This window comes from Rhinoderma darwinii, chromosome 3, assembly GCF_050947455.1.
Source record: "Rhinoderma darwinii isolate aRhiDar2 chromosome 3, aRhiDar2.hap1, whole genome shotgun sequence".
NCBI classification, from domain to species: Eukaryota; Metazoa; Chordata; class Amphibia; order Anura; family Rhinodermatidae; genus Rhinoderma; species Rhinoderma darwinii.
In genome coordinates this window covers 282,932,553-283,054,448 of record NC_134689.1, presented here as the reverse complement: position 1 = coordinate 283,054,448, position 121,896 = coordinate 282,932,553, and the positions used below count along the sequence as shown (strand labels likewise).

At 41.8% G+C, this 121,896-nt stretch overlaps 2 protein-coding genes across 3 annotated transcripts; both read left to right on the top strand.

Annotated features, from left to right (window-relative positions):
* The first annotated feature begins 15,528 nt into the window (after positions 1–15,528).
* Positions 15,529–74,572, top strand: LOC142749669 (tropomodulin-3-like). Of its 2 annotated transcripts, none has more exons than XM_075857998.1 (10): positions 15,529–15,614; positions 35,747–35,946; positions 38,574–38,730; positions 56,354–56,476; positions 59,428–59,496; positions 66,010–66,140; positions 67,832–67,939; positions 68,617–68,760; positions 69,274–69,418; positions 71,908–74,572. In XM_075857998.1, exons 2-10 carry the CDS (start codon positions 35,821–35,823, stop codon positions 71,940–71,942), a joined length of 1,038 nt encoding a protein of 345 aa, XP_075714113.1. In that variant the 5' UTR covers positions 15,529–15,614; positions 35,747–35,820; the 3' UTR covers positions 71,943–74,572. The 2 variants fall into 2 exon arrangements, with proteins under 2 accessions (XP_075714113.1, XP_075714114.1); XM_075857999.1 differs by lacking the exon at positions 15,529–15,614 and adding an exon at positions 15,635–15,703.
* Positions 74,573–76,458: 1,886 nt separating this feature from the next.
* On the top strand, positions 76,459–97,385 carry LEO1 (LEO1 component of Paf1/RNA polymerase II complex). The gene is made up of 12 exons (XM_075857997.1): positions 76,459–76,771; positions 77,900–78,775; positions 79,839–79,949; positions 81,042–81,136; positions 87,142–87,287; positions 90,013–90,097; positions 91,405–91,499; positions 91,577–91,711; positions 92,827–92,962; positions 95,705–95,888; positions 96,758–96,858; positions 97,200–97,385. Exons 1-12 carry the CDS (start codon positions 76,708–76,710, stop codon positions 97,305–97,307), a joined length of 2,136 nt encoding a protein of 711 aa, XP_075714112.1. The 5' UTR covers positions 76,459–76,707; the 3' UTR covers positions 97,308–97,385.
* The last annotated feature ends 24,511 nt before the right edge of the window (positions 97,386–121,896 follow it).

The following is a 121,896-nucleotide window of genomic DNA, read 5'->3' as shown; positions in this document are numbered from 1 at the left end:
TGTAGGATTTACAGAATCCTGGTTTACAGATATTCCGATCTGAAAGGGAATTTGTCAACAGATTTGCTGGGGAAACAAGTCTGAACATTCTCATGTTTGCAATCATAAACCAAGTAGAAAATTATTTTTTATTCACTTGCGCTATATGCTATTGAATCATTAAATTGTTTTTTCCACTAAGAACATTTATCAACTATCCACAGGATAGGTAATAAATGTATGATCGCTGATGTGCCCTGCTACTCCATTCAATGTCTATGGGATGGTTCAGTGAGAAGGATAGGGGGGGCTTGGCATCCCCATTCTAGTGATAGTGGGGGTCCCAGCAGTGGTGCCCCCAGCGATCATACATTTATCACCTATCCTGTGACAGCGCCTATTAGATTAGTTAGGAGATTGGGCATTACTAAACTAGTGACAGATCCTCTTTAAGTGTATGCTGGGAGATCTTTCATCTGTGAAATTCTCCTGACGTATCTGCAGCAACCGCTCCAAAACCCCTCCTCTCTTAATTAACGTCTCCTGGGAAGAACGTCGGATAAGTCAGAAGACATCAATCAAGACGGAAGGGGTTGCTTCCAATATGGCGCGTGACTGAATGAAATATTACTTTCTCTGGTATACTGGATTTATGAAACCAAACATAAGGATGTTTTGAACTTGTTTCCTCAGCACTTATTTAGCGGTATTAAGAGTTTATAGGAGTGAAATCTGCTGACATATTCCCTTTAAGTTTTCTAATTGTTCACGCTACATATTGCAAAGTGCAGGTTGTAAATATTCAATAGTCACAATGAATGGAACTGGATAAGGTATAGAAAAAAGCACTGTCTTCTTACTGGAGCAAGCTCTTGTTTAACTGAGTTCCTCTACTGGAATTGACTTGATTGTATGCCCAAGATGGCAATTCCTGGCATGCAGAGTGGAATTACCAGCTGTATTTTTCCTGTACAATGAAGACCTATTGACATCTAATTTGAGGTCCAAAACAGAAATGGCACACTGTATCCACAGTATGGGTAAAACTGAAATTGCTAAATTCATTATTGCTGTTGATATTGGCAAAAAATGCAACATATATTGTGGGGAAAAGGAGTTAGGTATAATTCTTCCCAGCATGCAATAAACAAGAAAGCTAATGTCAGTGCAGATTTCACACCCATATGAGCTCCTTGGTTTCATATGTAGATTAGAAAAGAGACACGGCGCCGCAAATGAGAATCTGATAATTATCAGAAGAATGGTGAGTGCGGTGATTCCGCTTACCTCGGGTGGTGGACACCTTAAGGTGTCAATAGGGCTTGGAAAGCTGCAGCCAGGTCCACGTCACAGTCAAAGCTTGTTTGCTGTCAATGTTATGGTGCGATTAGGTTGAGAAAAACGGGACCAACGGCGCTGCTTGGTTAAAGATAATCCACAACTATTCCAGTGGGTAAAGTAGTAAAAGGATTTATTGATGACAGGCTACGCGTTTCGACGCCGTACCGGCGTCTTCCTCAGGCCTGAGGAAGACGCCGGTACGGCGTCGAAACGCGTAGCCTGTCATCAATAAATCCTTTTACTACTTTACCCACTGGAATAGTTGTGGATTATCTTTAACCAAGCAGCGCCGTTGGTCCCGTTTTTCTCAACCTAATCGCACCTTGGTTTCATAGGAAGATACACAACCTCTTTTCAGACATAATGGAGGCGTTTTACGCCTCGAATTACGCCTGAAAAGACGGCTCCAATACGTCGGCAAACATCTGCCCATTGCTTTGAATGAGAATTACGATGTTCTGTGCAGACGAGCTCTCATTTTACGCGTTGCTGTCAAAATACGGCGCGTAAAATGACGCCTCGTCAAAAGAAGTGCAGGACACTTCTTGGGACGTTTTTGGAGCCGCTCTCTCATAGACTCGATTGAAAACCGCTCCAAAAACGGCCGTAAAAAACGCTGCGAAAACGCTGTGAAAAACGCCGCGAAAAATGCGAGTTGCTCAAAAAACTTCTGAAAATCAAGGGCTGTATTTTGAGACGTTTTTGACTCTGCGTGTGAACATACCCTTAAAGTAAAATAGGTTTTGGCTAGTAAATACTTAGTGAAATCAAGGATGTAGCCACAAAACATCTCAGTGTATTAACTATATCTATTGTGGACAATCCTGTTGACTGTTTCTAACAGAATTGTGATTGCCGCACTGGTCTATAACACAGGCTATATAACTTAGGATCCATACAATAAAGTACTGTATTTACAAATTTGCTCAACCATTTTGTATAGATCATATCTAAACATAAAGTATAGAACTGCATTCAAGGTAGACATCAATTTTAAGAAAGACCTCCAGCAGAAACATAACATTCCATCATAGCACCCCACTTGATTGTTTAATAAACGTTGGACTTCTTTCATGCATATTGTACTTACTTGCAATCGAGCTTCTGATCAGACGTCATCTCATTCTGTAGAGTTCATCCTGCTTTCTCGTCTTCTGTGCTATACTATCAATCCAATGATGCCTCCACACAGCATTACATAAGCAGGTGTAGGTAGTACCATCTTTGCCTGCTGGCTCTGCCTGAGGAGGACAGTGTAAATATTGTTCACTCACAATTCTCCTAAATAACAAAGAGATTATACGTATTATAACTGTGTGACAGGAGGCTGTCTAATCATCATCAGGAATAGTCTCACTCCTAAGGAGGTATTCAAGGCAAGGAATCTAAAGAGACAAGAATCAAGAGAACCTAGACAATAGATTGAGCATTGGAGATGTCCAGCAACATCGGTATCTCAATGAGAAGAGCTACTGCCTGGTACACAGGAGTTCCGGGTTTTCGAATCCTGACAACCTGTGTGGAACAGTCCTTGTAATTACATCATACAGGAAGTTCTGGTGCCTTTATAAGTGACACTGATTTATCCACATGGACTTGAGTAAGGAAAGGGTGTCACCGAAGCCTGATTCCGACTATTGCGATGCAGTGGCCCCAGTTTTGTGAATTCGATATATGCAGCAAATAAAAGAAGAGCCATGAGACTGACGCATGCAATTTTTTAACAGATCACATGGAAACTTTAGTTTGGGTTGGAGTTTTCCCTTTAAGTAAACATTTCAGATAACCAACATGTACTTGAAAATGGCCACTTTTGTTATTTTGTCTGTTTTGAAATGATGGTCAGGAATGGATGAAATATAATTTGTTCCAAATGTCTGCATTTCCTCTTCAGATTACAAGATTTTTGAACGTTTTGCCTCTAGTAGAAAGGTTTCCAAGCTGCGTCCAATGTACATGTAAAATCTCTTGAAGTCATCATTCACCGCTGCACTGTGGTTACTGTGGCTAAGACATCCCCACAGGAATTCCAGATCTTGTGTAACAATAATTGTGTTTTACTGCCAAGTGGGTATAAATCTTTATCGAGACACATCTAGGGAAAAGTTTCTTAGAATCAACAAATTCTAAACATTCCAAAATATGGGATTGTTTTAATAGTTTTGTTGATCTTATTTAGGATTCAAATAAGAGAACGACTTACACCTACACATGCTGTTACAAATGAGGGTTTCAAACAAGGGAAAAGGGGTTCTACGGGATTAAGGAAGAACTCTGAAAGTGAGACATGAAGTTCACTGCTGACCAAAAAAAGCATTGTAAAAAGCAAGCAAAATGAATGGCAGACATCTGGTTCCCACTCTGGTGCTGCTTCGCTTCCCTTTTTATGATCCTCAGCTTTGTTCCATTGCTCCTTTTCTTTTTATTCTAACTTTTAGATCCTGATGCTATAGTTATTCCTCTTGTAACATTTTTCATGTCTCATGAAACCCCCACCAGGAGTGTAAGCAGAATGTTGTCAAAGGTCGGGGCTTAGATATACAGACATACATACATGAATGCACAGTCAGGTTTCTCATAAATAGAGATGAGCGAACTTATGAAAAGTTCGGTTCGGCTGGTTCGCCGAATTTCATGAAAAAGTTCGATTCGGACCGAACTAGTTCTGACCGAACCTGTAATACAAGAAAGCCCCCTAAAAATCGTGTATAACACTGTTTAAAAGCCCTAGAAGCCCTGTATAACACTCTTAGGTCACCCATGAGTGTATCCAAGTACTTTTGAGCTGTCTTTAAGGCAAAGTTAGTGTCAAAGTTACGCCAACATGCATGGCTATAGGAAAACGGATGGGACACGGTGATAACTAACAGAAACCACTGCACTTGTGCATGTTGTATGTTTAATGCATTGTTAAAAAAGGTACAAAAATTAACCATTTTTGGCGGCAGATGCCTGCCAGGGTTCATGCATATAAGGTGGTAAAAGAAGAAGCAATGGCTTTTGACAAGCCCTCAAAAAATTTACCCTTTATGGTGGCAGATGCCTGCCGGAGTTCATCCATACATGGATGTAAAAGCAACAAGCAATGGCTTTTCACAAGCCCTCCAAAAATGTACCCTTTTTATTGGCAGATGCCTGCCAGGGTGGTAGTAGTAGTAGCAGCACATTAAAAGACACTGGACAGTCACAAATCACAGGACAAAGCCCTGTGGTAGGGCAGGCCTGCTTGTAGCAGACGGCACTGGGGGTGGCTTGGTGGTGGTTGACTGGTAGTAGTGGTGGTGGTGGACTACTGACAGCACGGGTGGTAGTGGTAGTAGTAGCTGCATCAACAGCACAGCAGCACATTAAAAAAGAGTGGACAGGACAAAGCCCTGTGGTTGTTTTTCTGAGACTTGTCAGAGGTACTGCGGATGGTGCTGTCACTGCTGTGTATGAGGACCGGCGTCGGTTACTAGGCAGACACAGACAACATGGAATATCAAGCCAAGGCTTCCTTTGGAACAAAAGATGTGGAAAATAAACTGTGGCAGAATTTTACAATCCCCAAGATAAAAAGAGGACATTAAAAAAAGACTGTGGTGGGGCAGGCCTGCTTGTAGCAGACAGCAGTGGAGGTGTATTGGTGGTAGTAGAGGTAGCCAATGGACAGCAAGGGTGGTGGTAGTAGTAGCAGCAGCACATTAAAAGAGACTGGACAGTCACAGGACAAAGCCCTGTGGTGGGGCAGGCCTCAGGCCTGCTTGTAGCAGACGGCAGTGGAGGTGTATTGGTGGTAGTAGAGGTAGCCAACAGACAGCAAGGGTGGTAGAAGTAGTAGCGGCACATTAAAAGAGACTGGACAGTCACAGGACAAAGCCCTGTGGTGGGGCAGGCCTCAGACCTGCTTGTAGCAGACGGCAGTGGATGTGTATTGGTGGTAGTAGAGGTAGCCAACGGACAGCAAGGGTGGTGGTAGTAGTAGTAGTAGCAGCACGTTAAAAGAGACTGGACAGTCACAGGACAAAGCCCTGTGGTGGGGCAGGCCTGCTTGTAGCAGACGGCACTGGGGGTGGATTGGTGGTAGAAGTAGTAGCAGCACCAACAGCGGCACATTAAAAAAAGAGTGGACAGGACAGAATCCCGTAGTAGCAGGCGACAGTAGCAAGCGGCAGCGGCAGCAGCAGCAATGTCAGATCTAATCAGTGGCATCAGGCACAGGGGTTTTAAAATCCTCACCGATCCACGCTTGATTCATTTTCAGAAACGTGAGATTTTCCAAGCTGTTGGCGGACAATCTTGTTCGCTTAGGGGCGACGAAGCCCCCTGCTGCGCTGAATACCCTCTCTGACGCTACACTGGAGGGTGGACAAGACAGTACACCCATGGCAAACTGGGCCAGTTCTTGTCAATGATCCAATCTGCTGACCCAAAAGTCCATGGGGTCTGGGATCAGGATTTCTGACGAAGAAAGGGCACAGTCCAGGTACGAGTGAACCTGGTTGTTTAGGTGCTGGACCTGGTGATGGTGAACATCCCTTTGGTGACTACGATGTGTGTCAGGTCGGGGTATTGGATGTAAAAATGTTGTCATCATATTTTCCAAACTGAATTAGCTGCTGCTGCCGCCAATTGCAGAGGTAGCTCTGCCAGAGGCGGTGGAACGATGAGACAGTGGGGAGCGGAGAGTGCCCCCCCGGTCAGACATGCTTGCAGCAGGTGTTTGCCGTTTGAAAGCCGCGACAAGCTGGCTGCATAGCTTCTCTCGATAATAAGCCAATTTTGCCTCCCTCTCGGAAGGCGCAAAAAACTACCCCATTCTGGCTTTATACCGAGGGTCTAAAAGTGTGGCTATCCAGTACTCATCTCTTTGCTTCATGCTAACAATACGACAGTCAGCACGCAAGTAACAAAGCATACAGCTCGCCATCCTGGCCAGCGTTTCAGAGGGCCCGGTTGGTTCCATCTCCGCCCCATACTGCCATGGTTGTCCATCTTCAAGGTCGTCGTCAGACTCGTCATCATCACCATCACTGTCATGTTGTGCGGCTGCCTCGTCCCCTATCCCTTCCTGTGATTCCATCTCCAAATCCAGCTCCTCTTCAGGTCCTGTTTCCTCATCCTCCTCCTCCTCCTCAACATCCATAGCCAGATGTGATCCTTCCTCCATCCTTTGCTGAATCATCGCTGTGAGCGTTTGCTCCATAATGAATATCAGCGGCATAACATCGTTCATTCCGCTAGCGTCACGGCTCACAAATAGTGTGGCCTCTTCAAAGGGCTTCAAAACGCGACATGCGTCTCTAACCAGCTGCCAGTGCCTGAGGTCGAAATTACATTTGCTCCAAACGCTGCCCGTCTGCTGCATCAGGAAATCATTCACTGCTTTCCGCTGTTCGTACAGAACGGTCCAACATGTGCAGTGTGGAATTCCAGCGTGTTGGAACGTCGCAAATCAGGCTGTGTTCTGGGAGATTGTTTTGACGCTGCAAGTCCAGGAGGGCGTGCTTAAATGCATACGAACAACTAAAGCGAACGCAAACCCTCCTGGACATGGCCAGCATACCCTTCAAACCAACATATGACTTTAAGAAGCGTGTTATGACCAGATTGATCACATGTGCCATGCAAGGAGCGTGTGTCAGGTGACCTAGACGCAGTGCAGCCACAACGTTCTTCCCGTTATCAGAGACAACATTGCCCAGTGTGAGTTTCAGAGGAGACAGCCAGTGTGCGATTTCCTCCTTGATGCACAGCAGCAGCTCCTGCCCTGTGTGGCTTTTCTCGCCCAGGCTCAGCAGGTGTAAGACAGCGTTGTGGCGCTTCACCTTGCACCTATGAAAAGAGGAGGGAGGAGGAGTGGAAGATACGCTGTGTCCTGTCGGGGATGGGAAGACCTCCATTGAGGAGGGCAAGGAGGAGGAGTAGGAGGAGGAGGATGGTAGGCGCCTGGTGTCCGGAGTTGAACCAGAAAGATACAAGCGTGGAGGTGGTAATGCCTGGCAGTGCTGCGGTGGTGCATCGGACTGCAAAACATTGACCCAGTGGGCCGTGAAAGACATGTACTGTCCCTGCCCATAGCTACTGCTCCACGTGTCGACGCTGGCATGTACCCTGCTGCACACGGATAATTGCAAGGACTGGCCCACCTTTTCCTCCACGTGCTTGTGCAAGGCAGGGACAGCTGTTTTGGAGAAGTAATGGCGGCTAGGTATTCGCCACCTAGGCTGAGCGCACGCCATCAATTGCTTGAAGCCGACGGAGTCGACCAAGTGGTACGGCAGCGACTGCACCACCAACAACTTAGCCAGGTGTGAATTAAGCCACACGACAAGTGGATGACTGGGTATATATTGTTGCTTATTGGACAACGATTCCGTAATGGATAACTGACGGGACGTAGGAGGAGCACTAGATGACAGTGATGATGATGATGACAACGACATGGTGGATAAGGCCTGGCTACTAATTAGATGACAGGGACTCGGAGCAGCAGCAGCAGAGGGGTCTTCATTAGATGTACATGATGGTGGGGCATGTCGATTGTCCCACATGGCCTTGTGATGCCGCTCCATGTGTTTACGTAGAGCGGTAGTTCCTACATTGCTGCCCTGCCCACGCCTTACTTTCTGCTTGCAGATACGGCACTGTGCCATGTTTTCGTCCTGCGGAAAGGTACAGAAAAATTGCCACACGGCAAAGTACCGTAAAGAGGTAGTACCACGTCCACCACCATGTTGTTCAGTATCTTCCTTCGCACCCGAGGAGATGTCTCTTAGGACTTTCAGGAAAGATGGCTTCCCGCTAGGAAGGGGGACATAGATGATGGAATGGAAACGCTAGAAATACCCATATTACTACTGTCACTGTGCCAAGGAACTGTAGAGGATCTGGAATCCAACGAAACCTGGCTTGATCATCAGAGTCTTCCTGCTGAGATGACCGTGAGTCAGCCAACCAGTCCACAATGGCCGTATTGTCTAAAGTAACCCGCCCACCGGAGGAGATGGACAAGTCTGGCTTGCTGATACTGCTACTACTACCAGCAGGCACATGGCTGCTGCCACTAGTGGAACTGGGCACATGTCTTGTGCCACAAATACTGGTACCGGGTCTGGCACCAACAGATCCAACATTTGGACTGGAAGAGGACATGGCATGGGTGTTTTTTCCTCTACCCCGTCCTTTCACAACCTTTTTTTTTACCAGACATTTCACTGCTGTGCTGGAGTGCAGCAAGTTGAATCAGAACCCCTGGGATGAGCCCCTTCTAAAAGCGTATTCACACACTGGCTTGGCAAATGGCAATGAATGAGAATTTCTATCAGCCACTGTGCACTGACTCAGGGAATGCTGGCCCTGGGCGTTGTAGTATTACAAAGGCTGCCTCAGCTGCCTGTATTGCAAGTTGGATGCAACGGGGATGAGCCCCTTCTAAAAGCGTATTCACACACTGGCTTGGCAAATGGCAATGAATGAGAAGTTCTATCAGCCACTGTGCACTGACTCAGGGAATGCTGGCCCTGGGCGTTGTAGTACTACAAAGGCTGCCTCAGCTGCCTGTATTGCAAGTTGTATTGTTATGTTAACGGCCGGGGATGAGCCCCTTCTAAAAGCGTATTCACACACTGGCTTGGCAAATGGCAATGAATGAGAATTTCTATCAGCCACGCCGCGGTGCACTCGGGGAATGCTGGGCGTTGTAGTACTACAAAGGCTGCCTGTATTGCAAGTTGGATTGTTATGTTAACGGGGATGAGCCCCTTCTAAAAGCTTATTCACACACTGGCTTGGCAAATGGCAATGAATGAGAATTTCTATCATCCACGCCGCGGTGCACTCAGGGAATGCTGGGCGTTGTAGTACTACAAAGCCTGCCTGTATTGCAAGTTGGATTGTTATGTTAACGGGGATGAGCCCTTCTAAAAGCGTATTCACACACTGGCTTGGCAAATGGCAGTGAATGAGAATTTCTATCAGCCACGCCGCGGTGCACTCAGGGAATGCTGGGCGTTGTAGTACTACAAAGGCTGCCTGTATTGCAAGTTGGATTGTTATGTTAACGGGGATGAGCCCCTTCTAAAAGCTTATTCACACACTGGCTTGGCAAATGGCAATGAATGAGAATTTCTATCAGCCACGCCGCGGTGCACTCAGGGAATGCTGGGCGTTGTAGTACTACAAAGGCTGCCTGTATTGCAAGTTGGATTGTTAGGTTAACCCATGCAATGGGGATGAGCCCCTTCTAAAAGCTTATTCACACACTGGCTTGGCAAATGGAAAATTTGTATTGCAATTTGGATGTTGAGAGTAGACTCCCGCTGTAGTGGATGAGCCCCTTCGATTGCTGGATTCCTGCCTTTTAGATTCCTAAAGCTTTCCCTTACTGCACAGAGATGCTATCCCTACAGCTCCTGTCTGTAATATGGCCGCTGAGCTCCGTGCATATACTTTTATTGCAGGCTTGAGCCCGCCCCTATGCTGCCTCCCGATTGGCTGGGAGAGCCGTTTGCAAGGCATTATGGGGTAGCCTGATGTCAGGTGATATTGTGAAATCCTCCATTTTACATCTAACATGTGGCAGGCGCCAAAATGTAGCCGGGTTCGGTCAAAACGGGTTCGGCCGAACCCGGTGAAGTTTGGATTCGCTGCGAACCGAACTTTTCCCGATGTTCGGACCGAAACCGGGTTCGGTTGTCCCGGTTCGCTCATCTCTAATTGTGGACTATGAAAAGGATATGGTCTTCACATAATTGCTGCTGTGATCCTTCTGAATTTCATTTGTGTGTATTAAAAAAAAGGATTGTGAATTGTCAAAGCTGTCACTGAAGCTCCAGCCTCTAGACTCATTCAGAGACATAAGTCAAATTCCTGAAAAAGAGCTAAAGGTAATATTAAAAATGTAACTGAATGCACCAATATTGTAGCATAACATGATTATAGCTCAAACAAATAGATAGCTTACTTTCCAACCCTCCAGGATTTCACCAGGAGATCGAACGCCTGCAAAGGCTGCTGACAGTCGCTACTAGGCTACGTTCACACAGGGCAGATACTCTGCTTAAATGTACAAAGCGTAGCTGCCCTGGCGGTGCAAGAAATTCCGGGCAAAAAAACGCACCAAATTGTGGTGCAGTTTTTCGTCTGGAGTGTCGCTGTGGAAAACTGCATGTTTAGAAAAAAGAAAACACATACTTACCGTCTAAAATCCTGCAGACCGGCCCCCCTGGGATGACGTTTTATGCCATGTCACTGCTGCAGCCAATCACATGGGATGAAACGTCATCCCAGGAGGCCGGCAAGGACGAAAAAGCACAGAATTCTGGGTAAGTATAAGATTTGTTTTATGAGTTGCGTTTTTTGCGGCGGAATCACAGCTTTTTCGCCACAAAAAAAATGCACCATCTGCTATTTGTTCCAGGTTTTACCTTCTCATTGAATTCAATGAGGAAAACCTGCAACATGAAAGCAGCGATTACGCAAATACAATTGACATGATGCGGATTAAAAAATCTGCACCACATGTCAATTTCTGAGCGATTTTTCCACTGCGTTTTGTTCAAATCTCATCCACTCTGCTGCAACTCTATTATGCTGCAGATTTTCCACAATGAAATCGGTTGCAGAAAATCCACAATATTTACCCTACGTGTAAACTTACCCCTAGAGGGAGCTAACTGCAAATCTATTTATACTTCTCCCATTGACTTTAACACCTTCCCGACATATGACATACAGTTCCGTCATAGCCGGGAAGGGGAAGTATGGAGCGGGCTCACGCGGGCTCAAACACTTCACAGTAACTAGCGGCATCGCGCTTTAGCGCGATCCCGCTAGTTTAACTAGTTAGATGCCGCGGTCAATACCGACCGCAGCATTTAAATTGTGAGAAAGAGGGGGGCGACCCCCTCTAACAGCTCATCGCGCCCCCCGCAACGCAATCGCGGGGGGGGGGGGGGGCAATGGTTGCTATGGCTGACGATCGTTGATTGAAGTCTAGGGGGACTAATAGAAAAAGTAAAAATGAGTTAAATAAAAAAAATTAAAAATTAAAAGTTCAAAAAACCCCTCTTTTCCCATTTTCACCCTAGAGCATAGTAAAAAAATAAATAAATAAACATAATTGGTATCGCCGCGTCCGTAAAAGTCTGAACTATTACAATATATCATTATTTAACCCGCACAGTGAACGCTGTAAAAAAAAAGTGTAAACGCCAGAATGTCTATTTTTTGGTCACCTAATCTCCCACATAAAATGAAATAAAAAGTGATCAAACCGTCGCATTTACACCAAAATGGTATTATTAAAAACTACAGCTTATCACGCAAAAAATAAGCCCTCATACCACTTAATCGACGGAAAAATAAAAAAGTTATGGCTTTCGGAATTTGGCGATGCAAAATAAATTTTCTTTTTTACACTTAGGTTTTTAATTGTAAAAGTAGTAAAATATAGAAAAAACTACACATATTTGGTATCGCCGTAATCGTAGTATTGACCCAAAGAATAAAGTGAACATGTTGTTTAAATTGCACAGTAAATTCCGTAAAAACAGCGCGCAAAAAACCATGGAGGAATCAATGTTTATTTCATTTTCTACCCCACAAATAATTTTTTTTCCCGCTTCCTAGTACATTATACGGCAAAATAAATGATGCTACAAAAAACTATAACTCGTCCCACCAAAATCAAGCCCTCATAGTACTATATCGACGGAAAAATAAAGACGCTATGGCTTCTGGAATGTGGAGAGGAAAAAACGAAAATGAAAATCTGAAAGTTGTTTTGGTCGGGAAGGGGTTAATGGGAGCGGTGGAAAATTGTATCTAGTGAGCTCCCCCTTGTGGCAGTTGTAGGCAATCAAGATTTCATAAAATACTGTGGTTGTGTAAAGGTAGATTAGGCATATTTTGACGCTTTGTGACGGGTCACACTGCTGACACTTTATTTGGGACACTCTTCAGGTACGTTTTATCTGAGACACTGCTGCCACTGTTTATTGGTAGCACTCTGCTGGCAGCATTGGCAGACACCCTGCTGGCACAGTTTATGAAGAGACACCCACTGTCCTCTGGGGGAAATCCAGCTGGCACTGTTAATGTGGTTACTGTGATGATGCTGTTAATGTAGGCACTGTGACCTGTTTGCTTGCCCTCTGAGAGAGAGACACACAGTCATAGAGTTATATGTTTATTTCTAAGCTCCAAGAATGTTATGTATTAACCCATAATCACCCTAGAGCATAACATATATTACCGTTAATCCTTTCACCACCCTAGACCACTATAGATATTAGGTATTAACCCATAAACCCGTTTAGACTACAAGTGATATTAAAAGGATACTACCCATACACATTTTATGAAAATCGGCTGATCCTGACAATCTAATGTGTATTGGGGTGTCCCAACTCCCCCCTGATGGCAGATGTTATGGGAACGAAGGATCAGGCATGTTGGATTTCAAGTGGCTTATTCCACTCTTCGCTTTGAGTGCACATGCACGGTCAGCAAACTGAGTGTACATGTGTATGATAGGAGGGCCGGGAGAAATAACGGTTGGCCAAACATTATTTAAGGTGTATCTAAGTTTATCTTAACTTCTATACCTCCCTAGGCTAGGCAAGATGCAGTACAAGATGAAAGTTGGCCTAATGAGTATAGTGGTTGGGGGGCAACCATCCGAGTTTTCCGTGGACGTGAACCTTCACATTAATGAACACGTCAGTGTAACTTACTTTCTGAAATGTTAACAAACTTCTCAGCAGTAAGGAAGATTAAAAAATGAAAAAAAATAATTTTCCTTTTTACAGTAAAACCCTACGTAGTAGCGGCAGTGGAGGCTTTATGGAAAAGGGAAATTGAACGATGGACTAATGGGAAGGCGAAGTTCACACTACCGTTGTCTACGTAGTCTGCAGCACTTTTGCTTCTGTGAACAAAAACCAGAAACTTAGCGAACGGAGGCAAACCGAAACAAAAGAACCATGAAATCAATGGTAATTCAAACGGAAGCGATGCTTTCCATTTGGCTTTTTGGTCATCTCTCCCTCTTATGGAAGAGACCTAAACGGGAGACAACGGTAGTGTGAATTTAGCCCAACAGTCCTTCACACTGAGCAGTCCAGAAAGAATTTTGCCTGAATTCCCAACAAAAACACAATGCTCAATAAAGAACAATGCTGGTCATGATGGAAAAAGTGATTCCAGTCAAGTATTAACAGTTTGCACACCTCCCTTCCCCCCCCTTGGAGGTCCAGATTCAGAAAACCAGTGCTGTGGCAGCTTGTATGATGCAGTAATTCATCTCCTGGCAGTCAGGAGAACATTATAATGCACACTACACTTTTCTACACTAAAAGACTTAATTCATAAAAAATATTTGTCTTGTTTCCAACATCTGCAAATGGGAATACTGGGACACCTATGCCACCACAAAGAGCCACCGGCAACATATGTTTTCAACATACATACTATTCTTACTGCTGTTTTGGCTCCTTTTCATGTTGTTCTAATTGTGATAAAACACCCTAATAACTGGAATCACACATGCAGTTCTCGTGCCAGTTTTTGAGGTCGTTTTTTGTGCCAAATCCTGGGGTGGATGCAAAAAGGAGGAAAAGTTGAAATAAAAGATTGATACTTCGTCTCTCATTTTTATCCACTCAGTTTCCTAAGATGGCAGCGTGCTGTAACTAGTAAACTACGCTGCCAGCCTTTGGTCACACTGCAATAGAGTATTTTTTCATGTGTACCCAACACTCACCTGTGCATATAGGATGGCACAATTATGCTATGTTCTTCTGTGCTCTGCAATACAATGAACGGGAGACACGTGTCCTGCCTGAAACTGAACTACAGGAGGACGTCACTAATGCTAACAATGTACAAACACTGGTGGGATGAGCGGCATGTAGGGGGCTTTTACTGATAAACACTACAAATTCGCTAACTACTTTCAATGGCACATCAGATTTTTTTTACAATGTTCTTTAATATATGACCTGATTATAATATTGAAAATACCCCTTTAAACACAGCTTTTTTTAAAAAAAAAAAATGTATTACCTGTGCTGCCCTATCTAGGTTATCTGTACAGGTACGCTATAGAGGGGATCCAGAGCTTTATATAAGTATGAAATAGAAGAGCAATGATTGGGGCTGCAGTGAAGGGTCTCTACTGATACCTTATGAGGTCTGTACAGTCTTCATTATGGATACAGTACATACATAGAGATCTAAGTGTCCATAGAGTAGACTGTGATATGTGTTTTCCATAGTAATCATTCAGGATATTTAGGCCACTGACTAGCTGTTTTGGACCACCTGGCAGGTGACACAAACAGTTGATGACCCGCTGTGGACACCCACATACAGTACTAGGGCTGGTGCTTCTTGATCATTTGTGCCACCAGCATTTTGCCACAGCCCATTTAGCTTTTTTTTCTGAGTTAGGGTATGCTCACACGCTTAATAAAAAACGTCTGAAAATACGGAGCTGTTTTCAAGGGAAAACAGCTCCTGATTTTCAGCCGTTTTTTAAGCAACTCGCGGCCGTTATTTCAGCTGTTTTTCTATAGAGTCAATGAAAAATGGCTCAAGAAGTGACATGCACTTTTTTTTCGCGGGTGTCTTTTTACGTGCCGTTTTTGGAAAACGAGGCGTAAAAAAACGGCCCGTCGGGAAAGAACGCCATTTTTCCCATTGAAATCAATGGGCAGATGTTTGGAGGCGTTCCGCTTCAGATTTTTCGTCCGAACGGCCGAAAATAAGCAGTGTGAACATACCCTCACATTGCTACTTGACAATTGCAACACCGTCCCATTCTAGGCATGAATTGTTCCCCCATAGACACCCATTGATGGCATATGTATTGTTGAAGCCATCAAAGTTGTAAGACAGTGTAAGACAGATTTAGTGCTGTGATAAAGACCTGCCTGTCTGTAAATGATATCTGAAATAATGCTCAGTACCAACAGAATATTTATTTTATAAAAACAACAAATAACATGTGAAAGACACACACCTAGTGTCCAAGCAGCTTGTCAGTCCATAAACACAAGAGGATAACTGGTCAGGTGCGCTGCCTGTACCTTTGTTATGAATACAATACACACCTATCATGTCTACATCTGTACAAACATTCCAAACTGGTGACTCCTTCACACTACAACTCCCAGCGTCCTTTGCGCGCTGGTTTCAGGGAGTGTCTACGCATGCGCTGTGCTGCTGCCGGAGCAGCTTGAGCTTGGCGTGTGTCTGGGTTGTGGGTGCTGGCGGCTTCCTGGCAGTCGTGTTGGGCACTTTACACTGGGGTAAGGCGACGCTTCCGCTGCTGTAAACCCGACGTATGTGATTTACTATTGTTACCGGAGGGGAGAGAGGGTGCGAGCAACAGCCGGAGGTAACTTGTAACCAACCCCTGGAGTTTATCAGGAAGTCTGCGGAGGGGACACAGTCCTGACCTTACCTGCTAGAGAGAGCTAGAAGCAGGGAGAGGCTACCTGTGCTGGCGGCACTACAAGTGTCAGCCTGGCCTCACCAGCTGCTGCTCTCTGGTGTCATCTTGTGGGATCAGGACTAGTACAGCGCTGCTCACTGGGGCGTGTGTGCTCTACATTCTGTGTGATTCATAGTCATTTCTCTAGTGTTTATCCTGTTCCAGGGGGAAGTAAAGTGTGGGTGACAGATGTCACAATGTCATGGTTACATACAATGCTTTCTGCCTTAGATTTTATTGATCAGTATAGAATTGTAGGCGGGCGTATTTTGGATCTGTAACACTAAATAGACATTTCAGGGCCACCGGTGTTGATTTTTGTATTGTACTCCGCTACCACAGCTTGTAGCTTTGTTACATGTTCGCCATCCATCAATCTGTCCAGCTAAAGTGACAGCCGTATTTCCACCTTATCCGTATTATGCACAGATACCCAATGATACTGCCATGTGCATTGGCTTTCTTGCGTACCTATATGTATTCGCTATACTGGGTGCCCCCTGGCATGATGAAGACGTCATGTGTGATCAGTGGTAGCAGAAAAATGCTGCTGTAATTCCTTCCTGAGAACTTCTGTTATCTGTGACATGAGGGGTCCAGGCTGCTGCAAATATTGCATGACTTGCTGACTATGGGAAATGTGTGGGTCCGGTTGACCACAGCGAGGTTTTTGGGACGGTAGTTTCAGCCTTCTGTCAATAAACATTATTTATTATAAAGCGTGGATGTGTTATAGAAATAAAAGTAATCATAGACATACAGTAAATTAAGTGATGTTTATATTAAGGAATAGCTTTATTAGTAATTTTCTAATATACAGGAGGAATATTACTGTAACGTTTTTATCCTCCATCCTTACAAACTTCTAGTTACAGAAACAGCCGAGCAAGCCCAAACCTCTATTAGACGTTGATCGCGTATCCATAAGATAACAATCCAGTATAATTATTGAACTTTAATGGCAACTTTTTTTTTTTTTTTTTTTACCCGTCTGACATTTTTGCAACCACTTTTCCAGGATGACACCAACAGCCGTCCCCTATATATGTCACAATAAAGCGGATATAGGCAGGTATTGATGACTGTGTTGCTTGGCTGATTATTAGAAGGTTTACGGCTGACTTTACAACGGGTGTTGTCTGTAGAAACCTCTCGGGTAATGGCAGATTGGTAATAAAGCATCTTTTATGGCTGTATTCACTTCCATTCTTCTAATGGAAATAACAGGGAAGTATTTCCTAGCTGGAGAAATAAGACGTCTCCTTTGGATCTATTCGTTTTGAGAGATTTAATGAAAAATAAGGAATTGAGACCATTCTCGTAGACGAGCTTGTAGTTTAATAAGAGCCAGATCAGAACATAGAGATCAGTTTTTCTTACAGGTCTTCAAGTGTAACCTCTTTCCTCTATTTCTAGCTCACCATTGGTAGTATTTTGCCTTCTAGGGTTTTTTTTATTTTTTTTTAACGATAAATGTAAATTATAAGCCCCAAATAGAAGTTTAGAGACTTTTAAAGAAATCTATCTTCGTAAAGTAATTTGTTCCTTGATTTTTATAACTTACGACAGAAAACTTGAAAGGATGACTAATCCTCAAAATTCCTTAGACTTGTCTTTTTAAATTGGGCAAGTACAAGATTGCGTAGGAGTGCAGGCAAGTGAAGCAATCCACAGGTAGGGCCAGTCTGGAAGTGCAGTCAATCTACTGGAGCTCTACATTAAAACACCTAAAGTGTCTGCCATGAGACGTAGATACTTTAAAATAGCTTTTATAAAATGACCCTAAAGAATTACCAGTACAGGCCCCTTTAATGGACCCCATTACGGCACACGGACATCATAGAGGCAGACTTGACCCATTAGTATCTACTTTATACTAGTGGGTGCTTTGTTTTCACTATACAGTTTTCAAAACCAGCTGTTGTGGGGCGGGGGGTGTATTTGGGGCTGTATACTGTGTCTAGAATCAAGCTGTCACAAGGACCTATATAATGCGATGTGGCCGTTTCAACTGACCGTGTGAAGGGTCCGTGAGAAAATAGGACGTCCTATTTTTTCACGCTTCACGCGTCCCTCCATAGACTCAACTATGGTGGATGTGTGATGTTGCATCCCGCAGCGCAGAGCACGGATTCACCTCGGATGTGAAAAACTGTAGATTTTCACGTCTGGGATGCGCAACGCCTGTGTAAATCCGGCTTTATAAAGAAAAGCCTTTGTCAGCCGCACATCATTGCTGAGAACTATCCAGTCAATGCAGATTTTTCTCCATGTGTCCCTTTTAGGCTCCCTGCACACCACATTTATGCCCTACATTTCCCATGTACATTGGGAAAGCTCTTGGCGTACATGCTAAATGTGTCCATAGGGCTCCATTAACCTGACGGAGGCCAAAAGAATGTATGTCATGGGCTTTTCATGATGTATACATTAAACAGATACCATTACAGACTAAGTGAGACTATAAGGCTATGTTCACACAGGGCAGATACGCTGCATAAAGGTACACCGCGTATCTGCTTTTTGCGCTGCAGGGAATTCCTGTGATTGGCTGTAGCGGTCACATGGGATGAAACGTCATCCCAGGGGGCTGGCCTGGACGAAGAAACACAGACTTCTGGGTAAGTATAAGATTTTTATTTTTTTTCTGAGTTATGGGTTTTGCGGTCGGAATAGCTGTGATTCCGCTGGAAGAAACCTAACAACTGCTATTTGTTGCGGGTTTTACCTCCCCATTGAATTCAATGGGGAAATCCCGCAACAAATAAGCAGCATTTACACAAATACAATTGACACGCTGCGGATGAAAAAAACCGTTTGCGTTTTTCCGCTCAACATTTACACAGCGTGTGGATGAGATTTGTTTAAATCTCATCCACATTGCTGCTACGTTATTATATTGCGGACATTTTTTAGTATTTATTCTACGTGTGAATTGACCCTAAGGCGTGATTCACACGAGCGCTGTGCATCTCGGACATGAAAAACTGCAGTTTTTCACGTCCGAGGAGCATTCGTGCTCTGTGCTAAGGGACGCAATGTCACGCATCCACCATAGTTGAGAGCCTATGGAGGGATGCGTGAAAAGAACGGACGTGTCCTGTTTTCCCACGGACCCTTCACACGGTCCGTTGAAACAACGGCTGTGTGAATGGCCACATTGAATTACATAGGTCCGTGGGATGGCCGCTGTTTCAACGGCCGTCCCACGGACGTTTAACGCGTTCGTGTAAATAAGGTCTAACGGTGTCTGTTTAACATATGCAACATGAAAAGCGTCATGAGAGTCTGACATATAAATTTAACGCATACTATTATAGTCTATGCAAAACGGGAAAACGGCCTCTGATTTACACGCGGTTTTTTGATGCGTTTCTTTTACGGACGTTTTTGGAGCTGTTTTTCTAATGACACAATGTAAAATGGCTCCAAAAACAGCTCAAGAACTGACATGCACTTCTTTTTTCGGCTTTTTTTTTTTTACAAGCCGTTTTTTCAAACCACTGCATAAAATAATGCCCCTTTGGAACGAAACACCGTTTTTACCATTGAAATCAATGGGCAGATGTTTGGAGGCATTCAGCTTCTGTTTTTTTAGCCATTTTTCGGGGAGTTTACGGCCCGAAAAATGGCTGAAATTAAGCCGTGTGAACATAACCTTAGGGTCAGTTCATGCTGAGTGTTTTGGCGCTGATTATGATGCGAAATCCACGTCTGAATCTGCACCAAAAAACATCTGAAATCGCCCCCATTGATTTCAATAAGTGGCAGAGGCGTGTATAATAAGTGGCATGTTCTTTCTTGCTGCGGTTTCCGCCTCTGACCTCCCATTAAAATCAATGGGAGGCAAGAAAAAACCTGTGGCGCTTGTTACTGAGATTTTTTGCCGGCTGGCAAAAAACGCAGTGAAAAACGCTGAAAATAAAAGCACTGGCAGTTCAAAATCTGAAGGAATTCTGAAGCAGATGTTTTCTGCCTGCAAAAAAACTCATTGTGAACTGGGCCTTAGACACGAGTCACATCCTACGTTTAACGTATATTTCAAATGTCGTGCAATAAACGTGACGTGAAGGCGCTAGATGCCAGGAACAATACAACTACCCGTGAGAGCGTTGAGCACCTTCTAGTTTAAATATACCCCCATCTCTTGGTCCTAATGGATTAAGATGTTCCTATTATTTATATCCTGTTTTTTATATACTTACTGTGGAGTCAAATCTCAAGACGTTTTTATGAATGTGCCCAAATTGTAGCCCTTTGTCCGCAGCCTGTCCTGTTCTGATCAGATATGCGACTCCCTGACAGGAATTTCTCAGCGTTTTTGTCTCAGATCTTAATTAACAAGTGACCTCACCCAAATGTTGTGGAATTTTTCAGCCCCTTTGATGAAAGATTTTCTCGGTGCTGTTTATTGATATTTCTCTGTGCCATGCGGGCATGCAGCTGCGGGCTCAACTATAGAACCATTTTCTGGTATTCCTGTCAGGATATACATTGGGGCTGAATAAATCCTATGATCCAGGTAGGAATGGCCTTGGAATTTGCTATTGACAATGCACTTTTTAGGCCTCATGCATACGACCGTGCTCGTAATTACGGCCACAGGCAGCTGTCCGTTTTTCCGAGCCGTGTTCCCATTATAAAGTATAGTAGCACGGCCCGTAAAATAAAAAAATAGAACATGTTCTATCTTTTTAACGGCACGGGCACCTTCCAGTGAGAGAACTGGAAGGTACCCGTGGCCAACAGAAGTCTATAGGCCCGTTATTTCGGGTCGTAATTACGACCCGTAATAACGGGTGTTTTTACGGTCGTGTGCATGAGGCCTTAAGTCTGTTTTTTATCCTATATAGAATTTACAGACTAGATTTAGAATATTTTATGGAAATTGCAAAGTTTCAGAAAATATGAGATTACTGCATTCACAAAGTCCGTCAGCCTTTATGGAGATACTGGTTTTTCTTGGTGGATTGCTTCATTGTATTCGCGATATGTATGTAATGGAAACTTTTGTATATGTTACAAGTGTCTAGGATGTTGTCGGCTTTCGCCTTTCTGCGATCCTTTTATTTGTAGCACTGTAAAGTTATTGTATGCATATGACATAAGACATTCTGTGCCTTTAGTGTTCTGTTCCGTGACCTAGAAAAATGAAGAACTTGTAAAGATCTTTATTTGAAAAGAACAAGGACGCGAATATTCGGATGTTCCACGCATAGTGACCCCTATTGTAGAGGGACAGATAATCGGCTTTGAAGGAGTATTCCGGTTCCAGTAAAAAAAAGATATATATTTATATTCTGAAAAGTTATACAATTTTTTCTTCTGTATCCGTTTCTCTCAGTTTTCGTGATCCCTGTATTCAATAGAGACTTTCAATGTCTATTACCGCGGATAAAAATAAATCCAGGTGCGCAGCTCATTACAAGACACGAATCTGATACATATACTATATAAGGCCTAGTTCACAAAGAGGTTTTTTTGGTGCTTTTTTTGACGTGGAAACCGCGCCAAGAAAGTCTGAAAATGCCTCCCATTGATATCAATGGGAGGTGGAAGCCTTTTTTTTTTTTCCCGCGTGGGAAATAGAAGCGTCATGCTCTTTCTTCAGACGTTTCCATCTCTGACCTCTCATTGACATCAATGGGAGGCAGAGAAAGCGGTTTTCGCAGCCGTTTTTTGCCCACGTCGCTCAATTGCCGTAGCTGAAAAACACCGCAAAGAGAGTGCAGGCAGGTCAAAATCTGCCTCAACATATTTTTCTGCCTGCAAAAAACTCTGTGCGAACTAGGGCTGAGGGTGCATTCAAATGAGACGGTTTTGGCCATCCGGTAAAAAACGCATCGAAAATCTTTTTTAGTTTTACCGAGGTTTCCAAAGCTATTTTTACCTAGTAAAATATGTTTCACCTGTAAGGGTATGTTCACACGGCGGGGGTCCGTAACGGCTGAAATTACGGGGATGTTTCAGCCTGAAAACATCCCCGTAATTTCAGCCGTACCGGCATGTGCAGGCGCTTGAACGCCGCGTCAATTACGGCCGTAATTAGCGCTGCTATTCATTGGAGTCAATGATTAGCGGCTCCAATTACGGCCAAAGAAGTGACAGGTCACTTCTTTGACGCGGGCGTCTAGTTACGCGCCGTCATTTGACAGCGGCGCGTAAATATACGCCTCGTGTGAACAGACAAACGTCTGCCCATTGCTTTCAATGGGCAGATGTTTGTCAGCGCTATTGAGGCGCTATTTTCAGACGTAATTCGGGGCCAAAACGCCCGAATTACGTCCGTAAATAGGCCGTGTGAACATACCCTAAAAACCACATGGGAAAATCCTATTGCAATTCGAGGTAAAACCGCATGTTTTTTTATGTGGTTTTTGATGTTTTTGTAACGCACGACCAAAAATATCTCATCTGAATGCACCTAACATGCTGTGCACCGGTGTGTCCCAACACATGATCAGGACAGATTTTTATCCACTGGTAGTAAGCAATAAGTTTTCCTATTGAATGACGGCAAAAACGTAAGAAATTAAAGTACACTCCTCAACATTGAAATTGCAACTGCACTGCGTGTGATCCACGCAAAAACAGAATTGGATGCGGGAGAGCAGATAAGGTCTTCCTTTATGTATTTCTTCTATTTAGGTTTCGTTCCTAGTTTTGGCTTCGAAAATACTTACAAAATCTGCACTGTGTAAACAAGGCCTTACTCCATTTAAGCTCCTTACTGAGACTATGCAGTGATAAGAAATCGGGGGCTCAGGACATCCGTTCTAGTCATCAGTGGAGGGGGGGGGGTACCAGCTGTTGGGCCCCCAGCGATCATACATTTATCACCGGTCCTGTGGATGTGGGGAAAATCCCTTTACATTTTAAGACCTTAACCAGAATTTCATTTTGATTTCACCAAAGATTAAATCATGGGGACGTAATTGGCGTGATTGAATGGGGAGACTTTTAAAATGTAACACTACTGTAGGAAGTCCATGTAACCTATATATAAGTGATGTCGAGGTACAAATTGTCAGTCTGAAATGAGGAAATTCAGATCGTCTTCTCGACTATAGATTAAAAAAAAAATCAGTTAAGGGGGGAATTTATTGAGACTAATCTAAAACAAACTGGAGTATGACTCGCCTAATTTATTGAGATGTGCACGTCTCTTAAAAAATTTGGCGCATCTCTGGCTGCCTGTGCACCAGAGAGGGAAATCTATACCAGCTACAAGCTGGGGTAGGTTTCCGCTATAACAGTTTCTGGCTTAAATTAAAGTAAATGTATCGGGCCGTGGATGGCCACGCCCCTTTTTGCTAAGCCACGTTCCCTTCTGTTAAAAGTGCTGGATGCGATGTAAAGATGAAAAAAGCAGTAAATTTTTGCGCAAAACAGCCGTGTGCCTAAATTCGTTTTTTTTCTGCCACTAAAGTGGTGTGAACCGCTGGATAAATATCCCCATAGTATTTTAGGAGGACAAGCTGATTCATTAGAACGTTGTTAAAAATTTACACATTACCCATTGGTTTTGTTTTTCCTAGAGATAAGAAAAATTTACTAGAAAATGTAGAGTTCTAAAACACGAGTGACGAACTCAAAGGTGCAGCGCGGCGTCGAGAGATTCTTCTATTGATTTCCAGGGTATCAGTGGCCACTGTAGGACTCTTTCCTTCGCGTGTCACCGTTCTCCGATGTAAACCTGAACTGTTCACATTTTATAGTAGAGAAGAATATTATGTAACGTCGCTCTTTGTTATTTATGGCCAAGTCTGTAGATGTGTGCTTGCAGGTGTCAAATTAAAACTCTCGCTCCATCTGACAATCTCAGAACAAATGGAGCACAAACATCTTACAAAATATTCCATCACTGATGAGTCTGAACCATCAGAATGTCTAGAGGATGATGGTCGGCAGATGTCAGCCCTATATATTTTCATCCTGAGGTCATTGGGCTCCAATCCTTGGGCCTGGAATAAATTGAGAACACTTTCCATTGAACAGCTGGAAATATTTCTGAACAGACGGAGGGAAGCTGGAATGTGATTGATATCAGTTTGTGGGCTCCCTCCAGTTTCCAACTTCTATCCCACTGGTGATTTACGGGACTGGAAACAGACTGCAAGAAATTACAGATGGTGATTTTCTTAAACGTGAAGTACTAAGGCTCCAAGTCCTGGCATTTATTAAGCCATTTCATATTCTTTCTTTTTTCTATTGCCTATATAGCGCCAACATATTCCTCAGCGCTGTACAGAAGTTGTCATCACTCACTGTCCCAAGTGGATCTCACAATCTAAATTCCCTATCTCTGTTTTTTTTTTTTTTTCGGAGTATTGGAGGAAACCCACGCAGAATGCCTATTATAAGGAATAAAGTCTGGTTGATGTAAACATCCAATAAAGCGGTTATCCCCCACAAGATAACCCCTGTACGTGTGCCCTATTAGGGTAGAATGATGAGGTAGAGGATTAGGGTTAGCCAAGAGCGACTCCCGCTCTCTTGGATTCTGCCTGGCCATGTAATACTTAATCTCCTATTTATTTGTATAGGGGCCATGTATTACTACATTTCCATGTGGTGACCACTGCAGCGGAAATGTGTGGTCAACTGCAACGCTCCCTGGCGATATTGGCTGAGTACCATTTTTTCAGAAGCCGTATTCATGGAATCGCGGCCCAACTTTTTGTTTTAACTGGTTGCCGACACAGGACGAGTATGCTCGTCCTGAGCGGCGAGCACTTCGCGCATTAGGACGAGCATACTCGTCCTGTGTGACAGCCGTCCCTGCACGCGATCGAGAGCGGGGCAACGGCTGTAATACACAGCCACGGCCCCGCTCTGATAGCGGAGAGAAGAGAAACATCTCTCCGCCGTTAGCCCTTTGAACGTCATGATGACAGCTGATCGCGGTGTTCAAAGAGAGGGGACTGCACATTGATCGCGTCACAGAAAATAACTGTGACGCGATCAAAGCCCAAAACTCGTATGGCCAGACAGCCCAGGGTCCATTGAAGGACCCCAGGGCTGTCTGAACATATTTCCTGTTGTTAGGGCATACTGAGGTATGTCCTAACAACTGCCTGTGTACAATCAGTAACAGGCTAATGTACTAGCATATAGATGTATGCCAGTACATTACAGTTACAAAATCAAAATGATAAATCCCTTTATGGGATTAAAAAAAAAAGTTAAATTAATGATAAATAAATAAAAAGTAAAAAAAATACACAAACACGCATTTTTTTTATAATAAATAAACTATTTAAAATATAAGTCCCAAAACATGAAATAATATAGCCATATTTGGTATCGCCACGACCGTAACAACCTGTACAACAAATGTATAACATTATTTATGATCAGTGTATGGTGTAAAAAAATAAATATTAAAACTGCAGCGAACTCGTTTTTTTTCTGCATTTTCGCCAAAATAAAAATTTATAGAAATTAAACGATAATGTATTTGTACCAAAAAATGGTACCTACATAAAGTACAACTCATCCCGCAAAAAACAGTCTCATACAACTACGTCGTACAAAAAAAAAAAGCGTTATGAGCGTCGGGATGCAAAGAGGGGAAATGTAAAAAAATGGCTCTGTCCTCAAGGCCAAAATTGGCCGTGTCCTTAAGGGGTTAAAGGAGGGGGTTTGTCATGATTAGAGAACTTCTTTAGTTTATACCTTCTGTCACTAGAGAACTTTGTCTTATTACACAGAGGTATTGAATGGCTAAACTATGATTAAAAAAGTGGCAAGCATTACTAAATTCCTAATACGGAGGAGGTTTGGATTTGGAGATCCCGTTACATGTTTGGGTGAAGTGCTATCATATTTATTTTGTCTGCCGGCCACCTGATAAACCTTCGTATTCATGAGATCCAGTAAACAGCTGTCTAGTCACATACAGTAAGCGTCCCATACGGAGATTATTTAGAGGTATCGTTCGCTGTCTGCTTCTACGCTGTAAATCAAGAAGGATCAATTTCCATCCTTGCCCGTTTTCTTGTCCTACCAGGCATCAGAGGTTAAGAAGGCTTCATCTGTGTTGTAAAGACCTGGGATGGACTATAAAGGGGTTTCTGGTGTGGTCAGGAGATAAATGAACACCTTCTGATGCAGCCACTGACTTCTGAAGACGTAACTAGAACATGATTTATTGCATGTGACTTCCATTACTCTTATGGAAATTCTTCTCTTCTGCTCCAAACTGTGGATTGTTTAGTGGATGTGTTAGTCAGGGCGGTGAACCAGATTCTACATTGTCATTGTGACTGCGGTAGTATAGATTAATGCTATAGGGATTTATTCTTTACACTTTATTCTCTAAATCCCAAATTTCACATTTATGCTGTTCCGGGCATGAGTTTTAGGAATATGTCACAATGTGTCGCTTTTCTAAAGACATACGTTTGCCGACAATTTCAGTGCTTTGGGAGGGGGAACCTTGACAGTTTCTGTTGTGGAATACTTTATATAATGTTTGACTAGAAGTGATGTGTGCTGTACGCAGCATTTACCAGGAAGAGTTATCCAAGTTTTACAACATTCAGGCGACTGTAATACAGCTCTGCATGGAGTAGTTTACTAAGTGATAAGAAGAGGATAGGATACAGTCAAGGCAAAGTGGGGGGGAACCTTTCCCATACAAAACCCACGATAAAGGTTTCCCTGCTGTGTCCCTACTGGGTCATATCCTATTCTTGTCATCGAATACGCAGCTCCTGTACAAAGCCATATTACGTCTGTCAGGATTTAGGCCAGTTTTATGACTCTAATATGTGCAGATTTTTTGCAAGGGCAAAAAAAAATCACATTTGAGCTGGGATTTGCATCCGTAATACAGGCGCAGAAATGCTTCCGTATTAGGCTCTATAAAACTAGCTTTAGGCTCTATTCACACAAGGGTATTACAAAACTGTGCCGGTGCTGTATATTTTGTGCCAATGACTGGACTGCATTTTGTCCTGCGAGATCAGAATAACCTTCCCTATAGATTGTGGAATACAATCCAATTCTCGGCAGTAAATATACATCTAATGCAGTGAGCTGTAATATGGCGGTGTGCGTGAGCTCTAAGTGTGAGAATTGAGTCGGAAAAACAGATGCGTCATTTATTTTGTGTGCCCTTCTGTGGGGCGTAACTAGCATTTAACGAAGGCTTGGGTAAATGTGTGGTAACGTGGTGCGGGCTTGTGGAGACCTGTGCCTGCTCGGAGCTATGGTCACAGCGCTCACATTGTACTATGCGGTGGCTGTTCTATCAGCTGTGTAAACTGTGCAGTGCTTTGTTGAACACTAGAAGTGTATACAGGTTTCTCACGTCCGTGCTATATACAGTGTGCTAGAGATGTATGGAAAAAGGAAATATTGTTATAAACGTTCAGAAATACTCTCCGGTATGTTGTTTTGCAGCCCCTGTATCTCCAGAACTGATGGAGACGTAGAACCACCACAACAATAAACCCTGAAATATACATAAACACCTCTACGAGTGCAGACCGGCGATTCCCAGAGAGATGTTTACCGGCTGCCTGCACTAGTTCAATACAGCTATTGTCCATTTCACCAACGCTTTGTGTGATAAAGATGAACTTGGACACAATGCTGTTTAGCAAACAGCCTTTCCCTTTTTATTTCTGAGTAGAGTTTTACATGCCTTCGAAAATAGTTATTGGGATTCTCATACATGGTTTATTATTATTTTCTTCGTACATGGTTTATTATATTCTTCGTACATGGTTTATTATATTTGTTAGAAAGTTTATTATACTTAGTGGAAAATGTTTGGATGACGTGATATAGTATGTTGGATTAGTACAATGTTAAATGCTATGTAAACCTTTGAAATCTTTTGTGTGTGTGTTTGGTGCAACTTTCTAATTAGTTTTTATGAAAAATTATTTTGACTTTTTTTTTTTTTTAGATACAGCTGCTTTGTATCCTGTGTACAGAGCAGCTGTATCTAGCGCTGAACCAGTATCCGTCAGGTCAGCAGGACTGACTGTTTCAGTGTCAGCGGATCCTGCGTCTCTGAGATTCAGGATCCGCCTGTAATTGAGCACATCTAAGTTATGAACTTAGATGTGATCGGTAACCGCTCGATCCTGTATTTCAGACGTGCAGGACCCGCTGACACTGAACCCGTCAGTCCTGCTGACCTGACGGATACTGGTTCAGCGCTAGATACAGCTGCTCTGTACACAGGATACAAAGCAGCTGTATCTAAAAAAGTAAAACATTTTTAATAAAAAGTATTTAGAAAGTTGCACCGAAAACAATGATAGTTTATTATTTTAACCCCTATCCGCACCAGGACGTAACTGTCCGTCGTTGCGGGAAGTTACTTCCCGCACGAGGACGTACAGTTACTGAGTTACTCCCGGTGCACACTGTCGGCGACAGTGTGCACCGGGAACCAGGAGGTCAGCTGTCGCCGACAGCTGACACTCCCCTCTTGCCAGCCAGCGGTCCTTTGCCGCTGATTTCGGCGCATTAACCCCTTAAATTCGGCGATCGGGTGCAATCGCCGAATTTTAGGGGCTTCTAACATATCGGCAGACCCCCGTCCGAAATCGCGGGGTCTGCCGATAGTTAGTATGGCAAACGGAAGCCAAACAATGGCTTCCGGGTCTGCCATGGACAGAAGCCCATCAGGACCAACCTTCGCCTGGTCCTGATAGGCTTCCTGTCCGAGTGACAGAAAGTCACTGTGCCGTTCCCGATGCACACTGTCGGCGACAGTGTGCATCGGGAACTTGGAGATCAGCTGTCCCCGACAGCTGACACTCTCCAGTGTTGCCGATCAGCGGCTCATCGCCGCTGATTTCGCCAATTAACCCGTTACATGCGGGGCTCGATTGCGATCTCCGCATGTAGCGGGTTTGTAGCGCATCAGCAGCCCCCATGCAATCGTGGGGGCTTCTGATGCTTGTGATGGCACCTGGGGGCCAGACAACGGCCCCCAGGTCTGCCATGTATGTCAGCCTATGAGGATCAGCCTCTGCTGATCCTCGTAGACCAACTGTTAGAGTGACTGTGACGTCACACTGACAGTTGGAATACATTACACTACCTAGGTAGTGTAATGTATTCTAGCAGCGATCAGAGCTGCAGGTCAAAAAGATAAAGTGTTAAAAGTAAAAAAAGTTAATAAACAAAAATATAAAGTGTAAAAAGTAAAAAAAAGTTAATAAAAATGTTTTATAAAAGTGTAAAAATAAAAGCTTTTGTTTTCCTATAATAAGTCATTTATTATAGGGAAAAAATGAAAACGTTAAAAAAAAAGTGCACATATTTGGTATCGCCGCGTTCGTAACGACCCAATCTATGAAACTATAATGTTAATTTTTCCGCACGGTGAACGCCGCAAACAAAATAAACTGAAAACTGTCAGCATCGGTATTTTTTGGTCACCACCCCTCCCAAGATATAGAATAAAAAGTGATCAAAAAGTCGCATTTACCCCAAAATGGTACCAATAAAAACTACAACCCGTCCCGCAAAAAAACAAGACCTCCCACAGCTTTTTTGACGAAAAACGAAAAAAGTTACGGCTCAGAATAGCGTGTCCCAGAAAATAAATTATTTTATAGAAACTTCATTTTATTGTGCAAACGCTGCAAAACTTAAAAAAAACTATACACATATGGTATCGGCGTAATCGTACCGACCGGCAGAATAAATTAAAACGTAATTGCACACGGTGAACGCTGTAATAAATAAAGAATTTAAAGCGCCAAAATCGCTGTTTTTTGGTCACCCTAGCTCTAAAAAAGATCCAGAGGGGCCAAAATGCTCACTATACCACTAGAAAAATTCCTTGAGGGGTGTAGATTCCAAAATGGGGTCACTTTTGGGGGGTTTCCACTGTTTTGGTCCCTCCGGGGCGTTGCAAACCCGACATGGCACTGAAAACCAATCCAGCAAAATCTGCGCTCCAAAATCCAAAAGGCGCTCCCTCCCTCCTGAGCCCTGCTGTGGGTCCAAACATCAGTTTACGACCACATATGGGGTATTGCCGTAATCGGGAGAAATTGCTTTACAAATTTTGGGGTGCTTTTTCTCCTTTATTCCTTGTAAAAATAAAAAAATTCTATGTTTCCACAGAAAAATAGGTGATTTTCATCTTCACAGACTAATTCCACTAAATTCTGCAAAAAAACTGTGGGGTCAATATGCTAACTATACCCCTAGAAAAATGCCTTGAGGGGTGTAGTTTCCAAAATGGGGTCACTTTGGGGGGGTTTCGGCTGTTTAGGTACCACAAGACCTCCTCAAACCTGACATGGTGCCTAAAATATATTCCTAAAAAAAGGAGGCCCCGAAATCCACTAGCTGCTCCTTTTGCTTCTGAGGCCTGTGTTTCAGTCCATTAGGACACTAGGGCCACATGTTGGATATTTCTAAAATCTGCAGAATCTGGGCAATAAATATTGAGTTGCGTTTCCCTGGTAAAACCTTCTGTGTTACAGATTTTTTTTTATTACAAATGAATTTCGGCAAAAAAAATGAAATTTGTAAATTTCATCTCTACTTTGCCTTAATTCCTGTGAAACGCCTAAAGGGTTAAAATATTTTCTGAATGTGGTTTTGAATACCTTGAGGGGTACAGTTTTTAAAATGGGGTGATTTATGGGGACTTTCTAATATATAAGGCCCTCAAAGCCACTTCAGAACTGAACTGGTCCCTGAAAAAATAGCCTTTTGAAATTTTATTGAAAATATGAGAAATTGCTGCTAAAGTTCTAAGCCTCGTAACGTCCTAGAAAAATAAAAGTACGTGAAAAAAAATGATGCAAACAAAGTAGACATATAGGGGATGTTAACTAGTAACTATTTTGTGTGGTATTACTATCTGTTTCACAAGCAAATACATTTAAATTTAGAAAAATGCAAATTTTTGCAAATTTTTGCTAAAATTTGAAGTTTTTCACAAATAAATATTGAATTTATCGACCAAATTTTTTCACTAACATAAAGTACAATATGTCACGAGAAAACAATCTCAGAATCGCTTGGATAGGTAAAAGCATTCCGGATTTATTACCACATAAAGTGACACATGTCAGATTTGAAAAAATAGGCTGTGTCCACAAGGCCAAAACAGGCTGTGTCCTAAAGGGGTTAAAAAAAAAAAAAAATTATGATGGTGTGTATCTTTAAAGATCTAATTTATTTGGGAAACCTCTTTGTTTTCTGCTATTGTTATGGCTAGTTGTCAGTTTACTTCATTGTGATGACTGATCAGTAGATACTAAGGGGTTGTCTGCTGTGGACAATCCCTTTCTGTTAAGGTCTGTTTACATGCTCGTTCCTGATCATTTACCAGTTTACAGCGGCCCATGTAAAGGGCCTTTAAACTAGCGCCAATCTAACGGTTATTATCCCCGCTGCTTATGGGCAGAAATCTTCCCATGTTTACCAGCCGTTTGAAGAGTCCTTCGCTGATAAGCTGATCGCAGAGTGTTTTGTTGCTGAAACCCCCAAAGATCAGCTATAATCTGTGGGGAAACCTATCAGCGAGTGTTGAGTTCCCTTGCAGTTCCATCACAGGGAAAATTAAGAATTACATGGGACTGTCCGTGATGGGCTGGATCCCCCAGAGAGAGAGAGAGACAATGTAATGTATGAAACGCATGTAGATTTTGCTGCGGACTTGAGGAAAATCTGATATACACTACCGGTCAAAAGTTTAGGGTCCCTTAGAAATTTCCTTATTTTTGAAAGAAAAGCACAGTTTTTTTCAATGAAGATAACATTAAATTAATCAGAAATATACTCTATACATTGTTAATGTGCTTAATGACTAGTCTAGCTGCAAACGTCTGGTTTTTAATGCAATATCTACATAGGTGTATAGAGGCCCATTTCCAGCAACCATCACTCCAGTGTTCTAATGCTACATTGTGTTTGCTAACTGTGTTAGAAGGCTAATGGATGATTAGAAAACACTTGAAAACCCTTGTGCAATTATGTTAGCACCGCTGTAAACAGTTTTGCTGTTTAGAGGAGCTATAAAACTGACCTTCCTTTGAGCTAGTTGAGAATCTGGAGCATTACATTTGTGGGTTCGATTAAACGCTCAAAATGGCTAGAAAAAGAGAGCTTTCATGTGAAACTCGACAGTCTATTCTTCTTAGAAATGAAGGCTAGAGAAATTGCCAAGAAACTGACGTTTTCCTACAACGGTGTGTACTACTCCCTTCAGAGGACAGCACAAACAGGCTCTAACCAGAGTAGAAAGAGAAGTGGGAGGCCCCGCTGCACAACTGAGCAACAAGACAAGTACATTAGAGTCTCTAGTTTGAGAAATAGACACCTCACAGGTCCTCAACTGGCAGCTTCATTAAATAGTACCCGCAAAACGCCAGTGTCAACGTCTACAGTGAAGAGGCGACTCTGGGCTGCTGGCCTTCAGGGCAGAGTGGCAAAGAAAAAGCCATATCTGAGACTGGCTAATAAAAGGGAAAAGATTAATATGGGCAAAAGCACATAGACATTGGACAGAGGAAGATTGGAAAAAAGTGTTATGGACAGACGAATCGAAGTTTGAGGTGTTTGGATCACACAGAAGAACATTTGTGAGACGCAGAACAACTGAAAAGATGCTGGAAGAGTGCCTGACGCCATCTGTCAAGCATGGTGGAGGTAATGTGATGGTCTGGGGTTGCTTTGCTGCTGGTAAAGTGGGAGATTTGTACAAGGAAAAAGGGATTTTGAATAAGGAAGGCTATCACTCCATTTTGCAACGCCATGCCATACCCTGTGGACAGCGCTTGATTGGAGCCAATTTCATCCTACAACAGGTCAATGACCCAAAGCACACCTCCAAATTATGCAAGAACTATTTAGGGAAGAAGCAGGCAGCTGGTATTCTATCTGTAATGGAGTGGCCAGCGCAGTCACCAGATCTCAACCCCACAGAGCTGTTGTGGGAGCAGCTTGACCGTACGGTACGCAAGAAGTGCCCATCAAGCCAATCCAACTTGTGGGAGGGGCTTCCGGAAACATGGGTTGAAATTTCTCCCGATTACCTCAAGCAAATTAACAGCTAGAATGCCAAAGGTCTGCAATGCTGTAATTGCTGCAAAAGGAGCATTCTTTGACTAAAGCAAAGTTTGAAGGAGAAAATTATTATTTCAAATAAATATCATTATTTCTAACCTTGTCAATGTCTTGACTATATTTTCTAGTCATTTTGCAACTCATATGATAAATATAAGTGTGAGTTTTAATGGAAAACACAAAATTGTCTGGGTGACCCCAAACTTTTGAACGGTAGTGTATCTGGAAGGGGGTTGGTTGACCCCTCCCGGCTTCTCAATATAGATTCTAGGACCCGCATCTTTAGGGGGTTTTTACACTGGGCAAATATCGGGCAAACGATCGTAGAATGCTCGCTGCCGATAATTGCCCTGTGTAAACAGGGCAGCGATCAGCAGGTAAATAAGCAAACGCTCAATCATCTGCTGATCGTATCGTTCTAAAAAACTTAAAGGGAACCTGTCACCAGCATTTCACCTATTGAACTTTACTTATCCCTCACTGGCCGCTGCTATCAAAAGTTCATTGCCGTTATCCCCTCTCCTAAACTCCTCCTCCAACTGTAAATAATGGTCTGCAAACATTTCGCACCTTTTATCGTAATAATCTGGTGTCCCTTTGTGCGCACGGCACACACCAGAAGAGGACATCAATGCACAAGCATGGGATTTTGTGTGTTGGGGGAAGGCGTGGAGCTGTCAATCAAAAGTAAGGAGGCGGGGTAAACTCGGAAAGACTTGAGGAATGAAGATATGACTGTTTCCAAACGAAGATTTGACTCTTTTCAGATGAAGATATGACTCTTTTATGCTCATTAGCATACGGTGTGGGAACACTAAAAAATGGAATACTAAAGCTTCAGAGCCGACTAAGAAGACAATTATAGATTATATAGAAATGATTTTTCACCAACTACCACCAGGTATTGCTGGTATGAATAGGTGAAATGCTGGTGACAGGTTCCCTTTAAATATTATCGTTGTCGGCAGTAAATGTCGCTGCGTAAACAGGGTGACGCGCTGCTGACATGATATATGGGGATGAGCGATCGGAGAAACGACCGCTCGTCCTCATCCAAACGAGCGCCGATCAACCATCTGTCTCGTTGATCGGCGCTTGCTGCACTAGCCAAAATCGGCTGGTGTAATAAGGCCTTTAGAGACATTTATGGCATATCCTGTAGATATGCCATACATTTCTGAGATGACAATAACCCCTTTAAGGTTGAAAGTATTGAGAAAGCAGTACTGCATGAATATCTCTCGAGCTACTAGGTGAGGTGTGGTTGTGTCTTTGATGATACGCAGTAGTTACTTTAATGATATAATAAATGGGATTATGTTCTTTTATAAGTTGTGGTCACTTGGAAGTGAAAAGCCTGAACTTTCTGGAGGCGCTTGGTGTACGTTGACCTGTGCACCACCATGTTTCAATGGCCTCAGATCTCACAGTTTTTACCATTCTAATCTTTGGCTCCAGTACTTGTTGGTAATGTCAGGAAGGACTTTTCTTACTTGATATTGTGCTGATTCTATTTAATGTTCAGTCTTTAAGTGGGCAGGAAACACTCCCTACACCCTCTTGGTTTCAGTTATTTATCCGACCTCTTAACCTTGACTTCTTTTAATACTGAACAGGACCTTGCCATTTTGCAGGTTCCTCCATTGTGAACTCATTTCTTTCATGCCTCTTGCTGAAATTCAGGTAATCTTGTGGTTTTGCCATGCTAAGATTCCATAGAAATGGGACAACCATGGCGCTTCACTTATAGAAGAATGCAAGTTACTGTACATTAATGTAATCTGTCAACCCGAGTTATTAGTCAATCTGTGCCAAACAAACCTGGAGGTTGGTACAGACGTTACCAGCAAACCTCTTTTTTCATCCTTTATGGGTTGTATTTTTTTGTATTTTCATTTTTGTAGTATCTGCATTATAGCTTTGATACTTTTCATATGATGTAGCTTGTAACAATTATAATTAGTCTATTAATATGTCTGTATAAAATTACATCATGTTATATATTTTTTTAAATCAAAAGTAAGGTCCTGTTTACATAACTTTTTTTTTTTTTTTTTTATACAATGGGAGCCTATAGACGTAGTATCTCACTGTATAACTATATACTGGGATACGGCTTAGCCTTCAGTAAGAGGTAGAAGTCTGGAGCCTTCCCCGGCGTATATGTCAAACTCAGAGCATGTGAACTGGGCCTAAATATCCGTTAAAAAATAATCTTTTGTCCTTTTTACCAGTGTCTGGATTGCCTTGAAATTTACTCATTACTGTCTAATAAGCCTTTCATTGGACGTTTGTTCTTCTATCTGCTTCCTACAGATAAACAGTAACAAGTTTCTTGTAAAGATAAACTATTTGTATTGCTTTTATTTTATTTTTTCAAAACTGAGTGTATAAGGCTTTGTTCATTCTAGTGTTACCCGCTTTCATATAGATCCCGTTGTCAACTTTACTTTTTAACACTGTTGAACAATTCTACTATAATTTTATACCAATGTGAAAAGAAATGTGACGTAATTCCATATCTGACATTATTTAGTGTAAAGGTATCAGTGGGATTATAAATATTATAGTGCTATATTATTATTATTACTGCATACCATTTCCTAGAATCAGGTATGGTACCATGGGCCCTCGACTGTATGGAAAGTGTGGGCCCCCACCAGAATTTGAAAACTTGTTGTTGTGTAAGACTCAGAACCATATGGGGGGGGGGGGGGGGTAATAATTATGTACAGTACACTGCTGCACTTTTTCGTAAGATGGTCACATCCCCTGGGCATACTGACCAGACTTGATGCCATCTTATTAATCTTCATGTTAGACAAATTTAATTTTCTCATATTTTTGGGAGTATGTAAACCAATATTTTTTTGCTTGTATTTGTAGAATTACAGTTACAATACTAAGAAGAAATACAGTAGCAGTCGGGTGTTGTGGACACCCAACTAGTAGCTGATAAAATGACTATGGCATACCGGAAAGACTTGGACAAGTACAGGAATATGGATGATGATGAACTCCTTGGAAACCTCTCTGAAGCTGATCTGAAACAACTGGAAAATGTCCTGGAAGAGCTTGATCCAGAGGTGAGACGGATGTGATGATTACTGATTAAATATTTGGGCTTTGTTCGTTCATCCAGAAAAACAATTGTCTGTTTGCAGGAGAGAATGACTGCAGTCACCCTCTGTTATTGTGAACTGGAGAGATCTTCCATAGCCTATGATAAAGAGTGATCATGTATGTGTGGCCATCTTTCTACTGCAAGCTGGGGACAAGAGACATTGCATGTGTGGCCCCTGGATAGACACGAGGGCTGCATATGAGCCCCCAGTGGAGTGATAAGTTGCCCGCCAGTGCAGTAGGCCATGATCTATAGTGTTGCTGCAAGGACTTGCTCCATAGATGGCCTCCCTGGATGTTTTAATTTTCCTTCTCTAGTCCCACAAAGTTCAGGAGCCTAGGGGGATTCAGGATTAAAGTTAATATTGAAACGGTTACTAAACCATTTTGATTTCTAGGCCACCTGGTTCTGAAGTAAATTAGATTTTCAGAATGTACATGGTAGAGAAGCGTCATCGCTCATGTCAAGTAGATGGCAGGGACTTCCATACTCCACGATCTATTTCATTTTGAGTTGACATTGATTTATAATACTGTCTATGTATTCCTAAGGGTATGTGCACACTGTGAGAGGCTTTTACGGCTGAAATGACAGACTGTTTTCATGAGAAAACAGCTGCCTCGTTTCAGCCGTAAATGCTCCTCCTCGTAATATACGAGACGTCTCTGACGCTCGTAAATCTTGAGCTGCTCTTCATTGACTTCAATGAAGAACGGCTCAAATTACGTTGCAAAGAAGTGCCCTGCACTTCTTTGCCGAGGCAGTCAATTTACGCGTCGTCGTTTGACAGCTGTCAAACGACGACGCGTAAATGACAGGTCGTCTGCACAATACGTCGGCAAACCCATTCAAATGAATGGGCAGATGTTTGCCGACGTATTGTAGCCCTATTTTCAGGCGTAAATCGAGGCATAATACGCCTCGTTTACGCCTGAAAATAGGTCGTGTGAACCCAGCCTTATGGCATCAGAAGTGATGGCTTCAGAACTTGAAATTTAGAAAAACTCCTATGGGAATATCGTATTTATAGCTTTTGTTTTTCTTTTTTAGTTTTACTATGGACTTTTTTTTATGGGGTTATCAACTTTATGAAAACTGTATTAGCTGCCACAGTATGTGTTTTTAGAGGATATCAGTAAAGTCTCTTCCGTGTGACTTACTGTTGGCTCCATGTATGTTTTCACGGCACTCTGGCCAATACTAGTATTTTTTCATGCTAGTAATTGTGCCAGGTTTACCAACGTAAGAAAATTGAGTTGTGCCATATTACAAGTGATGATGAGAATCCCTTCTGTTGGATCTCCATTGACACCCTCTACAAACCAACACTGAACAAATAGTAATTTGTTCTCGTCTTATTTTTTTCAGCTCATAATAGGTGAATATATTGTCTAGATTGAGCAAACCCGGTTGTAAAAATATTTTATTTTTCCTACCTCTCTCTATTTTCCATGCTTCCTGCTGTGTGTTTATACAGAGGTTGAGGTTTGTTACATTCACAGGCCGCTCATAAAGTTATACACAACATGTGTTAATATTCCGTTTTGGCTCTTGTAACTTTTCTCACAGAAGTTTGCATTTGTACCACAATTTAGTATCCAGTCTAATTAATCCATAAATCCCCTTTAGCAGGACACATGAGATTAGGTTTGTCTTCCCTATTTCTATAAGATTTTTGGTTATGTCTTGAAAGCTGCTGCACGTGAAACACTGTCTTTTTGGCTTCTGTTCTGCATTTCCGGTAGAACATTGTAATCTTTCCCAAGGGTTTGTACTCGGAGCTTTCCTGCCAGAGTTGCGGCGCTCCGAGCTGGAAAGTCACATGAAGAAAACTTTAACAGTTTAAAGCATATCTCCATTTTTTTATCTCTACTTCACATGTTTAGAACGTATTAGGGCATATATTTTCCCATTGCTTATATAGCCCTAATATATTCCGCAGTGCTGTATAGAGATTCCATCGTTCACATCAGTTCCTCTCCCCAATCTAATTTTCCCTTTATCAGGCACATGTACAAGCAATTTTCAAAAGCCAATTAACCTATTTGTAACTTTTTGGAGCGTGGGAGGAAATCTGAAGACCTGGAGGAAACCTACACGCGCACAGGAAAATATTTAAGCTCTGTGCGGATGTTGCAAGATGTTGTCCTGGTCGGGTTTGAACCCGGTACTGCAATGCTGCCAACAATTCTAGCCTCTGCGCGGCCCCTAATATATTGAAGATCTAGAAATGCATTGTTGGTCTCCTGGGAAGGCACCATTACTCTACACACTTTTGAATATTGTCTGGCTTCATGTACAGACCATTATGTATACATACAACAATCCATTATTGGCGATTGGTACCGTATTTTGGTGATCGTTGATGCCCAGGTTTACATTCGCAAAAGAGGTTTGAAGAACTATAAGATTATGCTTCTGGTGCGGTGGTGAAATACCTTTATCTTTATTATAAGATAGGCTTATGGAAATATTTATAAATTATTACATGATGATAAACACCAACAGTTCATATGTTCAGCTCGGCTTTATTTGCTGTAAATAGAATCTGCAATCGTTCATTCTATTGTTGTATTTCCGATGTCCTAGAATGCACTGCTGCCAGCGGGATTTCGACAGAAGGACCAAACCGTAAAGGAAGACACAGGTGCTTTTGATAGAGAGCATCTGCTAGGATTCTTGGAACAGGACGCTCTTGCACAAAAAGACATTCAAGACTATGTACCATTTACTGGAGAGAAAAAAGGTGCGCCCAGTTTTGTTTATTTAGGAAGGAATGTCCTGATTTTTCCCGCTATAAACATCACATGCTTCCTTACTTAGAAGTATCATTTTTCTCGTTGTTAATCTTCTTAATCTCAAAAAATTGAAAAACAATTCAGACAGTGCACAGCATTTTGTTTCTTGAGTATCAATATATATTTGGTAGTTCTCATTGCTTGGCTACTGAAAAAATAATTAGACATATGCCTTGAGTGGCTTAATTGCCTTCTAAAATCTACAATAATGTATTCAATTGCTTCTGTTCTCCATCTTTTTGCATAATGCTTACCTGCTGTTTATTGTTTTTTTGGATCTAAGTCCGAGCTATGATCAGTTCCTCCAGCATGGCAACAGTGCCTAGTGGAGTCTACTGTCTCATTTCTGATATCATAATCTTGTGTGGGTGCTCTCTTCCCTGCCTCTTTCCCTTACATATTGTACACTGTTTGCATTAGTTGCTGTGTATCAGCTCTCTCGTCCAACACCTCCACATGCCCAGCAAGAAGCGAATGCATTAAAGGGTTAATCGCATCACATACAGTCATGGCATATCACTATCCTAACTGTTGCAGTCCGACCTCTGGGACCCCACTGATCCTAAGAATGAAGGGACTGCAGCGCTAAACTGGTTGTTACCCCGTCACTGTTTTCCTTCTCACTGGCGTTCCCGGTCACCTGCTGTGCAGGTAAGTGCAGCAGAGCTCCATTCTAGTGAATTGGAGCAGTGCTGCAGTCCTATGGCACTGCCAGTGTCTGAGTTAACTGGAAAAACTTTGAGGGGGATGCTATACTAAACCAGCACTGTGGACTCTTCATTCTGAGGATCAGTGGTGGTCCCAGACGTTGGACCCCCACTGATCACTGTGATGGCATATCCTAGTGATATGCTGTTCCTTTCTGAGATGGTAATTAGGGCACGTTCACACGTGGCGGAATTGCTGTGGAATTCCGCTGCAGACAGTCCGCACTGGAAATCCGCAGCAGACAGTCTGTCCATTGGTTTCCACACCTTTTTAGTTATCTTCGTGCAGACGTTGCGGACAACTCCACTGCGGACCATAGGCGGCGGTGCGGAATTTGGTGTCCGCAGAATACACTGGCTGTTGCGGACTTGATGCGTACTTGTGGCGGAATTTCTCTATTGACTTCAATGGAGTTGCAAAATTACACAATGAAATCCGCAGATGTTATGTTTGTTGCGTTGCGGATTGCTTTCGCGAACAGGATATTTCATCATTCTGGCTGGACCTATGTGTTTCGAGGTCTATAGCCAGACTGAGATGGAATGTTTTAAAAGAGAGCAGGATGTACTCTTCACCTGAATCCGCAGCAATTTACTTCACATTTTAGACAAAAGCGCAACGGAATCTGCAACGCAGATTATGTGCGGCATTTATGCGGACAGTGTCTGCAGAAATCCGCCGCGTCTGGACATGCCCTAACTCTTTAGGAACTGGTTTTCATCACAGCAATGGAAAAATAATTCTAACAAGAGATGGGCAACGGGTGAATTACCTTTAAAACATATCGATTTCAATTCCATATGTAGGATATATGGCTCTGTAATTGGATGTTTGCAAAACATTTTCTTCATCTCTAATTATAAACCGCGAGCAGCTTGGAGAAGACAGACTTTTTTTTTGGTGCAATTTCCACGCATGTACTAATAAAGCACTCATGAAACACTTTGAGTTGTAGGGGCTACACAGCTGTCTCGGACTTGTTCTCACATTGACTATTTTTGGGTGTAATTTGGTTGAGAGTTGCATGCAGTTTAGGATTTGGCAAAACAAGAAGTCACCCAAAGAAAACGTTAACTTTGCAAATGAGTTTCACACGTGGCTCCTATTGAACTCCATGCTAGAAAAGTTGTTTGCAATTCTCAATTTCGACACCAAAAATCCAGATTGGCATAAAAAAAAGCAGATTTAAATTTTTCGAGACTGTTGTATCGAGGTTGCAACACATTGCCTGTAGTAACACAACCACATTTACAAGCATTGCAATTCGACCTTGTGTTCTTCGTGTCCCGCTACCAAAGTCACAATGTAGCCCTACCTAGAAGAGATTCTTCGCTCTAATCTCTTTTTGCATTGTTCTGGCGGTCAAGGGAAAGTTCAATTAAAAGTGTCAGCAATTCTCATGTACTTGTCTCCCTTTATCGCCTTCTACCTTTTGAAAACAATAGATGAATAAGAAATGTATACTCTTCTCTTTTACGTGATGTGACATATCGGTTTCCCAGGAAGTGCTATACACACAGTAAATGTTGTGAGCTATAACTAGGCCAATCACATGTGATGGTAACTGATTAACGGAATGAGGCATGAGCGAATTATTGGTACCATAAACTTTTCAGTTACAACTCCTTAAATGGAATCATTTAGAAGGGATTCCCTTACCTGAGGAGATTACCTTTCTAATCCAGAGTACTGCATCTTTGGCAATACTGTCTGAGGGCAGAAAGTGACGTGATATTGAAGATCAGCTTAACAGTTTGGAGATTTTATCCCTCACCCAAGAAAAAGTTGTCTGTTTACGGATAAGATATTTTCATGAATAGTAAAATGGAGCTACAAGTGTCATGTAACATACCAGGGCCATTAATACTTTCACTCTAGTCCCTCCAGTGCAAGTTTCCAAAGTGCCCTTTATACTATAGATCCTTAACACCGCAAATAACAAGATGGCTGCCTGTGTTACTGGGATCCAGAAGAGAAGTAGTTGAAATGACGCCCCCTCCTCAGACATCACTTCCTGCTCTGCAGCTATTGGCTGAATCTGCACCTCGCAGATTTTGGTCCTTGTCCACTTCTCCTGTACAGCCTAGTAACATGTAGCTATTTTGTTATTGCCTGTAGTATTAACCCCTTAGTGAACCACAACTTAACCGTACGTCGTGGTGAGGACTAACTTCTTCCACTTCGATGTACTGTTACGTTGCGATGATGGCACTAGCACAGAAACTGTGCCCGCAATATCAGCATTAGGTACTATACAGCTGATATCATTCTGCGATGGCAGGGATGTGTGATGATGCCGATCCTGGCTGCTTAACCCCTTTAATGGCGCAGTCTGGGCGACCATTATATATAGGGAGTTTTACAGTTAGTGGTTAGCTGATGGTTCTCGTGGCGGCTAGTGGGCATGCCATGTCTATACGCGTATTAGGCCTTGCCAAACCCACGGTAACATGTTATTCTAAATGCAAACAGCGTAAAAAAAATGGAATTTTTTTTTCCTACGCATCTCTCAAAAAGATATATAGTTGAAGGTTTAATAAAAAGATTCCAGTCAAACGATAATCCTACCGTGTTGATCCGGATGAAGGCGAAAAAAAACACGAAGTTGATGCGAATTAACTCATTAGGGAAAAAATTTCATCACTGACGCTAAATATGGAAATCCGAATAATTCCCTGGATGAACATCCCGTCTTCAGAATCTTATACTCCTAACTTGTAATATTATATTTTCAAGAACTTGCCCTATAATTCAACCAACGCAGCATCCTGTGGTGGAGCGTTCCATAGTCTCACCGCGCTCACAGTAAAGAATCCCCATCTGTGATGATGGTAAAACCGTATTTCAATTAGAGGATGCCCCCTTGTCATTGTTACAGGCCTAGGTGTAGAAAGCTGTCTGAACTGTCAGATTTATATATTTGTACATTGTAATTAGATCGCCCCTAAGTTGTCTTTTTTCTAAACTGAATAACCCTAAGGCCTAATTCACACGACAGTGAAAAACGGCCATGTGACGGCCGTTCTTTGAACGTCCGTCACACGGTCGTTTTCAGAACAGTGATGTTCTATGGGTGTCTTCACCCAGCCGCTTTTTTAATGGCCCGTGAATAATGGGCCTCTATAGAAGTCAATGGATCCGTTTTTAACGGCTGTCAATACACGTAACAACTGTTAAAAACTGATCTGTGACATGGGGATTGGCAAGGGTACTAATAGCAGTCTATTATTGTGGATTAAAAAGCCAGTTCTGTTCTCGTTGGTTCTGTAGTGTTAGTGTGTAAGTTTTTGGCTGTGTTCACATCCGCGTTGCTTTTCAGTTCATGTGTTCCGTTGCAGCTTTCCATCGGGGGACCCCATTAACGGAAAGCCAAACGGAAACGAAAGCTTCTGTTTGAAGCATTACCATTGAAATCAATGGTAATGCAGTTTGCCTTGGATTCCGTTGTTTCTGTTGCGTAAAGTTTCTGTTTTTTTCAGTGGAAACAATAGCGCCGTTGACTATGCTATTGTTTCCGCTAAAAACAAAGGAAACTTTACGGAACAGAAACCAAGGCAAACTGAAGCATTACCATTGAAATCAATGGTAATGCAAACGGAAGCTTTAGTTTCCGTTTGGCTTTCTGTTCATGGGTTCCTCCGACGGAAAGCTGCAACGGAAACCATGAACGGAAACGCTGATGTGAACAGGCCCTTTGTCTGTCTGTTTTTCCAGTGTTTTTTTATGCCATGCAAAAGGTTAAGGGTCCATTCACACTGAGTTTTTGGCACTGATTTTGACGTGGAAACCATGTCAGAATCAGAGCAAAAAAAACGCCCCAAATCTGCCTCCAATTGAAATAAATGGTGGAGAGAGGTTTTTACCCCCGGGGAGTTTTATACTGCTCGCAGAAAAAAAAAAAAACAACAAACCGCATGCTCTATCTTGGCATTGGCAGTCCTGAAGGAATTTTTAGGCAGATATTTTCTGCCAGACTAAAAACTGTGTGTGAAAACTGCCTAAGAAGGCAGGGATTTGTGTTTTTTATTACAGTTTTTATTGCATAGATGTAACCTTTGCTCTGCATTCCTCCACATTTCTTTGTGAAAAGCCTTCAACTTTACTTTTTGTTCGTTATCATCAGACACTGGAGGAGATAAAACTTCCAAAGATATCTATACATGTATATATGTGTATGTATGTATGTATGTATAAAAAATATGAAGAAACAGCCCTCCAGGGAAAATGGTGATAAAGGTGACGTGTTTATTCACCCAATGGGCAGGCAACGTTTCAATCCCTCTCAATGGGATCTTTGTCATCTTTTTTTCATTATATATTATAATAAGTGTGTGTATGTATGTATGTATGTATGTGTGTGTGTGTGTGTGTGTGTGTGTGTATATATATATATATATATATATATACACACACACACACATGATTGTGTATTAGGGATGCACGATGCATCGGAAGTTCGATACTGTGCACCCCCAAACGGTTCGATACAAAGCTGTGCGGCCGCATTGTAACACATGAATGTATGAGAGCGGAGCTTCGGCTGTGTAATACAGCCAACACGCCGCTTCTGAGTCCTGACAAGTGCGCACGCCGTCAGGATGATGCGATGCGGCCGGCGCTGCACTAATGAGCGGCAGCACTGAAGACCGAACATGGCGGGCGCACTGCAAAACATCCCCGTGTTCTGTTTTCAGTGCCTGAACTGCCGCTCATTAGTGCAGCACCGGCCTCATCACCTCATGCTGACTGCGTGTGCGCACTTATTGTCAGGAGCGGGGCAATAGCTGTTTTACACAGCCGTAGTCCCTCTCTATAATGCTGGAGATGATAGAAACCTCTCATCTCCGCCGTTATTCCCCTGAATACTGCGATCAAAGCTGGCGGCAGCATTCAATAGGAAAATGAGAAGGGGGGGGGGGGATGCCCCTTGGATTGCGTCACAAGAATCCCTGTGACACGATTGAGGGACATAGCATATATGGGCAGACAGCCCAGGGTCCATTGAAGGACCCCAGGGCTGTCTTACCATATTTCCTGTTAGGGCATTCTTATGTAGGTCCTAACAACTGCCTGTGTACTATCAGTACTCAGACTAATTTATTAGCATATAGATATATGCCAGTACGTTAAAGTTTAAAAATAAAGTAAAAACATAAAGTAATATTAAATAAAAAAAAATACACATACACTTTTTTTTACAATAAACATTAAAATGTCTCAATACATAAAATATAGCCATATTCGGTATTGGCGCGGCCGTAATAACCTGAACAACAATTTTTTTGCGCCATTATGATGTTTACGCTGTAAAAGAATAAAATAAACTGCTTTCTTTCACTTATTGTGATGCAGCAATTAACCCCATCATGCACATTACACATTAACCCATTATGACTGAGAAACATGAAGGGGTTAATCACTGTTAATGTGAGGCACATTCAAAATCTATCACACCTTGCGCCTCACATCAGAAAATGGAAGAACGTTCTTTTTTTATTACTGTATCGTTTTGGTATGGAAATCGCAATACTACACAAAGTATCAGTATCGAAGTCCAAATTCTTGTATCGTGACAACCCTAATGTGTGTGTGCGTGTGTGTATATGTATTGTGGATTTATTGATGACACACTGTAGGCAGACTAACAACCAATCAACTTCTTTATTAAACAGCAGTGTATACGTTTCGGCAAAGCGGTCAATAACCGAGGTCGGGAAACTCTACCTCCGTGGGATTCCCACCGTGCCAGTTTGTGTCGAAGGAATCTGTAGACACACAGGTCCCGCCCTCTATAGTGCCACCACGGGTCACAGAGACGCCACTCTCTACCACACGGCTTATCCCAATGTCTTTATTTACCTAGGTCACCAGGTTGCACCAGATTCCTTTGTGGAAGACGCCCTCCTACCCCTGCTACACTTACGCGGGTCGTTGGAGGTACCGCTACCTTTCACGCACGGACAACCTCGGCGGTACTCTGGCAACAGTCCGAGTACCTTAGGCACAATTATTTAAGGGGGTATTGTAAAGTAAGTAGATAGTCCAAAGTCCATGCAAATCAGCCCATTGAATAAGATGATTACCGCCCCTTTAAGACCGCTTTGCACTGGCTATAACCTAAACATACCTTGCTTGTAACTTGTATATTTATAACCAGGATATATTCCTTCAAAGATGACTGTTCACTCAAATTACCACAAGGAGAGGAGGGACGACCAGACTTCCCTTGATAATTATATTCTGGATATAGTTTATTCAGACCTTATTCTCCGGTCCCTCTGACTTGATGACACTTGGTGTTAGATTCCCAGACACCCGGCCAGACACTTTAATGTTCAGTTTCTACCTATTGTCACTCCCTCCACTGTCATTACCTCACACTTTCCCGCCTTTTTCTAACTCCGCCTCTTCTCTCTCTCTCTCGCCTCGTGCACACTTCCTTCACCGTTTTTTTTTATGGATCCGTGTGCATGTTTTGTTGTCCGTGTGCACTCCGTGTTTCCGAGCGCCGTGCATGGTACTGTCCAGGGTCCTGAAAGTGCATGGTTGTTCAGTGCTAGTCACTGTACAGGGTGCTGAAAGAGTTAATGGGCTGCACTGATCGGCGGTAACTCTTTCAGCACCCTGGACAGTGACTAGCACTGAAGAATGACCATGCTCGGCGCTCGTAAAATAAAATTTTAATGAAATAAAAAAATCAGTTCATACTTACCCAGAGACTCCCTGCATTTTTTGTCCTATCCGGCCTCCTGGTATGACGTTTCATCCCATGTCACCGCTGCAGCCAATCACAGGCTGTAGTGGCGGTCACGCCTGACTGGATGACGTCAGAAGGCCGGCCTCCTGGGATGACGCTTCATCCCACGTGACCGCCTCTGCAGCCAATCACAGGCTGCAGCAGCCACATGGACTGCCGCGTCATACAGGAAGGTCGGACTGGAGGAAGAAGAGGGACTCGTCACCAAGACAACGACTGGGGTACGTATGAACTGCTTTTTATTTTATTTTTATCAGCATCCTCTTCTCTCTATCAGTGATGGATAGAGAGAAGTGGCTGCCGACTAGTGTAATATCTCTAATGTACTTCTGCCCGCCCGTTGCTAGGCAACGGCTGCGTCACACACAGACGGTACACGGATGCCTTCCGTGTGCCTTAAATTTTTTGGACGGCCCCATTGACTTGCATGGGCCTCACGGTCACGGAATCTCGGACCAAAGTAGGACATGCTCTACTTTTGTCGGAATGGAGCAACGGGACCGTCAAAAAAACTGAAGTGTGCATGGCCCCATTGAAATGAATGGGTCAGGGTGCTAGCCGTCTGAAAAACGGCTAGCACCCTGAAGAAAAAGACTCAATGGGGCATGAAGCTTAAGGGCCTGTTCACATCAGCGTTGGATTTCCGTTCCGGGGTTCCGTCAGAGATTTCCATCGGGTGAACCCCGCAACGGAAAGTCAAACTGAAACCACAGCTTCTGTTTCCGTCACCATTGATATCAATGGTGACGGAAACATTGCTAATGGTTTCCGTTCGTCACCATTCCGGCAGGTTTCCATTTTAATGATGGAATCAATAGCGCAGTTGACTGCACTATTGATTCCGTCGGAATGGTGACGGAAACGGAAGCTGTGGTTTCAGTTTGTCTTTCCGTTGCGGGGTTCACCCGACGGAAACCCCCGACGGAACCCCGGAACAGAAAGTCAACGCTGATGTGAACAGGACCTAACCTCTTTCTATCCAGATGCTGCACCAATCACCTTGACCAGTGCGGTCACCTGATCTGTGCGCGAATACAGGGCTCAATCGGAACCCCCCTTAGTGCGGGGCTGCTGTCTACTTGATTGCTAGGGAAACCCAGCCTCACCCCCGCCCACTGGGTAGACCTAGCGAAACAGGAGGATACAAGCAAACAAGACAGACACCGGGACACGCGAGGGTGAGAGAACAAAACATGCAACCATTTGCAATACCTGGTGGGTGACCAGGAAACACCACACACACATAAATATATATATATATATATATATATATATATATATATATATATATATATTTTTTTTTTTTTATTGTGTGTGTGTGTGTCACATAAACAGCACAAAAGTTTGAACAGCACATTCCAACAAAATAATCCAAAATGTGTATGCAGCTGCAAGAACACCTGTGACTGCAAATATATAGCAGACAAAAAAATGGCGACAGCACCCTGCGAACACTAATGCCACCTAAACCGCTAAATATAAATAAATATGCATTACTGCTAAATCTACTTATAATAGGGAGGTTCTTAGTGCACATTTTGATCAAAAAGTGTTTGCCCACCTGCCACGACAAGGCGACCTCTATAGGGTGGGGACCTACTCTGCACATACACCCAGAACTGGGACTAAGCCTACATATATATCTGGGGATGGTAGGAACTGCCTCCATTTTTTGTTCTTGCACTCCTCCCATTCTGCCCTGGGTGATTTTAATTTGTTGAATGCTGGTTCCTACCATTGTATGTATGTAATGTATGCATGTCAGGGTAATGGCTCGGGCACAGGACTCCAGCTGGTATGTCTGGGACCACAGAAACTTCTCATCCTGGCAATTAACACATTAGATGTCACAAACAAAAGTGACTGTGACATGTAAAGCGCTTGACCGAGGGAGAGGTCTCTCTGTCTGCCATTTCGACGTGCCACGACGCATTTGCGGACTGATGGGTTACCGTGGCAATTGGGGCCTAACAAAGGCCTCCAGGTCTGCCATAGCTATGTGCCTATTAGTGGGACACAAAAAGTGAGGTAAAATTTTATATAGCTTAGTAAAAATAAAAAAGAACTAGTCTCACAAAAATCAAGCCCTCACACTGCTACGTTGATGGAAAAATAAGTTATGGCGTTTGTAATGTGGCGACCCAAACATGATATTTTTTCATAAAACTTGCTTTTATTGTGCAGAAGTACTAAAACATAAAAAAAAAGCAATATAAATTCATACTGACCCATAGAATAACCATAACATGTTATTTATATCGCACCGTAAACCGCATTTAAAAAAAGTTAATACCTTTTTATATGTAACCCAAAATGGTTCCAATAAAAACCACAGCTCCTCCTACAATAAATACAAAACATCACATTGCTATGTCAACGGAAAAATATAAAAGTACTGGCTCTTCTCTTAGAATGCAACAATGAAAAATCTAGAAAGTAAAGCCAAAAATAGGCCAGTTCTTAGGGGGTTAAAGGTCCTCTTCGAGCCAGCTTTGAATTAATTCTGCTTGTTTATATCTAAACATGGTGGTTTTCATTTGGTTTTGTGCCATGGTGATTCATTTAATGCTCGTCTGAAATCATGCCCTCTGTCTTGACTCACAGATCTTGTCTTTACCTGCAGAAATGATCGGTATAGACACATAAATAGATCATTCTCATACTTGAAGATCTGATCATTGTTCCCACTTGTTGGATTCCTGCTCTTACATGTGAAGAGACAAAAAGAATCAATGTAATATAACATCACATCTAATCTATGATCACTTTCTCAGAGATGAGTAACTGGACTCGATAGGGGGTTTTACACTGGGCGATTATCGGGGCGGACGATTGTTCACATAATACTCGTTGCCGATAATTGCCCTGTGTAAACTGGGCAGCGATCAGCAGATAAAAGAGCCAACGCTTTATCATCTGCTGGTCGTATTGTTGTAAAAAAATGAAATATTATCTGTCTGACGCAAATCTCCCTGTGTAAACAGGGAGACGTGCCGACAGGACAATAATGTATGGGGACGAGCGATCAGAGTAACAACCTTGTGTCAGGAGCAAAGGAGCGCCGATCATTGATCACTGCAACGGCAGGTGTACAAGGGCCTTATCTGTATTCAAGCATTAAAATCAATCTTTTGGTATTTGTATCTGCTTTGTATTCGTATTATATTACACGCATAGTGCACAATGTAACACCTGCATAGGGCAGCACTGTTTTTGGGGGATACGGCAGGGATGGGTCCTTCGTATTATTTCCCCTTTACCTTTTTGTTTTTTTTGTTTTTAGCCTTCTACCTTACCAATACCCTATTTAAAGCACAGTTTTCACATTCTCCCAGTCACTTTCTGCACCCAAGTCATACTCACAGGGTTCCAGAAAGCTGAAATGGGTTAAATAAATCTTTCCCTGACCCATCGTCTGCTGTTCGTACACATCTTCATTGTTGGCCAAACGCTCATTTGACCAATAGCTACTTCCACTGACTTCCCAATAAACATGCATGCTTGGATTGGACAAATGTACATAACACCACTAGCAGTGCGTATCTACTGGAGGGAACAAAGGATACTTCTTGCAGCAAGAAACATTTAGACTTCCCCTGTACACGGTTCATTGTTGGCCTATCTGGCTGAAATTGCCCGGACCGTACGATGTTTATCTCATCCATAATGCCGACGTTAGACAAGTAAATTTACTTCTAAGCAACCGTTCAGTATAAGGACCCTGTGTACAGCACAATAACAACCCCTGGATCCCAACGAGTATTATGGGTGAGAAGGAAAGTTGGGGTAATTGCAGCTGGACATGAATTTTCAGGTAATGTACGGCGGTGGGCTTATAAATGGGGAGACTACGTTGCATGAATAAGAGCGGCCCCATGTTAGGAGTACTGCATTAAAGGGGCTGTGGTTCTCTCATTTTACTGTACCCCTACTGATCACATAGACAATCCTAATGATAGGACATACGTTTAAAACCTAGAAAACCCATTTAACCATTACAATTAATAGGGCTGAAAGGGCATGTAGATTTCTGGGATTTTGGAAAGAAATGATTGACTTGACTTCCCACTCAATGAATTTATACCATCGTTTATTGTCTTTATTGTGAGTAGTCTTTTAAGAAGATTTAAAGACGGGCAGCTAATGCGCCTAGAAACAAACTATTTTGGCCAGACCACTAAAGAATTTGATTTGGTTCCTAGTCCGGTCTAACTGGTTCGTGCACTCTACAGTTTTTTGTCATTCCAGTTGTGGGATGATTACACTACAGGCCCTATTAGACAGAACGATTATTGTCCAATTTTGGTATCGTTTGAAGTAAGATAATCGCCACATGTAATAGCGTGTAACAGACGAATGAAATAGTTGGGTTTCCGTGGATCGGCCACATCTACCGGAGTAAAAGATTGTTCGTTGCCGCCATCTTCCAGTTGTTAGTGGTTTAGAGATGAGTTGTGGGCAAACGAGCAACGGTCGCAGTAACGACTAAATAGAGATAATCTATAGTGATAATTGTCACGTGTAATAGACCGCCTTCCGAACGCAAAGACTCGCTAAATCATCACTCGTCGCTCGTTCATAAAATAATCTGTCCATCTAATTAGACCCCAATTCATGATGACGCTAGCCTGACTGAATTTGACAGTATATAGGATGTATTGTGAGTCGGTTAACCCGATACCAGCATAGGCCTCTTTCGCTTAGGGCGTAGATGTAGTATTGTTTTATACAGCTGTTCAGTACAGATTTGCTTATTCTAGAAAGACAACACAAGCAGCACGGGAAAACCGCAGAGTCAAGTGTTCCCTGCCAGAAACTCTTACCCCCTTCATGTTTTGAAGCATGGTGCTTTCCTGCACTTTGATGTGGTCATAAATACAATCTTTCCCAACAGGTCTATTCTGCTGTCAGGCCTGCATTTAAACAAGCTATTTTTTCCATTGTTTAAAGGAAAAGTTGATCTATTACATGCCAGATTAGTTTAACAGGGTAAATCTGCAAAAACTGCTAATGAGGGTGGACTGTGATAACAAAGTCTTAAAGAGGTGTTCTGGTTTTTTTAAATGAAAAGTTAGACAACAATGCTGTGTTCACATCGTCCTAGGATCAGAAAAGTGAAAATAACGGCAGTGCCAGATCCATCACATGATGGACACCGACGGATTCCATTGACTTTAATGGGGTCAATTGGGTTTCCATCATGGTGTCCGTGATTTTACCAGAAAAAAACAGCACAGCGATTAGATGAAATGCTAGTTATTTGGTCGATTATTTTATGATGCCCTGAAAATCATTTTTGTCAGCACATATGTTTATTCCTGTTACTTCTATATCACCAACTTATTCCGCAGCGCTGTACAGCAGTTGTCGTCCCTCTTCTGTATGTTTTTAGGAGTGTTAGGGTATGTTCACACTCAGTTTTTTGCAGGCAGAAAATTCTGCCTGGAAAAATCTGCTCCGGTTTCTCTAAGTGGTTTTTGGAAGCTTTTTTTTTTTTTTAGCTATCTCTTCCACAGAAAGATGGAATAACCGTGTTTATTTCCGTCTCCCATTGATTTCAACTACATACATTTCTTTCAACTATATGTATTTTTTATATTAAGTAGATAATGTCGGATAATAATAAACATTGATTTGTTTGATGAGAATGTGGATTTTCTACTTCCATAATTTATTCATTAGTGTTAATTGAAGCAACTTGAATATTGTTCGGCTACGTTCAGACGTAGCGTAATTTTTCTCAGGAAAATCTGCGTGTTTTACTTGAGTATTTTGCTGCAGATTTATCCTAGGCATAGCAAAGGTTGGGACCTGCTGCAAATCCTCAACATATTAGGCATGCTGTGTGCTTGAAAATCTGCAGTTTTTTTTTTTAACCCATGTGAATTGGGTTTTGTAATCACTGTAATTTGTTATTAAAAATATGTAGGCCACCTCAAAAATCTGCAAAAAAAATCCACGTCTAAACTTATATTTCAACTTGTACATGCTTTTTTAGTTTGTATTGGGAGAGAAACAGAGAGTACCTTCTCCGTTCCCCTGTCTACTTTCCTGACTATTGGAGGCCTATTCTATTAGTTTTTAAAGTTGTGATGCCAGATACTATCTAAGAACAAGCATTGTCGTTACATAGTCATTTTATTAGGGATTCTGATCTGTATTGTGCTCTCTGCTCTGATGTAATGTTTAGTGAGTAATGTGAGGTTTGTGGGAGTGTTTGTATGATTGCGGCATTGTACACGGCTCAAGTAGTTCCGCACATCCTGATAATACGGGGTTGGTTTGTTTTTTAATGATCTCATCTTAGCTACTGCAATAATACATTGTTTGGTTTGGTGGAAGAAATGAACATACAGGTCTTTGTCTGTACTGCAGGTTCTTTCCAATCCTTGGATGATTGCCAGACCCTTATTCCTATAATAACCAGTTCTATTCATAAATGGTATATCAGGAAATCTTTAAAGAGGAACTACATTTTCATCAAACTTTTGATATGTCTCTATGAAATGAAGGTGCGGAAGCGTTCAGCTGAGCGCTTTGCTTCTTCGGCAGTGATCGGCGCTCCCCGTCAGGCTGAAGACTGGTAACATAGACGTTCGGCGAGAGCCGTCTTCAGCCTGACGGGGAGCGCTGATCACAGCTGACCGTGCAAAGCGCACATCTGAGCACTTCTCTACCTTTTTGTTTCAGCAACGGTGGAGGTCTCAGCACCCAAACCCCCACCGATCCAAACTATTGATATGTCTATATGACATGTCAAAAGTTTGACAGTGTAATTACTGTTTATGGCCTCTGTGGGGTAGGGCACAATACCACGATGATCACTCATACTGTGATATTTTTGGAAATCTCATCACCTAAGTATAGGACTTTAGATTGATGCAGTGCACAAGTCAGCTATCCATTGTCTTTGGGTGAGTGTAGAATAACAAGACCCAAATGGAGACGTTTACAATTCAGGTTGGATCTCGATGTGCTGAAATGGAAGGTTTCAACATGGAACTTCTGCAGGTAGACCACAAGTCTTCATCTGGTAATCTATTCAGTCTTCTTCCAAACACTAAAAAATAACAATGTATCCACACTCCTAGCTCTAGCAACTAGAAGAACTTTGTACACTCTCAAACACGGAGTCTGGAAATTCTTATCACACTTTTTGATTTGATCCACGAGCTCTTCTGCAATATGGCATGATCGTCCCAATGAACATATTTAGGCAGCTGCAGATCTCTTTGCATTGAATATGACTTTTTGATACAGCTGAGTTGCAGTCCTTCTCGGTGCAAATACAGGAATGGTACTGTGAAGGTGCCTCAGTTCTTTATTAGCATTGCGGCCTCTTCATTCAAGGTGTTAATGGGGGTCCCAGAGATCGGACCCAAGCTGATTGAGTGCCGGCATATCCTAGAGACAGGTCGATAATAGCTGTCCATATAGGAAAGCTTAGCGGAGACAACACGAGATGATGTGGCATGGGGCTTTCCTAGCGAAAATAGCTGCCTGTTTCCTTCGGCCCCATAAAGAATAAACAGAGCGGCAGCGCGCATACACGACCACCACTCTGTTTAAAATCATGCTCACTGCCATGTTTTTCTAATGCGGTTTGTTCTTTCTTATCCTGTACATCCCCTTTAAGATTCGACAATTAGGCTGGATTCCTACTCAACCGTTGTAGCTCATTTGCTGCCTATGCTGTTTCTTTTTGCCAGGACTGGGGTCTGATCCAAAAGGGAAGAGCGGTATAAAGCAAAGATTGATACCGCTCATCCCTTTTGGATCCAATCCCAGTTTATCAGAGGAAAGGGCAACAAATGTTCCACAAAGTCATTTTGGGAAGCTAGCCATTTAACCTCCTACTTTAGAAGTATGGGCTTTTTATATGAAGTGGAAGGAGGAAGAAATTATAGGTTGTTTTTATGTGACACGTTATTGTTGGGCAGTTTGATTCCCCAAACCTTGGCTATGACTATTAGAAATGGGCCATCGATTACTCAGGCAATCGGGTGCTTTACATTGTGTTGTTCGTATGACAGCCGTTGACCTTAGTGAACAAACCTGCTTACAGATTCTAAGAAACATTTAACCCATTGTTAATTCAATGCTGTTCCCATGGACATGCCCCAGACATGCTGGAACATTCTCTTGTTTTCCCAAGCGTTTTACAAGGCCACGCAGTCATTATCTTATGGCAGCAATTGGGGCATGTATTTTCTTTGCCTATGCCACATGCAGATCTCATATTTGCTTTTCCAGAACTTGCTTAGTCCAACCCATCAAAGTTCATTATACAAGAATTATAACCGCCATAAGCCTTCATTCTGTGTGCACTTCACATTAACCCTCTCCTGAAGGGCACAGTTTGAGATTTGTTTTGTTTTCTTACTACCATGATACCTGTCCTAAATGTCAAGTCTGTCTAGTTATGCCTTTCTTCCTGATAGTTTTGACTTTTTTTTTTTTGCCGTACCAGTCTTTCTACTTGTTGAATTATTTGCTGTGAAATTCCACTTCCAGGGGTGAAAAACAATAGGGCTAAAGTTTATGGCGCAGATTCAGATGACGGGTCAATCAGAGGGACATCTCCCAGAAAGGTCTCGTGGCCTGTGAGGATGTATAAGTGGGACCAGCATATCGGACCGATTCCCCCCCCCCCCCCCCCGCTCCTTTACAGAACAAGCACTTAGTAATAATGGCCCATGACGTCCGCATGTGATGAATGGCGTTTACTTCCTGTGTACTTAGACCTGCTCTCTGGAGAGCTGCTGATATCAGACTATTGTTCAGCTTCCTTTCTTGTTTGCATATCACTAACCACATCCATGTGTGTTTTTTCATATGTAAATCTGGAATAGATCTTTTATTGAGTTCATTTTATATGATGATGAAAATATATTCCAGATCATTCAGAGCTGGGACCCACAGGGTGTGTGTAGAATATGTATAAGCTTGATATAAAATAAAAACATTGGGAAATACGAATTCCCATTCACTACCTGTGGTCGGGCACCTGTATAAACCCAAACCGTGAAATGTCAATGTCATGCAAATACTCGAGGGCTGGGACATTTGTGATAACATAATATACTTGTCGCTATGTTAAGCTATGAACTTACGCTATAACAAATAGCACAGCAAGGGCTTGTCCACACATAGCGGAATTGCTGCAGAAAATGTCACCGTTTGCGTTTTTGACTGCAGAAAATGGTGCGGATTTTGCTGCCTTTTCTTCAAGTCTGGGGGATGGTGACATCTCCTATGAAAAAGAAGCAATTCTGGTCACTTTCCGCAGCAGGAATTGACATGCTGCGGGCTGAAAAATACGCACTTCAGGTCAATTTGGACTCTGAATTTTTACGCAGTGTGTGGATGAGATTAATTAAATCTCATCCACTTTGCTGCTACTGTATTCTGCTGCGTTTTTTCCGTCCGCAATTCCGGATGGAAAAAACACAGCAATTCTGCTACGTGTGAACGAGCTCTAACTGTGTATGACTGTAGTTTTGGAGGAACCGGGCAGTTTATTTATTTTAGTCTTCTGCATATTTCATTTATTCAGGATTACAACAACGCAGTCAGTGACCTCACACTTCAGGATCAGAAAGTGTCTTCTGGTACTTGATCCTTAAAATAAAAACATTTACAATAAAAGTAATTTCATTTAGCATCAAATCTACGCCATGACAGGACTGCAATATAATCTGGAGTCCATTATGAGACTGCTCGATCAAAAGACTAAGTGACTGTAGCATATTTTTTTTAAGAATTTTCTCAAAGGAATATGCACACAAGACACTTGTACTTTTGGACGCTATTTTAGAAAATATTTATGATGTGCACTCCTGCCGCAGCACAAAGTCGCTGCTGTGAATTACCAGTCATTTCAGAAAATGTGGCTTACGGTCTTTATGCTAAAAGTCCTGATTGAAATCCTCTCTGTTTTACGAATGTGTAATCTTTCTATGGTATATATTGGATGAAGCAGGTTGGCACTCCTAACAGCGATAGTGCCACCTTCTGGTCAGAGGTAATCCCAAAATGTCATAGTGGGATGACTGTATGTGCTTCCTGCAACGCTGGATTCTAACAATAACATGTTTTCTCTGTAGGGAAAGTATTTATCCCCAAGCAAAAGCCCAAAGATTTCCTTGCAGAGGAGAAGCTAACTCTTGATCCGGAACTGGAAGAGGCTTTGACCAGTGCTACAGACATTGAGCTGAGTGACCTTGCAGGTTAGTATTGAGAAAATGCCATATCCATCACATGTTCTACTTGTGTCTTGTAATGACTTGCATGCTTATACCAATAGAAACAGGCAGACTTATTAACGCATTCCACGTCTCAGTAGTTGGCCATAGAGTTAATGCTAATCATTAACAATCCAACCATGTAATGTTATGTCTATAGTACCAAGACAAGAAGGACATTTGCTCCATCAATAGAAACAAGTACTGAACTGGTTTAAATATTTTATGGCTGTAAAGGCCATATTATGCAGGCCAACGATCGGCAAACAAGCGTTCAAATCAACGCTCGTTCCCGATCATTACCATGTGTAATACGGGCAACGATCAGCGATGAACGAGCAGTCAATCGTTCGTCGGCTGATCTGCTCTTCTATGCAGAATTAAGAATCATTGTTGTCAGCAGCACATTTTCCTGTGTAATCGGAGAGATTCGCTGCCGATGTGATGAAAATGTATGGGGATGAGCAATTGTAGTAACGCGTGCTCGTCCCTATACTTATCCAATCATTGCTCCGTGTGATAGGAACAAACGAGCACCGATCAACTAGCTGTCTCATTGATCGGCGTTCGTTTACACGGCCTATGTCGGGCCTTGTAATAGTACCTTTACTGATAAAGGATTTAGTGGAATTAAATGTGCAAAATTAGGAAAGTCATTCCCACTTTCCATATCTTGCAGTATGTGCACATCTAATAACTGTAATTTTGCCAATTTTTGCCTTCAAACCATAAATCCACTTTTAACATTTCACACACTAAGGGCCCATGCACACGACCGTAGGATTCATCCGTAATTACGGACCAATTAATTTCTATTGCCCATGGACACCTTCCCGTATATTTATGGGAAGGTGTCTGTGCCGTTGAAAGGCTCTGCTAAAGATAGGACATGTCCTAGTTTTTGCTTTTTATGGACCATGTTCCCATACATTATATAGGAGCACAGCCCGCAAATGCGGGTGGCTGTCCGCGGCAGGCCGTGCCCGTAATCATGGACCGTGATTACAGGCACGGTCGTGTGCAGGGGGCCTAAAACTACATATCGTTTTTGTTTTTATGGGTTTTTTTTGGTATAAATTTTGAGTTATTTCATTTTCTCCATTTGTATAGCTGCCTTCCGAATTCTGCTGGTTGTTCTTGGAAACAGTGAGGGGAATATAAAGGTTTACGCCCGTTTTCTGGCATAGAAAAGTCAAAATTTTTGGCGCACGCAATAGTTGTGACATTTTACTTTTCTTACTACTTTCCAAAAGTGTCACGAGATGAGGGGTTCAGCCAAAGGTGGTTGGGCCTCTGTCTGAACGACAGATTTATCAGAAGTTACACCAGAAACTTGCGTAAATTATGGCACAAATCTTCACCTTCTAATAGGCGCAGATTTGAATCTCTGTTGCACGGACAGCCAAGGACATGCCAAATATATTAAGTGGGCTCTGCACCTCTTAATTTGGCACATTTTTCACCGACGTAAATTCGTTTAAGGCTGGTGTTTGAACTATGAGTCTCAATATAGTCCCCTTAGTGATTTAGCTCCACTTCTCTGTCCAACGTGACCTAACAGTAGCGAACAAGGAACAAAGGTAGGATCCAGCGCTGAGAAGCGTTAAAACCACAGCCAAGTCTAAGGACGCAGCGTCGTCCGAAACGCGTAGGCCTAAGAGGACACCCTCCCTCCACTTCATACACACCCAGGACCTAAATACTACTGGACTTCCTTTTAATCTACAACATCAAACTTGGAAAATCGATTTCCATTTTAACGCTTCTCAGCGCTGGATCCTACCTTTGTTCCTTGTTCTCTACTTGCTATCCGTGTGCCGACACGAGGATCCGGGCGCTATCAACGACACACTAGAGTGTGTCAGGTGAGCTGGAGGATTTCTCCACAGTTTTCTTTTGTGACCTAACAGCTTATTAAGCTGCCCATACACTTATTATAACGCTCGTTCAGCCGACAGCTATTCTTCTCGACTCATGGACATGTTTTCAATGTTGAAAGCCAACATGCCCAATCCTTCTACTTTCCTGCCGACATCTTCCAACAGAGGGGAGAGAGACTCCCCCCCCCCCCCCCCCCCCCCCCAAACACTTTAGAAAGTCGGCAGTTCCTGACTAAATTGGTGGGTTCGACTGACTTTCAACCAATGTGTATGGGTGCCCTTAGGTTCAATTCACACAACTACTATGCTGTGCTGTCGGCGTATATGCTGGGATCTCCCAGCGCAAACTGTATTAAGTACAGTAAACCTTTTTTTTTTTTTTTTTTTTAAGGGCACTGTATGGCGGAGCTATACAACTGTATAAAGTTGAATACGTCTGACCATACGTTCTGTGGGACCGTTTAAGGTTCCTGCCAAACGTAAACGCAGAATGCGCTGTGAATTTAGCCTTGACTCTAATTGATATGATCATCTGCGCTCCAACAATGTACTACTCTCTGCTAGTAGGAAACAAAAGTTTATAATGTTTAGACCTGAATGGAGAAGAAACCTCTTTTCACTGAAAATCAGTGTATTGCTCCGTTCACACCACATTTTAGTGTACGTCCAGTATATACGGAGAGAATTTCCTGACGTATACACAATGTATAACCCAAATGTTTGCAACCTTCTGCCATTGACTCCTATTGGGAGAAAAAAAGTAAACAGAGTTGTATATGTCTTTTGCGGTATACCGCCCAAATGTATGCCAAATGGACAAAAGTAAAGCATAGGTTTTTTTTTATATCAAATTAGTCAACGCTGTATATACTTCTTAACTGTGGTAATGTTAAAAATTGTGTTTTAGGGTTATCATACCTTTAAAGCTTTTAATCTTTTCAGACCGTTTTAGTTCTGTTTTGATTTGTACAGTAACATCATGATTTGCATTTCGAGATTGCATGAAGTCACAAAACCTATTACTAACCATGTTTTTTTTTCTTTACTTTTTTTTAGCTATCCTTGGAATGCCCAGCCTTTTCCCAAACAGCACTAGCAACGGGTTTGATAGCCAAGGATTTCCCAGTGAGTAGTCATTTCTCAATGGTATATGAAGACATTTCAGCTCTACTTTATTAAACTGCAATATGATCTTTTGTAAAAGAAGGTAATGGATGAATTAAAGGGCTTTTGTGCTATTTAGGACAGTTCCTGTCCATATGCCCTATTCAGGCATATGGACGTCATAGAGAGTGATCCCTTGCTCAGGATCCCCTTCCAGGAACCGTACTATGTAAGAGAAATGTGCAGAGAAATAACAGGCGATGACTAAGGCTATGTTCACATGTTGCAGATTTTCGGCGCAGATTCTGTCAGCAATATTTACAGTACAATGTGTGTAGATTGGGTTTTCAAAACCCCATCCATATGTAGCATAAAAAAAATCTGTGCTGAACTCAGAGCAAGCTGCAGATTTTCATATCCACAGCTTGTCCATTCTATCCCAGGATTTTCACCACAGATTTCACTTTTTGCAATGCGCAGTGTAAAATCCGCAACCAAAAACAGCATGTACCACGTTATCCACGACATCTGAACTTAGGCTACATGCACACGTTGAGCAATTTGGTACAGAAAATTTGCATGAAAACTGCGCGTTTTAGGTGCCGTTTTTTTACATTTTGATGCGGAAGTCCAGATTTTATGCTGCAGATTTTAGTGTGTTTTTTTTCTAATAAACTTGTCAAATGCTATTCTGAGATTGAAATGCAAGATAAATTGACATGCTGTGGATTTTAAAATACGCACCGCAGGTCAATTTACATCTCGAAAAATTCTGCAATGTGTAGATGAGATTACTTGAAATCTTTATTTACTTGCTGGTACTGTCTTACTCTCTGTATAACATGTATCGGGTGTATTTGGCCTAAAGGATTAAGCTGCCGGATCCGCTGATAAGCTGCGGATGCTCGTTTAGAGAATGATGGTGTCACATTAGGGCCCATTCACACGAACGTGAACCTCGTCCGTGTGTAGTGCATGGAAATCACTCACAGAACACGGATCTATTCATTTCAATGGGGCTATTCACACATGCGTGAGTTTTCACACCGCGTGTGTGTTGCGTGAAACTCACTGCATGTCCTATATTGGTGCGTTTTCACACACCTTGAAGTCAATAGGTGCGTGAAAACCACGCACAGCACAGGGATGCACGTCTGTGTGCCGTGTGTGATTTGCGCATCAATTCCATTAATAAATAATAATTTGCTTTTGTGAGTGCGTGAAAAACACATGCCACCCGCAAAGCACAGACGCAATAATACAGTGTACATATTTCTAGTTTCAGAATAGTGATTTTTAGATATAGCATTTACATTTAGTACGAATAGGGTCAATTCTCTTATTTAGTATCCGTGCAGTTTAATTAAAGGATAGGAGTTGATTATATAGTCTCCTTATCTCCGCACTGTCAATAAGGGAATTGGGCACCATACGTTGCTCAATAGCAGTATTGGTTTCTACACTCAGCAGGCTCTCCATATACTAGGTCCTATTGGTCAGTAGTGCAGAAATAGGGGACATCTGTACTACATGGTTATTAAACATTGGATTTTAAATTTTATTTAATTTAGTAATATTGAACTATAATAAAGATTTTTTTATTTTATTGTTAATCAGTCACACAATTTCCCTTTTTCCCTTATATATCTGATCTATCCATTGGTGGTGTACACCCTGTGTGTTTTTTTTTATTAATACATTATTCGGAAGGGCAATTGCCCACTTTATCTGCAGATGCAATAATGCAACTCACACGGACCAGATTTACGCGCGTTTTTTTACGTGCATAAATCTGACACACTCGTGTGAATGTAGCCTTAAAGAGACACTCCAGCAAAATGTTTTTATCGTGGCCCCCGTTTGTAAAGTACACCTGGTAAAAGACGATCAATATGAGTCTTATTGGAATGCATAGTGAAAGACTTTCTGGTCCACACAGCAGGCGCTGTAGGAATCGGCCTGTCACCGTGCGGTCACGTGACCTAATTGCGGCCGGCATAGTTCAGCAACAAAGCGTCCAATAAGAGGATGACCTGCCCTAACTTTTACCAAGTGTAATAAAAAAAAAAAAATCACTGGAGTGTCTCTTTAAATGTCCGATCTGAAGATCATTATTTTTGCCTTCTGCTTTGTTTATATCGGAGTCCTACATGGACATGGTAAATTGCAATTTAGGCAGCCTGATGGACATGGCTTCATTCCATGGGTTATTTGCTTGTTTTTATTTTTATTGCTGTGTAATATGCATGAAATAGCACATTTTTACAAGTTACAGGTACTGAGTTCTACAATTTAATTTATCATCTTGGTGTACCTTCATAAGTTGATCAACCTTTACACCATATGCAGAACCAGTGTGAACATTGTTTGTTTGTTTTAAAAGTGGTTCAGCAGATTAAACCCTTCCCACCACAGCCATTTTTTGTTTTTTCCTCCCCGCCTTCCAAGAGGCATAACTTTTTTTTTTCATTGACCTAGCCGTATGAGAATTTTTGGTTATTTTATTGCGGGACGCATTGTAGTTTATTATGGCACCATATATTGTACAAAAAAATAATTTGTAGAATGGAAAAAAACCAGCAATGTTTTGGGGGGGTTTAGAAATTACAGAGTTCATTTTGCAGTAAAAACAACGTCTATGTTATTCTGCAGGTCAATATTATTACGGGGATACCAAATTTACATAGTTTTGTTTTTTTTAAAACAATGTTTACTTCCTTTACACGATAGATAAAAAAAAATAAAAAATGTTAAAATTATTTTGTGTCGCCAAGTTCTGAGACTCATAACCTTTTTTATTTTTCTGTTCATGAAGTTGTGTAAGATTCATATGACTCATCACTTTTCATTCCATTTTTTGGAGGAGGCAAGGTGACCAAAAACAACAATTCAGCAGTTTTTTTTTCTTGTTTTTTGCTCTGATAGTGATACCAATTATGTTTTTTTTTATTACATTATTTTTCAAGAAGAAAGTCTGGTTTGAACCATTTACTGTTATATATACTGAAAAACATACTTATTGCAGTGGATATAAACAATACAAATTAATTTAAAACCCGCTATTAACCCCTTAATGACTGGGCCTGAAAAGACCTTAAAGAGAACCTTTGACCTCCCCATACATGTGCAGCTGAGTGCAGCATGTAATATGCAGGACTGCACAAACCCTGGGGTATAAAAAAAAAAAATTATACCCTCCTCCGTTATTTAGATATTGGTGCCGTTATAGTTGGCGCCCGATATTTAAATAACCCACTGAACTGTCAATGGGCCTGTACTGGCAAGGGGCGTGTAACATCTCTGTGACACTGTCCAATCAGATACAGACAGTGTTACAGCAAGAGCGAGGAGAGAGTGTGTGTGTGTGCGCGCGCGTGCGCACGCTCTCACTCTTCAGCTTTCAAGATCAGTCTTCTGCCGAACTGGAAAGGGTGCCTTTCACTGCTACGCACAGTGTAAGAGCTGTGGAGAGGGTAGCGCGCATGCGTGCTCTCATCTCTTCAGCTCTTGCGAGAGATCAGTCTTGTACTTTGTCTGCCGAACAGGCAAGGGGGCGTGTCACTGCTAGAGGGCAGGGTAAGAGCTGGGGAGAGGAGAGTGCGCACGTTCGTGCGCACACACTCTCCTCTATCCTCGCTCTTGCTGTAACACTGTCCGTATCTGATTGGACAGTGTCACAGCCACAGTAACACGCCCCATTGACCGTTCTGGGGGTTATTTAAATATCAGGCGCCAAATATAACAGCACCGATATCTAAATAATGGAGTTATACAGCGTGAATATAGGAAAAATCGATTCTCTGCATTTGTTTTTCTTGTTTATTTTTTATCCTGTTCACGTTTCACGCTAAATAACCTGTTAAATTAATTAGTCAGGTTATTACGGACGTGTAGATACCTAATATGTGTAGGTTTTTTGTTTTCATGTAATGTGGGGGCAATAAAATATATTTTATGCAAAATAATTACTTTTATTTGGGACTTTTTTTATTTATTTGTTTGTTACTCTTTTTTTAATCCCATTAAGGGATAACTTTATTTATAACTTTAAATTTTTCTTATATATTAGCATACTCCTGTATGCTAATACATTACACTGTGTCATTATGATGCAGGCTACTGTTAGCGCAGCACATAGTGTGCCCGAACAGCAGGCAAACGGAACAGACAGCCCTGTGGTCCTTTGTAGGTCCCCTGGGATGACTGCAGAGGGATTCCCCGGTGTTTGATCGTATCACTGGAATCGGTTTTATGCGCGTATGCCAGACTTGAATGGGTGCGTGATGCGCAAAAAACGCACAAGAATAGGACATGCAGCGAGTTTCACGCAGTGGGCACACGCTGCGTGAAAAGCACAATGTCTGAATGGACCCATTGAATTGCATAGGGCCGGTGTTTTAACGCGCGTAACACGGACGTGAAATACGCTCGTCTGAATAAGGCCTAACCACAAGATAGGTGATAATTGTCTGATCGTTGGGGGGCCCCATCGCTGGGACCCCCAAAGACTGCGATAACTAGGGTCCTGAACCGCCAGGTTCTCCTCACTGCACCTGCCGCATTGAGGGGCACATGGAATGAAGCGGTGGGCAACCATGGGAATACCCCTTTTAAGAGCCTTTCAGGACTTTTGGTAATAAAATGATTCATAGGATAACACCTTTTGGGTGAAGGCAACAGGATTTGACAATGGATTGAATGTGAAGAAGAGAGGGCAATTCCAATTCAAGTGTAACTCCAAGACATCATTCTGATGTCTAGGGAAAATTGCAATAATACAGACGAAGATAGAGACATCATATTTAGGTGAAGATGATGATGGTAGCAAAACCGAAGGAGCTCCGTTTTAAAAATATAAAGTTTGAGGTCTAGAGAGGACATAACAGGAGAGACAGCTGACAGACATACACTTGTGTTTTTTAGGAGAGTAGCAGAAATGTCCCTAAAGATGGTACTAGAAACAAAACCTGCTGATAGCCAGCCCAAATGGGATTGTGTAGAGCGGGGCTCCTCAAACATTTTCTACCCGGGCCTCACCAGCGGACACATACTAACGTGCAGTGCCCATATTACCTCCAGCACCGCCAACCAAATACCACCATGCAGCGCACATAATCCCCCCCCCACAACACTAAATACCACAGTGCAACACAAGATACCTCCCCAGAAGTGCCAAACATATGTCACAATGCAGCACAAAAGACTTCCTTATAAGCATCAAACATATACCACAATGCAGCACAAAATACTTTCCGAAAAGCGCCAAACATATACCACATCATTTACATCCGTTATTTAAAGCCCCTTTTATTGCTAGACCCATTTCTCCTCATAGTGATACACATATTTTCTCTCATTACTGCCAGACAGTTTCCCTCCATGTTCAGGAGGAAAAGATCACTCCTTGTGGAATTTGAAAAATGAATCCTCTTTATTTATTGAAATAGCCAGCGGAAAAGCTGAACAGCTTAAAGTGGACAAATTACATAAAGCGTCCGTCCCCTCTGACGCGTTTCTAGCTCTCAAGAGCCATTACTCAAGTTTCCCTCCATGCCCTAACATTTTCAGCCACAGTATACCCCCTGTATTGAGAAGCGTTCCACTTATTGTGCCAGTCCTGTATGCCCATTACTGCCAGCCAGTTTTCTCCATTACTCAATAGTGCCAGCCAAAGTTTGCCCCCCCCCCCCCCTCTTCATTTTTTTTTTTTTTACAGATTTTCCACTCTGTGCTAGTCACACTATCCCATTACTTCCATTATGTCTCCCCTCCGTCAGGCAGTTTTAAGGCAGCCCCAGCCCAGTCATTTCAACACCCACCCCTAAAAAAAAGGAAACCTTTTATGATTGACTGGCATCAGCAGCACAGTCAGTGACTAAATACAGCAACTCACTGTGCTGCCCGTCTGAAGCGCCTCCCGTGTGCTAATCTATGCCTGTCTGGCCGCCGTTGTCCTGGCCTGGCTGGAGGAACAGTGCTGAAACGAGGTACACCTTGGAGGCACAGAGGAAGGAAGAGGTGGAGCCACGGCACTAGCAGGGTGGGCTAAAACTCACAAGACTTGTCTGGGCAATAGGTAGAGCCACTCTGCTGATTGGCTGGTCGAATCTATTAATAAACGGAAAAAGCGGGCTTTAAAGGCAGCCTGAATGGGCAGAGTTAGCCAGGCGGGTGGCCGTAAGAGGGAGGGTAGGATGGACACTAGGTAAGTCATGGGGTGGATATAGTACTGCTGATTGACTTTAGCACCTTCTCCCACCAACACTTAGTCAGGGAAGGGATATCAGCCGCCGAATCAATCAGCAGTGCTTTTTTTTGGCTGGACTTCTTGCTCTGTGCCGATGGAGTAGAGAGAGAAAATGAGTTTAGCTTGTTTTTTTTCAAATGTGGTAGTTGTGAGTGTCTGTAAGGTAATTTTTTAATTTTTTTTTTAAATACTGCATATACCAGGATCCATATTTTAAGGTAGAATGCGAAGTTGATTATATGTATTATGTTTTTCATTGTTTTATCTATTTTAATATTTATTATTAGATGTTGTCAAGGCAGAGCCTATGATACCTGTGTTTGATGAACCACCAAACCCCACCAATGTAGAGGAGAGTTTGAAGAGAATAAAGAACAACGATCCTCGCTTGGCTGAGGTTAATCTTAATAATATAAAGGTAATTCTGAAGGCTTTTTGTGTCCTTTTATTACTGCAAAATTTTAAAGCTTTACTTTTAGTAAAGATTTCCTGCACAAGACTAACATTCTCCCTACTGCTTTTTAGCAATAGACTATAGTGGGCTTAATTTCACACAAATGGCCTTCATTTCATCAGGGGATGAAATGAAGTGAATCCTGTCCCACTTAAAAATAGGAAGTATGCCTTTTTTAAGGGATTTCCCCACCATAAACATGAATGTATTATCCCCGGGAGGCCAACCGCGTATTATACCTTTGCCCTATCAACGGGGATCGGGATACCGTCCATTTAACTGCTTAGATGCCACGGTCAATAGTGACCACGGCATCTAAGACGTTAGACAGAGGAGAACCTCTGTCACCCCACTGCCCTCCCATGATGCAATTGCAGGGCGCCGATGGTTGTCATGGCATCCTGGGGACTTAATGAAGGCCCCCAGGTCTGTATTCTTGACTCTCCCGTTAAGCACTACCAAAGGCAGGGCTTAATATAGGAGGACTCTAAAAGCACAATACACTGCATAACTTAAGTATCCGCTGGATTGATGGCTCGGCTAAAAGCTGGTCCTGGATCCAGCTAATAACAATCACATCTGAGTTAATCAAATTAAATGTATTAGCTGGATTCTGCGTGTCAGACACGCTGGACCAGCTTTCAGCCGAGCCGTGAGTCCAGCGGAGCTGATGGATTTGGCTTTGACGGCAAAATACAGCTTCTATGTATACAGGATACATAGAAGCTGTATCTTAAACCATTAAAATTATTTTATTTATTAAAGTCAATTGCAAATTTGCTTAAAATCACCTAAAACTTTGTTTTATTTAAAAAAAAAAAAAAAAGAGGAGAAAAACCTCATCACGTCCCGGGATTTAACAGGTGAGTATTGGTTTTTCTTTTTTTATTACAAAGAAAACTAATTTCCCAAACATATGGGGCTCCACCTTACTTTGCCTAAGACGATATATTCTCAACTGGTTTAATGGGACATCATATTACTCAACAACTGCACAGACAGCCAATCTTCCTTTTGTTTTATAAAACACTTACGATTACAACATGAAAGCAACTGTGTAAGCATTTTGGACTATAAGCTTCTCACTTTATGGCATAATCCAGAATTCCAGGTGAGTCATGAATGCAAATTATGTGCTTCATGGAAGAGCAGAGAAATATGAATGAATGGTCAGGGATATTTTTAGTGGAAATGAAAAACCATTCCAGAATTAGTTGAAATATGGCTTGAAAGCACACAGTGGGGAGATTTATGAAGCTAAATGCACCAGAATTCTGGCTCAATTTGCGTAAAGAAACTGCTATATATTCCAGATTTAAATGTGTCTTAAAACGTGCCATATTGTTCAAGAGTAAGCCAACCTAGAGGTGGCTAAGGAACAGAAAAGTGTCTCATGTCTAGCAAGATTCAAATTTATCTTACTGCATGCGCCACTGTGATAAATGAATGCTGGATACTACTCTACCCATGCCATAGAGCCCAAAAGGTGGACCGCATTAGGGACCAGGATTCTAGTCCAACCAGCGCAACATCAACTTAGTTTGTTCTCCCCGTGTTTCTTCTGGATACACTGTTCTTCAGTTCTCAAAAAATGTGATCGTGAAGAGTTATGTATTGTGCTTGATATATCAATGTCTTCATCTTGTTCCTTTTAGAATATCCCAATTCCCGTCTTGAAAGAATTTGCAAAGGCTTTGGAATCGAATACACATCTGAAAACATTCAGCATTGCAGCAACAAGAAGCAATGATCCGGTAGCAGTGGTAAGTTTCAGATAGTGTGTGTTTTCTGCTTAGTAGTACTGCACTGGCCATATTCGTTTCTCCGTACAAGCTGATAGGGCCGCACTTTTGCCTCACAGTACATTAAAAATGCATTCTGTGCTACTGAGGCAATAACAGCCATGTCCACATACAAAGGGCAGCAGCAGTCGCCTCACTGTGATTTGGCACAGGGTCGCTGTATTCAAGGCAAAGGCAACTATGGGATATATATCTGTTAGTAAATACTTGTCGTGTTTGTCAGAAGTTTGGATTGGTGCGGGTCCGAGCACGGAGACCCCCATCAATCTTTAGAGCAAAGCAGCTGAAGCGCTTGTGTGAGCGCTCAGCCGCTTCGTGTCTGTTCGGCTTTTTCCGGAAAGCCGATGTATCGGCGTACGGTCTCATAGATTTTCTATTGAGTCCGTACACTATACATTTATTTCCGGAAAAAGCCGAACAAACACGAAGCGGCTGAGTGCGCACACAAGCGCTTAATCTGCTTCGTTCTAGAGACTGGTGGGGGTCTCAGTGCTCGGACCCTCACCAATCCAAACTTCTGACATGTCACTGTGACATGTCAGAAGTTTGTGAAACGTTTAGCTACACTTTAGGTATATAAATACAATTAATCTTTTTGATATACATTTTTGGTACAAACTTTTTGTTTCTCCCCATAGGCATTTGCTGACATGCTGAAAGTAAACCAAACTCTGAAGAGTTTAAATATTGAGTCTAATTTCATCACTGGAGCTGGCATATTGGCTTTGGTTGAAGCTCTTAGAGAGAATGAAACTTTACGAGAAATCAAAATTGACAACCAGGTAAACCGTTTATTGTTTTTAGTTGCAGCAGTATTATTTTTATGAAATGTATTTTGTTGTCCTTTGTACAGGCACTACAGCTGTTGTGGTCTAATAATGGATTACTGTCAGAAGGATGAATATAGGGATAAGTAGGGGCAGATTTAACATATGGTGCTATTGTGAGACAGACATCTGTTCCCTAAAGTGTTAAAGAAGAGAATATATTCAAAGAATTAAGGAAAGGAAGCATTTTGATTAAAATGGACGATGTTCTAAACCTCTTGTTTAATGCGTTTCTTATGATATTGCAGCATTTGCATTTCAGTAGGTGCCATATTGTAGAAACCTGTTATTCAGAATACATTGTTTCTCTGTCCTCTATCGAGCAGAGTGGATACACAACTGATGCACAACGCAGCGGACAAATCAATCAAAATGTGAAATAGTTTGTTTCCGCAGGGATGTATATAAACGTTTTCTTTTGCTATATATAATTTTGTTTTTTCCTTTTTTTTTTAATTTTCAAAACAGAGACAACAGCTGGGAACCGGTGTGGAGATGGAGCTCGCTCGACTGCTGGAGGATAACTCTGGAATTCGGAAAATTGGATATCACTTCACACAGCAAGGGCCACGGACAAGGGCGGCTGCTGCTATAACTAAAAATAATGATCTCGGTAAGCTTAAAAGTTCTATACACTACTAGTACCACAGGGGAGGATTACGGACATGTTGCCTGTAAATATAGGAAGCAGCTGTCCTGTGTGCTAAGACACATAAGGAGACATGTTACATTGAGTGCCTCTCCAGTGTAAGCTTTAGTGGATTCATATTCCGGATAGCAGATTTTACATATAATTAGCGAAGAAGAAAAAAAATTCCATCCTTTCTTTTTATCGAAATGCGGAAATATCCAAAAAGAGACATTCCATTTGGGCAGGTTGTTCTGCCAAAACGTTGCACTTTTATTATGGATGTAAATATGTGAATAGACACACACAAGCTCCTGTGATACTGAGATCTTCCTTCTGATATTATGGGACTGGCACTCCTGGTGGTTACGTGCACAGCGGAGCTGTACCTCAGTGCTGATTCTTTGCTTCTGCCACCATCTGATATGTGGAATTGTTTATGGCTGCTCAAAGCCAATATATTATCAGTTTAGGACATTGCCATAGTTTATACTCACACATGCTCGGCAAATGTTGGTATCCCTTAGATAACATGTAATGTTAACTTTAATGTCAAATTTAGCTATAAATTACACACTGTCTCTGAAACATTATCTAAAAATTAACAAAATGTTTTCTAATCATTTGGGGGTTATCGTTTTTTCAGAAGACTCTCCCTAAACATGTATGAGCCCTGTTATAAACATGTGTAAGAATTTCCCCTTGAACAATGTGCATTACCTGTTTATTACGTTGTCATTTTATACCCCCTTCCTATTTATCATATTAAATCTAGATCTTCGCTCATGCTGGTGATACTCCTACGTTTCTCTACCATTACTTTTTCTCCTTTCCTCTCTTCTATCCACTATGTTCAATTCTCAGTGTGGTGGTTACGAGTATTTATCACTTGACCTCTACTGGCATCTGACTGCAGGAACACACAGGTTACATCGTGCTGGGATTATGCGTCTTTACCTTGTTGTATTTGGTTTGCATTGTCCATTGCACGTTAAAAATGTCTTCTTTGCATGTTGGCGTGGGCACGGGTCCTTTATACATTGGTTACTAGATGACTTTATATCTGAAAATGGCAGTAAAGTAATAGCATGATAAAGGAATACTAGCCATGATTAAGAACACAGAGTGTTTGAAACGCGTAGGCTTCAGCACACCTTATTTGACACTGCCTCACTACTGCGTCTGTTCATTCATTTTTTATCTTTTCTACTACAATAAAAATGGGAACATTGATTCCCTTTTAAAGCACCAAAAAGCGCTGGATCGACTTTTCCTTGTTTTTTTTCCTATAAAGGAATGCTACTAATGTAGAGTGCAATAATGTGTGTGCCATGTGCTACTAATAGAAATGACTAAAACATGCTCCTGGCTAGTACTTTAAAAGGGAACTTTCTTATAAATGGCGCTTAGTCCTCTTAGTGATATCTTCATTTTACTAGTGGACTTCTATCTACATTATCACTGGTTAAAGTTACAGGCCTGATGCCTATACTCCATGTAGCCTGGTGTTCTAATGGCAACACTTGCTCTATTTTGCTCTGCCAGTTCAGAGTTGTCATTCTAACATTTTGTGCATCCAAATCAATGTCCATATCCAGTTCGGATGTGGGTATTCATTTCAAGGCATTGAATATATGGAGCACATGGGAGAAAGCGTTATAGGGAATATCCGAGCAGATACACTGCAGGCTTCAAGTCTGTACCTACCACCAGTGATAATTTGCCAACCAAGAAAAAAATCACGACCATATACTGAAAAAAAAAATATGTACAATATACTTTATTAGTGAGCCATAAAATACATAAACATTAATTTAAAAAACAAGAAGCACAGAGCCCTCACAGGGATAAATGGAGTCAGAAAAACTGAGCAGTGGATGATCCAGGTAAATGCACAGTGTCAAGTGCCTTCAGAAGGATTGCAAATACACTAGTCCGCACATCTAAAATTAGTATCCAAAAGTAATAGTGAACTACTGGTAACAAATGCACATTGCCATAAACCTGTATATATGATTGACGTGGAATGTATACATACACATATAGATAATAATGATACAAGAGGGACCAAGACCGGACCACCACTGCTGACCCATGATCCTTTGGTAAAGCACTAAGGTCTCCTACACTGCTTGTGAGAGTTGTCCCTCCATGTTCTTTACACCATGATGGAGTAATAGAATTAGGACCAGTTTCACACAAGCCGCAAATCCTGGTCCTTATGATGCTGGTAATTCAGGTCACTAGACCCGTAGTTGGGCCAGGATTTGTGGCTGGAATACTGGTGCCCATATTACTGTTCTAGAACTATGAGGCTTCAGTTATACTACGTCTTGAAGCAATGACTTTTCCCATTGACGTATATGGCTATTTGTGTTTTTTTTGTGTTAAGTGTGAGAAGGCACATGATCTATTAATACGGCTTGAACTAGTGAAATTGAGATGATCAAGATTCTCTTCTGTTCTTTTTTCAGTTCGCAAGAGACGAGTGGAAGGAGACCATCAGTAAGCTTTATTTTACCATAAGAACATTACCTGGAGGTTTCAACATCACTGGCGAATTATGAGCTTTATTCAGGTGTTATAGTCTCTGACTTCATCTGGCTGGGAAGAAGGGAAGATACTGGAAAACCACAAACCGTTATCTGATCTTTTCACTGTGTTTTGATACACCTTGCTTCTTTTATTCTAAACCCTATCAGATCTTAAACCCATATTGGATATTTGAGAGGTGAAGATGGTTACCTGCTTATGGGATGATATGAATTCTAGCGATCATCCATCAAAGATCACCACTCAGTAATGTCACAGAGATGCTGGATAGGAAGACTGAAACTTCTTCAATAGAGTTTTAAATACTGGCATTTACAAGGGAATGAAAAGATTACAAGAATTTTCTTCAGTTTTGATCAAATGAGAGGGAAGCAGAAGTGCACTGCAATATAGAATATCATTGTAATTGTACCCCATACATTGTCATTATTTTGGTTGCTTTAGATTAAATTGGAAAGAATTTGGAACTCGAGTCAATATAGCCCTAAACTCAAATGCTATTGGTGATGTTTCTATATTGTATTGGTTCTCTATATTTGTTTCCTAGGTTTTAGGAAACATGGCGGCGTCATATTCTTTTGCCATTTGGTCACCTACTAGTTGTAGCCATGTTAGAAACTTGCTGCATAGGATCAGCACTTTTTAGTGTTTGGATTTGGCTTTAGATTTCAGTGAAATCTAAATTATTTGTGATATATAAAAATATTCAATGATGAGATTCTTAAAATCCCAATTTACTAATACCAAGCACTCCTACTCATTATGGTTTTCTTCTTCCGGTTAGGTTTTTCTTTCATGAATAAATTCTTGTAAGGATGGGTCTACATAGTTTTAGCTTCATGTTTTGCCGAAAACAAGTTTAAGGCATTCAGATTGCACTTCTGCAAGGTCTTCATTGCAGGCTGTACAGTGGAGCCATTCAGATAGCTCTCTTATTTCAGGGAAACAATGTACCAAATATACAGGCTCAGGAAATTCTACACCTGGGAGTACTTAGTAGATCTTCGTTTTTATGTCTTAACATTATTTGTCTCCAAATATCCCGTGCCAGGGAACTATAAACCTTAGAATATATATATATATATATATGTGTCTTAACCCCCTATGAGTCAAAATATCACATCCTGGGGAACTATATGCCTGGGAATATGTATGTCTTAACCTCTTATGTGTTCAAATGTCCCATCTCGGGGAAATCTAGACCCAGAAATCTATACTATGTCGGTCTCCTATGCCTCCAAATATCCCATCCCAGGGAAATAAACACCTGGATATTCTTGGTATGTTAACATCCTATGTCTTCAACTATTCTGACCCAGGGAACCATAGACGCGGGAGTATTCAGTATGTCACAACCTCCTATGCGTGCAAATCTGTCATTCCAGGAAACTTACCACATGGGAGAAAGCCTTAGGCCCTGTTCACACTGAGTTATTTTGACGCGGTTTTTGCCATGGAAACCACAGCAAAAAAAGCGATCGAAATTGTCTCCTATTGATTTCAAAGGGATGTGGAGGAAAAATAAGCGACATGCCCTATCTTCCACCTCAAAAACCCCATTGAAATCAATGAGACGGAAAAAAACACTTGCAGATTTTTCCTTTGCCTGTTGAAATAGAGATAACCAAACACTGCAAAAAACGCCTGTGGTGCAAAACCACATAAAAAAAAACAGCTGATTTTTCCAGGTAGAATTTCCTGCCTGCAAAAAACTCAGTGTGAACAGGGCCTTAAAGGCTATGTAAGCCTTTGATGGGCATTCAGGGTATTTGGTTTAACTTTATAATTAGTCTTTATTAAAAATTTCTTTCACTTTTTTAGATACAGCTGCTGTATACAGAGCAGCTGTATGTAGCGCTAAATCCTGTTTCAGTCAGGTCCGCGGGACTGACGGGTTCAGTGTCAGCGGGTCCTGTGTGTCTCCTGACATGCAGGATCCACCTGTAATCGATCACATCTAGGTTATAAACTTAGATGTGATCGATTACAGGTGGATCCTGCGCGTCAGACACACAGGACCCGCTGGTACTGAACCAGTCAGGTCCGTGGGACTAATGGATTCAGGTAATGGTGAATGTATACAGAATACATAGCAGCTGTATCTCTCATAGTAAAACAAAGATTTTTAATAAAGACTAATTAAAAAGTTACACCAAACACACTGACCTGTTTAGAAAAAAACAATGTCCCTGGAAGGCGTACATAGCCTTCAACCTTTACTTTTCTACTTGTGATTGTAGTATTTGAAAACACAAACGTTTCTCAGATTAAAAAATATTCTGGAATTAAAGGATAGCCATAACTAATGTAGCCTTTCAGCCATGTAGATTAAATGAACAGAACTCTGTGTTTGTTAAAGGCGACATTTTACTTTACCACCTGTGATTTAGATGCTGAAATTCTGTACATTGGCTGTATTGTATTGTTTTTTTTCTTCATTTTTTTTGTTAGCGTACACAACATTCATTAAAGGGTGCCAAACACTGTATTCTGGCGGTATATATTTGTATGTAATATACGTATTACTTGTTAAAAAGAGCCCTTAAAATTTTCAGCATTTATAAATAAAGTTTTTTTTCAAATTTTGCTTTTACTGTACTGACAAATTTACTACAATAAGAAAGAAAAAAACTGGATTATATGATAAAAACAAGAACTGGAAATATCCATCTGAATATACTGCTCATAAATGGAAAAAGGAAATCATACCCATGACAACCACCCTCCTTCTTTCCAGTATTCACAGCGGTACTTATCTTTCGCCCAATAGTCACATTCGAGCTCCTCAAAGTAGCAGTGCCCTCTGTCTCACACTAGCAGAAACAGCAAGGCCTCTCCCACTTTACCCAATAGTCACAACAGGGCCTTTCCCCCAGGAATCACACCAAGGTGGCCCATCTATACAGTATACTCTATATACAATGTGCCCACTCTAGCCATAAACTTCATGCAAGCAATCTATTTCCAGCATCCGGCTCTACGCATTCATTAGTGAGTATAAGCAGCTGGCCATAAAATGTGCGTAGGGCATAATAGAGCAAGACCTGGTAGCCTGATGACCAAATGCACTATAAAGGAATTGTAATATTCTTTTGTATAGATAAATATGTACATAGATCTATTATACACTGACCAGTTATAACATTAAGTGAATAACATTGATTATCTCATGACAATGGCACCTGTCAAGGGGTGGGATATATTAGGCAGCAAGTCAACAGTCAGATCTTGAAGTTGATGTGTTGGAAGCAGAAAAAATGGCAAGCGTATATTGCAAGGGAACGTGTCTGGTAGTTTTAACCCCTTGATCCGCCACCATGCATAATACATGACCTGAGAAATATTTCCAAATGTATGGTTTTTTCAGATGCAGCAAAATCTTTAAAATCCACTTTTAAAAGGGCGCACACTATATGCTAATTACTCATTAAAGGGTCATGGGGCGGTGCCGCTATCCTGAAGAGTCACATAGTCCGGCCTCCAAACCCACCTTTCCATGTTTGAGTGACATCTCCCTGGCTGATACAACTTTCTCGGATGCGCCATTGCCTTGTGGCACTATACACAGGGGGGGGGGCGTGGCGGCTGTGTGGCACTATACACAAGGGGGGGGGGGCGCGGTGGCTGTGTGGCGCTATACACAAGGGGGAGCTGTGTGGCACTACTAAGGGCACTATACACAAGGAGCTGTGTGGCACTATCTACTAGGGGGCCTGTATGGCACTATTTACAAGGGAAAGGGCTGTGTGGCACTATAGACAGTGGGGCTTTATCTACAGGGGGGGGGGGCTGCATGGCACTATTTACAAGGGAAAGGGCTGTGTGGCACTATAGACAGTGGGGCTTTATGGCGATATCTACAGGGGGGGGGGGGCTGCATGGCACTATCTACAAGTGGGGTGTGACACTGTCCATAGGTGGGGCTGTATAGCACATTCTACAGGGGGGCTGTATGGCACATTCTACAGTGGGCACTATCTATAAGGGGGGGGCTAGTCTTTCCTAGTTACGCCCATGATCAGTATGTTTTAGGAGTGTGGAAGAAAACCACACAAAACCACGATGACCTACAAACTCCATGCAGATGGTCAGATTCAAACCCAGGACCCCGGAGCTGCAGACAATAGCACGTTCAGGCTCTGTACTGCTTCCAGGGCTATTGGCTGAGGTTCCAGCTCCCTCCACCAGAATGCACATAGCTTTGGCATGGAACATTTTAAATATGATATTTGAGCATATTATGTGATTATCCCCTAATGGTATCACACGTCACCACGGCAACTCGAAACTTCGGCTCCGAAAATTCATAGAAATGCAGCAGAAACTTTGTTCCAAGGGGATGCTGGGACATAAAGTATACAACGTGCACTCTGTGCTGAATACAATCTGGAGCATGAACTACGTTTCCCACCTTTCATTGCGCAGCACATTTGATGAAAATGCGCATGCGCCGCTTCAGAACTATATTTCCCGGTATGCTTTATACATGTCCTTATGCAAATACATATGGGTCGTACTAAAACTACAAGTACTGGACACGCTATGCTGTGATTTTGAAGGTTACAGTTCCACAACCAGAGATTGTATTGGCTGCGAATATCCCCGCAGTAGTTCCGGCCACACCGCTCGAAATCCACCGGGTTAATGACTTCCTCTCCATAGCCGTCTAGCGACTTCCGCTTTTGCGCAGTTCCTTTGAGGAGCTCCAGTGAGGCCCGGACATGGACGTGTTGGAGGGTCTGTTCGGCAGCGATGCAGAGTCCGATAATGAGCAGAAACGGAAGGGTAAGTGCTGCGGAGCGGGCTCTAGTGGGCAGAGTGGACCCTCTCCAGACCGCAACACACCGGCTGTCACAAGAAGAGGGCACTCATTCTGATTTATGGACGTGCTTCCTCATATACAGGTTCTTCAGGGCAAATGTATTGACTGGTCCAACCGGAAAGCAGTGCTTTAGTGCCTTAATTGAAAGTTTATTGGACTGGCTTAGAAATTATTATTATTACAGTTGCCCGAGAACATGCCATGTGAGCAATGCAAATGTTGCTGCTCTAAACCTAAAATCCTGGAGTATGAGTCTTATCTTCTGTAATTTAGATACAACAGCAAGTAGCACAACGTTTGTCTGATCGGGGGATGTTGGCGCATGTGGATGGACGCCTTTCCTGTTGACCCTGCATTGGATCTTGTAGTTGAAGTCTCACCCACTTATTTATTTGTGGTGTAAAATTTTTGGTAATTTTAGTTCTGGTTGGTTTTTTTTTCCCGGTAGCATTTGAAGTGTAATCTGAATGCTGTATGATCGCCGGTGTCTGTACACATGTAGCAGAGCTGAAGTTGTCATTAGATAGACTTGTTCTCAGACTTTTTGTTGTTGTCAGTAGTTTAGCTATAAAATCTCCAAATCCTGACCCCACAGACTCATAAAGGTGATTGTCATCTTCCATACTGTCTAATGTGTATGGCAACCATGAATGTCTGGTCCATCTGCCGGGGCAAATAGTCTTGATTTAGAATATCAAACCAAGGTTTTGTCCAGTGTAGGTGGGTACTGATCTTAAGCCGGCCATACGCATAAGACCATGATTGGCTGCGATGTGGCCGATCAGTTGTCCGTTGAATCGTTCGTGCGGACGTTCCTACTGGCAACAGAAGTGACTAAATTGGTCATTCAGGGAGTCAGGTTTAAAAAAAAAAAAACAGGGCTTACGCAAAGTGGCAAATGATCATCGAAGATGAGGAGGTCATGCCATTCACATGTAGTTTCGGACAAAATATTTTATCCTGACCGATCACATTCCGTCCGCCTTCTACCTAGTGTATGGCCAGCTTTACTGTATTTGAGATAATGGAAGGATCAGGTCACTGCTAGTGTGATATCAACTTGACTTGTTGTTTTTATTTCCACCTTTTAGAAGACTCAGACTCTGGATCTGGCTCTGACTCAGAACCAAGAAACGTTGGCTCAGTGAGTAATGCTTCTAGTGACAGTGATGATGATGATGATGGACATTCAGCTTTAAAACCCAGCAACCGAGAACTATTTGGAGATGACAGTGAAGAGGAAGCTGGGTCCCAACACAGTGGTAGTTACAACCGTTCGGAAAGGTCCGATAATCGTTCTGAAGGTAACGTCCACTCTGATCGTGAGGAAAATGATCAGTCAGATGATGAACAGCGCAGTGGTTCTGAGAACTTTCAGGATGAAGATGAGGGGGGACACCGATCTGATCACAGCAGCCACCACTCTTATGCCGAAGGGTCTGAAAAAGATGCCCATTCTGAAGATGAGAAATGGGGCAGGGGGGATAAAAGTGACCAGTCTGATGATGAGAAAATTCAGAACACAGACGATGAAGCCCAGCATTCAGATGAGGAGAAAAATATGCGATCAGATGATGAGAAAAATATGCGATCAGATGAAGAGATGCACAGGCGGTCTGATGAAGAAGACCATGAAAACCATCAGTCTGATGAGGAGGATCGCAGACATCTTTCAGATGACGATGATCATGTACAGAGACATTCTGATGATGAGAGACCGCACTCAGACGGAGAAGAACAGGATCATCAACGATCAGATGATGACGAACCAAAGCTTCAGAATTCAGATGATGAACATGAACGACCGCGGTCAGATGATGAGCAGCAGCATTCTGACGATGAAGACCAAGAGCGGCGCCATTCAGACTATGAGCAGAGACCGCATTCAGAGGATGATGAACTTGATGGCCATCGCTCTGATGGTGAGCAGCAACATTCAGATGGTGAAGAACAGGAGCACAAGTCAGGTGTGTTTCATTTCTATGTTTCTACCAACACAGTGGCCACATTTATCAGAACAGAGCTCAGCCTTCATTTCTTAAACTACTCTGGAAAAATTAAAGGGAATGTGTCGCTAGAATTTTTATTTTTTTTCAGTTAAACCGTTCGTATATAAGTGATTACATATTGTTTTAATTTTTTTCATTTTTTCGCAAGTCAGGAAATATTATAAATTAGATTCTAATTTATAACATCTCCATGTGCTGGTCACGAGGGAGCAATTCCAAAAATTGCAGCATTGGCAATGTGGTAAAGCAACCTCATTGCTTTATGCTGCAAATTTGGGGTAGACACACTCGCTCTAGTGTCCTCACACAATCCCCCCTCCCTTATTCTGGCTAGAGCCAGGAGACGGAGGGGGTTGAATCTTCAAACCTCCTACACTGTGTGCCGCCATTTTATGAGTGAATGCACAGTGTAGGAGGATTAGATACAGTGCTAATCAGACCGTATAACACGAACATAATATACACAAACATAACTTACCTGCCGCCTCCACTCCTATTCCTTGCGCCTTCGCTTCCATGAACATATGGCCGAAAGCCACGCCCGGAAGTCGTCACCTGACTGTCCGGCAGCAGCTTCCGGTCCACATGAAAATGGCGCCGGATTTCGCTCTGCAAACGAGCTTTGTTTTGGTCTGTGTGGGAGCGGCGCATGCGCTGTTCCCACACAAACGGCGTACGCTGTAGTGAATGGAACGGCTCCCGTTCGCATTCTCTATGGGGCTGTATGTGCCGTATTCCATCTCTGTATGTGTCGTTAATCGACACATACAGAAATGAAAAAAAAAAAAATGGCAGCCCCCATAGAGAAGTAAGAAAAAAGGAAAAAATACAACACAAAAATATAAATAAATAAAATGTATTTTAATATCATACTAAAAGCAATATTATATAAAAAAAAATATTTCGTGACACCTTCCCTTTAAAGCTGCACTGTCATTGGTTGCTATGGGCAACCAATATATTTTATATTGAGGAGGAGGACTCATTTTTTGTTCAACATATTTTCTGGTATCTTTTATAGTATCTGGAAAAGGCAGCGACAGCGAAGAAGAGATTGTGCGTCAGAGGCCTAAAAAGAAGAAGAGGAGACGATCAGACTCTGATTTAGATAGCGACGTGGAAACGCCCAAAGGTAAGACTTTTACTTTTCTTTACGTAAATTTTTGTTTTTAAGTTCAGTTACTGTCATTGATGAAATAATAGGGAACAGTGTTATCAGTCATTCCTTTATATATGATCTCCTTTATTACAGGGCAGACAGACTTTAAAGAGTGACTACACTTTCATCAAACCTTTGATATGTCGTAGAGACATATCAAAAGTTTTGATGTGTGGGGGCCTGGGTGCTGAGACCCCCACCGTTGCGAAGGTGCAGAAGTGCTCAGCTGAGCACACCTGATGGCTCACATATATGCTTCATGAGAGCTGCCTGACAGCTGAGCGCTTCTGCACCTTCGTTTCAGCAACACTGGGGGTCTCAGCACCCGGACCCCACCAATCAAAACTTTTGATATGTCTCTATGAAAGTGTAGTGACTCTTGAAAGGCAATGTTTTTTTTAATAAAAGGTGTATCAGTGTGTTTTGTGTAACTTTGTAAATACTTTTATTATTAAAAATTTGTTTTACTTTTTTAGATACAGCTGCTCTGTATTCTCTATACAGAGCAGCTGTATCCAGCGCTATTCACTGAATCGGTCTGTCCCGCGGACCTGACGGGTTCAGTGACAGCGGTTACTGCGTTCTGACATGCAGGATCCACCTGTAAACTATCACATCTAAGTTATGAACTTAGATGTGATAGTTTACAGGGGGATCCTGCGTGTCAGAGACATGCAGGACCCGCTGTCACTGAAGTTCTTAGGTCCTCGGGACTGACCGATTCAGTGAATAGCGCTGGATACAGCTGCTCTGTATAGAGAATACAGAGCAGCTGTATCTAAAAAAGTAAAACAAATTTTTAATAAAAAGTATTTACAAAGTTACACAAAACACTGATACACCTTTTTATTAAAAATTGTTTTGCCTTTCAAAGGTTTACATAGCCTTTAAATTCCACGTGGCCTCCTTGTCAGGCTGCCATCAGACTATAGGCTGTTTTAATAATGTGAATAATGTCCAAACATAATTTTTTTTAATCTGTTTGTCCTGTACATATCAGTTATATATGATTAATTCTACTTAACTGTTGACTGCATGATATTCCATGTTTTGTCTCTTTAATAGCGGGAAAGAAAGGAGCCGCTGATTTGTTTGGAGATGCAGATGATATTTCTTCAGGCAGTGATGGTGAAAAGCCTCCAACTCCAGGCCAACCAATGGTATGAATCCATAGACATTGATGCCGGAACACCTCATTCATAGATTGTCTTTTTCTTGCCTACGCAGGTTTTGGATTCTAGAGAGGCCACAATATGTCTGTAAAATCCACCCATGCCTGACCTATTGGGTATATTCTTTTAATGTTTATTCCTTTTTAGGTCAGCCCCTGAGCTGGCCATACGCATAGAATAGCTGCTGGTCAAATTCTGCTCCGCTGACCTTCCCATGAACATGCATGCCTGTTTCGGCCAAGCTTTCTTGTTTATTTCAGTGGGAGGAGGGAGACAAGCTGCTGCAATACATACTTCTGACAGTGGCTCGTCATCAATCACAGCAAAGGATCGTCAATGTTGAAATCCACGTCTGTAGTGGTTGCACGGTCGAGAGCCTTCATTAGGTTATCGACAGATACCATACATGTAATATGTAGGGGCAGCTTTACAATTTGCCTGTTTATATTATCCACTTCAGATCAACATGCCTATGAAAATGTTTTTTGACATTTTCTACATTTGTGCCAACATTTGGAACATTTTTCTAATTAAATAAAATGAAAAGTGGGTGTGGGCAAGCTTTAGCATTTTTGTGTTTAAATCAAAGCCAAAGGTTAAATAAGGTGCAAATGTGCAGCTGCTCATCTCATAGCAGGTATAAAAAGAAATTAAAATATTCCGTCAACTCCAAAATGCTACAGATTTATTAGGAGGTCTTTTAATACATCAGATTCAATACCATCTCCTATTTGGTTGGGGCAAAATGGGCCATTATTAACCCCTTAACGCTCCAGGACATACTATTATGTCATGGTAAGTGCATCGTTCGCGCTCCATGACATAATAGTATGTCATGGAGTAAACACGGCGCCGTTCGCGCGGGGCGCGTGCATGAGCTGTGATAGCTGCTGTTTCCGACAGCAGACTATCACTGCTCAATGTGCCGGGACCGATCGCGGTGGTCCCCGCAGATTTAACCCCTCAGAAGCCGCGTTCAATAGCGATCGCGGCTTCTTAGGGGTTAATCCGCCATCGCCGGCCTGCTACACGATAGCGGCCGGCGATGGTGACTATGGCAACCGGACACCAAAAAATGGCGTCCGGCTATGCCATAGACGGAAGCCTAGTGGGTCCTGACAGAGTCAGGACCCACTATGCTTGCTGTCAGTGAGTAGCTGACAGTTCTAATACACTGCACTACGTATGTAGTGCAGTGTATTAGAATAGCGATCAGGGTCTCCTGCCCTCAAGTCCCCTAATGGGACAAAGTAAAAAAGTAAAAAAAAAGTTAAAAAAAGTTGTGTAAAAATAAGAAAATAAAAGTTTTAAAAGTAATAAAAGTAAAAATCCCCCTTTTTCCCTTGTCAGTCTTTATTATTAAAATAAATAAACAAATAAACTATACATAATTGGTATCGCCGCGTCCGTAACGGCCTGAACTACAAAATTATTTCGTTATTTATCCCGCGCGGTGAACGCCGTAAAAAAAATAAATAATAAACCGCACCACAATCACAATTGTTTGGTCACTTCACCTCCCAAAAAATGGAATAAAAAGAGATCAAAAAGTCGCATGTACCGAAAAATGGTACTGATCGAAACTACAGTTCGTTACGCAAAAAATAAGTCCTCGCACGGCTTTATTGATTGAAAAATACAAACGTTCTGGCGCTTAGAATAAGGTAACACAAAAAGTGAATGATTGTTTACAAAACGTATTTTATTGTGCAAACGCCATAAGACATAAAAAAACTATAAACATCTGGTATCGCCGTAATCGTATCGCCCCGCAGAATGAAGTGAATTTGTCATTTATAGCGCACGGTGAACGCTGTGAAAAAAATAGAACAAAAAAACAATAGTAGAATTGCGTTTTTTTAGTCACCGCGCCACATAAAAATAGAATAAAGACTGATCAAAAAGTCGCATGCACCCCAAGAAAACTACAATGGATTCCTCAAGGGGTCTAGTTTCCAAATTGGGGTCACTTTTGGGGGTTTTCCACTGTTTTGGCACCACAAGACCTCTTCAAACCGGACATGGTGCCTAATAAAAAAGAGGCTTCAAAATCCACTAGGTGCTCCTTTGGTTCGGAGGCCGGTGCTTCAGTCCATTACCGCACTAGGACCACATGTGGGATATTTCTCTAAACTGCAGAATCTGGGCAATAAGTATTAAGTTGCGTTTCTCTGATAAATCCTTTTGTGTTATAAAAAAAATGGTATAAAGAGGATTTTCTGACAAAAAAAAAAAAGTAAATGTCACCTCTACTTTGCTCTAAATTCCTGTGAAACACCTAAAGGGTTCATAAACTTTCTAAATGTTGTTGTGAATACTTTGAGGGGTCTAGTTTCTAAAATGGGGTGTTTGATAGGGGTTTCTAATATATGGGCCCCTCAAAGCAACTTCAGAACTGAACTGGAACCTAAAAAAATAAATAAATGAGGCAATACTTCGCTTCTCACATTATACTGATAATGAGTCGTGCCCACCCCGAGATGACCCCATTTTGACCGTTTGTATAAACGGAGACCCCTATTAGACCGTTTCAGTGCCCGGTTTTCCCAAGCATTCACCCCCGAGAAGTGTATTTCTATTGATGAGTCCCTGGTACATTTTAAAGGGAGGGTTCAATTCCGCCAGTACCTGCCGGGTAAGAGGGCAAGGTATGGCGTGAAGATGTATAAGCTGTGCGAGAGTGCATCAGGGTATACCTACAGGTTTAGGATATATGAAGGAAAGGCCACCCCCAAACCAGACTGCATCCTGGACTACAATAGGTACATGGGACAGGTGGACTTGTCAAATCAAGTCCTGAAGCCCTACAGCGCCATGCGGTGTGGTATAAGAAGCTGGCCGGGCACATCATACAGATGGCTTTGTACAATGCGTACGTGCTACGTCGATGTGCAGGCCAGACGGGAACTTTCCTGGAATTTCAAGATCTAATCTTTAGGGACCAGGAAGGGGGGGCACCCAGTACTTCTGGAAGCGAGGCCACACGCATCGTACCAGGGCAACACTTTCCAAGAGAAGTTCCCCAAACCGGTGGAAAGGGAAAGAGTCAAAAGAGGTGCATAGTCTGCTATAAGAGGGGGATAAGGAAGAACACTATATACCAATGTGACACGTGTCCCGAAAAACCAGGGCTCTGTATAAAAGATTGTTTTAAAATGTATCATACATCCCTTGATTTTTAATTTACCCTGATGCACTCCGCACAGCTTACCCCCCTCATCTTTCCCTTCTGAGCCCTGCTGTGTGCCCAGGCAGCTGATAACAGCCACATGTATTGTATTGCCGTACCCAGGAGAACCCACATTACAATTTAAGGGGTGTATATCTCCGGTGGCGCATGCTGGGCACACTATATCGGACACTGACATGCCATATATATATATATATATATAAAATTGCAAATCTCACTCTGCACCATCTGCTGCGCATTATCTTTTACACAGTACCTGTGGGGTCAAAATGCTCACTACACCTCTAGATGAATGTCTTAAGAGATGTAGTTTTTAAAATTGGGTCACTTCTCGGGGGTTTCAACTCTACTGGTACCTCAGGGGCTTCTGCATACATGACTTAGCACCAGAAAAGCTCCAGTAGGCCAAATGGTGGTCCTTTCCTTCTGAGCCCTCCCATGGGCCCAAACGGCAGTTTATCACCACAAATGGGGTATTGCCGCACTAAGGACAAATTGGGCAACAAAATGGGGTATGTTGTTCCTTGTGAAAATAAGAAATTTTGATAAAAAATGACATCTTATTGGAAAAAATATCATTTTTTTCATTTCACAGCCCAATTCAAATAGGTGCTGTAAAAAAACTGTGCGGTCAAAATGATAACAAAAACCATAAATGAATTCCTTGAGGGGTGTAGTTTCCAAAATGGGGTCACTTCTGGTGGGTTTCCATTGCTTTGATACCTCTGGGGCTCTGCAAATGCGACATGGCACCCGAAAACCAATCCAGCAAAATCTGGACTCCAACAAACACATAGCGCTCCTTTCCTTCTGAGCCCTCCCATGGGCCCAAACGGCAGTTTATCACCACAAATGGGGTATTGCCGCACTAAGGACAAATTGGGCAACAAAATGGGGTATGTTGTTCCCTGTTAAAATAAGAAATTTTGATCAAAAATTACATCTTATTGGAAAAAATATCTTTTTTTTCATTTCACAGCCCAATTCAAATAGGTGCTGTGAAAAAACTGTGCGGTCAAAATGATAACAAAAACCATAAATGAATTCCTTGAGGGGTGTAGTTTCCAAAATGGGGTCACTTCTGGTGGGTTTCCATTGCTTTGATACCTCTGGGGCTCTGCAAATGCGACATGGCACCCGAAAACCAATCCAGCAAAATCTGGACTCCAACAAACACATAGCGCTCCTTTCCTTCTGAGCCCTCCCATGGGCCCAAACGGCAGTTTATCACCACAAATGGGGTATTGCCGCACTAAGGACAAATTGGGCAACAAAATGGGGTATGTTGTTCCCTGTGAAAATAAGAAATTTTGATCAAAAATTACATCTTATTGGAAAAAATATCATTTTTTTCATTTCACAGCCCAATTCAAATAGGTGCTGTGAAAAAACTGTGCGGTCAAAATGATAACAAAAACCATAAATGAATTCCTTGAGGGGTGTAATTTCCAAAATGGGGTCACTTCTGGTGGGTTTCCATTGTTTTGATACCTCAACACCTCTTCAAACCTGGCATGCTGCCTAAAATATATTCTAATAAAAAAGAGGCCTTAAAATGCACTAGGTGCTTCTTTGCTTCTAGGGCTTGTGTTTTAGTCCACGAGCGCAGTAGGGCCACATGTGGGACATTTCTAAAAACTGCAGAATCTGGACAATACATATTTAGTAGTATTTCTCTGGTAAAACCTTCTGTGTTACAGAAAAAAATTTAATAAATTTGAAATTCAGCAGAAAAAATGAAATTTGCAAATTTCATTTCCACTTTGCTTTAATTCCTGTGAAATGCCTGAAGGGTTAAAAAACTTTCTATATGCTGTTTTGAATACTTTGAGGGGTCTAGTTTTTAAAATGGGGTGTTTTATGGGGGTTTCTAATACATAGGCCCCTCAAATCCACTTCAGAACTGAACCGGTACCTTCAAAAAAAGGCTTTTGAAATTTTCTTAAGAATATGAGAAATTGCTGTTTATGTTCTAAGCCTTGCAACGTCCAAGAAAAATAAAATAATGTTCAAAAAACGATGCCAATCTTAAGTAGACATATGGGAAATGTGAACTAGTAACTATTTTGGGTGGTATAACCGTCTGTTTTTCAAGCAGATGCATTTAAATTCTGAAAAATGCTATTTTTTGTAAATTTTCTCTAAATTTTGCAATTTTTCACAAATAAAGACTGAATATATCGACCAAATTTTACCACGAACATGAAGCCCAAAGTGTCACGAGAAAACAATCTCAGAATCGCTTGGATAGGTTTAAGCATTCCGACGTTATTACCACATAAAGTGAAATATGTCAGATTTGAAAAATGGGCTCTGAGCCTTAAGGCCCAAACTAGGCTGCGTCCTTAAGGGGTTAATAAATGTGGACAAATGTGTTGACATACTTGTGGTTATTAGGACTCATTCACACAACTGAATTTGCACGCACCTTGGATTTTTAATGGGGCTAATCTGCATGCAAAACCTGCGACACATGAAACTGCAGATCTGTGGCAGAAATCCGAGGGTCATCCTTGGATTGCAGTGGTTTCTCAACCAAATCGTGTGGACTGTGCAAGAGAACCCTTGTCGATGTAGGGATCAATAAGTAGCAATCACGGGATTTGTTGCCTGGGGAAGATTTATTCTAAATGCTTGTCACATGACTCTATTGTCCTATATTACAGGTCAAATCGGTAGAAAGCAAAAAATGATGTCATTAGGCTTTAGGTGTGGACATATTATTATAATTCAGGGATTGGTATGCACATATAGTATGTTTCATTAGTCAGACTGATTTATTGACCTTTTCTTGTTGCTGCAGGACGAATATGGAATGGACCAAGATCATCCAGAGGAAGAACCTGTTCCTGAGACTAGAATTGAAGTAGAGATCCCCAAAGTCAACACCGATCTTGGAAATGACTTGTATTTTGTGAAGCTTCCCAACTTTCTCAGTGTTGAGCCCAGGTAATGATCATTCAGGGCAGACATAAAAGGTAACTCAAAAGTACTGTTTTCAGATTGTAATCGCTCCCAATAATCCCTGTTCCCAGTGACGCTGCCAAGTAAATCTTAGCTAGTTGACTTGTCGAGGTTGCCCACACATTTACCAGGTTGCCCCATATTTACCTATATCAAGCATATCGGAAAGTCGCTGGCATAAATGTGCAGTTATTGTACTGTATCAGTCGGCGTGGCCACAGATTGCCTGTTGACTTTGAAGGGCTCTGTGTAATACTACTTTTGGTAGGTTCCCCTGCTGGTAATCGACTCATCATCTGGGGAGCTGCTAGAGAAATGGGGTAATTTGATCTAGATAACTACCATTAGCAGTATGTATTTGGAATATGGGAGAAAACAGGTGTGTTCATGTTTTAGCTATATTGATTTGGTGCAAATGGGGAAATGGCATTTGTATGATTTTTAAAGGCTATGTAAACCTTTAATGGGCCTGATACAAAATACAGTTGCCCTGAATATAAGAATACAAAGCAGCTGTATCTCAAAAAGTAAAACTGAGTTCCGGCCCCGGCATGTGAGGACGCACAAACACTTCGCTCCAGCCTGCACTTCACTTATCTGTCTGTCTTACCCTACTGCAAGCCGCCGAAAGTGCTCAAAGAGGGCGCCTCACTCCATCATACCATCGAGGAAGTATATGGACAAATTTATCCACATAATGGGTAAAACTCGGACCCAATCTAAAGCTAACAAGGCGGTCGACCAACAGCCCAATATTGGCGGACGGAACTTTCCCGCCCAGTGATTCTCCAGAGTCGGAAAGCTGAGGTCCTGAGCAGGATGATCTACTCGGAGAACACTAATATCCTATAGAATACAGGAAACTAGCGACTAACGTCGCCACATTTATTTCGCCGGACCTGCAGGAATCGCTGATTAAGACGGTGGCAACGTTGCTATCGAAGCTTCATGAAACTGACGCAGCATGAAGAAAGGCTGACCGCCATTGATTCCTCCCTTCAACAGGTACATACAGACATAGATGACTTACGATCACTAATGCATGGCAACCAATGTGAAAACAAGCGGTTATGGGGTCGTATTGAGGACCTGGAAAACAGGTCACGACAAAATAACTTACGCATTATAGGTTTTCTTGAGTCAGTACCATCTAAAGATCTAATTTTTTCTTTGAAATTGATCTACCAGCTGCATTGGGTATATAATACTCTTGCAAAGTGGAAAGAGCCCATAGAATTGGTCCCGATCTTCGCCAAGATAATAAGGATGAGCGAAAAGATCCTCCATTATCATGCAATAGACCGGGACAAGTCATTGTTAAATACTTCGATTATTCTGACAAAATGGCAGTATTCAAAGCCTTTAAAAACAAAAATGGAGAGCTAGATTTTAAAGGTCATCGCATACTGAACTTTGGTGACTTTTCTGCAGAGGTCACCAAGAGATGCCGGGAAAGAGTTAAAAAACACACGGTGCCAACATGGTGCAGGTCACAAATGATAAAGGTAGAGCAAGAAAATGTGAATTGATAACTGCTCACCTAATACAGTTGTGCTGCAACAAGCACAACAATGGTAAAGATGTGTAGGATGAAGCTGCAGCTGGGTTAGGAGGACCGGCCACCTGAACAGGGGAACCCCTGAATATAGGTATATGCAAAAAATGGAACCTCAAAAATAGCGCTGCTAGCATCCAAAAAGGGAATCCAATAGTTCAAAATAAGACTACATTTATTTGGTCAAATACCTATATTTGACCTGATGAAGACTCCAGTTCGGCGTAGAAACGCGTAGTCTGTTTGTTTTATGTTTATTCAAATAAATGTAGTCTTATTTTGAACTATTGGATTCCCCTTGAGCGCTCTCTGCAGAATCACCAGTCCGTGTGTTCTCGCAGGAGGAAACACTTCGCTAGCCGCCCTGACACTGTATCACGCTCCCTTGCCATTTAGTTAGATAGAAACACCCCATTGACAGTTCAGGGGCTATTTACATATCGGGTACCAAATATAAAGGCACCGATATGTAAATGACGGAGGAAGATAGGAACATTTTTTTAAAGTGAGGGAGTGTTTGAAGTCCTGCCTATTACATGTTGCACGTGTATGGGCAGGTGAAAGGGTTCTCTTTAACCAGTCAATTTGCGGACACTTTGGATGGATTGGAACCATAAAGCAATAAAATACCTTTCCAGGAATAAGGGGTGGCTGTTCATATTGCTGATATCACAAAAAAATTATTGATTAATCGTAATCTGGAGATTCCTCTGCATGGGGGGGGGGTAGTTTACGAAGATATACTGCTAAGCTATTTCACTATGCTATACTCTGTTTTGTCATGCATTATGTTATGTTGCGTTAGATGTAGTCAGACATGCTTACTTTATTGAATTGTCTAGTGCCTACACAATTTACTGATGTATGTCTATCATCACTTTTATGTATTCATACCTTTACTCGTTCATTTCTGTAATTATGAAACCAAATAAAAATATTTTACAAAAAAAAAGAAACCAATTTTTAATAAAAAACAAAGTTACACCAAACACACTGTCTGACGTGTCTAAAAAAAATGCTCAAAGATTTACATAGCCTTTAAATGGTAACATCAGGTTTTGTTTTTTCATATTTTAAGTGCTCCCATGGATTATAGTAAGTATGTCAAGTTTAGTTTATTATACTCTGCTTACTAATGTACTTGTTTGACTTTAGACCCTTTGATCCACAATATTATGAAGATGAGTTTGAAGATGAAGAAATGTTGGATGAAGAGGGAAGAACTAGGTTGAAACTAAAGGTGATTTTCAATTTATTTGTGTTTTATTGCGCTATTTTCCATATTTAATGTAAAATTCTTAGAAAAAAATTATATAATAAAATAAATCAAGTACGTCCCATAGAATAAAGGATTGCTTATTGGTCTGTAGTCTTCGCATCTGCACAGAAAATATATAGATCTGACTATACTCACAATTTAGAAGCTTAACATTACACGTGTTCTACATCATATATGCTGGTTTGGGAGTGAGAACTGGGTACGTTACCGGACATGACCTCATGGCAACAAATATTTGATTGGACAGCTACCGTTTCCTTATCGAACAACATTAAGGAAACTTCTTATAAGATATTAACAAAATGGTATCTTACACCTGACAAATTGGCCAAACGTTTCCCTGGAAGTCCTAATACCTCCTTCTGAAATTGTAGAGAGAGAGGCACCGTGGCCCACGTATGGTGGTCCTGCAATTTGGCACAGTCTCACTGGAATAGAGTAGAAATTCTAATCAACTCTAAATTGCACTTACAAATTCGGTTATCTTCCTTGTTGGCATTGTTGAATGCGGACGTCCCTGATGTGCCTAAGAACAATAGAAAGCTAATCTGCCATGTTTTATCTGCCGCTTAATGGACCATAGCCACAAACTGGAAATCCCCAACTATTCAATTTTTGAGGACAATTCAGAAAATTAAAGAGATCCAACAGTTTTAAAAAATAGTTGGTACCCTAGAAAATAAGCTCCCAAAGTAGAGCACTCAATGGTCAGCCTGGGTCCTGACGATTGGGAGGCCTATTTCACAGGGTTGTACATGAACCCATACTGGAGCCCACAAGTTTCTATACAATAAGCTGCACTATGGTTTAGAGCGTTTCCTTTCACGTTTTATCTTAGTTTGATAACTTTTGTTTAATCGGACATGATAACCCAATTGTTCTTCGTGATAAGTGTCCTCGTTTGGTTACCTTTCATTCCACATTCATCAAAAAGATAAGTAAATCTGGTTTAGGCTTTCTTCACACTTGCGTCCGCAATGCTCACCCAGATCCGTTGTACAAAGGATACCAATGGTGCCTGACGGATCTCATTGACTTAAAATGGGTCACTTCGTGGTGTCCGTCGTGGGGCCCAATGTGATAATTTGAGGTGTTTAGGCTCCATACTAGGCCTACATTACTCCCCTGTGTCTGCATTTTTCTCAAAGGGGAAGTTCTGTTTCGGACCAAACGCTTTTGAGAACCCCTCCCCCTCCATCTGTAATACTGGTTAAAGGGAGCAAACCTATAATTTGAACTAGTGTGGGTTTTCTTTGTCTTGCTAATAGGTAGAGAATACCATCAGGTGGAGAACACGCAGAGACGAGGAAGGCAATGATGTCCGGGAGAGTAATGCACGTATTGTTAAATGGTCTGATGGCAGGTAAGGGTCAGGATTGTTGTGGTTATCTGCTTTCACTTTGTATTGTCTTTTACATCATGTTTTCATATTTCTTACAGTATGTCATTACACTTGGGTAATGAAGTGTTTGATGTGTACAAGGCTCCATTACAAGGAGACCACAACCATCTTTTTATCAGGCAAGGAACTGGTTTACAAGGTCAGGCTGTATTCAAGACCAAGCTGACATTCAGGCAAGTGTTTTGTTTTTTTTTCTACATCTTTCCTTAAGGATTGGTTAACCTTTTTTCAGTCATTGTTTTGGAAAAGTTTTTGGCAGTCAATAAACGTATTGACTGCATCACTGTATGGTTCTGATTTGGGCATTGTATGATTATTTGTATATGTTTGTGGTATTACGTGAGTTGTATAAAACCAAAAGGCTTCCATCTATTTGGTTCTGTCTGGCTCATAAGACATAAGCTCACAGACACATCAAAATAAATTCTTTGCATAAGTGTGGGGGTATGACATTTTGATAAAGAGGGGGCCAAATGTGCAGGACATTTTGTTCTTACAGGTGACTTAAAGGGGGTTTCCCATCAGGGACATTTATGACATTCCATGGGATATGTCACAAATGTCAGATAGATGCAGGTCCCACCTCTGGGACCCGCACCTATTTCTAGGGCGGAGCCTCCTAAACCCTGTTCTCCTGCTCTGTGTTGTGGCTGAAGAGTGTGATTTCCGTAAGTCCCATAGAAGTGAATGGCAGTTACGAAAAAAAAACAGCTTACCATGCAAGCTACACTGTTTCCGTAACTGCCATTCACTTCTATGGGACTTATGGAATAAGCATAGCTCGGCAAACTACTCTGTTTTCATCTAACATGGTTTTCATCTAAATCACACGCTTCAGCAGGAACACGGAGTGGTAGAACGGGGTTTAGAGGACCCACGTTTTAGAGAGGTGTGGGACCCGCATCTATCTGACATTTGATATATCCTATGGATATGTCCTAAATGTCCCTAATGGGGAAAACCCCTTTAAGACCTAAACTTGGTACTGAGTATAAAACCGGGCTGGACAAATTCTAGAAGTCTGGTAGCCAATGCACATAGAAATCTCCTTCTGGTGCCTAACTTTTTGGGTTATTTTCTATTGATGTCTATGGAAGTTCCTATAGTAGTGAACTAGACTACAGCAATTTCCCTCCCTTGGAATAAGGTGTATGGTTATAGACTACAAAGTCACACAAACCTACTTCTATTCTTGCTAACTGCTCTTAGTAGATAAGAGTGGTCTGGGCCTCTAATACATAGATTTATTAATTAATACAAATTATTATTTCTTTTTTTTTGCTTTCAGGCCTCATTCCACAGACAGCGCTACTCACAGGAAGATGACCCTGTCCCTTGCAGACAGATGTTCTAAGACACAAAAGATCAGGATTCTTCCAATGGCAGGACGTGATCCAGAGTCTCAGAGAACAGAAATGATTAAGGTAAAATATTCGACACGTGATGTGTTCTGAGTTATAAATAACATTATTTTGTAAGTTAACGTGATAAATGTACAGTCTGTATTTTGAGTATTCCCTAACTTCTATTAGAATTGTAAAGAGAACTGCCATTCAACCAACTCAGTGCAGGTATTCAACAGCATCACAAGTGCCACTCGTGATGAATATTAACCCCTTCCCGCAAAACAACCTGTCTGATACGTCGTAGTGCGAGCATGGTTGTGTAACAGCTATGTTTTTGCCGCGGATCTCGTGGGTACAGAGGCAGTACCCACAAGATCCGAGTGACGGTCCTATCTGGCACGATGCATACCGTATTTTTCGGACTACAAGACGCACCTGACTATAAGACGCACTCAAGGTTTTAGACAACAGAAAATAGGAAAACATTTAATCTTTTGCTACCCTTACAAAGAAATAAAACTATTGGTTAAAAAATAATTTGTTCAGTTTCACCACATTCTGAGAGCCATAACTTATATTTTTCCATCGTTTGAGCGGTGTGAGGGCTTCTTTTTTTGTGGGAAGAGCTGTAGTTTTTATTGGCACCATTTATTTGGTACATAAGATTTTTTTTATCACTTTTTTTTCATTTCATTCTTTTTAGCGCTATGGTGACCAAAAGACAAAGATTCTGGGTTTTTAAAAAAAATATTTGACGCCGTTCACTGTATGAGTCAAATAATGCTATATTGTAATAGTTTCAGACTTTTACGAATGCAGCGATACCAATTTTTTTATTTTTACATGGTGCTATGGGAAAAAAAAAAAATTTTTATTTTAAATTTAATTTTTAAGAGGAAAATTTATGTCACTTTTTTGTTTTTTACACATTTTATTAGTTCCTCTAGGGGACTTGAACCAGCGATCATTAGATCGCTGGTACAATACACTGCAACACATGGATGAATTACGGTAACTCGCTGAGCTACGCTGTTTTCGTAACTCCCATAGTAGTGAATGGCACTTACAGAAGCAGCGTAGCATGCTACGCTGTTTCCGTAACTACTAGTCAGTTCTATGGGGGTTACGGAAACTGCGTAGCTCAGCAAGTTACGCTGTTCCCGTAACTCGACCATGTAACCAGGAAGTGGCCGGAAGACAGCGGAGCCGGGTAAGATAGAACGGTGTTTGAGGACCCCGTTCTATTGATAGATGCGGGTCGAAGAGTTGGGACCTGCATCTATCTGACATTTATGACATATCCTGTGGATATGTCATAAATGTCCTTCATGGGAAAACCGCTATAAATGGCGCGGTCGATATTGACCCTGGCATTTAACTAAACGGCCAGGAACAGCACCATCACTGTTCCTGGCAGTTAGAGCAGCGTAGAGTTAATTTATTTAGATTTTTTTATCATAGTGCCAGTGGCTATATGTACAATGTTTTGGCACCATTTAGAACGGCAAGCCGCCATTATTTACACAGCGCCAGCTTAGTTAAACCAGTCCCCAGTACGGCTCTCACGACCCAAACGTTGTGCATATAGCCACTGGCATTACGATAAAAATCAAGATAAATTCACTTTACCTTTCCAAGAGTGTGCCGAATACAATTCTTTCTATTTCTTCAACTGGGTTGGGCCCTATTCTGAGCACCTGAGAAAATCTAGTGCTATCTGAACAACTCCACATGTTAGAGCAGCGTGTCAAAAGCGGACACCTGCAATGTATGGAGCGGGCTCAGCGCTGCCGGGTCCCTTGACTGTCGACAATAAGACGCAGGGACTTTTTAGCAAGATTTATTCTTGCTAAAAACTGCGTCTTATAGTCCGAAAAATACGGTACCTTTATCAAAATGATGTCATTTTCTTGATATCCTGGCTCCGTGTCACGGTCAGTCCCTCTTTGTTTATTGCTAGTTGTCTAGGGATGCGGCCACCACTGTTTTCCTTTAGCGGTGGCCACGCTTGCGCAAGGATTTCCTCCCCTTCCTTAGGAGAGGATGGCAGTGTTGGCGTGAAGGCGCTTATACACGCATGCGCGTTAGATGCCGACCCGGCCACCCCTCAGGTGTATGCATATTAGTGGTCAGCTCCAGGTCATGGAGCCAGTTATCACAGTAGGAGTCCCCAGTAGGAGTCTAGTAGTGCAATCCCCAGCCATAGCGTTGCCAAAGCTCTGGCGGGGATCTCCACTTCCAGAGGCAGCCCCAATGGAGCTAGCTACAGGGAGTGGTGGGGGTGGTGGTGGTGTAGCGGTAACGGGGTGGGGTGATATCTACGGGGGAGTGGTACTATCTATTATTATGTTTTAAAAAAAAAAATAAGACTCTACTTGGGAATAACCCCTTAAATGTTCAATGTACTTTATTTAATATAGATCAATAAAAATAAAGAATTGGCGCAGGCTTGAACGCCGTTTTATAAGGCTCCTTTTCCAAAACATTGATGTGTTGGGATGGGCTACAGAGTCACATTCATTGTGTTCCCTTTTCACAGATAGTAACTTTTCTTTTTATCTGTCTTGTACTGCTTTGTTCACATTAGCTTGACGGATCCTTTTGACTTATAGCTCAGTCCGTCAGGTTTTCATTTGGGGTTCTAGTATTTTTCATGGCAAGAATGGTGCAGTGGGTTATCATGAAAAATACAGGAATCCCTGAAGGAAATCGCATAAAGCATATGTGAACAGAGCCTAAATGTTGTCTATAGAATTATGTAATTTCTGTGGACTGCAGCTCAAAATACCAATGCTTTATTATCTTCTTGTTTCCGAACAGAAAGAAGAGGAGAGACTGAGAGCGTCAATCCGCAGAGAGTCACAGCAGCGTAGAATTAAGGAAAAGCAGCACCAGCGTGGCCTGAGCGCGAATTACCTGGAGCCTGACCGCTATGATGATGATGACGAAGGAGAAGAGTCTATAAGCCTGGCAGCCATCAAGAACCGATATAAAGGAGGACGAGGTAAAGAAACACTGTTCCCAAAGTTCCCCATCATTGTTCCTCAAGAGACAAATGTCTGATCACTTGGACTATTTTTACTCCACATGTCCACCAGGGGGCACATTAGATAGTGTCTGATTTCTCGGCGTCAAACCTTATTGTGCTATATGTTTGCACCCCATCTGCCATTTAAAGAGGCTCTGTCATCAGATTATAAGTGCCCAATCTCCTACATTATCTGATTGGCACTGTAAGTGTTTTTTATTTTGACAAATGATAAATTTTGAGCAAGTTATGAACAATTATAAACTGGGCATTTTTTTAACTTTTTACTAAGTGGGCGTTGTACAGAGAAGTGTATGACTTAGTTAACTCTTCCATCGCTCCGGTGAAGGACGTCCCGTCCCAGCGTGATCTTGCGAGATCACGCTGTGTGTGCAGTGAAAGAAGCTGGGCTGGAATGAAGAGAAGTGGATTACGCTGATTGGTCACTGATTGGTCAGCCTCATACACTTCTCTTTACAACACCCACTTGGTAAAAAGTTAAACGCCCAGTTGGTCATTAAAAACTAATTAGCATAAATCTAAAATTGCTCATAACTTGCTCAAAAATGATCGTTTCTCATAATAAAAACCACTGCTGTTCTCTACATGACAGCGCCGATCACATTATGTAGGAGATAGGGCATTTATAATCTGGTGACTTAAAGAATACAGTGTGGTGTAGTGTTTTTCAGTAGAGGTTTTTAAGTTCTCAATTTGCTGAGGAATAAGGGCATACACTCCCCAATATAACATTGGACAATTAATTGTACTACTTCCACAGGAGAAGTGGATTGTAGTAACTCTTCGCATAATTGTTTGTTCATTTTTTTTATTTTTTTTTATAGAGGAAAGAGCCAGAATCTACTCTTCTGACAGTGATGAAGGTTCAGATGATGACAAAGCTCAGAGACTACTCAAAGCAAAGAAACTGAACAGTGATGAGGAGGTGAGTCTAGTACTGTTTACGTACACTTTCTGATGCCTAGGCATTGCTTATATATTTATAGTAGAAATCTAATATTGGCAAGCTATGGTCTGCACGTATGGTTTCGGCATCTTTTATTAATGTGATCATTGTTAGTGATTCCTACATAGTTCTGCCACTTACTGCAGCGTATTACAGAACATATACAATTTTATATGTACCCCAGTCCTATTGGAGCTTAGAATTGAGTGTCCGCAACACACACAATATCCCACTGGTAACTGCTGCCTATTCAGTTATTACTAAGCAGAAAGTGTCCTATGTCAGTGATCAATAAAATTGTTGCATTTCCTTCTATCTAGGAGGGAGAGCCATCAAATAAGAGGAAGGCAGATGACGAAGACAAAGTCACTAAAAAGCCCAAAAAATATGTCATTAGTGATGAAGAGGATGAAGATGAGGACTTGTAACTTGCGTGTATATATATATTTTTTTCATGTACATAGATTGGATTCTGTTCATTAAATGAATTTACAAATCACAACAAAGTCCTTTGAATGGTTTTGCTACAAGGAGATCGTAACCACCCACAGAATAAAGCTAATATGTCATTTATATCGTATCTGGGCATTCCGAAAACTGCATAGAAAAAGGTGTGGATATGAAATAGCAGTAATGGCAACATAACGTAAAAAATAGTGGAAATGGCCATAATCCTAAAAAAAATCAACCAGTAACATAGTGAAGTAAATAAAAACAAAAACATAACTTTTAATAATACTTCAATAAAACCTTAATTAACCTGTTGCCGACACAGGACGAGAATGCTCCGATCTGAAGGGTTAATGACTCCGATACCTGCTATTAACCCCCCAGATGCAGCGATCGCTGCATCTTTCTGGTTGCTAGCAGATCGCCAGCTGTGCCCTGCAATTGCACGACTGCCAACTGATATTATGACACCAGGAGACCTAACAATGGCCACCTGTTTGCCATTACGGAAGCCGATTAGGCCCCTATCGGAGGCAAAGCCTAATCGGCTTGCTGTCAGTGAATGACAGACAGATCTAATACATTGCACTACATAGGTATTAGAAAAAAAAATCAGACAGTTGGACCTTCAAGTCCCCTAGTGGGACTAAAGTAAAGTGTAAAAAAAAAATGTTAAAAAAAAATATAATAAAAGTTTTAAGTAATAAAATAAAACACAATCACCCTTTTTCCCTTATCAAGTCCTTTATTATTGAAAAAAATAAATAAACCACGCATTGAACGGCGTACAAAATAATGCCAGAATTTCAGTTGTTTGGTCACTTTGCCCTACAAAAATGTAAATAAAAAGTGATCAAAAGGTCGCATGTATACAAAAATGGTGCCTATAAAAACTATAGCTTGTCTCGCAAAAAAACAAGCCCTCATACAGCTCCGTGGACGAAAAAATTAAAAAGTTAGGGTATGTTCACACGCAGAGTCAAAAACGTCTCAAAATACGGAGCTGGTTTCAAGGGAAAACAGCTCCTGATTTTAAGAAGATTTTTGTGCCACTCGCGATTTTCGCAGCGTTATTTACGGCCGTTTTTGGAGCTTTTTTCAATAGTCTATGGAAAACGGCTCCAAAAACTTCCCAAGAAGTGTCCTTTTCGCGGCCGTTTTTCTACAAGTATAAACAAAAACGCTCCGTCAGAACAGAACGCCGTTTTCCCACTGAAATCAATGTGTAGATGTTTGGAGGCGTTCTTCTTCCGATTTTTCGGCCGTTTGCCTTTACGGCCCGAAAAACGGCCGAAAATAGGCGACAGAAAAAATACATTCTTTTTACAAAAGTAATTTTATTGTGCAAAAAGTTGTAAAACATAAAAAAGTGCTATAAATTCGGTATTGCCGGAATCGTACTGACCTGCAAAATAAAGTTAACATGTAATTTATAACGCATGGTGAACGCTGTATAAATAAACAACTAAAAACTATGGCAGAATTGCAGTTTTTTGGTCACCTTGCCTCTCAAAAAATAGGATAAAAAGTGATGTACCCCAAAATGGTACCAATAATAACTACAGCTCGTCCCGCAAAAAAACAGCCCTCATACCGCTACGTCTATGAAAAATAAAATTAGTTAAGGCTTCCATAAGTCAGGAAATAAAAAATATGCAGTTGTGCAGATCAGAGGGGAACATTTCGTCTGTTTCAAGAGGCGATTTATCGGGCACCTAAAATTAGGGAACCAGGAAGGGGAGGATCCAAACATATCTGCTGGAAGCGAGGTCATCCGTATTATACCAGGACAACACTTCCTAGCAAAATTCCCCAAACTGCAAATGTGCGGAGTGTGGACCAGAAGGGGGATAAGAAAGGACACCATTTATTAGTGCGACACCGGCCTGTGCAGAAAGGATCGATCACAGCGTAACACACATCTATGGATTATTTTATTGTTTACCCCATTATTATACCACCTGACTATGCCCCTGATGTACTCTGCCCAGCTTTCATGTGCCCCCACATTATAAACTGAAATACCAGTAATAATCAAATAAAACTACTACCAAGCCAAATCTACCCTTCAAATGGCACTCCCACCCATCTGAGTCCTACAGCGTTCCCAAATAGCAGTTTACGTCCACATATATGGCACCGTCATACACGGGAGAACCCTTTTAACAATTTTTCGGGTGTGTGTCTACAGTGGCATAAGCTGGGCAAGACATACTTGCCACTGAATTGGCAATTCTGGGGAAAAAGTTGCAGCGCATTTATTTATGGAAAAGACCTGAGGGGTGAAAATGCTCACTACACCCCTTAATAAATGCCTTGAGGGGTGTAGTTTCTAAAATGGGGTCACTTCTGGGGGGTTTATTTTATTATTTCCCATCTGAGCCTCTGCAATTGTGAACCAATTCTGTGTAAATCGCCATATTAGGCCTCAATTTTGCATGGTATTCTCTCACTCCTGAGCATTGTCAAATATCCAGGCAAAAGATTAGGGCCCCATGTATTGTGATTCTAAAACGGGGAAACACAGCATAATAATTAGAGCGCTGTCTTGTTATGGTGGGCACTATGGAAAAAATCCAATTTTCACTCTGCAATATCGGGTGCACACTAATTTATGCAAAACACCTGCAGGGTTAACATGATCACTACACCCCTAGGTAAATACCTTGATGGGTGTAGTTTCCAAAATGGGGGTCACTTTTGGGGGGTTTCCACTGTTTTGGTCCCACAGGGGTTTTGCAAATGCTACATAGCGACCAGAAACCAATCCAGCAAAATCTGTACTCCGAAAGCCAAATGGCACTCCTCTTCTGTTCCATGCCATGTGCCCAAACAGCAGTTTATGACCACGTATGGGGTATTTCCGTACTCCAGAGAAGTTGCTTTCCAAATGTTGGGGTTCTTTTTTTTTTTAAATTTATTTGTTGAGAAAATGAAAAATTTTGAGCTAAATCTACATCTTATTGAGGAAAAAGGATTGTTTTTATTTTCACTGCCAAATTCTATGAAAGACCTGTGGGGTCAAAAGGATCACTACAACCGTAGATGAATTCTTCAAGGGGTGGAGTTACCTAAATGGAGTCACTATATGGGCGTTTTCATTGTTTTTTTCCCCTCAGGGGCTCTGCAAATCTAACATGGCCTCTGCAAACCATTCCTGCTAAATGTGATCTCCAAAAGCCAAATGGCGCTCTTTCCCTTCTAAGCCCTACCGTGTGTCCAAACAGCCGTTTATTACCACATATGGGATACTGTTTTACTCGGGAGAAATTGCTTTACAAATATTGGGGTTCTTTTTCTCCTTTAGACCTTTTGGAAATTAAAAAAAAAAATAGCTAAACCTACATTTTATTTGAAAGAATGTAGATTTTCATTTTCATGGCTAACTCCCAATAATTTCTGCAAAAAACCTGCGGCGTCAAAATGCTAATTTCCTCAAGGGGTGCAGTTTCCAAAATGGGGCCACTTGTGGGGGGTTTCCACTGTTTTGGTCCCTCAAGGGCTTTGCAAATGCAACATGGCCTCCGAAAACCATTCCTGCTAAATTTGAGATCCAAAAGCCAAATAGATTTTTTTTCTTTCTCTGCCCTGCCGTGTGTCCAAACAGCCGCTTATGACCACATGTGGAGTATTGTTTTACTCGGGAGAAATTGCACTACAAATGTTGTGGTGCTTTTTCTTCTTTAGTCCTTTTGGAAATTAACAAAAATCAGCTAAACCTACATTTTATTTGAAAGAATGTAGATTTTCATTTTCATGGCCTACTTCCAAAAATGTCTGCAAAAAATACTGTCCGGTCAAAATGCTAACTATACCCTTAAATAAATTCCTCGAGGGGTGTAGTTTCCCAAATGGCGTCACTTTTGAGGGGTTTCCACTGTTTTGGTACCACAAGACCTCTTCAAAACTGACATGGTGCCTAAAATATATTCTAATAGAAAGGAGTGTCCAAAATCCACTAGGTGCTCCTTTGCTTCTAAGGCCTGTACTTCAGTTCAGTAGAACGCTAGAGCCACATGTGGGATTTTTCCTAAAACTGCAGAACCTGGGCAATAAATATTGAGTTGCGTTTCTCTGGTAAAACTTTGTGTTACAAAAAAAATGCATTAAAAATGAATTTCTGCAACAACAGCAAAATTTAATTTGTAAATTTCACCTCTAATTTGGTTTAATTCTTGTGAAACTTTCTAAATGCTGTTTTGAATACTTTGAGGGGTGAAGTTTTTAAAAGGGTGACTTTTTGAAGGTTTCTAATATATAAGGCCCCAAAAGCCACTTCACAACTGAACTGGCCCCTGTAAAAATAGCCTTTTGACATTTTCTTGAAAAATTGCTGCTAAAGTTCAAAGCCTTGTAACGTCCTAGAAAAATAAAAGGATGTTCAGAAAACGATGCCAATATAATGTAGGCATATGGGGGATGTTAATTAGCGACTATTTTGTGTGGTATAACTGCCTGTCTTTACAAGCAGATAAATAAAAATTTAGAAAAATGCTAATTTTTGCAATTTTTCGCAAAACTTCTGTGTTTTTCACATTTAAATAAATAAATAGGTGAAAGCATTCCGACGTTATTACCACATAAAGTGAAACATGTCAGATTTGCAATGGCGTGTTTGAGGGGGCGTTCCCCTTGATTCTATAAACAGGCGGAATCAAAGTAATCTCTGATTACGCCCATTACAGTGAGGTGTCGGCTGTATAACACAGCCGTCACCCACTGAGTATGGAGCGAGCGCAGCCCGTGAGCCCGCTCCATACTTCCCCCTTGACGGCTGCTGCGTACCAGTACGTGACGGGTTGTTAAGGGGTTAAAGCTAGCAAAACTGACACAATTTAAACCCTTTTTTTCTTCTCCACTTGTCTGCTGTGCAGCTAACTAGGGGGAGGTGTTAATTGCTCTCAGGTGATCTAAATTAACCTGCAGGACTCACTTTGCGCTTGCTCTCATTGTGCTTGCTGGGTTAATAATAATAATAATAATAATAATAATCTTTATTTATATAGCGCCAACATATTACGCAGCACTTTACAATTTAGAGGGAACATGAAACAAACAATATCAGACATTACATAGTGACAAAGTTAATTTACAATTCAAACCTGAGGACCCTGCTCGCAAGAGCTTACAATCTATGAGGAAATAAGGGAGACACAAAGTGTAACAGTGTTTGTTCTGTACAATGGTCCGGCCATTTTTATACACATGGGGTGGTAACATAAAGCTGCATGAGCCGGTCACCAGCCAGTATCCGTGTATGACGGACATGAAGAGAAGGAGTGTGAGGGAATCTTATTCTGATGACTAATCTAAAAGGGGGGCCATGGAAAGGAGTCAGATTAGGGAATGTTATAGGCCTGTCTAAATAGAGGTGTTTTCAGGGCACGTTTAAAACTGTGGATATTGGGCATTAATCTGATTATCTGGGGTAGCGCATTCCAGATGACTGGTGCAGCACGAGAAAAATCCTGGAGACGGGAGTGGGGGATCGGATTATGGGGGATTTTAATCTAAGGTCTTTAGCAGAACGTAGAGCCCGAGTAGGGTGGTGGACAGAGATGAGGGAGGAGATGTAAGGAGGTGCAGCACTGTGGAGAGCTTTGTGGGTGAGAGTAATAAGTTTGAATTTTATTCTGAAGGGAATGGGCAACCAGTGCAGTGACTGGCACAGGGTCGAGGCGTTGGTGTAGCGGTTGGTCATAAATATGAGCCTGGCTGCTGCATTGAGGATAGATTGGAGAGGGGAGAGTTTGGTGAGGGGAAGACCGACTAGTAATGTGTTACAGTAGTCAAGACGAGAGTGAATCAGAGCAACAATGAGAGTTTTGGCGGTTTCCGGTTAAGTGGCTTGTATATCCAGTGGAGTTATTAAACCAGAGTTAAAGTCCCTGTAAGTACTCTTCTCTTTTACTTTTTCAATTATTCACTATTTTTTTGTAACTGGGGTAATGGATAGCAAGATTGGAGGTTTTCTTCAGTGCACAGTTTGCCATATGTATGCACGACTGGAGCAGGAGTTCCAGGGTGAATACCTCTGTGGCAGATGTTGTTCGCCTGGAGGCTCTCATTAGAGATCTGGAGAGCCAAAATGCAACACTGAGGGCGATAGACAATCTTGAGCGTAGCATGCTGCTCACTGAGCAAGCAGTTAGTGGGGTAGACCTGGAGGGTGAAGGTCAGCAGGACCAGGCAAGTAGCTGGGTTAATGTAGTTAGGAACAGTAGAAATGGGTCCAAGAAAAGGAAGGCCATTCCAGTTTCTGTTATTCCATGCAAAATTGCCAAGTTAGGTGATGCAAGGGTGTCGGTCTCAGAAATGGCAGCCCTAGTGGAAACTGCTCTCCCTAACAGCCGGGAGAACAGCCCAGCTAGTAGTCGGGCGATGGTATCTCGCGAGATCACGCTTGCTGTCATTAACTCCAACACTAAACGTTCGAGAAGTGTTTCGCCAGTGATGAATAGACATCCCGTCCTGGTTGGACGTGATGTCTATTAACTCTCAAGACTCTTTCAGTAACTTTAGTGTGTGAGTATGTGACTGCACACTAGTAAGAACACTATCTGCTGTGTAAATTAATGGGGAGAAGTGTATGACGCTGATTGGTCAGCGTCATACACTCCTCTGTACAACGCCCACTTGGTCAAAAAGTAAAACACGCCCAGTTGTCCATTGAGAAAGTCATTAGCATAAAGCTAAAATAGGTCATAACGCCGTCAAAAACGATCTTTTTCCAAATAAAAAAAACTGCTGTAATCTACATTACAGCGCCGATCACATCATGTACAAGATAGGCCACTTATAATCTGGTGACAGAGCCTCTTTAAGAAGGTGAAACCGGGTATCTACTGTCCAGTAAGGCCTTATTCACACGAACGTTGAATACGTCCGTGTGACACCCGTTAAAACAACGGCCGTCACACGGACCTATGCAATTCAATGGGGCCATTCAGACATGCAGTCTCCTACTCTTTTGCGGATCACGCACCCATTGAAGTCAATGGGTACGTTAAAATCACGGACAGCACACGGACGCTCATCCGTGTGCTGTCCTTTATTCACGCACTAGTTCCTTGAATAAAAAGAAAGAAATGTGCAGCAACACTGACAACAACCGATGCCACACGGAACAAACACTGATGTCACACGGAACTGCAACGCAAGAAAAATTTGTCCGTCGTTTGTGGGTGCAAAGTGGAAACATTCGTGTGAATCTAGCCTAAGTCTGACATCTGTGGTATGTACAATATAAGAAGGTATTCTAAGAGATGAGCTTCAAACGTATGTAGCAGTGAATAGTCTAATAACTGATAACCAGGATTAATGAAAAACAGGTCGTGCCTAACTAACATGCTCGGTTTCTATGAGGAGGTAAGTGCAAATCTGGATGTTGGTCATGCAGCTGATGTGATTTATCTGGATTTTGCAAAAGTATTTGATACTGTACCTCTCAACAGACTTGTCTTGAAGCAACAGAGACTGGGGGACGACATTGTACCTTATGCACGTAGGTAAAGAATTGGTTAAGGGACAAAAACAAAGTCCTTATAAATGGAACTTACTCAAAATGGGCTGAAGTCAGTAGTGAGGTACCGCAAGGATCTGTGTTAGTCCCAATTTTATTTAATATCTTTAATAATGACCTTGTCGATTAGATTGGATTGAAAGTTAGGTTCAGGTTTTTAGTGACGATACATAACTTTTTAGGATACTTAAAACTCAGCTTGATTGTAATATATTACAAAAAGACCTTGATAAGCTGGCAGCATGGGCAAAAGCATGGCAGATGAAATGTGTCGTTGATAAATGTAAACTAATGCATCTAGGATACAATAATAGTATTAATGCATATACATTAATTTCAATAAAACTGGAGATAACAGAACAAGAGAAGGACCTCGGTATTCTGGTTACAAATAAGCTAAGCAGCAGTACTCAATATCAAGCAGCAGCTGCAAAAGCATATAAGATTTTAGGGTGTATAAAAAAAGCGATTAAAAACCTGTGATCAGATGTAATATTACACCTCTAGAAATCCCTTGTAAGGCCACATATTGAATATGAAATTCTGTTTTGGGCTCCGCACTTTAAAAAGTATATAGGACAGCTGTAGAGTGTTCAAAGGCGGGCAAATAGATTATTAAATGGGATGGGAGGTCTCTCTTACAATGAAAGGCTAGAAAAATTGGGCTTGTTCAGCTTGGAAAAAAGACGCATTTCACACGAGCGTGCCAGATTTATGAGAGAAATGAGGGTAAATCTGTCCGTGTGCATTGCGTTATGCATCATCAGTGTGCTTTGCGAGAGGCATTTGTTTTTCACGCACTTTTTTTTTTTTTCAATGTAATTGATGCATAAAACACGAACAGCACACGGATGTGCATCCGTGCGCTGTCCGTGGTTTTCACGCACCCATTGACTTCAATGGGCGACTAGGTGCATGAAAACGCACCAATATAGGACATGCAGTGAGTTTCACGCAACAGACACTCGCTGCATGAAAACTCACGCATGTGTGAATAGCCCCATTTAAATCAATAGGACCGTGTGCTGTGCGTTGTTTCAACGCACAGCACACGGAAAAGAATCAAGCCCGTGTAAATGAGCACTGAGGCTATGTTCACACGCAAAACTAAAAGCAGCTGTAAAATACGGAGCTGTTTTCGAGGGAAAACAGACTCTGATTTTCAGTGTTTTTTTAAGCATCAAATGTTTTTTGATACGTTTTTTGCGGCCGTTTTTGGATCTGTTTTTTTATTGATAAAAACGACTCCGCTATTGATTCCGTTGTTAAAACGGAAACCTGCCGGAATAGTGACGAACGAAAACCATTAGCGATGTTTCCGTCACCATTGATATCAATGGTGACGGAAACGGAAGCTGTGGTTTCACTTTCACTTTGCGGGGTTCACCCGACGGAAACCTCCAACGGAACTCCGGAACGGAAAGCGAACGGTGATGTGAACAGGCCCTAAGACGTTTCAGACATAAATATAGGAAAGAGTCCTTTACAGTTAGTCATTCAATTATGCATTGACCTACCCAAAGAGGTAGTGATAGCAAATATTATGTCAGCATTTAACCCCATAAGGATGCAGCCACTTTTGGACCAAATGACACAGCCTAATTTTTTTAATCTGATGTGTGTTACTACTATATGTGGTAATAACTTGGGTATGCTTTTACCTATCCAAGCGATTCTGAGATTGTTTTCTTCTGACATATTGTACTTAGTAAATTTGGTCGATATATTCAATATTTTTGTGTGAAAAACACCAAAATTTAGAGAAAATGTGCAAAAAATTAGCATTTTCTAAATTCAAATGTATCTGCTTGGAAAATAAAAGCAAAAAAACACGGCGCCACATAGTGCAGATTATCCAGGTGGATTATAGTACAGGGTGGGCCATTTATATGGATACACCTAAATAAAATGGGAATGGTTGGTGATATTAACTTCCTGTTTGTGGCACATTAGTATATGGGAGGGGGGAAACTTTTCAAGCTGGGTGTTGACCATGGCGGCCATTTTGAAGTCGGCTATTTTGTATCCAACTTTAGTTTTTTCAATGGGAAGAGGGTCATGTGACACATCAAACTTATCGAGAATTTCACAAGAAAAACAATGATGTGCTTGGTTTTAATGTTACCTTATTCTTTCATGAGTTATTTACAAGTTTCTCTTTGTTTACAGCCATTGACATGTCGCAGAGATTAACACGTGAGGAGCGGATAGAAATTCTGTTGATGTCTGGTGAACGCAGTACCCAGGTCATTGCAGCAGATTTCAATGCAAGACACCCTATGAGACCACCCATCTCCCATGCTACAGTTTGCAAACTGCTTGCCAAGTTTCGTGAAACTGGTTCAGTGTTGGATTTGCCCAAATGTGGAAGCATGAAAACTGTCACTAATGAAGAAACATCAGTGGCTGTCCTAGCTTCGTTCAGCAAGAGCCCACAGCGTAGCACTCGCCGCATGTCACTGGAGAGTGGCATCAGTCGAACATCCCTTCGGCAGATATTAGCTACTCACAAATGGCACCCTTACAAACTCCAGCTGCTGCAGCATCTCAACGAGGATGACCCAGATCGGCGCACTGAATTTGCAGAATGGGCAAAACAAAAATTGGAACAGGACCCTCAGTTTACACAGAACATTTTGTTCAGTGATGAGGCAAACTTTTATGTGAATGGTGAAGTTAACAAACAAAACCACCGCTATTGGTCTGACACTAACCCACATTGGATAGATCCCTCCAAGACTGTTGGAACACAAAAATTGATGGTATGGTGTGGTATATGGGGTACAAAGATAGCGGGGCCATTCTTCATCAATGGAAACCTCAAGGCCACGGGATATCTGAAATTGCTACATGATGATGTGTTTCCCTCTTTATGCACTGAAGCTGGCACGTTCCCTGAGTTTTTCCAGCAAGATGGTGCACCACCACATTATGGGTGTCAGGTCCGAGCGTTCCTAGATGAACAGTTTCCTGGAAAGTGGATTGGTCGTTGTGGGCCAGTTGAATGGCCCCCTAGGTCTCCCGATCTGACCCCCTTAGACTTTTATCTTTGGGGTCATCTGAAGGCAATTGTCTATGCTGTGAAGATACGAGATGTGCAGCAACTGAAACTACGGATACTGGAAGCCTGTGCTAGCATTTCTTCTGCGGTGTTGCTATCAGTGTGTGAAGAGTGGGAGAAGAGGGTTGCATTGACAATCCAACATAATGGGCAGCACTTTGAACACATTTTATAAGTGGTCAGAAACTTGTAAATAACTCATGAAAGAATGAAGTAACGTTAAAACCAAGCGCACCATTGTTTTTCTTGTGAAATTCTCGATACGTTTGATGTGTCACATGACCCTCTTCCCATTGAAAAAACTAAAGTTGGATACAAAATGGCTGACTTCAAAATGGAAATTTGCAAATTTCATTTTTTTTTTGCAGAAATTCAATTTTTATAAATTTTTCCTGTAATACTGAAGGTTTTTACCAGAGAAACACAACTGAATATTTATTGCCCTGATTCTGCAGTTTTTAGAAATATCCCACTTGTGGCCCTAGTGTTCTAATGGACTGAAACAAAAGCCCCAGAAGCAAAGGAGCATCCAGTGGATTTTTGGGCCTTCCTTTTCTTAAATTATATTTCAGGCACCATGTCAGGTTAGAAGAGGTCTTGTGGTGCAAAAACAAAGGAAACACCCAAAAAAAGACCCCATTTTGGAAACTACACCCCTTGAGGAATTCATCTAGTAGTGAGCATTTGTATCATAGATTTCATTTGAATTGGGCAGTGAAAATTAAAAAACACATTATTTTCCAATATGATGTAGCTTTACCTCAAAATTTTTAATTTTTTCAACAAATAAATGAGGAAAAGCACCCCAACATTTGTAAAGCAACTTCTCCAGAGTACGGAAATACCAAACATGTGGTCATAAACTGCTGTTTGGGCAGGCGGCAGGACTCGGAAGGGAAGGCACTCCATCTAGCTTTCGGAGCGCTGATTTTGCTGGATTGGTTTCTCTGCACCATGTCGCATTTGTAAAGCTCCTAAGGTACCAGTACAGTGGAAACCCCCCAAAAGTGACTACATTTGGGAAACTACGCCCCTTGAGGAATTCATCTAGTGGTGTAGTGAGCATTTTGACCCCACAGGTGTTTCATAGATTTCATTAGAATTGAGCAGTGAAAATGAAAAATGACATTATTTTCCAATAAGATGTAGCTTTACCTCAAAATGTTAATTTTTTTCAACAAATAAATGAGGAAAAGCACCCCAACATTTGTATTGAAACTTGTTCAGAGTACGGAAATACCAAACATGTGGTCATAAACTGCTGTTTGGGCAAGCGGCAGGACTTGGAAAGGAAGGCACGCCATTTAGCTTTTGGAATACTGGATTGATTTCTCTGCACCATGTCGCATTTGAAAAGGTACCGGTGCAGTGCAAACCCCCCAAAAGTGACTCCATTTTGGAAACTACTCCCCTCAAGGAATTTTTCAAGTGGTATAGTGAGCATTTTGACCCCACAGGTGTTTCATACACTGGGCAGTAAAATAAATAAAATTTAGATTTTTTTCAAAGAAAATGTTGCTTTAGCCCCAAATTCATAATTTTCACAAATGGTTAAAGGAGAAAAAGCACCCACAGTTTGTTACGGCAATACCCCATTTGTGGAGATAAACTGCTGTTTGAGCACATGGCAGGGCTCAGAAGGTAAAGAGCACCATGCAACGATGGCATTTACTGCCCCGTGTCATGAAAACAGAGGCTCTGGGGTGTCAAAACATTAGAAACCTAGAAAAGTGACCCCATTTAGGAAACTAACCCCCTCAAATAATTAATCTAGCGGTATAGTGAGAAGATTTAGAGTGTAATGTAACACCTTTCAAGGTATTCATCTAGGAGTATAGTGAGAATTTTTAAATTGTGAAGTGACAACCCTCTAGGTATTCATCTAGGAGTATAATAAGAAATACTTTAATTTTAGTAACTAAGGAGGACAACCTGGAAAACCCGCAATGGAGGGAGAGGGAATGGCAGGTCCCACTACCAACCTACCCACCATTCCATAAAATCCAGCCCAAAAAATAAATCAAAGGCCTCAGCAAAAAAAGATTTTCTGAGACAACCAATCTCATCCGGATTTATTCCTCTCACCCAGATTTGCAACCTAGATGAGAAAGACACTCCCTCGGGTATAGTGAGAATTTTTAGTTTTGTTTTAGGTGTTTTTTTTTTCAAATTTTAAATGATCAAATTATAAATGGGGCTGGTCAGTAAAAAAAATGTATAATTGGTCATGGCTAATAAGGGAAACAGAAAAGGTGAATGAAGAATAAATAAATTAAAACTTAAAGACCCCTTAAGGTATTTATCTAGGGGTGTAGTGAGTATTTTGACCCCACAGTTTTTTGCTAAATTGAATGAAAATCAGGTGGAAAAAAATAAAATTCCACTTTTTTCACAAATGTGTCATTGTAATGACAGATTTCTTTGTAAAGCGAACATGAGAATGAAGAAACACCCCTCAAAATCTATCACCCTGTTTCTCCTGTGTTCAAAAATACCCCCATTGTGGCCTCAATCTGCTTATTAGACGTGTGGCTGGGCCAAAAAGAGAGGGAGCACTCTTTGGCTTTCAGGGCACAACTGAATAAATTCTAGGCCCCATATCATGCATTTAGAGGCATTGAGCTGCCTGAACAACAAAACACACCCAGAAATGACCCCATTTTAAAAACCAGACCCCTAAAGGTATTCATCTAGTGGTGTAGTGGGCATGCTGACCAAATACAATTTTAAAGGTGGAAATAATGGGTATTATTTCAGGAACTATGGGTATATAATGTTTTCCTCAAATTTCTTATTACATTTCCAGATAAACTAGAGGAGACGTGGCAGAAGGTTATTTCGTTAGAAATATGCCACATTAATAAATTTGCGCGGTATACAAAAGAGAAGTGAAGCCGTGTATTCATAACGGATGCATGTCGCTATATATGTATTTGCCTGTACTTATGACTATGCCTTGCTGAAGAAGCAGTTGTCCTGCATCTGTGCCATTATGATGTCATTGTGGACAGAATTCTGTCCAAATATAAAATCAGTCAGAGAGGAAAAAAAAATCTGTACTGGAGTGACGGGCAATATCTTCAAACAAATGGAGGAAAATGTATCCAACTATGTTGCAAACTCGAGTCTGTTCACTAGATAGAAGAACACCTGCAGGGCTGTCATGACAAGCTTTTTTTTTTTTTCAGTGACTGGTTGTACAACGTCTCTTTAGCTCCATCAATCCTTATGAGGGACGAACGTGCCAAGTCACGCGGTACACCATAACAGGCCCCTGCCCGGCAAGGTAGGAACCGCTATGTACACAAAACAACCAATCACCTACAGAATATATAAAGGGACAGTGTCCAAAACCATCTATAGGAACAGTAAAGGATCACTAATCCCCAAAATGTCAGTATTTCCAGAAGAATTGTCAGGTGCAAGACGTCCTGCGAAACCCAGAATATAGTAAAGCCCATAGTGTATTGATTAGGGACAGCTCAATTATTAGAGATCCTCCAAATAAAAAAAAGATCATGACCGTATCACCATACAGAAATATTAATAAAAATAACAGCTTTGTTCGGCAGGACATAGTCATAAAAACAGTCAAAAGAAACAAAATGATCAAAAATATGACTTATCCACGGTGGCAGTTAGAGAGTGGGGGGCCACTGTGGAAAAGCGTAAGCCTGTCTGTGTGACAGACTACAATAAATTCATGGGGGTGTAGATTTATCGGACCAGTTGCTTCAACCCTATTTGGTGAAGCGTAAGACCAGGGCCTGGTACAAAAAGGTAGCAATCTACCTAATTCAGATTTCTACCTATAATGGGTTTGTACTTTATAAAAAAAAACAAGGAACGCTCATCTTCCTCCAGTTTTATGTAAAAAATTACATACAACTGACTAACAACAGGTAATATAATCTGACGCTGCCAGAAAACGTACTGATCACTTGTGCTCACACAGGGGATAAGGGGGCACAGACTTGAAAACTTTGTTTAATTTTATCTTCACTTCACTTTATACAGGTCAGGATTTGGTTATAGTGTCTCTCTCTCCTCTCACAGATCAACTACAGTGAGGGGAGAGGAAGACACAGCCTATGTCCTGGCTGTATTTGATAAATATACTGACATAGATCACTGTGATAGGTATATCACAGTGACCATGTCAGCAGGGACCACTCAGATTGGTCCCTGGCGGTTACTATGTGCCATATGGTTCCACAGGCAGCATTGGCAATATGCAAACGGCGCATGCTTGCGCCATTTTGATTATTAGGGATGGGGAGGCTGATAGGGAGTGCTGGCCCTTATTTTTAATATTTCTTTCTTCTCTCACAGAATATATTTTGTGGGAGATGAGAGAGAACTAACCGCCGCTGTTTTGACGGCGATCGGGGACCAGACAAAATGGCCCTCGGTCTGTGCTCTGAGGCCTCAGCTACCTCCGTAGCTGAGTACACAGAGTTTAAGCGCCTCCCGTGGGCGCTATCTTATGCCACAGCGCTGTCGGGAAAAGGCGGCACTGTGGCATAAGTACCCTTAATGGCCACCGTGAAAACACATATAGGCGGTCATTAAGGGGTTAAAATAGGGCTAGGTGTTTAATGATGAATGGTATTGAGGGTTATGCCTAACCTAGCAATGAAACACGTGCAATAGTTTGAGAAAGGTTGAAATTGATGGACTTGTGTTTTTTTTCAACCTATGTAAAAAGACAAACACTGTTGTGACATCACCATAACAGTCACAGACCATTTTGACAACAATACAGAACACAGCATGAGAATAAAGACACACACTATTGTGGCATAATTACAATGAAACCAAATCTAGGAATAAAGACAAACTCTACTGATATCTACAAAATAGAACACAGCTATTAAATGTAGACAGTCTATGTTGATGTAATCTAGGAAAGGACACAAAGTTTATTTAACGGCCGTCACACAGCCGCAGTAAAAACATTAGACCCCAAATAGGGCTATTCACACTACTGATTTTCTTTAAGGTAAACCGGGCCGTCAAGAGATGGAATGTGCCCTATTCTGGGCCATTCTCACGGCTCCCATAGAAGTCTATGGGGCCGTGTAAAACACGAGCGTCACTTGGATGTGATGTGAGTGACAGCCGTGCTTTGTGCCGCTCGCTCTCTCCTCCTCCTCGCTGTGCGAAGTGCATGCGAGGAGGAGGAGATTTTTTTGCTGTAGGTAGTGCCACAGCCCTCTTGTAGATAGCACCACCTGTAGATAACACCCCCCCTGTAGATAGCACCACTGTAGCTCCCTGTAGGAGCAGAATCCCTCTGACTGGGTATTCTGCTCCTAGATGGAGCCCCTGGCTTCACTATCCATATATTGACAGTGACATCAGGGGCAACTCCTGAAGCAGAATGCCGGGCCAGAGGGATTCCGCTCCTACACCGAGCTACAGTGGCGCTATCTACAGGGGAGGTGCCATCTACAAGGCACTACCTACAAGGGGCTGTGTGGCACTACCTACAGGGGGCACTATCTACAATGGGGCTGTGTGGCACTATCTACAGGTAGCACTAGGGCACTATCTACAAGGGGGCTGTGTGGCACTATCTACAGGGAGCACTAGGGCACTATCTACAGGGGGCTGTGTGGCACTATCTACAGGGGGCAATATCTACAGGGGGCACTGTGGCACTATGTACAGGGTGCACTGTGGCACTATCTACAGGGGGCATCAACATCTGCGATTACAGTCCAAATTGCTAAGAAATCAGCCAAATTGCAGTACACAGTTCAATGGTTGCGAGGACATGGTAGCAAGTAAAAAAATAGCAGAGAAAAAGCTAGAAACCAATGCAAAGAAGCTGAGGGATCAGACAAAGCTCTCTATACTCTGAAAGCAAGTTAAATGGTGACTGGGCGATCATGTGAGCTTCCTGTGGGTGTTTTTGGGTTGTGACCCAAAAAATTGACATATGAAATTCATCTGTTTTTAAAACGGACAGTGAGAAACGGATGCAAAACGGGTCACAATCGGCCTGGAACGGAAACGGAACGGATGCAAAACGGCTCAGAAAAACTGACCAAAACTTAGCTTTTTATCGGCAGACACCCGGACCCTGTCGTGTGAATAGAGCCAACCAGTTCTGGAATAAAAACCTAGGAATACAGACACAGACATTGTGAAATCATCAATGTAGAACACAGTCTAGGGATAAAGATAGACACCGTTGTCACATGATCATAATAGATCACAATCTATAAAGACAATGGAGCAGATTTACTACTGTGACTGCTTCTAGAATGTGTTGGAAAATGTGCCAAATTGTAGCGCAACTCATTTTAGACTAATTTAAGAACAGATGTTTGCGCCTCATTAGACTTTTATTAAGTGCCTAGGAAAAAAGGCATGGCTTAGCGAAAAGAGGAGTAGCTTGAAATGTGCCAAAGTGCATCAAATGAAAACTAAGCCAACCAAGAGTTGGTATAAGGAAGAGAAAAGTGTGTAGCAAGATGCCCTAAATGTATTCTACAGCGTTCGCCAATGATAAATTTGGCGTATTTTCAGACTGGCTGGTATAAGGTTATGCTGTCTAAATCTTAGACAGTTTAGTAAATCTGCCCCATAGTCTACTGTGACATCATCAAAATAGTACAGTTTATAAATGAAGATATAGGTTATTGTGACACTATCAAAATACATTTATAAATAAAGGCAAACTCTATTGTAAAATCATCACAGTAGTGTGCACAGCCTAAAAATGTGGTTTATTGTGACATCATCAAAATAAAACACATCAGTAAAGACAACAGCATAGGAATGAAAACAGTCACTATTGTGACAACACCACAAGAGAACATAGCACATAAATAAATACAAACACTATTTTGACATCATCAACCTAGCAATAAAGACAGACACTATTCAGATACAACAATAGAACACAGCCTAAGGCCTTATTTACACGAACACTGAATATGGCCGTCACACGAACCTATGCAATTCAATGGGGCCATTCAGACATGCAGTGTTTTTCACACAGCGTGTTTCCGTTGCGTGAAACTCACTGCATGTCCTATTTTTGTGCGGTTTTTGCGGAACACGCACCCATTGAAGTCAATGGGTGCGTGAAAATCACAGACAGCACACGGATGCACATCCGTGTAATGTCCGTGATTCACGCACCAGTTCATTGAACTGCAGAGAAAAAATAAATAAATAAAGAAATGTGCACCAACAGTGACATCAACAACTGGTGCCACATGGAGCATCTGGCACCACATGGAGCACCAGTTTTTGGCACACGGAACTTCAACGCATGAAAAACGTGTCCGTTTTTTGCCGACACAGAATGGAAATGCTCGTGTGAATCTAGCCTATGTGTAAGGACAAAAACGATGTTAACTTCAACACAACAACACACTGCCTAGGAATAAGGACAATCCCTATTGTGCCATCACTATAGAACACAGCCTAGTAATAAAAGCAAAAAATAGAGAGGCAGAATAGAACACAGCTTATAAATGAATGCAACTGCACAAGTTCTCTAAAACAAAGAGGGGCACCATCACCCTACAAAAATGCAGTTATTTTTTAGTGTCTGCTAGATTTTATGTAAGGGTCTGTTTTAATCATTCTCTTGTGATATCCCAGAGAATCAGCCCACAGGTGAAGGATTTATTAGAGAACCAAAGAGTGCTCTATGATGATAAAGATGGCTTGCACAGGGCCCATCTCCACCTATGTACTCTACTGGAACTCGGCCTAAGGCCTCATTTACACGAACGTGATATACGTCCGTGTGACGCGAGTGCTTTTCACGCGGGTCGCACGGACCTATACAAGTCTATGGGGGCATGCAGACAGTCCGTGAGTTTTGCTCAGCGTGAGTGCGCTGAAAAAAACTCACGACATGTTCTAAATTTCTGAGTTTTTCGCGCATCACACACCCATTGAAGTCAATGGGAGAGTGAAAACCACGAAGGTCGCACGGAAGCACTTCCGTGCGAACTGCGTAATTCGCGCAAGAGCTGTCAAACTCTGAATGTAAACAGAAAAGCACCACGTGCTTTTCTGTTTACAAACATCCAAACGGAATGTCTTAGAGATGAGCGAACCGAACTTCACCGGGTTCGGCCGAACTCGTTTTGACCGAACCCAGCAAAAAATGTTCCGGTACGCGACGTCAGGAGATAGTCACTGTCCAGTGTGCTGAAAGAGTTAAACTGGTTCAGCACCCTGGACAGTGACTTCCGATCACAATATACATGAACGTGTAAAAAAAAAAAACAAGTTCTGACTTACCGATAACTCCCGGCTTCTTCCTCCAGTCTGACCTCCCGGGATGACAATTCAGTCCAAGTGACAGCTGCAGCCAATCACAGGCCAAGCACAGGCTGCAGCCAATCACAGGCTCACATGGCCTGCCGCGTCATCCAGGGAGGTGGGGCCGGATGTCAAGAGAGGGACGCGTCACCAAGACAACGGCCGGGAGACCGGACTGGAGGAAGCAGGAAGTTCTTAGTAAGTATGAACGTCTTTTTTTTATTCACAGGTTGCTGTATATTGTGATCGGAATTCACTGTCGAGGGTGCTGAAAGAGTTACTGCCGATCAGTTAACTCTTTCAGCACCCTGGACAGTGACTGACGTCGACTAGCCTCATCTCTATGATGGCGGCTGCGCGAAAATCACGCAGCCGAGCATCATACACTGATGACACACGGAGCTGTCAAGTGCCTTTGGCGTGCGCAAAACGCACACGCTCGTGTAAATGAGGCCTAAATGCATTTTATCTCCCTCAGTCGCTGTTCCCATGTGATAATTATGCTTTTGTAATTTTTCACCTCCTGCCAAAGATGAAAATACTATAGTTTTTCATTCCTCGGTTTATGTTATGGGTTAACAGCAGAATTATGCAATATGTATTCTGGTCATATATTTTACTAGCACAACGGTTTTAGATTGAAGGAGGCAATACGACAGCCAGGAACCATAAGGGGAAATTTATGATGGCAGGATGCAAGCTGCCAACCTTCTTTTTCGAAAAACAAAAATTAATAATAAAGATGATAAGTATATAAATATTTATCTAAGTGTCCGTTACAAATATGAACACAATAGCAGAATCTATTGTGACCTGTAAACCATTATAATGACAATAACCTGCACAAGCTCCTCAAAATGTCTCATGTAACTGATACTATGCACATAATGTAGTATGAAGGAACAATAATAAAATGCTCCACGTTCCACAGTCAACTGGTGTTATGGCGAACAAGAATAATTCTTCTGCAAGCCTGTCTCCATGTCACTTGTAATTCAGATTCACATCCACAGTGGGGCAGTCTTACACTTTGCTTCCCCATATAAAATGTTTCCATCTTTTTCTTTGTCTAGGACAGGGGTCAGCAACCACCCACACACTAGCTGTTGTAAATCTACAATTCCCAGCATGCCCTGACAGCCGGGCGTTGTCTGGGAATGCTAAGAGTTGTAGTGTCAAAAGAGCTGGAGTGCACGTGGTTGCTGACCCCTGGTCTGGGAGATTGTTATTAATGCTGCTTATTCTGAGATAAATTAGATTTGGAGGGATATTACCACAGCCTATTCTATACATGCTAAAAGATGGGGGACCCCCACCAATTCAGAGAACAGGGGTCCAGCGGTCCCTTTACCATAGAAATCAATGAAGAATTGGCCGCATATATGCACAGATATCTCAATTAAAGTATTAGGGAACTACAGAAAGAGCCAATCGCTGATTTGAATCACTGCACAGGGAGGGGTCACAGGGACCCCCATCCTCATTATAGGTGGGGTCCCTGGGATCACCACCTATCACACATTTATTAAATAGCCTTTAGATGTACCATAAATGGTCAAGATGGGAATTACCCATTAAGGCTGGTGATTAAACGGTCTGCACAAGACATCTTGTAGATCTAGCTAGCAGTCATTGCACAATTTTCTCAAAAATGTGTGCATGGAATTTTTTTTCCATTATATAATTTAACTTTTTTTTGCCAGGGGAAATCATAGTGATGTAAATGCCCCTCTGTCATACTGTAGCTTAGTGATTTCCAACCTTATTACCATGGAACCCCTACAGCGCTACTGTAGTTTAAGGTTTTATCAAAATGTAAATGTAATAAAATATTCTCAAAGAAGAAATGCAAAATATTGTTATTAAATGGCTTATAAACATGTCAGAAAAGTACATTGACGTTGGTAGCCTGAGATTCCCGACACTTTGGGATTTAGATTTCGGTCAGTGGGAATCTCTGACACGAACATTTGATGCAAAACGCCATTAAAATCAATTTCCATTTTGGACTGAACATTCGGGGAGATTTAATATGGCTGTTTTTTTGACAGAATCAATAGCGCAGTCGACTGCGCTATTGATTCCGTCAAAAAATGTAAACGTTACAATGGAACCTATTGTTTTCTTTTACCTTTCCGTTAAGGGGTTCCTCCAATGCATAGGACCGACAGAACCCCTCAACGGAAACCAACGCTGATGTGAACAGGCCCTAAGGGCACGTTCAGACGTGGCGGAATTGCTGTGGAATTCTCCAGCGGGCGTTTTTTACATTTGTTTCAATACATTTTTAGGAATGTTAGTTCAGACGGACTATAGGCTGTGGTGCAGAATTTTCCCTCCGCAGCATGCACTGTCTGTTGCGGAGAAGAAGCGGAATTTCACTGCGGATTTCAGCCTTTGCAATGCAAAAACTGAAATCTGTGGCAAGTCCGCTGTGTTTTCTGCAACGTCTGAATTACCTGTCAAATATGCAAATGTTGGTGCAGATTCGTTGCGTAATTGCCCCAAATCTGCACCAACATTTGCAGCGGAAAAATTCTGCTGCGTCTGAACGTGCCCTAATAGTGTCATAACAATTTAGGAATAGGCAGAAATGGCAAAAATTGCACAAATGTATCAAAATGGCACGTGACCTCATATATTTGGCACAACTTGCTAGGCAACTCAGAAATGGTGCGCATTGGAGCATTTCAACCCCCCTTCTAGACACTTTTTATAGTATACATAAATTTGGCGCACACTATGTACTTCACATCTCTGTATTGAAAATGGTTTCAGCGGAATTTCGCTATAAAAGGACCTAAAAAAATACGCCCACTTGGGCATTAAGCAACTCATTAGCATAAATCTAAAATCGCTAATAAGGTGGTGAAAATAGATCGTTTTTTTAAATAAAAAGCACTGCTGTCACCTACATTATAGCGCCCATCTCCTTATGTAGGAGATAGGGCACTTATAATGTGGTGACAGAGCCTCTTTAAGTTTGTACTGTGCTGCAACAGCAGCTGAACATTAACTCAAACCATGAAGGATTTAGTACTTTATAATCCTCTTCATGTGCCGAGTTATGACCTGATAATACTCTTAGCCGTACGACCCCCAGAACTGATACTTTATGTTACACCAGGAGGTTAACACCGCTCTCCCGGGCCTCCCTCCAATAAAAACCAGAAGAGAGGAGGACCTGGATACAGCCAATCTGCACAGATTATTGCCTTTAGTATTTGGAAATCATGATATGTCTGTATTTCGACTTTTCTATATTTATATTGCATATAGTTCATTATGAAAACAGCCATTGTAGCTAGGGTCAACATTTGCTTTGTTTTATTAGGTTACTAACACATGTTCATAATTATGGGTTTGGCTGTTAAGATATTTAAGTATGTATTAAAAATAAACATGAACTCGTCTTGTCCCTGGGATTGTAGCAACATGAGTAGTAAAAAAACCATAGTGGGCGTAGAATTCAAGGCTGGATTCATACATGGCGTGAATCCCCTGTAAAATCTTGATGTGTTGCTGTGTATTGCAAAGGGTGAAATCCGCAGCATGTCTGTGTCAAATCCGCATCAATATTGCAGCTGATTCGCCATGTGCGAATCACCCCTTAGGGTACGTTCACACGTGGCGTGAGCTCTGCAGAATTTTTTACCAGATTTTTTGTGAGGAAATTCTACAGTGTTTTCAAGAGCAATTGACATGATGAAGATGATGAAGGTATAGTCCCCATAGTGCACTCTTGTCATTCTAATTGTCACACACCTTCCACATAAACTCTACTGTAGCACTGACATTAATAATACTGTTACAAAGCCTTCTGTGATCCCTGGAGAAGTTACTGTTTACTCTGGGGAGGTCCGTATTAGGTGCTGTGAAACACGGGAGTAAGATGGTATAACAAAGAGGCTCAGGGGTGCACATTGGTACTGAGAAGAGGTTGAATATAAACATCAGCCATGAGGTCTCCACAGTGCACACGTATATACAACTGAGGGCATATCATTAATCATTCCAAGGCTCAGGGTGTTTAGGTTCGTGAGAGTCTACTTTGATGAGATATTTACTTAAACCCAAGTTTAAATACATTTCCATGTGCTTCAGGGATGTATCTGTGCTACACATCTGCTGTTGTGTATTTTAAATTGACCAAAGGGCCACTAAGGAAAGGATTCCTGATCTCTGATTCAACAGGAATAGTATCCCTGACCAATGAGTCACCAGGCCGAGGATGCTTTTCCAGTGGGTCACAAAGGAATGGACACAATCTCATGGGTTATGACAATACCCCAGCGAGTCCTCAAAGTCTGGACACTTTCCTAGTGGGTCACTAGAGATAGTGTTATATCTTTGTGCCTTGACTTCATATCCAGAGAGTGGCCCAAGTATTTATAAACGAGTCACTATATATATGTATATATATATATATATATACACATATATATATATATATATATATATATATATACACACACACACACACACACACACACACACACACACACACACACACACACACACACACACACACACACACTCACAGTACTGTTTAAAAGTTTTAGGCAGTTGTGGAGAAATGCTGCAAGGTAAGAGTGCTTTCAAAAATAGAAGTGTTCATAGTTTTTTTTTTATCAATTAACAAAATACAAAGTGAATGAACAGAACACAAATTTAAATCTAATCAAATCAATACTTGGTGTTACCACTCTTTGCCTTCTAGACAGCACCAATGCAGGATTATTGTCAGGTGTATGATTAACCAATTATACCAATCAGGTGATAATAATCATCATTTTCTTATTTAGGATGAAACACGATCATTAACTGTAACATAAACAGCTGTGTAGGGGGCTTAAACTGGGTGAAGAACAGCCAAACTCTGCTACAAAAGTGAGGTTGTGGAAGACAGTTTTATGTAACAGGTCCACCATGGCAAGACTGAGTACAGCAACAAGACATAACTTAGATGTCACAACCGTGGGGAATGTGGACCCACTGGGCCATTCTGCCGTAATGGAGTAGCAGCTGGCCAAACAGATATGTAACAGTTATTTGGGCGAGAGTACCTGGATAGCTGGCTTGAGCCGGATTATCAGATGCTGTCTTGTGTTGGTTATCGGAAGCTGGCTTGTGCTGGCTTATCGTAAGCTGGTTTGTGCTGGTTATCGGACTTGGCACGTACACCGGACACGGATACTGAAGTCGTCATGGACACTGGACTTGGCACGGACACCGGACACGGATACTGAAGTTGTCACGGACACTGGATACAGGAACAGGCTATGGAACCTTTGCAGACTAACACAAGGTTAGAAACAACATTTCTCAGGCACTGAACTAATGGTCAGGGTTCTTTAAAGAGGCTCTGTCACCAGATTTTGCAACCCCTATCTGCTATTGCAGCAGATAGGCGCTGCAATGTAGATTACAGTAACGTTTTTATTTTTAAAAAACGAGCATTTTTGGCCAAGTTATGACCATTTTTGTAGTTATGCAAATGAGGCTTGCAAAAGTCCAAGTGGGTGTGTTTAAAAGTAAAAGTCCAAGTGGGTGTGTATTATGTGCGTACATCGGGGCGTTTTTAATACTTTCACTAGCTGGGCATTCTGATGAGAAGTATCATCCTCTTCTCTTCAGAACGCCCAGCTTCTGACAGTGCAGATCTGTGACGTCACTCACAGGTCCTGCA

Bases quoted from the DNA above. Each gene is read 5' to 3' on its own strand.
- LEO1 (XM_075857997.1), top strand. From the start codon at position 76,708: ATGGACGTGTTGGAGGGTCTGTTCGGCAGCGATGCAGAGTCCGATAAT. The intron at 79,950-81,041 runs GTAAGACTTTTA...TCTCTTTAATAG, and splicing joins CGACGTGGAAACGCCCAAAG to CGGGAAAGAAAGGAGCCGCT. The intron at 91,712-92,826 runs GCAAGTGTTTTG...TTTTGCTTTCAG, and splicing joins AAGACCAAGCTGACATTCAG to GCCTCATTCCACAGACAGCG.
- LOC142749669 (XM_075857998.1), top strand. From the start codon at position 35,821: ATGACTATGGCATACCGGAAAGACTTGGACAAGTACAGGAATATGGAT. The intron at 38,731-56,353 runs GTGCGCCCAGTT...TTTTCTCTGTAG, and splicing joins ATTTACTGGAGAGAAAAAAG to GGAAAGTATTTATCCCCAAG. The intron at 69,419-71,907 runs GTAAGCTTAAAA...TTCTTTTTTCAG, and splicing joins AACTAAAAATAATGATCTCG to TTCGCAAGAGACGAGTGGAA.